Source organism: Ptychodera flava, chromosome 14 (assembly GCF_041260155.1).
Source record: "Ptychodera flava strain L36383 chromosome 14, AS_Pfla_20210202, whole genome shotgun sequence".
In the NCBI taxonomy this organism is placed as follows: Eukaryota; Metazoa; Hemichordata; class Enteropneusta; family Ptychoderidae; genus Ptychodera; species Ptychodera flava.
This window is the reverse complement of record NC_091941.1, coordinates 36,742,477-36,886,655: the sequence shown is the minus strand read 5'-3', so window position 1 is coordinate 36,886,655 and position 144,179 is coordinate 36,742,477. Positions and strand designations below refer to the sequence as shown.

Below are 144,179 nucleotides of genomic sequence, written 5' to 3'. Positions count from 1 at the left end.
GAACGAACGGCGGAAATCCCGTGTCTTCTGCACACATGATAAGTTTAACTTCCAGTTATCGTACTTCGATAATTACCTTAGAAATGTTTCGGGATTTACAACTGGCAAAACATTCTCAGAAAGGGTGATATCCTGTGGGGTATCACAGAGAATCGAGAGTTGTCAGTGGTATACTACTGACATATCAGGCAGCGATACAGGGGAAGACTCCTGAAATTACAACGCTGGAAACAATTCCTGTCGTCAGTGACTTGGAATTTCGCTTACAGTGTTTATATTCTGTCGCTGTAACAAAGACACGCCCTCATCTTCTCATCATTTACCCTATCCTTGAAGTCATTACATCATGGCCTTTCATCAAATTTATATGAGGATGAAAGATGCCGAGTCTACTGGAAATACTCAGATCGGGGATCTTTTTCATTATTTACGAAAATGTCGGTTGTAAGTAACATACCGCTCTTTTCAATGATGATGGCTCATAAATTCTACGTTCCAATATCACTAAACTAGTTCTAGTCTCTAGTGTTTCACGAGACCACCTCTTTATGGAGATTCTATAAGATTGTGACATCATTGGCCGGCAGATCAATTTTCTGTCCCGATAAGACAGACGTACAGTAACCTTTACAAAATGAACACGTCACTACATAGTCTTCCTTCCCGAATCGTCCGTTTTTTTCCAATTTTTTTGGTATATCACAGTTTTGAAATATAAAAAAATGCACTGTCGATAAAATTCAACCCTATACGGTAACAGTCATTTTTAATAGTGACCATATAGGTGTATGCAATGCATGAATAGAATAAATACCCCAACCAAATGGAACCCATCAGTCAAATTGCGTACAGTTATGTCAGTATATAAGTGCTTCAATAGTTATCTGTCGAAGTAGACATATGGCCACACACTGTTAGTCTGTGAAAATAAGTGCAAATGTATTGAGTAAAAAGCATTCAAGTCACTTTGAAAGAACCGCTATGGTTAGCTACACATCATACAGGCCCGGTCCATTCGGCGACATCTGGGAAAAATTATTTACACGAACGACCTCAAGTCGTACAACTGTTGCTAACAAAACAATTACCAAAAGAAGAACTGGAAATGCAAATTGAAGGAAGAACCGCTCCGCTTGCTCTTGATAGATTATTCCGCAGTCATGCTTATGTAAACATTTCTATCGTCAATAAATACCGTTCTTTTTGTAAAAATCAATAAAGCTAGCAAACGCTTCATCATGTGCAATCTTCAACTTAGAAGATAAAAACGACACAGAGATTGATAAGAATGCTTAAATGTCTTCGGCAGTAACCACGGCGTCGTCAGTAAAACTTAATAAGAAACGATAATGGCATAAACGTATTCGGCACATGTGGATAGGAAAAACATGTCCCGCTGAATTCGAAGATGATGATTTCACTTGAAGTTTCTAAAATATTGATTGGTTAAACATGTCCTTAGATATCGTAGCGCCAGACAGCTATTTACAAAAAAGTACCGTGATTAGCATCGAGACCATTCAAAAGTTTTTTTCATCGATTAGTATCGTATATTAAGTTTGTGAGATATACACTCCGGGAATCTCTCTGTCTCTGTTTCTCTGTTTCTGCCTCTGTGTCTGTCTCTGTATGTATGTCTGTTATCTGTCTCTGTCTGTCTGTCTGTCTATCGTCTGTCTGTCTGTCTGTCTGTCTGTCTGTCTGTACTCTCTCTACTCTCTCTCTCTCTCTCTCTCTCTCTCTCTCTCTCTCTCTCTCTCTCTCTCTCTCTCTCTCTCTCTCTCTCTCTCTCTCTCTCTCTCTCTCTCTCTTCAACAGCGACTTTCTCCTCCTTCGTTCTTTGTAGGGTCCTCAGCTAGTGGAGCTACGCTGGATGTCTGTGGATGAGATAAGAATATAGCGGGCGGTTAGAACTCAACAAACCAAAATAGTAAAGGAAATCGAAGTAAAATTTTCGCAATTTTCATACATGTACAGACGCGTCTTCGGTCTTGGGTGGAGATGACGTGATTTGAACTTGTTTATCATTGCATGGGTATAATTGTATTTTTGCTTTTGTTTACATTAGTTGACACTGCACTTACAAAGTTATCATTTTAAAGTTATCATATAACATATCATACAACATATCATTAACATGTAACATGATTTTTGTCCAAATGTCCAAACGACTTGACATTTAAAAAATCAAGGCAGAAGTAAATGTATAGATTTCTTCCGCCTGTCATAGACATACAAGTATTCCGAAAAAATTGCAATCATATTGTAACCGGGAAAGCGTTACTATCAGCCTTCATATCGGTCTTTCAATATTCATCAAGTCATATCCCTCTCAGACCCGAGCCGCTGGCTCCGTTGCAATTAAGTAAAAGATATGTGAGTATATGTTAAGATTTATTTGTTAGTAAGTTGGACCTTTCGTCATCCTGCTTTTTGTGACCTGCGATCATCAAGAATAGCATAACAGTCCTTTGTCTAGTCGCTGAAGAATCTCTCTCATATATTTAATATCGCACATGATTCGTAAGCACATCCAATTTTAGGGTCAAACGTTTGCCAATTTGACAGCTATTTGCCGAGATCGGAATCTAGCCAATGGTCCACACTTTTGAACACAGACAGGTAAGATTAGTATACATGACTTTGCAGCGTGCTTTTTCATGGCGAACTCGCACACTAGTCGGTTTCGAAATTACTTCAAGTCGTCCAGAATGACAATCGACATCTACACAACTTGAAAACTAATCAACAACAGCCAGAAAAATATAATGAGAAACGACCATAACCGTGTTTTCATTTAATCCGCAGTATATTGAACCACTAATATTGAGAATGTTCAAAATTCCTTCGGCATCGTTCCGATATGAACGATGATCACTAGTTTCTTCGCTAAATGCTTTTAGTCTCCTTATTTATATATTTAAGGTTTTGTTTTCTCTGCGCGACTAAATTTGACTCTCGTTTTCATTCCTTCATCATTTTACGCATAATGTTCTGTTCTAAAACTCATGAAAACTGCTATTCTGGTACCGAAAGTCATTTTCAGATGACATATATTGTACATGCTTGATCTTGAGAAAATGTAGAAATACACATGATACTCCACTGATAAATGAAAACAACAGCAATGTTTGCGAGATAGCCATCAAATAATATTCACCAAGTCCCTACACTATACTACTTAAACAGAGATGTATTTGTTTGAGAGTAGAAAGTCATGCCCACCGATTTGGATACGAGTTTCACTTTCATGTCAGAGACGGAAGTGATTCTTCTACGAGAGTGTTTACTCTGGTTAGTAACAGCTGTCGAATGTCCAGACTTACTGTCGGTGGTTGTTGATAGGTCGATTCTGTGACGTTTCTTGAAAGCTGTCTTGACCTGAAAACGATGCATGTCTAATAGTGACGTCACTCAGACAGGGAACGTTCTCAGTTTCATGACAAGTAAAATCTTCAAGGGCAATTGATAGCGTGCATTCTAATACTGACGGATTACAGATATAGCATGATTGCGAGAAAGTGGATTACTTGTAATCTTGGTCAGCAGCGGATAGATTATTTATAATGCTATTTTGTTCACTTTGAATTCAGCGTCATTTACAAATTATTAGTGCGTCTGTCACTACGTTATTCCAAAAAGTTTAACACAGCCAAAAACGTGACACAAGCCAGATCTCCTTACTATTGAATATGACACTCTATTGAAGCAATGGTGTATTTTAAACGAGTTATTGTGTGTTGCTGTAAGCAAGAGTAAGAGAAATGGAAGCTTAAGTTTTTTGAAAATTATCTCACCTCGTCGTTCAAGAGACAATGGAAAATGAAAATAAAAACTCCCTGGAAAAAAAAAGACACCATGAGTAACTGTAAAAAGCGTGATTAAGACTTGGATAACTTTAACTCAAATATGAATCTAATTTATTCGATAGGTGGACATTGTTGTGGAGGAATCAGACCAAGTTGAAGGCAACATCAGCATTGTTTGAAGATCGACGTAATGAAATTAATGCGACATATATCTGAACAGTGTTTACGTTAGAATGCGCCTCAGGGACGTATGTTTGGACTCTCAAATTCCTTTTACAAAATCTTTCTGATCTACCGCTTGTCGAGACTTATTTTAAAGCTCTTAGAATAAGTTAAGTTACGGTCTTGGTTTTTTTTCTTAAATCGAAAATTTTATTTTTCCCCACAGAGTTAAGATGAGAATGACGGTCACATTAAATTTCAAATATCGGTAACTGATAGGTAATTTGTCTCTATAGTATCAAACTTTGCATGCTGACTTTTGATTTTAATTGTTGATTTGGTAAGACAGTGGTTAAAGTTTCACTGAGAGGAAAGCTTGAGCAAAAGTCTAAGTCTTTCACTTTCGAAGTGCATACTACCTTTAGCACGAAAATCAGATGATGTGATAAAGATTTTTTACAAACGGTAGATATTCATGTAGCAATTGAAGAAGTCGAGAATAATTGTACTATTCTGTAATTCGGTTGTGTTGTACAGAAATAGCTTTCTTTAACACCTCTGAATATATCCTAATCCTCTATGTTGTTTGATGAAAAATATTAGACCGTGAAACATCATAAACTTACCTGTAATGAGTTTACAAGCGCAAATACATACTGAAATACTACAGTAGCCTCGTTCACGGCAAATATTCCGAATACCCATGTCAGGCCAAGTAACGGGACGAGAACGAGGCTGGCACGTATTCCTGCCCTGTGAAACAAATGAATGATCATAACAATGATTACATTCCGAAAACGTTGTTCTATGACATATAAATACACATGATATGTGAGGCGGGTGGATTACAACATTACCTTATTTTCTGTGAGTCTGTCTTCTTAGCGTTGATTTTCACATTCATGAATGCTTTCATAACAAATATTAACACACCTATGTTTACCTGAAATGAACAGATAGATCTCTGAATGAATGTTAATGTTCGGTATTTATGTTGATATGCATCCGTAGTTGGGTTGATAGACTATGAAGTGAAACTCTAAATGATTTTACGTCATGGTTGTCAATTGCATTGGTAATATAAATCTACGAGTCCTGGGCCAGAAAGAAATAGATTCGATACATGGTCGCGCACATGCATTATCTCACTGTAAAGTTTATTATTCTACCATGTCTCATCGTAAACAAAATCGATTTTCTACAAATGCAAACAGCCCGAGTACGAAAAACCGCTACTGTATACAGGTCTAATAACACGTCACAAAACTTGCACGTCAAGTTTCAAACTACGGCACTTGCCATAAAACTGATTATTTAACATTCTCTGACCAACGGGTCTAGAAAAGTGTTGCAAATGAATGGTACAAGTGTTTTTTTCGGTATTTTTGATCAATCTGATACTGTCGCACACAGCGAGGGTGCATAGCCAATCGACCAAGTTGACCTTTGTTACGAATTTTTTAAATGTTAGGTTATTGCTTCTCTATATCAGACGCCGTTTTGTTCCCTGCCGCCAGGGCACGAGGGCTTGCTTTCACGTGGTATTTCGCAGTACTGTGTGTTTGCTTGCTGGCAACAAATTACACCATACCTACTGGAGAGCGGCAACTATTGTCCGTAATTCGTCATCATCAATCAACGCTGGCTTGAATTTAAAATACTCTACCCTCATTTACTAATCGACGCGAACACAAAGGGAAAAAATTCAGAGCATAAGACGCACAAAGTGACAACCGTATAATTACTCTCTTAGCCGCTGACTTTCATGACCTTGTTCCATTGCCAGGATTAGCCTTTCAAGGGGCACAGTGATATCCACCATTTTCAATATAGCGGTGAATTCAACATATTCCGTTCATTCCTATTTATAAATGATTTATTGTTATGAATCCGAGTTGAGAATAATGACTGCTGTATTTTTTGAGTAAATTCCGAAAACGTCGCAATCCAATCTAAACCGATTTGTTCATGTCACATTCGGAGTGTAATAAATTCACAGTTATTGCTTTGCAATCATAGCTTCGCTTTTCGCTTTAAATTTTTTGAAATGCATTTAACTCAGCACAAAAACATTCTCGTTAACAAAGACAGGACACCATGTATGCGTAAAGCGTGTACCCCGTACTTACCAAAATTACGGCCATTGCAGGACCAACGAAGGCGAAGATCATTCCTTCTTGGGTTGACAGCCAACACCTGGGTGAAAATATCACAACCACAACATCTATTTTAGACGTGGTCAGATCATTATTTTAAGTTCATGAACGACAAACAGGCAAATACCTAGACATGATTGTACATTAAGCAAGGCCTGCGGACAATACGATACAGTACTGTCGCCCGGATTCAAATTAGCCGATAGGTTTCACAGTATTTAGAAATTTTCTCCGATTCACTGTTGAGAGGTAACACAAGTTTTGATTGGTCATACGTTAAAACAGAGTTCTGAGAGGTGTATCCTTAGTTTCTTAATTTTAATATCGTTTTATGTTTCATATGTTATCACGGTCTAAATGGAACAGAGTCCCAACAACGAATCCCAGCAAAGACCGCAACAGCCACAAACAAAACTTGGGTAGCTACATAAAACCGACAGTTATATTTAAACATGTGTTCTGTATCCAAATATGACTCCGTAGCTGACATCATTGACACTCGTCAATGTCACTTTAAACATTCAAAGGACCAAATACGTTTTCATTTGCCATAATTCTGACGTTTGTGAAGGCAATGTTGTTCAAAAACAACCTCAAAATGACCTTTCCACGTCGTGTGAAATACTTGAATCTATTTACTCCGTACCTCTGCATTCTCGAAGTACACAAGCTGGAAGTAAATTTGTCAATTAATGGAGACATGAGGGGCAAAGGGTCACATATCCGAGTAAATTTATTTGATTTGCCGACCCACTCAAGGAATGTTGTGAGATTAACACAAAAACAAAAAGCCTTTACCGTACTGAGTTTCTTAATCACGAAAACCCGAGGAGAGTATTTAATCATAAAACAAATGCCAGAAAGGTAAACTCAATTTACTTGACTGTTTTGATACTCACATGAAAAGGGAAGAAGTAGTACGTAATGCTAGCGTACTTTAATTGTCTTTAGAATAGATTGAAAGGAGATATTACTTTAAGTGATGTCGATACCCTATTCCTTTTTCTCGTTAAGTTTTCTTAATCCGTCCCTGGTGAATTTCCCCTGTTATGACTGGGCCTAGAATTGAACTCTGACATTAAAGACTGAAGAAATAACATCTACTTCTTCATCGTGGAATAAGATACGGTCAGTGACCGTTAATAAGGGTATATGCACAGCAAAAACACATCCCGCTACACTTACACTGTATCGCTGCCATAGAGTCTGAATTTGACGGAAGCGGAAATGACGACAATAAGTGCCGGTCCTAGCCATCCCAAAAGGCAGTAATATATTATCATATTACGTGATCCTAGGAAGACTGTTCTGACTTTTGTGTAGAGCTGAATGCCTTCAATTAACATCCAGAAGAACGTGGCCAGGCACAGGTAATGCAGTGCAACTGCCACTCCTTTGCAAACCGCCTAGAGACGAGAGAAACAAACAGATAGCAATTGACAAATCCATAAATACGTCATTTATTTCTCCTCACTGTACGTGCTACAGTAAGGCAGCGGAGTGCTTTAAATAATATAATCCAAACCTTCTATATCATAGATTTAATGCATTTTAACATACCTTTAATTCGTTTTTTTTCTCAAATTCAGAGCAAATGAAAGCATACTTCGTCTAATGACTTACAACTGATAAAGAAGAATATGTAATGAAATCTCAGTTTGTTACGCGCACACATGCAACAGTTTACGACCTCTGAGAATAGCAAAAGTGAATAGGTTTGTCACCTTGCCGGCTATTCAGCTGCAGAGGAAACCATTAGTGTGTCTTGTAACCAACTAAGTAACCCTGAGAGTGTGTAGAAAAAAACTCAAGTATGTACAGTCACGACTGTTTCTCTCACTATGTGATGTAAGTACCCAGAGGGAGTCCAACGCCCTGAGTCTAACAAGCATGGAAACAGCCCAAGAGAGTTGACGTGTTTGTCCCGTATACTCACGTAATTGCCCGTCGCTTGGATTCCGAATAGGAACAGAAGCTGTGTTAAGGCGATGACAGCTACGAGGTTCAAGAGAATAATCACTCTGTCTGAAGTTAATCTGAAAGGCAGGTGTACCAAATAGCTTCATTGTAATTTCTTAAGTGCGGTTCGAGTGTGAAAAACAGACGGAGGGGTTTTCGCTTTCGTTCCTGTCAACAATGCCATGGTTTACAGAGTTGCACGAAATTATTCCGGAACTCACACGAGAAATAACGGCTCGAAGAGACCAATTATCAAAGAAAGACGTCAGCAAGATTCAATCAGTATCTTTACCGCGTTATATTGGGAAAAACCACAGTATACCGACTATTTCTCAAGTGTATTGTGGCATATTGGTAAATAAAAGACCACTTATACGAAACGATCCCAGCAAAGAAAATGTCGTATGTGAACAGCTACGTTCCCTTGGAATACACTGTAGTCGATTCAGGCCCTCTCAATCCAATGTTAGAAAAATATGTCATTTGATGCTATGTATAAAAAGGCCATCAACTTACTTTAGATAAATCAGTGTTATGAAAGTAAGGACTAGACACGTCAAGGAGATACTACAGCCAACCTTTGAGATGATACTCAGTGCAAATTGGTGATCTTCATCGATCTGAGAGGAAAGAAAGATCCAATAGCTTTGATAAAATATATTTTGATAAAACGAAAGAGAATAAGATGTAATTGCAGTCTTAATATATTTACTTCTATTCAAAATGTTTGTACACACAGTCTATGTCTACCCTGAAATTCACACTTCGATTTTTACATGCGTCGCTGTTTCCTGTTGTAGAGGTTGGGAGAGGTAGGTACCAGCTACCCCAGGAATTTTTGAAATCATAACCTCTCTGTTTCGTTATCAATTACATTGTGAATTCCTGTGTTGCATTTCTGCTCACTCCCTACCCTACCAATCCCCGGTAACCATGGCTGTCTGTGTTAACGTGCTTAGCTATTTAATAACACTAGGATATAGAGACAATATTGTATGCGGAAAGTTACACAAGACTAATTGTGCCTTTCCTGCAGTGTCTATTCTATCCTACGAAATTGCATACATACAAATGGCAAATTTGAACATCGCAACAGATGCAGTTTACTTTATATAATTAACTCATGAAACGAAAAGTTTGACTATGATAGTGAACTCTGAGTATGTCCACTGAAATTCCATTTATACAAGAGTGAACGTGGTGATATATTACTATTCCGATCACGCTTGGTACCCTAATACAGTAGCAATGACACTATTACCTTCATTGTACTGACTTGCATCAAGACGGCAAAATTTGTCGTGTGAGAACACTCACAGATGACATAGTCTGTAGTTTCTTCTGCTGTTTTGCATCCATCTGATTGCCATCGGATATCTCTACAGGATAAAAAATGAACAGCATCACGATCCGAGCTTCTCAAAGAAACCAATTTCTGTTGATGAAACGCTCATACTATTCTGAGAAAACATTTCGTATAATCACTTGCTGAACCTCGTTATTGGTCTTTTGTCACATCACACGTGGATATTGTCAGTTGCAATAAGATTTGGAGGTTTCATAGTCAGGGATTACAACATTTGTCATTTGTTAGCACAATTCTCAACCTAAGATATTTGAAATGTGCAGATCAGATGACATATTCGTGTGAAGCGTCATAATCCTTGAGATGAATCCAGCACATCACCACCTTCATCAAAATAAATTGAGAATGACGAAAGCAACGTTAATGATAATTACCTTGCATAGGAATCGTGAACGAGGTAACCACAAGTCAACAGACCGCTTGCCTGCAATGTCGAATCGATAACCATAGCTTAATCAATTGTGCCACTGACCCTTGTATGGATTTGAGATTCCTTCGGTATACATTAAATAAAGAATTATTCTAATCTGTAGGCAGACTGTAATTACCTAGTATAATAATCTCGGTTTATAATGCATGAATGTCTGCGCTGTATTTTACTTTTTATGGCAAGGGATATGTTTTATGTAGAATACTTTGATCCGTTAGCAATGTTCTAAAGGGCAATCAAATAATAACATGTATCTCTGGAACAGGTACAAGTCATTCTTACTCACGGTGCCGTACTGAAATTCAATGTCGGGGCATTTAGTTACAATACTCTGACAGTGTTTGTTGTTTCTACGCATTCATGCGATACGTCCAAAAGCCTTTCAAAGTCCCACAAAGCACAAGACACTGCAATGAGCTATTTAGTTTATACATTGTTACTGACTTCTGAATACTTACTGCATGCTTATGAAGCTTCATTCTGATTGGTTGCAAGAAAGGGATAGTTGGCTTTGGATGGACCGTGAGGCAAAGCATACGGCTCGACAGCTGGACCTCCGTCTGTGCGTCTTCATCATTGCTGATGTCATCAGTTTTCATTATCATGACCTCTGGAAGAACTTTCTTCAAATCACGATACAACGCGGTCACAACTCCTAAACTGCCAACTATGTAAACGATGAAATAAAGTTCATCATTACCGAACATTTTGAATTTTTATAAAGCAAAATTAAGAGTGCAATATGACATTATTAGATTTTGAGTATCACTATGACAACAATGCGCGTTATCTCTCACCTGATTGGTTGACAAGCTGTACAGGAATCATGACATCAGTACCTGCCAACACAGTTTCAACCACTGCCAAGTTTTCATCCGAATTACCTGAGATTAACACGGCGTTTAGATCTACAAAGGAAATTATTAACGTTGGTGACTTTTTGCAAAAGGTTACATTTCCAAACAACTGTGGCATGGTGTAAATAAACAAGGTCATTCTTGGTTCACCCATCTTATAAAATACTTTGTATACTATTAAAGATAAAGTACATCCTCCAGTGAAATTAGTTTTAGTTTATACTACCCACCGACAAACTTCAAGCTTTCTTTTTGCACATTCATACCTTGTGATGGTTTCCAGGCAACCTTAAGTCGCTTCATTCATGCGTACATCTCACGCTATCTTACGTGCTACGTATTGTTTTTAATATATTTTTAGGTCGTTTTCTTTGAAATGGAAAGTGGGGTAACGTATGAGAACTAGAAACAGCTCTTACGAAGATGTATATTCAATAAAAAGTGCTTGGTGACCAATATTCTTTAGGCGACATTCCTTCGAATGATGACAAGCATTAAATTCCATATGCGCCGCGTATTATGAGATGTCTGCCCTCGTTGACCATATATATTTGTGAGCTCCATGGCAATCAAAAGAATTGTGATATTCATAACGTAAGCTTAATTTTTTCAAGCTGCGTATCAAATAAAGTGTTTGCGTTTCAAAAGCTCTATTAACAGTTTCTATATGTACTCGTTTGACATGATAAAGCCGAATCTCCCCGGGGGAGGATATACCATGATGTTTTGACCAGTTCAGTGGATAATTGCGGCAGGTGGTATTGAGATCCGTGGGGATATGGCCCAATGCTTTAGTATTGGATATTCAATGTAACGGAGAAATGTTTCAAAAAGCACCAACAGGAGGGGAGATAGCAGCTCCACGGTGTGCAATCTGCTGTGTGTATAGTAACACTTTATTACACCTCACTCATTCAGCGTGCACTGACATTGGTTAAACACGACTCACGTGACATGTAAAAGAACGTGATGATGCCCTCTGCATTTGATATTACATGGATGACGTCATTTTACTTACTGCGCATCCTTTCTGCGCGTAACAAATTGTCGTTCGCTTGTACTTGCAGTCGGCAACTATGGCTGTGAACGTCATGCAGAGCTGTCAGCGGCACAGTTAGACGATATTTTGATGCAAGTAAACAGCAAACGAACGAAAATGGCAACAAGGAATGCAATTTCTGTGTTCAGCGACTATGCAAGCAACAAATTTTGATACGCCACCGAGGAGATCGGCAAACTTTCAGCGGCAACCCTAGACTCGGCACTGACAACATTTTACGCTTAGGTCCGGACTCAGAAAGGCGAACTGTACTCAAAGAAGTCTTTATGTTTTTGTGTCTTTGCATGTTTGCTTGTTCGGTGTAATAAAAATAATAACTCATGAGAGCTAGGGCAATATCACGATTTATTGCCCGCCCTCGGGCTGGTGGTCATGATCGAAATACTGATGATGCCCGAGCAATATTTAATTTCGTCATATATTTACCTTTGAGAAAAAACTGTAGCAAATAAAATTGTGATGTCCATTTGATCCAAAATTATCAAAAAATTATTGAGGGCATCATCAGTATTTCGATCATGACCACAGGCCCTTGGGCAGGCAATAAATCGTGATATTACCCTCGCTCTCGTGTGTTATTATTTACTTATAACTTCATAGACGGAATTTGTCAGTGGAACTTTAGGTTAACCGTGATGCGTAAAAAGACCTTAATAACGGTAGACTGTGATAGCATATAACATATAATACCCTTCCCCTCAATATTGAAATGTTTAAACTTACCAATATTGTTTGAGTCTACTTGAAAAGTATCGCTTTCAGTTACCAATACGTGCTTTGATACGTCCTCGCTGAAACCGTCCAGCGTCATAATTATGTCAAATACATCCTGAAGTTATGAATACGATGCTGTGAATTATTTCTTACTATAGCCTGTTCTTCTTAATTCTTTATCCCTACCGTGTATGTGCCATCACGACATAAATTACAATAACTCGGTTTTAAGGCAGGCGATGACAAAACATTAAAATCTGACTTTTTTCTATCTCGTGATGGATTTGTCTGGTGGAAATGAGATGATGCGAAAACTGACAGTTATATTGACTATGTGATGGACATAGCAATTTTACTATTGAAAACGTGAGCGCAATTATACATCTTGACGATTGTCGTTTCGCTGGTGCATATTGAACATTAAAGCTATATTTGATTTGTGTTCATTGTCCTGCATGTGCACGTCCAATATTGTCCAGTTAAGAAATGAAAGCATGTTTGTCCCAAATTTTGTCGCAGATTTCCTCGATGTTAGAAATATGAAATTCATTGAAAAGTATTTATATTGAATACCAGTTGTCAGATTCGGTTGAAAATGACTACATGTAATTTTAGCACAATCATTTGATGTTGTCAATTGACAGACAGCCTGACGCTCACTTATCTGTTTTCATTACTCACCTTATGATATAATGTCTGATCCTGTTTTCGCGTCGTCGGGTTTAAGAGGGTACTTCCGGTTGTGACGACACTCTTGAAATAAAACAGACATGGTATGGATAAGTTGAGCAAAACAATCTGATAAAGAATCTTATGATTGCAATTTTATCCAATTTTCCAACAATCCGACAAACCATAGCCAGAAAGATGATATCGACACTCAAGATTTCTTAATATCAGAGCCTATCTTTTTCAAAATGTTCTCCTTTAATTTCGTCATATATTTATCTTTGTTGTGTTTTAAGAAGGACCATGAGTGTAAAGGACCACGTAGGAATACTGTAGCCTAGATTACGTTATTTGATTGAATAAATGTATATTTATGATTGTGCACTCATTTGTGTACCATGATATCTGAGGAAACGAATGACTAAATTAACAAAGTATACATATTACATATTATTCTGTAGTCCTGATTGGCTGAGACTCACACATGTGATACAGGAAACGATTAGGTCCCGTGCCAGACAGCGCTTTGTTTCTGAGCTTATCAAATTGTCGTGTACTGGCTAAGCTTGTGTATTTTGTGTATAATTGTGGCTCTAAAAAGATTTAGGAGTTTTAGAAGAAAGACTTGTTGTCATTGGTTTAACAGTTATTTGACCAACAAAATATGTTTTGACGAACGAGAAATGGAGCGGTCCACGACTGCGACCACATTTCTAACAAAGATTCTGACACAGAATCTATGTTCGGTATAATAAAATTAATTCTGGTTAATAGAGCGTACACTCAGTCTGTTACAATCCATTACCTGCAATTGGGCTGGTGCTCGTGACAGTAAAATAAACACGATTGGAACAAATTTGGTATAATTGGATGTTAATATTTTCCAAATTTCTCAAAAAAGTTAGATGCCCTATTGCTGAAGGTTGCAATATTACAAATTACTCATAAAAACAAGTGTATAACTTAAAAAGAAAAGCAGATGAGCTCACATTTTCAGATTAAACAGACGTCGACACTACCTCACCACCAAATTACCCCACATTAGTTCCACTCGTGTTAATTATCAGTAATACCGTTGAGGTCTCGCCTTAGGCCCGAGACTTATAAATATTGCTGTAGGTAATTGGGTAGGTAATATATAATTTACATATTGCGTTTTCCTGTCGGGCTTGCCTTATGAACAGGACGCAAGCTAGTCACCGTGAAAGAACTTCAATTTCGTTGTGTCTTGTTGACCCATAATACATGCGTGCATGCATACATACATACATGCATGCAGGCAGGCAGGCAGGCAGGCAGGCAGGCAGACAGACAGACAGACAGACAGACAGACAGACAGACAGACAGACAGACAGACAGACAGACAGACAGGCAGGCAGACAGGCAGGCAGGCAGGCAGGCAGGCAGGCAGGCATGCATGCATGCATGCATGCATGCATGCATGCATACATACATACATACATACATACATACATACATACATACATACATACATACATACATACATACATACATACATACATACATACATACATACATACATACATACATACATACATACATACATACATACATACATACATACATACATAGAATTTTTATTTACCGAAATAAATCCTTGAGCTACAGTATTATCACTGATGTCACGAAGTGGTTCCGCTAAGATTACATGGCGAAATATATCTGTTGCCATGGTGAAATCTTGGGCGAGAAAGTCATTGAAACTGATATTTACAATATTGTTCAGTCGATCCATGATGTTCTCCGCTCTACTGACATTCAGGTTTCTTGCAAGAGCCTGTATGAATCACAAAAGAAACCAGTCAGAATGTCGATTTTAATTTTGATATAAAATAGCGTTATTTAAAAGAAACCGTCGAAAATTATCCCTTAGGCGGTATAGAATATGTTTCATCACATTTTGTTGAAGTCAGTGTACATAACATTGAAGTATTGATATCATATATTGTTTAAGAACGTGAAAAACAAGTATCGAGAGTGAGATTGTAGTCGCGCATTGGGCTCCTATAGGAACCACTACGCTCATGTAAAATGGAACAGGTTCTCAAAATTCTTCACGTCCGAGTGGAGAGGGAGAATTAAAGAAAGTCTTATGTTTCATTCAGCGCAGCTTCCAAAGGTTAAAACAATGATGAATGCATTTCATAAATTCTGAAAAATAATAACTTCTGCTGCTGCTATTCCTGCGACGAAATAATATACTCAGAGCTAAGTGACAGTATGATGAAATCCTAGCCCAAGCTGCATTACTAATGGTTTACTACTTGACAAGACTAAAGCTGGTGTATCTTGTTATTCACGTTTGTACTTGAAATAAAACTCAACGTATATAGCTATCGGACCTGTATCATTGTCATATGTATTAAAATAACGCCCATTCCTCACATGGTGGACACTTATTATTTGGTCTTGCGGACAATAGCGCCCTTTTACTACCCTAAAGGCCTGTAGGCTACCAGAAATACAGTGCTATTTCCCAAGACAGTGCGCAGGGGAAATATAAATGTGTTTCTGGTAACGCGCGACCAGGAGAGGTAATAAAAAGGGCGCTATTGCCCGAACGAAAACCCTGGAGGCAATAGGTGTTTTATAACGCACCACTTGCTCATGCTCTTCAATGATATAGAGTTTCATTTTAAGCTGTCTTAGTGTTTTTATTCGCGAGACCATTACGATACGAGTTTATAGGTCAAAGAGGTTCAAGTTTTTGCACAGAAAAAGGTGGCGAAAATATATCCAGCATACTAAAGGACGTCTTTGTATCACTTGATTATTGTTGCCCATGAGCTTCTGATGTTCCTTGTGTTGGAATGCAACGTATTGCTATTGTCGTCAGAGGCTCGTCGCTTATTGCGCTCTGGCCACACGCAAACATATCAAAATTTCAAAGCTGCGAATGACACTTCGCTCATTCTTACGTGACGAAGTATTTCCCCAAGGAAAAAGCTTTCGAATATACATATCCCTGACATCACTTTTTTGAGCCAATGGACACTAGTCTTACTTTCTCGTCAAGTGACTTGTTCGGGAAAACCAAGGCATTCAATGAGCATGTGGCGTGTTATAACAACGAACAAAAACTCTTAAGTACAACCAGCATTGTGTTCGGATTCATTTGAATGGAGCTTTAAAATCTTACAGACCTCGTTCAACAGCCTCAGTAGATCACGTCTTACACAGACTACCTCCGGCAAAGAACACGATGCGGGGTCAACTGTCAACATATATGTAAAATATAATTAACTTGCTATCAAAAAGACTACACGGGTTATCATGTATTCAAATGAAACCACATGTTCCAATTTTGTATTCAAGTAAAAACATTTTACGGAAAGATGAAGGAAATAGTTAATGTTTAAACAATTTGAAATGCTCGAAGCATACCTTTTACAAATTTACAATATAGGTCACTAAACTGAGTCATAAGTACATACTCGCTTGAGTCATATTTAACCAAGAGTATATAATTAAGCTGAACGGTCTATGAATTCGCTGTAAATCGCAGGAATAAAAAAGTGCAATTAGCTTCCTGATAACTAAGATAAGATATATATATATCGTGTCTCACCAGTACGTTCGGGCTGACAGCTTTCCTCGTCGTGATTACAGTCAGTAGGTGTTTTTCCGGAAGGAATTTTATCGGCTGATGTTGTGTAGACAACAGTAGATGGCTGTGTGTCGACTTGATCCTGTGAAGTTGCCGTCAAAGTCGACTCAGTCTTCGGGAGCTCATCGGTAATTGGAGAGGGTAGGGCGGTCTTTGTTGTGGCTTTTTGAGTAGTGGTAGGTTCCAATGTCGTTGTCACGTCTTGAGTCGAACGTTTCGATTCTGCTGTTGTTAATGGTGGTACAACGACTTGTAAGTAGAAAAGTTAGGTATGATAAGTAAGAAGCATTGCACATAAAATGTGCCATTGGCATTAATGTATGTATGTATGTATGTATGTATGTATGTATGTATGTATGTATGTATGTATGTATGTATGTATGTATGTATGTATGTATGTATGTATGTATGTATGTATGTATGTATGTATGTATGTATGTATGTATGTATGTATGTATGTATGTATGTATGTATGCATGCATGCATGCATGCATGCATGCATGCATGCATGCATATATATATATATATATATATATATATATATATATATATATATATATATATATATATATATAATATGTATGTATACATATTATATATATGTATCTATGTATGTATGTATGTATCTATGCATCTATGCATGTATGCATGCATGCATGCATGCATGCATGTATGTATGTATGTATGTATGTATGTATGTATGTATGTATGTATGTATGTATGTATGTATGTATGTATGTATGTATGTATGTATGTATGTATGTATGTATGTATGTATGTATGTATGCATGCATGCATGCATGCATGCATGCATATATATATATATATATATATATATATATATATATATATATATATATATATACATATAATATGTATGTATACATATTATATATATGTATGTATGTATGTATGTATGTATGTATCTATGTATCTATGCATGCATGCATGCATGCATGTATGTATGTATGTATGTATGTATGTATGTATGTATGTATGTATGTATGTATGTATGTATGTATGTATGTATGTATGTATGTATGTATGTATGTATGTATGTATGTATGTATGTATGTATGTATGTATGTATGTATGTATGTATGCATGCATGCATGCATGCATGCATGCATGCATGCATGCATGCATGCATGCATATATATATATATATATATATATATATATATATATATATATATAATATATATATATATATATATAATATGTATGTATACATATTATATGTATGTATGTATGTATGTATGTATGTATGTATGTATGTATGTATGTATGTATGTATGTATCTATGCATGCATGCATGCATGTATGTATGTATGTATGTATGTATGTATGTATGTATGTATATTTTAGTTTAGGGTTATTGTTTTTCATTAACCAGACAAGAAAAAGCAATGAATACTTTCTCAGCCAATACCCAAGGGAAACAGCTTCGCATCATCACTTTTGCTGAATGTCAAGGACTAGAAAGATTTTGGGGGGCTTTAGACCGCGGTTTCTATTTTTATTGTATTTTATTCTTAACTATTGATGCAACAGGTTTGTCTTTTATCACTGGCTGCATTATACTTCCGTTTTCTTTTTAGCATTTTTGGGACATGCAAACAGGGATATCAAGGATACCTGTACTGATGAGTATGTTACCAAAAAAGCCATAACGCACAGGTTCTGAAATGACGCACTGGGTGACCTGACCTGAGAAACGATCCTCTTTCTTTGGTCTACGGGAGAACAGTGATACTTAAACGTTTGGTGACTATTGACAACTCGTTTCGCTCAGGGTTGTACGCGAATTTTGACAGTCGTCATGACAGCGGCCACGATCTTCTCAGTACGACCAGACATACTGTAGCAGGGCTTAAAATAAACAATGGGCTTTCCGTTGGGAGGAGGCATATTGTTTGTGATTGATACATTATGATCAAAATTCAATGAAAATGCGTTTTCATTGGCCATCATTTCCTGTGCTTGTCATCCAAGTTCATCAGTTGAGATATTTAAACTTTGTATCAGGCAGGCAGGTAGGTAGGTAGGTAGGCAGGTAGGTAGGATAAGTAGGTAGGTAGGTAGGAAGGCAGGCAGGCAGGTAGGTAGGTAGGTAGGTATGTAGATAGATAGATAGGTAGGTAGGCATTGATAGATGGATGGCTTGATGTACAGATGTATGGATTATAATCATGATGAAATTTACCGTCATCTTCATCGCCCTTACAAAGACCTTTCTTCCTCTCATCACAGTCAAGTTTTATCCATTTATTGCTGTCTTTCAAATCTATGTAGGCACATTCTTTGTTTTCACCACTTTCGGATTCTGAGTTTGAATTATCCCAAAAGTTGAACGAAAATGCCGTTCCATCGTCCCAAAGCCATTGTCCTCCATCGTATTTTAAACCAAGCCATGGGTCCGAACTATTCAGGAAAACAGCAAAAAAGTTACAAAGTATCTGTTATATTTCGTATGTATAATTAACTCTTGACGTTGGATACTCTGGGTAAAAGTATTATTACATGTCCGTCAGGGATGTATCCGTGCATTCGTCATCGATTACTCGAATGGCTGATTTACAAATAGGTTTATCTTTTGATGGGTAGTGTGTTGACATTATTAGGCGAATAGATGTTTCCTTTTCCCGGCCTCCATTAAATGATCACTGAAATTCCTATAGCTTTGCATTTTGTGTTGTTTCCATTTCCTCCGTTAAGTTTGCATCGTTATTGGAACCTCATTCGCTGCGACTCCACACACTATCCAAAACATCGTATAATGGCAGTTTTTTCTGACATTGGCTAGCAATACTTACAGACAAGCACGGCGGACAATTATACAAACATGTCTTTATGGCAAGCATGCAAAAATGATCGCAAAATCAACATTATCTTTGAAACTGTCTTGCAATTCTACACTACGAGCACTGGCACATCTCGAATTTTAGGCTACTACGACTTGCCATTCCAAATCACAAGATATCTTTTTTATTGTTAAAAAGACGAACTGACATAGCCCAAACATGTACAAATTAATTGGTCAAGCAAAGTCATGTTAAGAAATGATCCATGAATGGTCACTGTTGAAGACTGTTGCAGGCCAACATGATCATTCAAAGGGGTTGTCGTCAGAACTGCGCGTGTGCGACTTTCTTGTTCATAAACAACGTATTTCATGCATGATATCTATTTGCATCACTTCGACATAGCTGCAACATATAAATTTTACGATATTTATTGTCAACAAGCATGTTTCAACTTTCATCAATCGCCAACGTACACTAGATACAGTATTTACATCGGTCGTAGGGTTCTCTGGCAACCTTTGAGCAGAGTTCTGACGACTACCTCCCTTTAATTAACAAAATATCACTTCGTTAATTGGCGACTTCGCTTAACAGTTAACTTGACTGTGGTGGGTGAAAAGTGTGCTGTGAACTCAATGTGAGTCACTGGACATGACCCTAAGATGTCTGAGCTCGATCGACGAGATATTACCTTGTCTACGGCATTTTAGCGTATAGTAACGTGTAAAATAATTGCAGAAAGTGCAGTATTAGAATAGCCTGCTATAGTTGGCAGAAAACGTTCATGCTATATCACATACCCGCGGAAATTGTTTTGCAAGTAGTTCTGTTCCTCTTGGTCACCTATGCTAACGAGAAAGGCACTAAACTCTGCGCAAGCGTCCTTAGCTTCCGACCAGGGGACTTCATCAGTTAATAACTTATAACACGAATCTTCATTATCATTCCATCCGTCAGGGCAAGCTGATGTACCTGCAACAGTAATAAATAACGACTGTCTACCTGTACCATACGCATAATCAATGTAATAGCTGCACCAGGGTCTGGCTCTAGAGGTTTTAATGGCTAGTCCATTCAATTTTCTTTTAATTTCACGCGTACACAGTGTTTCTTTCCTATTAACTGATAGATAACTTCATAAATTTCAGTACTTGTGATACTTGTGAAAAACCCACATTTATTTCATTTGTATGTTACATAAACACAGACACAATTTTAATTGCCAACTGCTTATGTTGTCGTTTCCCCTCTAAAACCATGCGCTTACAAAATTCTTAATTTCTTCAAAAAATTGTCTTCTGTGGGATTATATAAATTTCTAGAAATGTTCTTGTGAAATTGTCGTGAGTGACAAATAAAGGCAGCGAATCAGCTGATTAGCATCAGTATCATGCTTTGAAGACTCGTCGGCGGAAATATTTCATTTGTAACGTTCACAACAACATCCGCAAAAACAACATTAAAACAAAACAAAGCAAAATGTCAAATACAAGGCACTTTTGATAATGAATGAAAAACTGATTTAACACCAGTTGACGCTGACATGTGCATCGATTTGTATATTATCGCTGCTTGAGACTTCATATATTCTAATCGCTCGAGCGCTAAATAAGGTTTCTAAAGTTCTTTTCCCATCTGATTGACTAGGCAGTTCAAAATGAATACTTTAAGTCAACAGAAGACCGTTGCTCTATAACCGACACAAATTCAGGTCAGTGACTCACTCCTCGTCTCATATTGAGAACGCAAATTTAATGTCTCACCGTCGACATCACTTGAAACCCGCGTGCCACTTTTCCATTACAGTTGCACTGTTGGCATAATTGCAGCTGAACAAATTGTGTATTTGCGCCACTTTGTAGTTGATCGACATGGCGTTGTGATTAAATGTTAATTTCCGATTGAAACGCCTCGAGCCTACACTTTATCATGCCGTCACTAATATTACAGAATATAAATTGCGAATGACATGGATAGATCGAAATTACTTCAGTTGCGACAATGACATAAACCTATATTGATTTACTTGCATTATACACGCACATACACATTATACATACATACATGCATACATACATACATACATACATACATACATACATACATACATACATACATACATACATACATACATACATATATACATACATACATACATACATACATACATACATACATACATACATACATACATACATACATACATACATACATACATACATACATACATATACATGCATGCGTGCATAGGTACATACATACATAGGTACATACATATATATATATATATATATATATATTATATATATATATATATATATATATATATAAAATATGTATACATACACAATATTATGTATATATATATATATATATATATATATATATATATATATATATATATATATATATATATATATAAACATATATATATTAGTTGAGTTGTCAATATATATACATGTACATATATCGAAGTATACAGATGTCCTCGTGGGAAATTACAGTGCTCAATGCAAAAGCAGGGCGTTATAAATAAATAAACAGAATACTTCAAGTACAAAGTAATGAACTTGAAGTATTCTGTTTACATATACATACATATATATATATATATATATATATATATATATTAGTTGAGTTGTCATCGAGAAATGTTTAAGAAGTAGTCATTGCTCCTTGACATTCACTCTCCAGACACCCTAAAGACATGCCTTACCCCATTCCTCACCCCAAGCCTAACCCTACGACTAACCCAACATGTATGCCTTACTCGATAAAGTACCCAAGCTCAAACCGGTGAATGGGGAATACATTTATCCGGATGGATAACAATTACGGGGTATTACAGAGTCGCGCAGTTAGTCACAGTTATTTTTTAGCGATATTTATCAAGATAAAGGGAGATTTTCGGCTTGTATATGATAGGGGATCCACGTTTAGCCACACTATACGATAGGCTTTATTTCGGAGAACCCTAAGAATATTTATTCTGTCACAGGCACCGTTATTCTATACTCTTTTTTTTAAACTTATATTCTATAGCTTGTTCGGTGTACGACATTTCTGCACAGACGTGCAACTGACATTTTGACAATTATAAGTTTGTCACACGTACGTATTTAACCGGTCTTGATATCGCTGTTGGAGGTCTACGGTTAGATTATTTATCAACTTAAAGCAGAATGACAACTTAACATTTGAATGGAAAACAGAGGACAACAGCACGTAAATACTTAATGTCATAATGTCAACATGGGCTGATGCAAGGGGCTTAAGGCGGAGCCTCCCTTTAAAAGGCCGCCAACCTATGGCGGCGTTCATTGTGTAAGTGGACACCAAGCAGGTAACATGAGGGCACACGCTCCAGAAAATGCCACTTTTTAGTTTTTTCCGACCGCAAAAACGCTGACAGACTGCCAAGCAGTCAGCACGAAGCTGCTGCCAATCGAACTCAGTGGTTATATTCAAATTCTAACGTGACTGGAAGACGTTTTTTAAGGAAATTCGAGTGTGGTGCTGGGGAATAAATGACTGTTGGCAATTTGAACCGGACCGTCAATCAAACGATTATATAAGCTCTGTTTGCCATATTAGCAAAAGGTGACAAAAGATTGAAATCAGTTTGTGTAATTAATGTTATAGAAATCAAACATCGTACTGGCCATGTGTTTGACTGGGAGGAGAACTCCACTAATGCGAGAACCAGGGATTGAAAAGTGCGGCTTTAACGATTACCCCATGACAACTGCTTGGAATACTACTCGCTATACGTCAGCTGCAACTCAGACTTCATTAACCTTTTTCACAGTTCTCTCAGTGTTTGCTTCGCAAACGATGAGATCGGCTGTCTTGCCACTCGAAACATTCGCAAATGTATCTAGGGATTCAAGTCATGTAAAGATTGACATTGTTAACGAAGAACTGAAATGGCCGTATTGAATTGTTTGGCATGGTTGGGGCGTACATCAAAAAAACATTCAACTTACAATCCCAATTTGCAAAATAAATTGGTCTGTACTGTTTTGCGAGGAAAACCTGTACAAATTTGTGCATTCTTTCGTTGTGGTCTGTTTTCCTCGAGCAGAGATGTAAAAGGTAAAATCACAAATTATGACTTTTCCATTTTTCAGGCATATCAAATTCCTAAAAAAACGTTGGTTTTATTCAAGTTTTGATGATTGAAACGATGGGTGTTCGTGCGTGGTTTCATTTTGACGAATAATTGACACAAAGTGTTTAATTATTAACAATGCATCATTGCAGTGAGGTATAATGATCAAGCCTTAATCAAAAAGTGATGAAACAGCTTTCCCCAAACAGTCTACGTTGAAATGGCAAACCTGTCACGTGATTGATCATCTGTCGATGATAGCGACCATCCGGAAATTACTTGTTCCAATAGAGCGCATGACATGTTTTACGGGCGGACCATTATTTTTTACTGTTACCACCGTGTCTAATTAAAAATACTAATACTAATTAGAAATACTACTACTGATTACCGTATATTGTGTTCATGCATTACGACTGATGGTGCAATAACAATTTAGGTATGACGTAACTGATAAACCCGGAACATTGATATAGCTGTACGTCGACTTGTACAGCATGGTTCGTTAGACTCGATAGTAAAATGACTTTCCATGGTTTACCGCAATAAGAACGTTTCTGTTCCTTTTATAATATAAAGGGACGTTATGTTATTACTATGCCCTGTTCGTCGCATTTTAATTGGTCGAGCTGAACCACGTGACTGACCACAAATAAACAGGAATGGTTTGTTTACATGCCGTGAATATGAATAATAATAATATTAACATTGTAACTTTACAGCTGAAACGTAAAATTGTGATTTGTACAAAGATCATAATCAAACATAAAACAAAATGAAGCACTGTTGGCCAAGTTTATACACTTATTTCCCGAAGAATCTCCGGATAAGCACATTTTTTATAAATGTTTTTCTTGGGCTCGTTGATAATACAATGGAAATAACAGATTCCGCCCTGACCATCAACGTTTATTTGTGGGGTTAGGTGAGAGGAAAGACAAAATTTACGGGCTCGGCTTAATTTTTTGCTTTCCTCTCGCCCTTGCCCATAATTAAACGTTTATCGTCAGGGCGTCGTCCATTATTTCTGTAAGAGCCACTGTTCAGCGAACACCTAAAATGTATTTTCATCAGACCTGTACTTGTGTCAGGGTTGGACAATGCCATAAAATATTCTAGCAAACTCTGCAATTTAACCACGACACTGTTTCTAACATAAACATTCTGCCACATGATCTAGCCTGAGTTCATGCAAGAAGCGTTCCCGCCTAATCCATCAGCCATGTACGTTTCTTTCGCTTTCTGCTGTTTCCTGGGATACATCACTTGGATACATCACTACCATCACTGATGAAAGTTGATATGCATTAAAAGAATTGGTGTACTCGTACTAGCTGGCCGTCCTACTCTTACTTAACGAATTTTTCGGTGGTATCTATCGTCTTCTACTTTTAGTAATTACTGTCACATTTTGTAACGTGGTAGTGAGCGGAAATAAAGAACAGAATGATAACAAATACTGCAGCTGCATAGTTGGCGTTCTATTCGACCAAAAACGTCCATCCACTCTTGTATCCCTCTCTCTCTCCACCAATCCATAGTAATTATAACAATAATGGGTTCCTGTATAGCGCACATATCCACAAGTTGTGCTCAAGGCGCTTTACAATTATTATGCATCCATCCATCTATCCATCCATCCATCCATCCATCCATCAATCCCTCCCTCCAACCATCCACTCATACACACACACATGCATCCATCCATCCATCCATCCATCCATCCATCCATCCATCCATCCATCCATCCATCCATCCATCCATCCATCCATACATCCATACATACATACATACATACATACATACATACATACATACATACATACATACATACATACATACATACATACATACATACATACATACATACATACATACATACATACATACATACATACATACATACATACATACACAGTGACAGATAGACAGATATATTAGTAGAAAGAAACGAACAGAAAAGAGCTTAACTATCTGTTACCGAACTTCAAGCGGTAACATTGCATTGTTTGATTGATATGAATTTCGGAACTCGTGCCTTACCATGATAGAGACAGCATGCCAAGACCTTTATGACACTGATCTGAAATAAAAGAAATGGCAGTACGTTAATGGAAAATAAAGCCTTTATTGTAAAAAATATATGCGTGACCTTGTCCCGTTTAACAGATACAATTTGCAAGCTCACGTTTCAAGAGAATGGACTGTAAATTAACAATGTACAATCACTTTACTTATGATCAAAGAAGTGTTCATCAACTAATTCACGTACTGTTCTGCAGGCGTACCTGTAGATCATGAGAAGTTAAAAAGACAAGGTTTTCAACCGAAACACCCTAAATAACGCTGCAAGCGGTCGTTGACAGTCAGAGAAAGCAACCCATGGGAGAAATCACTCTCTGTGCTAATGGAAAAAATAATACAAGAAAACCTAGATCGGTACTTTGCCTAAAGCGTGTGATTAAAACGATTACAAGGCGTCAACTTCAATATCTACGATCAAACCGTGTACAGCAGTTTCTATTTTATCGACATTTGACAACAAGGGCAATCTGACTTTAAAAATCACAGTCCTTAGTGATGAAAAGGAATCATAATTATGTTATATCTTCGATGACAACTCTCAACTCTCAGATAACATGTTTATATCATTTCCAAATTACATGTTTCTATTCAAAGGGAAATATTGCCACATTCCGGGCACGCTTTGATCAACTAATCTTATCCTACCTTATCTACTATTGACTATCCTATGCAAAATTTTAATTAAGAAAGCATATATTTTTTCTCAGCCAACAATGAAAAGATGTTCTCTCAGCTAATCTGACAGACAAGCTCTCCTGCAATGGACCTTGCTCTAAGTAGTATGTTCCACGCGTGCGCATGCCAGGAAAGAGTAAACATTTTGCTATGATTTTCATAGGCTATACTGCTTTCAATACGAAATTCGATTTGTCATGTTGTTTTAGGCAAATTACTTGAACACGTCAACAGTTCCCAAGTGTGTATACTTGGTCAGAATAATTGAACCAGTGTTTGTCCAGATGCCAAGACGTGTTTTCTACGATAGATGATTCAATGGTTATGCAACTGACAGACTTCTCCCTCCGAAATTAAAATTGATCTGAACTCAAGGAAATTCAACAGACTCTGTCAAAAATGAAAGAAATGCTACTGTGCATATATAACATGGTCAGGCTGTTCATACGCAAATATTAACAAATTATCTGATTACGATCAATTTCGTATTTTTCCCCCAACTTGGTCGTAAGCAACTTAGATCCTATCTATTAGGTGAATTATGTTTCAGCAGATGGTATTAGTTCTATGAAATTGCCAGTTACGTGTGGAGTGCCTCAGGGATCAATACTTGGACCGACCTGTTTTTGATTTACATAAATGACCTACCTAATTCATCTGACTACTTTGATTTCCGACTGTTTGCAGATGATTCGAATCTTTTCCACACATACTCGAGTGATACGAAATGTATAGACCTTTCACTAGTAGAAAACCAGTTGAGAGATGTAATCTGTTGGTGTGATGCAAACAAGCTCACTATAAATATTAAGAAAACCACCTATGTATTTTTTCACCAGAAACGTAAATCGGTGTATTTACATGGTAATATCTGTGTTAAAAGTGTGCCTTTAATTCAGTCTGATCAAGCGTCATTTGTTGGTGTAAATATAGATGAGAACCTAACTTGGAAACAACATATTACTAGAGTCAACGCACTAATTAGAATGAAGGCAGGAATTCTTTTTAGAATAAGAAATTTTGTACCACAAAATGTATTAGTATTACTTTATAAATCATTTATACAACCATACATTACATATGGTTTAGAAGTATGGGGAAATACGTATTCATCCTATTTAAATTCCATTCTTATCACGCAGAAAATGTGTATGCGAACAATAACTTTTTCTGGATTAAGAACTCCGTCATTACCTTTATTTTTTAAATTACGCATCTTAGATGTTTATAAGCTTTACAAGTTGCTTGTTGGTAATTTTGTGTTTGATTTATATCATCAAAATGTACCACATCCCATGATAGACTATTTCCAAGTTGTGGATCATTGTTATGACACCCGTCAAAAAGTAGGGATGAATTTAACATTGCCGAAAATGTACACATGTAAAGGTCAATCGGCAATTTCGTACACGGGTGCTCACTATGGAACTCGTTGCCTAATGTAATTAAAGCTCATACTTCCAGGCATAGCTTTACAAAAGCACTGAGAGAGTATCTGTTACAGGAATACCTACAGTGAACTAGTTAAATCACAATAGTCGTCACATCATTGTGTATGAATTTTCAGGAATACCTCGCTCTGATATCAAATTTGTATCATATAAATATAAAATAATGTTTGTAGAACTCTTTGTATAACAGCGTACGTGTTGACCTGACTAATTTAAATTTTGTAAATGGGCCAGGCTCGACTAGCGAACAGCTATATTTTCTGGCTCCACATTACCACTGAAATGTAAATTTTGTATTTGCCTGTTATGACTTGTGAAGTGTACTACTACTACTTTTCACGGTAATAAACCAAGTTATATAAACTGAACGACCAATTTGATTAGAAACGACGATATAGAGTATTCTCTATCACTGCATGATTTGATTGTGATCACGCAGAAAATAAAGATATCAGGCCAACTTAGATGTTCTATCAACTCCTGGCTTGATCAGAGCAACACTGACTTGATGTGTGAAAGATTTGTATAGCATCAGCGTACTAAATTAATTTATGCATGAAAACTATAACAGCTTTTTTCATACAAAATATTTACAATTTGAGGCTGATTTCATGATGTTCACATCATTGATAAAATAACTTGAAATCAAATATGCATCAGTTTTTACATATGTCATCGATGCTACTTTGGGATGATGCACACACATACATATTATGTGTTCACACTGATATACATGCGTAAATACTTAGCATACATAAATATAAGCTAAGCCTATCTTCAACGCGAGTACCGTAAAATAGTTTTGCAGATCTAATACTGACTTTTGATCCTATAAACACTTGAAGTCGAGCACTGGTCATGACAGTCATTTGAGGTCAAAACGATGTTCATTCGTGGTGGATTTTTGTCATAAGAACTGATAATGTATGACAAAACAATCTCTTAAAGGCAATGTTAGCACTCGTGAATTTGAAACATAAATTATACATTATGGAAAACTCAATACAAAATTATGACAGTAGAAGACCACTCTACATCATGTGTGTATTGTAATAGTGCTTGTATCAGTCGTCACTTTGTAAGAGGTCATACTTTTAGTTTTGTCTCGGTTTTGATCTTTTATGTGACGGCGGGTCCGAGTTCTAGTGCTTTCTGATGAGATTTGGTTTCCGGTGGTCGTACATTCCTTTTACTAGAAAGCTAGGTGTGGAGGTCATGTGTAGATCATTAAGTACATTTACATGTACGGTGAATACCGTTGGTCATTCATGTTATATTGACCCGGGGGAAATGATGGATACCACGTGGGTCATTCATGCCTATAGAGATTATTTCTTACCATATGATTGCCATGAATGCTTAAGGTTAAAATCAATTGACACGGTTAGATACCTTGGAGACTATAATTTATCGAAATAACGTTTAAGTAATGTTTTATAGATCATGTGATTTGTTGTGTCCCTGACCTTAACTTGTTGGTTTCCTACCCAGATACTGATATCTATATCGTTTGCTGCAACCGTCTGCACTGCTATTATGCTTTTTTATGAATGTAAATAAGTTGGTGTTATCTACTAAAAGTTTTAAAGTCTAAATTTGTAAATGGCCAGCTAATGTCATTCGGTTAAAATGGGGAAGAGAGAGGATCGAGGACCAAGGAGTAAGAGGTTTGATGTCAGAAAATCGTGCTCGATGAGGCTTGGAGCTGTTTCATGATGATGAGCTACAGAGTAACGGAGTTATTCTCCTAACGAAGCAATGTTCTAATTTTGACCCTTCTTGGAAATTTCCTACATTGTGAAATGAACACTCCTTTGAATTTCAGATACAAGGATGAAGGAAGTGATTTTCAATTTGAGTACAGGTTCTTTGAAACATGTACATCTGCCGCCGTACACTGCGTACAAGATAGGGCTCACCGTCATTTCCGATGCTCTCTCAGATATGAGACTTCCTTTTAACTACTTCGCTTGATTTTTATGAAGGCCATAGTAACAGCTGCCATGGCAACGTGTTCTGTGAGTGAACTGCTTTTCTCTGTCACGGTAACAGTTATTCACTATGTCCTTAGCAACAGATGTGATGATGGTACAAATTAACTAGCTGGATGTTTTCCATAACTGCCTTTCGATTCATCACAAAACCCTATACGTCATTCACTGTTCTTCTTTTAATGTGATTAAATGTACTGAGTCTAGTTTAACTTGGCTACTCTAAACACGACTCATTATGGCTATCTTTGATTATTAGTTTTTGTTAGTCTCTCTCCGTTGGAATGCGTTCCTTCCTCTGAATCTTCATTTCCTTTCCAGTTTTATAGTGTCGCATCTCTAGACGTTCATCGCGGTTGCCAGGCACTGTTAAAAAAAAACTAATTTTGTTCGATTCAATGAAGCTACTTTTTTCGGTAATTTGGAGATCAATTTTCTTGTCAAATCGCCGTGTCCACTTTGATGCTTTGCATTTGTATAGCTATTCATGTCTTCGTCATTGGATTTATTATTGCGGCGGGCATTATATTCTTCCAATCGTGACTTATCATTAGTCCGCGAGAGAAATTTCAGCTCCGTCGCATCCCTCAAAAGTCTGCGGATTTTTTGAAAGAAATACATACATTAATGAGGTTATCTGTAGAATGAGAAACTTTTGCCAGAATTCTATCTTAATGAGTAACAGCTCACTGAAAAAGTCTTGATTTTTAAACTTCAGCCCATGCACAAAACACGACAAATGTCAAAGCTTCGGTAACCAGTGTCCTGCCTAACTCGAAATATTTTATTGATCTCCGTATTAAAACCAATATTCGGCTCAGCGAAAAATCATCTCTAAATTGTCACCGAAGGTTATGATCATTGACCTAAAACTTCTAAGTAAATGTAGAAGTTCAAGAATGTCACCATTCCGAATTCCAAACGAGTTCACAGAGGTACGTCATTCCAACAGGAAAAAAAAGAACATGTCCATGAATATGGAATCAGCACCATTACGAGAAAGATCTTTAGTATGTATTTTTTTCATTTCTTTTCCTTGCAGCTCTTTCTACTTATTTGCATGTAGATAAATACAATGTACGTTAAATGGCACTGTAACCTTGTGACCTAAGTGAGATGATTTCTGGGAATGTAGTGCGTAACGCATCGAATCTAACAATTACCCTAGTTTTCAATTCAATAGGTATTACTATTTGCTCGTAACGAGACTTCTTTGTATGAAAATTCGAATGATAACGTTAACTGCCCAACTGTCGCTTTTTAATACGAACAGAATATGAAATTGTGATCATTGATGTGAACAATATCCACAAACCCAGGCAAAATGATTTCGAAGAAATTGTTATAACGTCATTCTTAGTCTGGCAGAGACCCTGCGATTCGCGTTCTTCCCTGTCAAACAGTTGGAACACGCGCGCGTCCTTCAAAGACGCGACGCGAATCCCAGGGTCTGGACGTTCTTGCAAGCGACCGGTCGGATTTCTGCCTGATCCGGGTACTTTACAGAACTCTACGCATCCGTCAATCAAAAACAAATGACAAGTACCATAGCCAAATAAAATGTAGAATGACAAACAAAAACATACCGTGTATATAGGTCTATTAGCTACTAGTTTAATATTCACTAAGCCCAGTTAGATAGGTTTTTCTTTTGACGTCACTACCCTTATGAATATTCATTTCCTTGCAAGAACCGACAGTCGCTGTGTCTGGCAGCGCGTCCTCTCACAGCACAGCGTAGCTTTCGAATGCAGGCCCATCACGGCGCGCACAAAACCAGGCACAGCGACTGTGGAGAGTCTACGTCATTCTCTACGCGATACTTTTATTTTCTTGTGGGGATGATTTGCCTTCCTCAAGACTTTGTTAACGAGAAGTTCTAGTCTATTGTGTCATACAGGTATGTTTGAGTATATTTAGTGTACATTGTGATCAACGGAAGAGGTATATTTCACTTGGAAGTTTGCAAAAGCCTCTGCACTGGTCAAACCTAGATTACCGTTGAATGTGCTTTCGGACAGATATTCGGACTCTCAATTTTTTACGATACTTTTCTATAGTGCTGTTCCTGTGAACTTGATTTGGAGTATGTAGAGTAAATTAACTTATTTTCTGTTATGAAAGAGAACGGTTCAAGGTTTCGTAAAAAAATGTTTAAGTAAAAGTTTTCAAAGCTTTTCGTGTTCAAGCAAGTACTACCCTACATTAAGCCGAAAGTAAAAATGATGCCCGATACTGTGTGAATCATAACAAATTTGAGTTGAGATGAATTGTAATGCAAAGAAAAGAACAATAAACACACTCTACGATGAACTATGTGATCTGATATCAATTTTACCAATTATTGTGAGGAAAGTTCATCGTAGCTCTGTACTCAAATTAAATGGGCGTTTTTGAATCTATCACAAAAGACTCCGATATGTCATCAACATATTGGCTCTTGTACCAACTTTGACGGTAGCTAATTTGAGTACGGTCGGTTTAGACAACTTGAATGGCGGGAAGCTATAATTGCTCATTTTACGTAACACAGTGATGTCGTTTAGAAGTCTGCTTTTACTTTCAAATTGAGTAACTGATCCCGCTGACAAAGCAGTAAAATAGCCATCTGGCGGGTATATTGGATGCTATCACTAGAATTAATTGACATGGATATGAGTGTAATCACATATTGGCCTTGTGCAATGTGTTGAACGAAATACGTTAGTAACCTCTGACATTTTCACACCTAATGTTATTACATTACAATGATAATGAAACTGAATTGAAAGAGCCACAGGAAGATCTCATTTAATCACATTTTAAGAAAATTGACGTACATTGTGCAAGTTGTTGGTAAATTGGCCTGAAGCATTTTGGTGTGCCGTTGTAAATAGGTTACGGACTGGCCTGATAGTGACAATAAAACAGGGTATCGCTTCTAGGCATGTACTACCTTAATGACGGTCCAAAATTGACAAGGGCACTCTCGTGAGTAAACGTACGTTGTAGCCCAATATATGTTAAATATTGAACCCCGTAGGGAAAGTTAGCCCGATAATACAATGGCAAATATGAAACAACATTTATCAGTAGAGGATCTAGGAAAGGGCACTATACCTTTAACATCAGGTTGGGGGGTAAGAAATATCGAGATGTGCATGCAATTAGTACATGCGGGTACGACGTAAAATTTTGACAAATGTCTCACTAGACAGACGACACAAGTTGTTCATTTCACATCTGTGACTCGTGTAACGGAACTCACAGGTGTTGGGAGTATTGTATTCTTATGCTTTGCTATTCCAGCATTGTATAAAATTAAGAATAATTCATTACAGGACCTGCCAGCAAGGTTCTAGTAAAATAAACCACGAAGCCAATGTTTGAGAACTTAATAGCTTCACGAGTTTCAAGAGGTCACACAGGAAGGAAGGAACGTGTACCGAGAGAGGAATTACGACTGGCTGTCAGCTTGTTTTATATCAAATGCAAATTTTAAAAATTTCGAAAACGTGTGTACATATATCGACTGTCGCATTTACCGCCATTGAGACAAATTTGAGTTGACATGTCTCGTACATTGCCAGACGAAATGCCCATTCAGGAGTATCCATGAATTATATATGCCGCCGCTGGATCATCTGTCACATTCAAGTTGTCTATAAGTCTAGTGACTGGTGTAAATCAGATCGTCACGAGTCTTGCTTTTTCTGTACTTCTATACTGACAAGTGAAGTTTGAAACGTTGGAGTCCTTGGTCAGGTCACCATGACTACATCCTTCTAAATCTAAGCATTTTTATTGATCGTATATTTTATCAACAAGAACTTGAATCCTTTTAATTTTGTCACTTCCGTAGATTTTTGATCAGTAGAAGTGACTTTTTTGAAAGTCCCTCGTCAATGAAGACCGATTGTATAGGCATTAACCATATATAGATAAGATAAGTGTTTATTGAAAGTAAAAACTAACATATCAGTTTTGCTTTATTTGTAGAGTCAACCAAACTGCACGGTTATTCATATAACGTTGTTGAGTTTATATATATATATATATATATATATATATATATATATATATATATATATATATATATATATATATATATATATATATATATATATATATATATATATATATATATATATATATATATATATCTGAAATAACATGTCACTCACAATACACGACTATATGTGGTGTTTGCAAGGCTTCACCACTGAGAACCCTCGCCGATGGTAAAGTGAACCCATTGAAGTCCAGATATACAATGAAGACCAGGGCGAGTTGCCCACTTTAAATTAATTAGCCTGTGTCTAATCTGACGAATACACCTAAGATAGAGCGAATGGATGCATAGAAGTAAGAAGCAATCTATGTGGAAGGAATTTATATTTATTTGTCAGTGTACAGGCGGTATGCTATTACATGAATGTGTTCGAGAGTCACACGCTTTAGCAGACGTCAATCTCGATATGAAACAAAGACTTGGAAGATCCAAAATTTCGTGTATCAGCTATACTGGTTTAAATATTGTGATTATCCGATGTGTAATTTTCTAGGGATACATAATCACTGCACGCCCATAATGGAGTGAAAATACTAAGAAATTACCTCGAAATAATACAAAGCATTGAGAAGATGCTACATTTTGATTGACGTTTGTATCTTGACTGCTATGCCTATTGTGTCGTTCATCAGAAAATCAGCAGGCTACCTAGTGCTGCATCGCAAACAAAAACGACATGGTATTTTGTAGTCGCACTTTAGTTGCGTGCGTTCGTGATATGATAGATCTCTTTTGGTCAAATTGCCCGGTGTACATTTGATTTGACAATAATTCATACTGTTTTTTTCCATTTTAGAGAGCATATTAGCGGAAACTGCGGCAAGCAGGCATTTATACTGAAATCATAGGGTTGTATAGCAGCCTGGCTTCTGTTGAACATGTATGTGTGGGCGTTAAGTGACAATATAGAGGCAAACAGTATGGCGTGGTTTATTGTACAGACGAGACACAAAGGATGAGAAACCTATTACTGTAGGGAACGAAATATTACTTTCTATATTGCATGAACTTTTGAGAAAAACTGTTGTTAGTTCTGTAAAATCTTAGAAGTGTATTTTGCACCGCGCGGATTTTTACATGATTGATTCTAGCCCACAGCGTATTTGATCGGTGCCCGATCACCTTTGAGATCTAAGTCAAAAGTTAAAAGAGACCTGAAACGTCATCTCTTGTTTATCTGACAGGTTTTCTTCTCTTTCATGTATATTTCTACGACAAAGTTTTATAATTTATGTACTTACATTGACATAGAATTTATTTCAAATATCGAGGATAGGTCACAATGTTCAATATGACGCCCTATGGCAAAATGATAGATTCAGCAATTGTGAATGGTAGGGGGCTGGACTCGATTAGTATGTTATACTATTTCTAGTCCCTACCCAATTTACTAATCCTTAATGTGTCTGTATTTTTCTTTTTCTTTTCTGTTCTATTGGGAAATAAAATATCCTTATCCTTATCCTCACCTTTGTCCATGTTTTCGTCCTTGCGTTGAAAGTTTACTCACTTAAATCGATCGACATACTTCATATAATTATTGTATAGGTAGGACAATGGATGTGTATCATGTAACATTCATGATAGCAGATTGAAGTTTCAGCAGTAGTTGCACAGTAACTGGAGAACATATTGGAAATAAAACATGCAGCTTTTATCCGTATTAACCTTATCGAATGTAAGGCAAATTATGTGTGTTTTTGCACAGTAAAATACAAATGTAGCTCGACAATTGATTTATGGCGAAGTTCTAACACGCTGTATTACCTACTTATTATATACTGCCATTTGCCTCGTTGTTTAAACAGTTAAAGAACAGAATAGTCGTGGCTCTTTCTCGTCACACATATCTCAACCATCTCCCAAATTGTGCGCATGTACGTGTGTTATCAAGCAATATTATGTACCTCGTGTCAGCAAGCCTTTTTGCTGACAATAGGTCGGTAAGTCACACTTCTCTGCAGATTGGTATAGCAGCTGTAAATGCACGGGCTGTCGATTTAATTTATAGCCGATGAAAAGTCCTCATATTTGTTTTGAATTCCGTATTTTATCTTTTGTGTCGATGACTCTCTTCATTGAAAATAAGCATTCTTTGCGGTGGTTACCGAACATGATTTTACACTCTTACACTCTGCAGTATAACGATCACTTGTCCTGTGTTAGCATTTCACGTGTACCCGATTTCGATAGCAAACACATTCATTACACCAACATTGTTGTCAGCACAAATTTAACTATGTCTGACAAAGAGTCTGTAGTTGTGCATGGTTTTGACGTATCTCCAGCGACAATTCAACCTTGTAATCCAGCCGATAAAATGTTTATCTTCTACGACCGTACGTAGATAAATCTCTTAGCGATTTGAACCAACTCTTCACTACACAAGTACATGTAGGATAGAAGACAATGCAAGAACACTGACGCAGGAGGGAAAATGTGTTTGTATCTCAATTGCAAATACAGATAGATACATAAATAGATACATAGATAGATTCATAGATATATAGATACATAGATGGATACATAGATAGATAGATAGATAGATAGATAGATACATACATACATACATACATACATACATACATACATACATACATACATACATACATACATACATACATACATACATACATACATACATACATACATACATACATACATACATACATACATACGTACATACATACATACATAGTGACAGACAGACAGACATATATACATACATACATACAATGTCATACATGTTTACCTAGAGTGTAATACAACATATAAATATACAGAAAGACAGAAAGACAGACAGACACTCTCAGACAGACACGTTGGGTAAAGTCATTTCCACCGATTCTGTCATTTCAGCAATTTTGAAATAAATTATGAAAATCGTTACTATATATTTAAGTTGTGAAAGTCGTGTACATCATGATGAAATGAAATGATATTTATAAAGTTCAATACTTCAGAGCGAGAACTTCGAGTGATGAGAAATGATTCGATGGAATGTGCTGCCAGGGTATATTGACTGGACAATACAACGCCATTGCTGAAATTAACCCTTTCCTTGTATAGGGTTGGACTTACAAGGTTTTCCGGATCATGCATTTCTTTACCTATGCATACATTATACGTATATCAACGCTTAATCAAACGCCTGTTTTCCATTAATATGATCGGACCTTTCAGAATAACAAGAGACTTGAGACATTCTAAAGCTACGAAAATTTTAAAAGCCGCCAAGGACTTTACTGTTAACAATACAAATGTACGTGACAGGAGCTCGTAAATTACAATAAACCATGATGGCCCCGAGAGAGAAACTGCAGCAAATTTGCATACATGGGTTTTGATAAGTCAATTGCAACTTAAAAGCGAGATTCACAGTAAAGATGGGACAATCAATAAACTTTTATAACTCATCACGTCATTTTGCCCAAAATCAGCCGTTAATTTTAGTAGATGAGCAATTTCCCCCTTGCGTCACTTATCAAATTTCCATTACAGTGCGTGCCAAACAAACAAACTAAAATATATTACCCCGCCAGTCGTTTCACAATTTTTCATCATCAATGCGCAATTAATGGCCGACGACCCAAATTGTTGAAATTGGATTGATTTGAGTTTGTATAAATTTTCTCCGTTTTAAATTAACGCGGTTCTTTTGTGAATGTCAGTATGAAAAGTGGGGTTTTCCTTCTCCTTTTTCCTTTCATTAGATCACTAATCAATTTACGACCAACTGTTGTCAAAGAAGCTTTCATTTTCTTTCCTGTTGGATAAATGTCTGATTATTCAATACCGCCGTTCATTACCTAGAACCGTTTACCGTATATGCTGTGTACCGTGGAAGGTCTTACTACGTAAGGTCTTAGTATTTTCTATGTGATAAGTAAGAGCTATTCTTTCAAAGCGCCGCTCAGAGTGGAATCTCTCTATTGAACAAATTCAGTTTTCATATCCGTCCCTTTGTTCACTTGTATGTGAATTTGCTATGCCCCCGTGAACCTGAACGACCAAAACTCCATGTACTTACAAGTGGTTCAGTAATTAAATTGTACATTTGTGAATATATCCTACGCATAGAATTTAGGTTGTAATTAGACCGTGTAATTATGGACATTTTATATTACAGTGACTAAACCTGTATGTTTTACGATGACTTTTATTGCTATGCTAATACAATTCTGTGGAGTAAAGGCAGTTTATGGCGCTACTCATTAGCGTATGTAAGTAGATGAAACGATTTATGTCGGTATGGTATATTTGAAATTCTCTCTATAGGTAATTTTTTATGACTTTATGGACATTTTCCCAAAACCATCTCAGAGCTGCGTGAAGCATCAGTCGATGGATGTTATTACGCTTGGCAAATCATGTCATGCATGGACGTGTCGTAATATTTCTGACTTTCCAGGACAAAAGTGGATAGATTTTCAGAACTCCTACGACACAAAACTACTAGATATTATACGCTCTTCTTGTTTAAGCGTGTTTAGCTTTCACTGGTCACTAGTTTGTATATGGTTAATGTGTGTTTGATGTCAAAATTAATTTCAATTCAATTTCCTTAACCAGATGATTATCATCTGCCCCTCCATCTGTCTGTATGTCAAATATAACTAGTGAATTTACATAATGTCGTCTTTATGATTAAAATCACTGGCGTGTAGCTTCAGCCTTGAGTCGATAAGGGGCACGGGAAAGTCTCTGACATTGATACGTGTTTTCATTTCAAATTACCCCATCTACTTTTCCTCATCAGTAGAAAAAACTATTTGATGCGCTGATGTCAAGAATCCTGCAGAACTCATTTCCTTAAAGCCGTTTTGTCAAAATATTTTCTTAAACAAGCGATGCTAAATGTCCTGTAGATTAATGTGTCCTTGAAAACGCGCACTGCTGACATCGATAAATTATAAGGTCTACCGCCTTGAAACGTGAAGTATAAATTCAATCTTGATATGATAAATTCAGGGAGCGATGATTGTTTGACCAAATTTAAGTTCTTTATTCTTTCATATCAAGTCAGTTTTCACACGGTCAGTAGTGACAATTATTTCTTTCATAGGGTCGATTGGATATTTTTGATATCCCCTTCTATTGATACCGTTTGATGACTTTGTGGCCTTATGACTATAAGACAGTGCCTTAGGGGGTCTCAAATGATATGATATAACGTTACTCTTGGTGAGGTTATAAGGGACAGCTTTATTGCCTCGTTAACGGAACTCAATATATCCATGTAGCAACTGCCGTTAGTTCGCCGACGTGACTAAAGACATGCTACTGTAAGGCTAACGTACTTTCAACTTCTCCAGACGTTATGAAGTGTTTTTAGAATAGACTTCGTGATATGCTATGCATAATACGTGCTTGAGTGCGTGCATAAACCTCTGAAGAAGATGCGTGGATCACTTTATCTTAACTAATCAGTTATTCATTTCTATGAATGATCTATGTAATGTCATTGTGCACGGGGCTATCTAGATGACCGTTACTATATCACGAAAGCATTCCATGAATTCTACGAAGTTGCTTTACATGTCATCAACCAGCACTACTGTACGATATCACATGATACAAAATTGCATTAAATCGTTGATAACTATTGAAAAAGTGATTCAAGGATGAGCCATAAATGTGCTCTTAACCACTGTAATACTTGATTCCATGTTTACTATAATGGGTAACGTATAGCTGCTATTTGACAATGCTCAAAAGGTATTCGGCCGATCGACCATTGTAGTGCTATCCTTCTGTGCGCCAACTTCGGACGATTCACGGTTGTCCGTATCTGGCAATGATGCAAATTACCCAAATTTCAATAAAGTGGCAATATGCTTGCATTTGCCACAGGGCTATGTCTAGAGATTCATTGCACAATTGATCACATCTCATCACTTGAAATTTCAAAGATTATAGATTGCGATCACAGTGCGAGCAATAATGAAAAAAGTCCCCGGAGCATTGAAAGTGGTAATACAAGCTAATCTCAGAGATCACACTGTATTTACACAAGTCAATTGAGACGCCAAAGGGTTAGCATGGAAATTGATTAGAGAAATAAGAAGGAGGAAAGGGTTTCAACTCGTTAATTTTTTGAAGTTGTGTAAAGGATAATATCTATCTCCGAATATGTGCTCGACGGAAAAGGACAATATAATACAACATTCAGTGCCTTTGTAGAGTACTCCAGTTTTGTTCACTTTATTTGCATGCCGACGCCTCGATCTCAAAACGTCATGTGACTACATCTGTTCGATCTGTAAAGTTCAGCAAATACGCCAGACTTTTATATTGATTGTAAGAAAGTGGCAATATGTACTCTTTAGAGATTAACTCAAAAGATGACGTTATTCGCCGTGGAGATTTAATATTCTGTTTGTTATGCAGAATTTGTATGTCTGCCTGAACCATATACCAAGGTAATTATATAAAATCTCGTCAAATAAATCATAAAGAGTTGAATAGATGAATCCCCTGATTGTCTTCCGCGAACGGGATAGCACGGTCAAAAGTTTTATTAGGTGGATTTGTAAAATGACCGCTTTGACCTTCGATAAGATAATAGGAAAATAATTCATATCGAATGGATGATTAAGCTACGCAGAGTTAGTGTCATCAATCGTATGTACTAACTTGAGCCAATTAGTCGTGGGTTTTTTTAAATTTCTTACAGGTTTTTATCATAAACTTTGCACCATGGACCTGCAATACTGTATAAAATGGATTAGAGTTTCCAAGCAGATATAGAAGCTTAGAAGAAATTAATTTTATCTTTCCTAAGACAACTTGTTGAATTAAAGTTTAGGTTTTTTGGCGAGTCCTTACTTTTTTCAAGCGAGTGGCATTTATGTTGAGTGTTTAAGTACCATGTCAACAGGTGATGTGTGACGTCACTATCACGTGATGCCGCACCTAACTTCTGATGGATCTCTTTTCACTGCAATGAAAACATATGTTGCTAATTGCTGACATCGAAGAAAATAAAAAGGAATCGCCGAAACTATAAGAATGGGATTTAAGGCAAGAAATTAAGATACACAAAGCGACTATAGATGCCTTTTTGCTTTGAATTGAATGTCTTTAAGAATTATCATTTATTCATCGTGCTCAACTTAAAATGCAACCAATTCACCGTGGTTGAAAGTGCAGATTATGAACAGCCGAAAAATTCGATGTAATTCGACGTCAACAGTACAATATCACCACAAGCCCGACAACTTCTAAAATATCTCGACGTCACAACAGTAAAATATTGCCTTAACACCTAACGGAAGATGATGATGTCACTGAGATGAAGAAATATGGGTATGGGTGCCTACTGCTGTAGGAATACATGTATCCCCAAGGCAACTGACTATATCTGAATTTGATAATTATAATTTTTCCCTGTATGTAATAAATTAGGGACACCCTCTTTGACGCAACCGTTTCAACTGTACCATTTCCACATTGCTCAACGACACCTACCAAGTAATTTATTACGTCGCCAATACAGGTTGGATCTCCTAGGAGCAGAAATAGGTAGTGAATGTGGTATGCAATTTGTACTTCTTTATTGGATATGAATTTATAAGCAATTGATAACAACTTTCCTGAAATCGTATGCACAAAACGACGTCATTCCGCATAGGTAAATTTTGTGAACGGATTTCCGGACTGTATGCACGATTTAATGAAGTACAGGCAATAATAGTCTGGCGGAAAATTACAACCTGCCAGCAGTGTGCAGAAACCAACGCTGGTAATACGGCACGGTAGTTTGCGGTGACACAGTGTTTAAAGCCAGCCCAATAGGCGAGGAAATCCTGCATGGCTTGATTATACTCTATTTAATGCTATCTATTCAATTTCTTTTTCTGATATTTAGTGCTGCATATGGAGAGCGACGAAAGTGTCAATCAAAAACATAAACGCAACAACAACAGCATTCAATAAAAACGCCTATGGCGTTGCTAATGCATTAGACACATAGAAACATACTTGGATACCAGTAACTGTGTCAGCTTCACCGTATGAATATCGCCGTGTTTAATATTTTCCATCCGTATGCACTTTAAATCCACTTCTGGTCCACATAACATTTACGACCTTTTTAAACACATATGTCGGTTAAAGAGTCCCGCCAACCTAAATGTGCGAAACTTAAGGAGTCCTTAGACAAGGAAAACACACTGTCAGAATAAAGCACACAAATGGAACAGATGAATTGCGCAAAACATTCGTCCAACCATGAAAGTCAGGAATTATATACATCATTGTCAATGAGATGATTAGTTTGAATGGAGACTGATAATTCTTGAGAGATTCGGTTTAGAATAGAAATAGAGCTATGCCAGTGAGTTCTTGCAAATTCATCCTAACATCTAAATCTCCTATAATGGACAATCGCGATAAAAATTCATATTAATTTAGAAGCTGTCATAATTTAATGTAACTATAATCTTTCCTAGTATTCCAAATTAGACAAAAGGAAGGATTGTGTTCCAAATGAGTAATTGCCAGTATATCTGTAAGAAATGGGTGATTGTTTTTTCATAGGGTAATACCACGTGACTGTTCTCTGAGGGAGATACCATGATCGAATGAAACTATCATTGTTTCATCAATCTGGACACGCACAAATACAAATGAATTAATTACATGAAGTGATGATACCATTAGTGGTATCATCGTCTAATTTCCTCCATGTATAGCGTGTAACTCTTGTGAAGGAAAGTGAGTGACAATAACGTGTTGAAACGCCTGCAGTATGGTTACTAACTGTTCAGTGACTGTCGCATTTTGTTCAATGTATCTTACGGCATACTTGTTCTGGATGTGTTTCCCTTATTTTAATGGTTTTGCTATGAGGTGCAAGGCTAGAAATTCAAAAGGAAAATTCAGGTGTCTTCACAACAGCGGTTGTGCAGTTCTCATCCACCTGCGCTCTGTATTTTGATATTTTCCGGTTTGGTCTGTGTTGTGCACACACAGTCTACCCATCATTCCTCTCGGAAAGGCGAAGGAGATGTTCTGGAGAGTGATATTTAATTAGGTTGATTAGGTAATGGTTAAAAGTGGCGCCACATATGCAAATTTTACTAGGGAGTAATATATGGCCGAATCGTAACATGTAAACTTCTGTTCAACAGAGAACATGGAGGACGAGTCATAAAGCAAACATTATAGTAAGTTTTAAAACAGAAAACAGAACTGCTCAGTCTCCTGTCAGTGGTGTCATCCCTTTACGCCGTCGATCTACCGTGAAAATATTTGACGGGGAAAAATATATTGTACGATATGTTTCATAAAAAATTTACGAACTCAATGACATCAATAAAAATGGGAAATTAATTTATTATAACAACTTTTCAAAGAAGACCAATTTTGATAATTGAGATACATCAGGATAACAGGACACGGATCATTAGATTTCCCCTAGGATATATTCACAAATCGATTGATTGATATCTACACGCAACAAATTCTTTGGTAAAAATCCGTTCTGCATGTACAGGTACAAATTTGATGTAATTGACGTTTTTACCATCTATTTTAATGGATGTTGTTTCTTGCACAAAAAATTAAGTTTACCATTAGCAGACATGGCTGAGTTCAAGGTTAACCTGATCTTTGTAGTGTCAGTTCAAAATCGCATCCCCCTCACGCACGACGTAGCTTCACTTGATTTTGCTACATTGCAACTTATAGCCTATTATTGTCATTTGCATTTCAGTGCATTGTGACGTCACAGTTTACCCATGCACAGTCAAGAGCAGATCATTATCTCCAGGCGTGAACAGCTTGTAGCTATGCACCGAGAACCTCCATGGAGTATACGGAAGTAGAGAAAGCTTTCTGCGTAGAGATACGACTTGTACGAACGTTTATAGAAAAAAAGTCGATAGTTTTAACTCTGCGTGGGAAAACGCCAACGCGCTGGATTTCTCTGGTGATATTGTGCCATTCCTGATAGTGGATGTGAAAATGTATGGGCATTATTTTAAACTTACAAGATGGATTTTGCATAATCAATTTCAAAAGATTACTACAGAACATGCCTCTACTATGAAACCAAAGTCAGTTTTTGGTATCCCGTAAAGCGAAAAATAAAGCATGTCGTTAGCGTTGCACTAGCAAAGATCGCCGCTTTTCCGCCCTTCAAATTTTCACGTGTAAACACTTTTTTCACTGAAAAAAACATTTAAGTGATAATATTCCATAATCCATTGTAATACTAAAACATATGCTCGGCATGGGAAGGGGTATCTACATTTAATGCAATATAGCGTACTTTAGGGGCGAGTAAAAGATATGTTCGAGGCAATTAAATAACGTGGATCAGTACTCAAGCACTTTACTCTTTCTTTCCCGTTCATTTCAGAATGGCGTCAAAATTCACGATATTGTATGCATACCGATTTATCACCGCACTTAAACTTTCTTTCAGACATCTGACTTAATAATGATCATCCCGACTAGTGGCTCTTGGGCAGTCTACAAAGCTGTTCATGAAAATGATGTTAGCAGACAATTTCGTTGGCCAGCGATATTTTTCTTGTGTCCGCTGACGTGCAGCGGGTGTATGGGCAATGTTTGTTCACTTAATTTCAAAATTGGCGTACTGTGGTCAACTTTGGAAAAGCCACATAGGCGAGAAGGGGGATATTTAGTTTGTTTTGATGGCTTGCCGATCAGAGGGGCAAAGCATGACGAGGTCAGGAGTGCTGTGTGGTGAGGGTAGGGAAGCGGCAGGTTTCTCTCTCCATAATCGGAGGTAACAATTAGTTGATGTTAGAGGAAATGTTCAAAATTGAAGCGGGAGAGCAGTTGCATACAGGTTTAAACTGTCGGTAAAATTTTTACTTTTTGTTCAAAATGCGTTAAAAACCAGCTGATTGGCAACCCTCGGCTCATTGGCAACCTTTAGTGACAACTCTGTAACGTTCTGCTAAATGAAGACTGGTCGCACAAACTTTTAAACGCTGGACCTGCATTCGAACTCTGGGCCCGGGGGACGGAATGCAAAAGTCTCGAACAGTTTTTAGCCTGTCGGGATAATCTTCTAAGATTGCTTAACAAAAACACTATATGATGTTGAACCACAGCGTTTTACAAACTATTGTTCATCGATAGTTCACTAGATAATCTAAACAATCCATTGATGACATGACAGATTGGTGAGTCGTAATTCAATCTTCAAGTTTGATCAATGGAAAAATGTCTGCTCAGTCAACTTTCTACACTTTATTGTTGCCTCACAGTTTGTAAGTTTGAGTGAGATAGTTTGAAAGAGAGAGTTTGAGAGCTTTAGAGGTTGAGGGAGGTTAAGAGAGGTTGAGAGTGAGGTTGAGAGAGAAAGGTTGAGAGAGGGAGAGAGAGAGAGAGAGAGAGAGAGGTGAGAGAGAGAGAGAGAGAGAGAGAGAGAGTCCTGTCATGTTTGCAGTATAAGATCCGTTTTGGCCGAGGAGTCCGCATGGCGTCAAGCTATTAAAAAATGTACCATTCAAGCTTCATCCGCACATTGGGCTTCGCTTTGCAGAATTGTAAAATATAAATCTCCCTTTGGTCCTCGCTAAAAGAGTACAATCCAAAGGGAAGCCACACCTTAAAGTTATTTCGCCATCTTGATTGCATCGAAAGCGTGTATATTACTAATTGAAATATTTGAATATACTATCAATATGTACACGCTGGATGAGACTATATAGGAATATAAATTATTTAATGATTTTTCATGGCTTCGACGACGCAATAAGAGACAGATGACATCTACTTTGAAAAATACTTGTTAAGTAAATTAACCGATCACTTCTTCTAATTGTATTTAGATAAAAAGTACATGTATTTTTAATATCTCCATGACAACCAAATAGCTGGTCACAAACATGTTTTGTGACCCTTCGTAAATCCCTCAGTTTCTTTCAGATAATAACCCGTCAGCTCTTCGACAATTTTACAGAACAAAACGTTTTACGAGCTGTGAACCTGGCCTTCGTACGCAACCCGTTACCGACCGCATTCAGAGGGGAGCAATTTAGTTTACAAATTTCCCTTGCCAGCTGCACGACTGGTGTTAAAGAATGGCGTTAATTAACGTGTTTTACTGAACAGATGACTCGGTCTAGCTAATGTTTTAAATAGTGACACCCAATAGTGATACATAGCGGAACATTTAGTGAACAAAAACGTTATCGCACGAAACTACACTATTATCACGCCAGGTTAGTATTAATATCGGCGCGTTGGATGCCATTTGGTATTGCGTTTACTGTGTTTTGACACCTGCCGGTTTTTGTCATTATATTAAAACGTTAACCGTGCTCCGTAAAATCTACCAAAAGTCTCCCCCGAAGATAATAGAACGCCTTTACTGCCGATGTTGCACACGAAAAAAAGCTTAAATTCGAAAATGTCGATGATATTTCACCGTGTTTCCCAGATCCGATCAGAATGGGCCAAAGAGATTTGTCCCTGTTCTAATACTACCTACACACATTTCCAATCAAGCATTTCACATTAAGTTCGTATGCACCCCGGGGATAGATTTTCGGACTCCAAAACTTTTACAATACTTTTCTGTCTACCACTTGTCGGGACTCATTGTGAAGCGCTAAAAGTAAATGAAATTTTCGCCGGCTTTTTCTTTTGAAAGTCTAAAAACAAATTCCCCAAATAGTGTCAACACGGGGATGGCGGCCCTTTTTGAATTCCAAGTTTCGGTACATATTGGTTAATTTGTTTCCCTAGTACCAAATTTTGCGGGTGACCCCTGATTTCTATTCTTTATTTCGACAGGGACTAATTTAGAGTTGCATGTGGAAAGTTTTAGCAAAAGTTTGTCCCATTTAATTTCGGGGCGCGAACGTCTTTAAGGACAACTAGATCTTTTACTTAAGTTTGTCGTTTTGAATATACTGATGAAAACGAATGGAGTTGTGTGAGTACCTGATGAAGTTTTCGGATAGAAAGATGACATGTATTATCCAAGTATGAGCGAACATCTATAGTCGCCGTATTTTCAGTGTCACGGAACACCCTCACAAAACCAATAATGAACTTACAATTGACCATATACCACGTGTCTAACAAAAACCTCGCTGTACTGAACACTGCATTGTGCAGTTTGTGATATCAGTACTTTGTGCAGCCTTGCTGTATAAAGCACTGATGGTTACAGTTTTTGATATCAGGTTTTTCTGACCACACAGTCCCTCCGCACACAATATGCAATCAGGTGAGAAATGACGTCATTACTAATTCACTTCGTCCGCTTAAGATGTGTAGTCAACTGCTCAGCAAGTGTCTGTTTTGCGTCAGATACATCATAGACCAAGGATCTATGGATACATGTAACCATAGACTGTCTCGCTTCTACTGTCTATGAATTAACTGACCACTGAAATGAAACAAAAGTCGCCATAAAGAATGTCTACAGGCGCTAGCTTTGTTTCCTTTATTACGCGAGCTTTTCCTTGATTGTTCAATGGTAACATGATGGCCGTGTTCACACAAGATTGCGTAGTAACTGTTCATATGCGTAATCAAAGCGGTTACAATAACCTAACAGAGCCGTGCATGCATATGAATAGCTATGCGTGTAGATGATGCTATTATCCCGATGGTATTACCTACGATCTATTGCTAAAGCTTTATAGACGTCCTCTTTCGAGTGTAAGTTCATCTTTGTTTATTTGCTATTACATGTATTGCTCTCATTTAACGACGTCAGCTTCACGTTTCAGAGGGCGTTGCTTCCCAACGGATAGGTGGTTCGGAACTATTCGGAAACGGCTAGTAACTAGCTACACTTTCAATGCCCCGCAAAAAATTGGTCAACCATAGTCCAGGTACACTCAGTTTAAAATCACACTCGCAGCCATATGGCAGATTATGGGAAGATAGTAGAGCGATAGCAAATTCGTGTCGACATCCCTCAAGTCTCTGTTACGGAAAATGAGGGACCAAACTGGTCACTAAGGTTCGCGTGATACTGGTATTTTAGCTTACGCAAGTCGTAGGTCTCACCGATCCGATGAAATGTCAAAAATCACTGATAAGAATACGTACCCAGAACGTAATACGCCTTCTTTGGTTCTGTGCGTTCAACATTATGAAGGTGGTCGGGGCTATCCGGATACTCGTCGTTGTCAGTGGGATGAACTCTTGTTATTAGGTTTTGTAGTTAGGTTCTCGTTGTTAGGTTTTCTGTGAACCCGAACCTCGCCAGGTATCTGTTAATGTAACCGACATCTGATGTTATATATCATTAGATATTCTTGCTGATACAAAATTCGATCTCTGTGATACTTTGCTTTCGGTAGTTGGCAATATTGCGTATAGAGAGCGTCATACATGGCCAGTGAAATTTATCACACAAAAACCAGCATATGGTGTAATATGTCAATAATTTTTTAATAGGCATTAAAATCCGTGATTTCGGCGATTGTGGATTAGCGTCTAAAGCTGGGTTCGAACTGGGCTCTCTCAGAACGAGACAGCATCGCACAATAAGACGTGAAAAAAGATGCGTTACCTTTTTAACTGTCTTAAGGAATCGCAAATAAACGAGGAAGTAGCTTAAATAGTCTGAAATTTCATCCTCACGTACTTACCTGGAATTTTCTGATCAGCGTGTGCAGTGAATAGAATCCCAGAACTAAATGATTATGCAAAACATTGCAAACATGCTGGCTGTTATACGAAAACCTCATGCATTATTAACACATTTACAGAGCGCCCGCAATCGGTAAGGCATATCATACAACTGAGCGAGGAGTATTGCAAGGGACCGGTATGGGCAATGATGGTGAAAGAGTCATAAGGCAGTAAATATAGGCGACTGAAATCAACGGTGATTTTGTTCCGATCAATAAAAGCGTTCGAACACTTTTGATAAAAACCCTGTGCGGTGTATGTAATTTTCAACAGCTGGTCAGAAAGGGACCACTTGATTTTCTTCTTCGTATGCACGATAATACTATTCCAGTAGGCCGTACGGTGTATTGCTTTGATCATAATGCTTGAATAATTTTGCCGGTTTATTTATCTATCAACAGCTTTCATCACATGACAAACTGTTTCTAAGTTGACATTTGACCTTCAGTTAACGCAAGTATCACAATTGGCGCCGTACCAACATCAGGAAAAGATTGTAGTGATAACAAATCTATACCTTTTGCACGAACTGAAGACAATTTTTCACCAGCATCTGCGACATATGCATCGCCCTCCTTCAGGTAGAGCGATTGCTATTTGATCAGGACATAAATATTATCCGTTTTATTTAGCAGTCTTTTCCTTAAGATAGACTTGAAATAGTGTTTGACCATGGCCTTCCGACATTCATTGGATCCCTATTGGTTACAATAAAATGCATACATTTTATCCTGTTCATGATTAAAACTATAAATCACTTTGTGTACCTTTTAAAACGTTTTTATGATAGTAAAATTGCTTAGGGGTAAACCAACAACCGCGTTGTACACTCATTTGCATGACAAAATGTCTAAAACTTGATGATTTCTATCTCTGCCGACGCAAAAGCTGTACATTTTATCAGCGTGTGTGTATGTTTGTATGCAATTGAAATAATAATAATAATAACAAGGCAGGATTGCTGAAGGCAATGAGTACTTGGGCCGAGATAGAGTAATTTTGAGGACAATATATACTACTATTCAAATATGGTCTTGAATTTCCTCCTGTCAATTAGGCATTTGATTAACTGGTTATTAAACGAAGCAATGGCATGACAACGGCAAAATATGTCTACAACTTTTGTGGAGTTTGAGGCAGGGGTTCTTTATTTATAGTGAAATTGCTTAAACTCCTTAAATATTCAAATTACAGCAAATTTCTTTTGTTCTCGATGGTAGATGTCTAATATTTAGATGGGCATATTTAGATTTCTACCCTATAGTTATCCCTATATACAAAAATCGGACATCTAGCTCTATTGGCTTGCTCAGAATTAGATATGCGAATAAGTAATGAGGTACAATATGTGGTGTCATAAGGTGTCCCATCATACCAAATATGAAGGGTAGCACTTGTGGTTACTGAGTTGTGGACAAATATATATATTTGAGGTCAAAGGTCATTGAGTCACATGACATTTTGTCAAAATAATTGTATTGCTAAGTTTTCCTATATACCAAAAATCAGACCTCTAGCTCTATTGGCTCGCTCAAATTAGATATGCGCATAATTAATAAGGTACAATATGTGGTGTCGTTAGGTGTCTTATCATACCAAATATGAAGGATGTAGCACTTGTGGTTACTGAGTTGTGGACAAATATATATATTTGAGGTCAAAGGTCATTGAGGTCACGTCACATTTTGTCATAATAATTGTATTGCTAAGTTATTCCTATATACCAAAAATCAGACCTCTAGCTCTATTGGCTCGCTCAAAATAAGATATGCGCATAATTAATGAGGTGCAATATATGGTGTCATAAGGTGTCCTATCATACCAAATATGAAGGGTGTAGCACTTGTGGTTACTGAGTTGTGGACAAATATGTATATTTGAGGTCAAAGGTCATTGAGGTCACGTGACATTTTGTCAAAGAAATTATATTGTTAACTTATCCCTATATACCAAAAATCAGACCTCTAGCTCTATTGGCTCGCTCAAAATTAGATATGCGCATAATTAATGAGGTACAATATGTGGCGTCATAAGGTGTCCCATCATACCAAATATGAAAGGTTTAGCACTTGTGGTTACTGAGTTATGGACAATAATGTATATTTGAGGTCAAAGGTCACCAAGGTCACATGATATTTTGTCAAAATGTCTGAGATATCTGCGTCAACCGATGGACTCACTGATGGACTCACGGACGGATATGACCCAATCTATAAGCCCCCTGGACTTTATCCGTGGGGACAAAAAACTGTGTCACTGCATCCTTTAGGCAATATGAATACGATGAGAAACTAAATTTTTTTTTTTTGGCCTTATACATGAAAGTCTATGGAGAACTGCCTTATACATGGGAGTCTATGGAGGTGTAAACTAAAAAGTCCTCTAACACGGCCAAATTCGATCGCATTGTGAAACAAATCGACGTGCATCTGTATGGGGTTGGGTACTATTCTTGTGCAAAGTTTGAAAAGAAATTGACCAGGGCATGTCTGAGATATCTGCGTGAACGGACGGACGGACGGACTGACATGACCAAACCTATAACTCCCCCAGGACTTCGTCCGTGGGCACTAAAAACAACGCAACAGTTATTACAGCTACACCGGCGGTAGGTTCATATCCAGAGCCCCGTACGGTCTGCCGCCGTGCTTGAAAACAATCTCATAAACCTGGCCATATGGGCAACTGTGTATGGCAGCTGGATACTTGACTTCGCGGAGAAGGCGAGCTGTCACGTTCAAGCTCAGGATTATTTGTCGATCAAATTTCAGTAAATTTACCTTACCTAGATGAAATTTTGTCTATAGGCTGAAATTTCGCCGAAGTTTGACAAAATTGCATCGATTTTTCAGGTTCATATCCGACATTTTTGAGTTTTGAGTGCAGACAGAAATAAGTTTTGAGGCAACATGGCTGCGACCCCATGTTGACCCCTAGCCCTGCGTACGATGCTATGTGCTACAGCTAACACACAGCATCGTACGCAGGGCTAGCGAGAGAGTTGCCGACATCGACGGTTATTTACGAGAAGTGAATAAAAGACTGTCATTTTTGGAAGCGATCGAGTAGCTGAGGTAGGCTGGGATACGACTTGGGCCCAAGAACGCTGAATTTCGGCAGTAATTTGGCTTTTTACGTCAAGTCCCAAAATGGATTTGACGTCACCGACCCTACGTACGCGTACGGGTCTTTGCAGGGCTGTGGTGAGCGGGGCGATTAGCTGTAGCGGAACACACAGCATCGTACCGTATACGCAGAGCTAGTTGACCCAAGTGAAAATGTGTTCGCGATCAAATCTTCCTATATTTTTTCAGAATTTCGACAAAATCATTGCTTCTTACATCTTTTGTAAAATATAAAATATTAAAATAAAATGCGATGTGCCATGTCTCCAGATTTCTAAAATATCGTTCGTTGACCGTTCGACGGAATACTCATTTCGCAAACTTGTGACGCAGTTGAAATTCAATACTGACCGCCAAATAATCTTAATGAGACGAGATCATACTAGACATCCTCCAAATTATCCAACCATTCGCATTAGAGTTCAGCTCGCTAGAGGATCATAACATTCTTCGGCCTTCGTTTAGATCGACCCTAATCTCTCCCATTTAGGAAATAAATACACAAGCTACCTTGACAAAACTTCGTGCACCATCCAGGACCAAACACACTACAAATCTGTCTTGACGTCATCATCTCCTTACATGGTAATCGGCATACCGTATTTTTTTAGCAAAGGAGACACAGAATACGTCGGAGTATTCAGTTTCAAACGTATTACATTGTGTGATGTTGTCAAAAAAAGGTAATGTTACTGCAGTGGTATAAATTACAAAACACAAAGTTCAAATCAGTTTATTTTGGACTGGCTTTACCCAACATTTCATATTGTTTCTTATGCCAGATTTGACCACGTGCTTACTGGCGACCCCTTTACATGCAAATTTTGTGTCAAATGGTGTGTTCTCCTGGAAAAACAAACGTACGATTTCTATATGAAGGAGGCGAAATTTGCCCTCAAAACTCGAAACCACCCCTATGGGGTGTACCTAGCTATTTTGAACGAGCTTCTCGAATCTGCAGCTCTATTTTGAAATGATGGTCTGGTTTTCTCAGCTCAAGGATAAGTGTTCTCCATCGCTGTGGGCATTACTATTCTCAACTGGGGGTACAGTTTCCAGTCGTAATGTTTTTCATTGTGTCCGGGATATAAAACCTTTCCTTTTCACAATTTTACTTCGATTAACACTAGTCCACATCTTGTCAGCGATTAAACATGTTTCAAGTTTAAATGTTAAATTCTGGTCTCGAGCCCTCTTGTTCGACCAAACTGAAATTACCCCTCCCACTTTGGCTCGTCCAGTGGGTGTAGCAAGGGTCGTGCCATTGCCTAGGAAACGGAGGGTGCATTAATTGTTGCATTTCGATGCACATTTTGATTATATTCAGAAGATTTTGTGGCAAAAACTCAGATAGAGAAGCATTAATATTCACATCTCACTTATTCAAGACTGGCTGAGAGCAGCACTTCCATTCAGTTAACATCATTACGCCATTTATTATGCCAAGAAAGATGAAGCCAAGACATTTTGCCCTCCCTGGTCTCAGCCAGAAATGGTTATACCTTACAGAGTTTTTTCCCACGGAATGAAAACAAATGTACTTGGGCTGAGGCCCAAGTACAATAATAATAATAATAATAATAATAATAATAATAATAATAATAATAACAAGGCAGTATTGCTGAAGGCAATGAGTACTTGGGCCGTGATAGAGTAATTTTGAGGACAATATATACTACTATTCAAATATGGTCTTGAATTTCCTCCTGTCAATTAGCATTGATTAACTGGTTATTAAACGAAGCAATGGCATGACAACGGCAAAATATGTCTACCAACTTTTGTGGAGTTTGAGGCAGGGGTTCTTTATTTATAGTGGATATTGCTTAAACTCCTCAAATATTCAAATTACAGCAAATTTCTTTTGTTCTCGATGGTAATGTCTAATATTTAGATGGGCATATTTAGATTTCTACCCTATAGTTTATCCCTATATACCAAAAATCGGACATCCAGCTCTATTGGCTTGCTCAGAATTAGATATGCGCATAATTAATGAGGTACAATATGTGGTGTCATAAGGTGTCTTATCATACCAAATATGAAGGATGTAGCACTTGTGGTTACTGAGTTGTGGACAAATATATATATTTGAGGTCAAAGGTCATTGAGGTCACGTCACATTTTGTCATAATAATTGTATTGCTAAGTTATTCCTATATACCAAAAATCAGACCTCTAGCTGTATTGGCTCGCTCAAAATAAGATATGCGCATAATTAATGAGGTACAATATATGGTGTCATAAGGTGTCCTATCATACCAAATATGAAGGATGTAGCACTTGTGGTTACTGAGTTGTGGACAAATATATATATTTGAGGTCAAAGGTCATTGAGGTCACGTCACATTTTGTCATAATAATTGTATTCCTAAGTTTTCCTATATACCAAAAATCAGACCTTTAGCTCTATTGGCTCGCTCAAAATAAGATATATGGTGTCATAAGGTGTCCTATCATACCAAATATGAAGGGTGTAGCACTTGTGGTTACTGAGTTGTGGACAAATATGTATATTTGAGGTCAAAGGTCATTGAGGTCACGTCACGTTTTGTCAAACAATTATATTGTTAACTTATCCCTATATACCAAAAATCAGACCTCTAGCTCTATTGGCTCGCTCAAAATAAGATATGCGCATAATTAATGAGGTACAATATGTGGCGTCATAAGGTGTCCCATCATACCAAATATGAAAGGTTTAGCACTTGTGGTTACTGAGTTATGGACAATAATGTATATTTGAGGTCAAAGGTCACCAAGGTCACATGATATTGTGTCAAAATGTCTGAGATATCTGCGTGAACCGATGGACTCACTGATGGACTCACGGACGGATATGACCCAATCTATAAGCCCCCTGGACTTTATCCGTGGGGACAAAAAACTGTGTCACTGCATCCTTTAGGCAATATGAATACGATGAGAAACTAATTTTTTATTTTTCTTGGCCTTATACATGGAATCTATGGAGAACTGCCTTATACATGGAGTCTATGGAGGTGTAAACTAAAAAGTCCTCTAACACGGCCAAATTCGATCGCATTGTGAAACAAATCGACGTGCATCTGTATGGGGTTGGGTACTATTCTTGTGCAAAGTTTGAAAGAAATTGACCAGGGCATGTCTGAGATATCTGCGTGAACGGACGGACGGACGGACTGACATGACCAAACCTATAACTCCCCCAGGACTTCGTCCGTGGGCACTAAAAACAACGCAACAGTTATTACAGCTACACCGGCGGTAGGTTCATATCCAGAGCCCCGTACGGTCTGCCGCCGTCGCTTGAAAACAATCTCATAAACCTGGCCATATGGGCAACTGTGTATGGGCAGCTGGATGCTTGACTTCGCGGAGAAGGCGAGCTGTCACGTTCAAGCTCAGGATTATTTGTCGATCAAATTTCAGTAAATTTACCTTACCTAGATGAAATTTTGTCTATAGGCTGAAATTTCGCCGAAGTTTGACAAAATTGCATCGATTTTTCAGGTTCATATCCGACATTTTTGAGTTTTGAGTGCAGACAGAAATAAGTTTTGAGGCAACATGGCTGCGACCCCATGTTGACCCCTAGCCCTGCGTACGATGCTATGTGCTACAGCTAACACACAGCATCGTACGCAGGGCTAGCGAGAGAGTTGCCGACATCGACGGTTATTTACGAGAAGTGAATAAAAGACTGTCATTTTGGAAGCGATCGAGTAGCTGAGGTAGGCTGGGATACGACTTGGGCCCAAGAACGCTGAATTTCAGCAGTAATTTGGCTTTTTACGTCAAGTTCCAAAATGGATTTGACGTCACCGACCCAACGTACGGGTCTTTGCAGGGCTGTGGTGAGCGGGGCGATTAGCTGTAGCGGAACACACGGCATCGTACGCAGAGCTAGTTGACCCCAAGTGAAAATGTGTTCGCAATCAAATCTTCCTAAATTTTTTTAGAATTTTCTACAAAAACATTGCTTCTTAAATCTTTTGTAAAATATAAAATACTGAAATAAAAATGCGATGTGCCATGTCTCCAGATTTCTAAAATATCATTCGTTGACCGTTCGACGGAATACTCATTTCGCAAACTTGTGACGCAGTTGAAATTCGATACTGACCGCCAAATAATCTTAATGAGACGAGATCATACTAGACATCCTCCAAATTATCCAACCATTTGCGTTAGAGTTCAGCTCGCTTAGAGTATCATAACATTCTTCGGCCTTCGTTTAGATCGACCCTAATCTCTCCCATTTAGGAAATAAATACACAAGCTACCTTGACAAAACTTCGTGCACCATCCAGGACCAAACACACTACAAATCTGTCTTGACGTCATCATCTCCTTACATGGTAATCGGCATACCGTATTTTTTAGCAAAGGAGACACAGAATACGTCGGAGTATTCAGTTTCAAAACGTATTACATTGTGTGATGTTGTCAAAAAAAGGTAATGTTACTGCAGTGGTATAAATTACAAAACACAACAGTTCAAATCAGTTTATTTTGGACTGGCTTTACCCAACATTTCATATTGTTTCTTATGCCAGATTTGACCACGTGCTTACTGGCGACCCCTTTACATGCAAATTTTGTGTCAAATGGTGTGTTCTCCTGGAAAAACAAACGTACGATTTCTATATGAAGGAGGCGAAATTTGCCCTCAAAACTCGAAACCACCCCTTTATGGGGTGTACCTAGCTATTTTGAACGAGCTTCTCGAATCTGCAGCTCTATTTCGAAATGATGGTCTGGTTTTCTCAGCTCAAGGATAAGTGTTCTCCATCGCTGTGGGCATTACTATTCTCAACTGGGGGTACAGTTTCCTGTCGTAATGTTTTTCATTGTGTCCGGGATATAAAACCTTTCCTTTTCACACTTTTTCTTTGATTAACACTAGTCCACATCTTGTCAGCGATTAAACATGTTTCAAGTTTAAATGTTAAATTCTGGTCTCGAGCCCTCTTGTTCGACCGAACTGAAATTACCCCTCCCACTTTGGCTCGTCCAGTGGGTGTAGCAAGGGTCGTGCCATCGCCTAGGAAACGGAGGGTGCATTAATTGTTGCATTTCGATGCACATTTTGATTATATTCAGAAGATTTTGTGGCAAAAACTCAGATAGAGAAGCATTAATATTCACATCTCACTTATTCAAGACTGGCTGAGAGCAGCACTTCCATTCAGTTAACATCATTACGCCATTTATTATGCCAAGAAAGATGAAGCCAATACATTTTGCCCTCCCTGGTCTCAGCCAGAAATGGTTATACCTTACAGTTTTTTCCCACGGAATGAAAACAAATGTACTTGGGCTGAGGCCCAAGTACAATAATAATAAATATTATTATTACCACATGTATTACCACTCGATAAAGTGTTGAGCCTTTGGCTCTTCTCACAGTGCCCAGTAAAACAAAATGTACATTAAAAAAATACAGTAAGAAATCTAAAAACAGTAAAATTACAAAAAATGTAAAAGCACTGAAAGTAGAAAAACAACCTAAAAACAAACAAAACATCTACATAAAGAGCGAGATGATCTGAACTATATGAAAAAATGGCACTTGTATTTTTTTTTAATGATTGAAGTGAAGAGCAAGATTAAATCTCTCCAGGCAAAGTATTCAATATTAATTTTTAATCCCACTGTACATAACTTCTTTAAAAAAAAAATGGGTTCTATGCCCTGGGATATACAAATCTTCTCTGTTTGCAGACCTGATGTTACGTTTATGGATCTGCTTTAACACTTCTAAAATCATTCAGATAATCAGGAGCAAGATTATTCATTGCTTGAAATTACAGTACTGTGTCCATCGCTCTCGTAAGACCACATCCAGATGCGTGTACATTCAATTGAGCTTAATTGTGTAGTATTCACTTAGTATGTATTCACACCACACAGTCAAAACTTTCTCGCTGAATGTGAGGATTTATATATATCGTTGTGTTCACAGACATCATTAAAACTTGTCTTTCTCACTTGCAAATAGCTTGCTAGCGTATGCTAACAGTGCTACTTTTAGAGGTGCTGAAAAGCCGGTGTTTTTACTTAACCCTTTTAGGCCTAAACACCTATTTATAGGTGTTACTGTGGTATAAAGTTACCAGAAAGTCGGGCCATCTCATCTTATATGAGAGACCGAGCGAACTAAAGAGCAAATTGGTTATTTTCAAGACTTCGTAACCCATTGATGTCATCGACGACTTTCAGTCTTTGCTATCGTAGGAGCAGTGGTGATGCTGTGGCAAAGAGAACGTAGAATGCGACAAACATATCGCGTAATGGCCCTTGCTTTGCTGCTAATGATGCGTAGCATTACTTCAACGGACAATTATAACTCTGTACTCTTATCAGAGTCTGCGTACATCGGAGGTCACTGCCTCACAAACGTTTCATCTGCTGACAGCTGACCTTTGTATAGTTGCGCAGTATTTTAATGCAATCCCTAAGGTGTACTTCTTCCTCGCAGTGACAAGTATGACAGAATTTTTAATTATTTGCTTACCAACAGCATGAGTTGTGACTCCGTGCGTGGGTAGACATCACGCAGCGGCGAGAATAAAGGTTGGTGAATAAAACATGTCGTTAATTCTAGGTATAAAATTTTTGCATTTAATGTGGGTGTCTGTCTAGCTTTGCAGTTACATGTCCAGGCAAATTCTCTTTTTACGATATACATCAGCTACTGACCAAAAACCTAAATCACCGGAAACGTAAATGGGGATTTGGCGAAGCATTTGTCGTGCTCGCTGGTATAAACAACGCAAAATGTTATAAAAGTGTGTTTGCTTTCTTTAATGACGTTGTCATGGGCAAAACTCGTGAGAACAGACTCGTGGCACTCGAGAATGGACGACAGTTGACGTGCTTATGGAAGGAGCTTGGCATTGCGCAAATTGGTGATCGTTTATTTTACCTGGGTGATTTCTTTGTAAAATTGGAATATTCTGGTGAGGGCGAAATCAACATACATTCATGCAATATCCTCCATCTATCGAAATTATATATAACGAGTCTCACTCGAGGGATAGCCAACAAAGTAAAACGCGATTTAGTCTAAGAAACAGCAAACAGTGCAATGACTGTGGACGGTGTCTTTACATCAATTTAGAAACACCGTCACGTACGGGAGACAAGGCTTATTTCAATAACCTTGTCTGTATCAAAATTTGTAAATGACATATAATGGCAATTAGGAATCTACATGGTAATTCATTTATCTTTCTGCTGCACAAATAATGTTGTGATTTAGCAACTTTTAAACTGTCGTCAAATGGGGTACGTATGTCTCAAGTTCCAGTTTCACACTGGTTCAACAGCAGATATTTCAAAGCATTGTAACAGGCTGAACCGAAAATTCGAATGCCGAAACTCATAAAAATTTATAATCACGTCAATGCGGAACGTATTTAATGGAGTTGTTCTTAATTCACGACAGATGGTGTCATGACTTATATTCCATCAATCTTGTACAGCAGCAGATGAAATTAGAATACCGAGATCAACCTAACATCTGCCAACGATTTAGGACCAATTTAATTCTTTTAGAGCCGGTGTAATGCGTTTCCTTTAAGGTGCGTTTAAACAAGCAAATATCAAACACTGAGTCGATAGGGTAGTTCCTTCATAGCAGGAGTAAAAGTTTAATTGATAGTAACATTTTATTTATTTACCAGTATTTTTGTCATGTTTAAAAAAACAGATTCTTGATCGACTGCCAAAGTTATGTCGAAATGCCTCCGTCAAAACAATGTCACATTCTGTATCTGTGCAATGTCCAATGCGTTTCTGCTTCACAAGTTGTGTTGTGATTAAACAACTTTTAAACTGTTTGAGACTGAATTGATTTTAGTCCTGACCTGAATTTCTTTATCAACAATGACATTACCCATTGTCACAATTAAGTTGTCAAGGCAAGAACTTTGTATTTTAATTTAAAAATGCGTTTGTATCGCAGAACATAATGTTGTGAAAGTATTATCATAAGTTACAGATATTGTCTTTTCAATATATTGGGTAATATTTTGTAATATTTTGATAACGTGGAAATCACAAAACGGCCAGATTTAAGATTTGTACGTTTTCCAGCTTGTTGTTTTTAAAGCTTCTTTACTCGGTTCAAATCAGCAGTTCAACGAGCATTTGCTGGGTTGTTTTGGGAAACTTTGTTGTCATGGTACGTCATCCTACAAATTAAGCATGTTAACATAATACTTATGTTATAATGAAATCTATCTGGTTGCAGACGCGGTAATCTATGGCAAATCAATTATTGAATATAGAGACTAGAAATGGCACATGTCCTTTTGAACCAGTTTTACTCTTAATAAATTTGGTCTACGGCTCCATAGCCAATATTTGAGAATCTAGTCAATTCTTATTTTTATGTTCCCGTTTGCAAATTCTTGCTCTAAGGAAACGGTGTTTCATTATGATCGAATATCACTATACAACGAGACAAATTTATGTGTTGATCTTATATTGATAGATCCCGCAATTAGAGTTTTGATGAAAGTTAGGCCCGTAGAAAGGAAAAGAGGACATACTAAGCTGTCATCTAACACAACAATTAGCACCTATACAAATAAAGCGATAAACACCGTTTAAAAGAAACATACAATGATACAGCCACTGATGCTAAAAGGCTGTCAATCATCAGGAATTATGAACGTTTTAATTACTGTAGATATAGACACATTTCACTTAAAATGACCATGAAACGGAATCATCAAACAAGCGTGCTCGACGGGGAGTATATAAGGTAGGTAAACATATAATTGAAGAACTAATTATCAAAAAGTACAGGAATCGGTCAATACCATCCACGTCAGCGTTCACCATAATAATGACACATCACGTCCGTGTGTCAGGGAAATTTTTGTTCGATTTTCTCACCATTGTCGATTAAGTAAATAAAGTATGAATGGCAGTTTACAAATTTAGTCCCGAAGTTTCAGAAAAGTAGGTTTTTCTTGTGAAGTTGATGTAGTGAAGACCAAAGATTAAAGAAATTATATTCTATCATCTGTCATCACACCTGCATTTATGGTATGAAAGACATCATGAAGTGTCAGGAAAATTTGACACCTCATTTAATCGTTGCGTTCGTAGAAAACAGGGACAAGGTCAAAGACAACATTGTTTTTTTCTCGGTCACTTGATTGTTGCCTCCTGTCTCTAGATCTCTGTCTCTCTTCCTTTGTCTCACTGTCTCTGCTTGCCTGTCTGCCTGTCTGTCTGTCTGTCTGTCATCGGATGTATATCTGAATCTGTCGCTCTCTCTCTATCCCTCTCTCTAACATACACACACAAACACACACATACAATATGACACACGCATTAATCACATCTTCACCCTTACTATGTTCATAAACTAGGAATGTATTTTTTGTCGCAGGTAATGTCGCTGCCAAAAGACAGTGCAGAGTAAGATCGAAGTATGAATATACTTATTGCACTCGGGCGTAATACAACTTGCACACAAACATATTCCCGTACATAAGACTAAAAATTTGCTTAGTCACCATTTTAATTGCTGATCATGCCATTAAAAGAATAAAACCCGAGGAATGTGCATTTGAAGGTAAGTGTTGATCGTGACTCGCTTTTAATCAAGCTTATGGCATACCTCTTTGGTTATGATAAGCCGATCACCATTGAAATGAGACAGTATGATAGTTATCCTGTGACACATGCTATCTGTCACTAAGAGTATGTTTTCTTTGACAACTAATTCCCTGATAGGCATAGATCAAAAGAAACGATATTTATGTTCCGTACGATTGAAACCGTCTATGCTGCCGACACGTGTATTCGCGCTTCTCGGCGTCATTTCTAAATTAATCTCTAAGGAAAACGTCACATTCCCCCTTTCACGAAAACAAATTCATTAGGGATAGCAATTACCACGTTAACTCTCGAAGGTTGTCAACAGAATAATGCAGAAAGTCGCTGTACAAATATTTGTCAGAGAAATACGAAAGGTGACTTTCAGTTCCGATGCATGTGTTTATGATCGACATTGCAAACATTTGTCATCTACTGTGTGAATTGCAATTTAATACGCGACAATATTTATCTTGTATTCATTTCCTAGGTATTATGATCAAAAGTATGGTTTGAAGTCCACTGCCAAGAAAGGTATGTTATACGTAAAAAGATTCAGCCAATGATATAATGAAATTACACTTGATTTTAATCTCTGTGTAACATGATAGATGTACAGTAAGTATAGCAAACGGAGAACGGGCCAAAGAGAGAAGGGGGCAGAAAAAGAGAAGAAGATGCCATGACTGAAAAGGTCATTAACTTTCACGGGTTGTTAAGATATCAATCTTCATATGTGTCACTTTAAAGGATAAATCTGATTTGACTAGATTTTCAGTTTAGGTTTCTCTCAATAGAAGTTATTTGTTGGACTTTGCCTTCGTTATTTCGTACAAGGTCAATGTAGGAAGGTCACCGGAGAGCTGCTGACTCACAGCTCATCCAATCGCCATTCCCGTTTACATGCAACCCTAACCGCCATTCCCGTTTACATGCACAGCGAGGAGTCACGTGACGTACCATGCCTGCATTCTGTGACATCTTACAAAATCAGACATTTCCCTAGATTGTAAGAGTTGACGGAATTGAATATAAATTTTCGATGATATTCCAGATTGTAAAGATCGAGTTTATAAAATCGTAAAACAACAATACCATGGCGGAACATTACACTGTGTTCTCCTACAAGACATTCATGTCCCTCTTCTGACATGTAATCTGTTTCCACATGCAGGCAAATGAAAACATTACTAACCAGTGAGAAATCGGTACGTGCTCACTCACGAATCAGTTCTATTACAAGTTACTTTTCATCCGTTATCTATTGATGATATCACTGAGTTTAAGATTAGTGTCACAACAAAATTAACCTGCCCTTCCATTTCCCTCGTCAACAAAAGGAAATAATTCCAATGGAAACTAGAAATTTCACATTTCTAAATTAGCCTGGAAATAAATAGGCAACGTTGTTTATTGATATGGTCCAAGCGGGAGTTAACAGATAAGCAAGAAAGCGATGTTTCGCTTGAGAATGTGAAATATCCGTAAGTGCCGAGATAGACTAGGTATCTGAGATGAGTTACATCACTGTTCACATGAAACTAGTGACAACAGCAACAGTTGTAACATAAGTAAGAATAATGACATGTTTCATAATATTATGAGAATTTTAGAAAATACTAATATTAATCGTCAAACTGTTCGACATATCAAAAATGAATTTCTAAACTGAAGTCATTGCATTATTTAACAATTCTCATCTTAACCACTGATTGCTATCAGGCTGCCCTAGTTCCCATGTATTCAGCACTCCATGCCTAAAAATGACTGTTTCAAGTTTTCAACGTAGTGCAAATTCAGGTGAAATATGGTTGGTGTTTTAACTCGCAGTTTAGCGTGTTTCGAAGCACAATGATAATGCCCCTTCCACCTCGAATGACTGATGACTGTTTATATAGAGTTACTCTCTGCGATGTTCTACCACACGGTACCTTGTCATTTCAAGGGTTAGTACGAGTTGCCAATTCCATTAATTTCAAAGAAAACGTATGATTATCTATACAGTAGCGCTTAACAAGAGTCACGCAATTCTGAATATTAAATTATTGTTTCAATACAAGAAGACTTTTTACTCACTTGAAAACAGTGGATGTCCTTTTCAAAGATACCAAATCACTGGCAGTTGATTTGTCCCGATTTCACTATTCGAGGAAGACTCCAAAATTGTCAGTGATGTATATTATGAATGTAAATAAAGCACTAATTAAGTAAATGGAGGAAAACATTTGAAACGAACAACAAACCGAAATGCTATTCAATATGGATAAAATCAACATGTTATTGTTGCGATTTTGAAAACATTATTAGTATTCAATGACAATCGACGAGGCTCACACTATTCGTGCTGACATTATCTTCCTTTTTTTGAACCATCTGCTCATGTGTGTCTGTTCCATTAATGGGTTTTAACACCCAAACTATCACGAGTTGTCGCTTTATTTGGCATGGCCATTTTCTCGAAAACTTACGACTTTGTTGATTCACAAATACAACCATTGCCTCATTACTGATATTCGAAGATTCAAACTGGACGTAAAATCCCTCCGACTATGCTGTAGAGAAAGATGGATACATAACGCATTGCTTTTTATGTGGAAGGCCCTCCCTAACGCCCGGGGAAAGTACATTTAATGTACACTCGATTTGCAAGCGGTGACTGATGTGTATAGTGATTTGAATTTGCATGATGAAAGATAGAGTCATTTTATCGATATTATCGCTGTTTACGTAATTTTCTTAAAATTGGCGTTTAATGTTAATTGGTCTCTGTGTGAATTTATTATGCAAAACCGTTGACTCTCATTTGTTCACTCTATCTGCTTCACGATTTATGGAAATTGTCTACTTGGTATTATAGATTATTGACACCTTTGCCTGTAGACTAACATAGCCATTTGGTATTGCTGATGTTAGGCCAGTGTTGATGAGGAGCATGGACATCTTAAAATTGAGTTGTCAATGAGGCAGCAAATTTTGGCAACGCTTCGACGGGTACTTCGTCACAGTATTATCTTACGCAGCGTTACATCATAAATGTCTAACAGACTCCCTAGCCTTTGATAAATGGACAGGGAGCAGTTACAATTTTTGACGAAAATCATGTTCAATATAATCTTGTGTTTATTTACCATGTTTTTGACCCATTGCATGGGATGTTAAAACCTTTGCGATTCCTTTGTTAGGGAGCCGTCATTATTTACAGCTGGGGGTCGGAAGAATTTCATCGGAAACTCTGAATTTTCGAGTAACTCCCCTGCCAACCCTGATGAATTTGAGTAACCCCCTCTAAAACACAGAAATTTTGACTCCCCCCCCCCCACCGTCACCTAGAAAGCTTGTATATCAAGACTTGTATTAAATTTGTAAAATTTACAAAAATACAGCAATAGTAAAGACATTTCCTGGTGTACCCTGCTACATTATCATCGGTTATCTTATGACGGTTGATCATGAAAAAGGTGAAACTAACTAAATGAAAGTAAAAGTTACAACAAAATGTAGATGTAAAACCTCACGTTACAACCAGTATCCAACCATATTGTATTCTTTACTTTGGTTGGCTATCATGACAGGGTTTTCACTAAGACATCTGACAGGGCAGAATTTGAAAGTACGGGGGGGAACACGCGAGAGGCTAAGGGGGAAGTGTCAGAGGAGGTTGTACCCTCTCTTGCGTGGAAAATTTGAGAAATTGATGCTTGCGATGGTGCAGGCTGGTGCAATATGTAAGGTGTTTTCAATTATGGTAAAGGGCGACGAATTCGGACGCGCACACGCTTTAGAACATTTCTGCGCAGATTTAACTCCAGCCTGCCGCAAATGGGTTATTTTGTAGCGCATGTATTTAACATCACCTGTCATTGTTGAAATTGCACTTTTACCTAATTTTTTGACCCAGTCTCTTAGAAATACATGTGACCTTTAACCTTGTCATATTTTGATCCCCTAGGAAGCTGGTTTTTATTCAATATGAGCGCAAAATTAACATTTCTCTCCCATTTACATGGCGCAAATTACCCATTCACCTGGAGATATTGTAAAAAGTAGCGTGGTGACACCCTTTTATTACAAGTGTAAACTAAATGGTATTATTTCAGGATTTTATTCGCCAAGTTTTGATCAAAATGACACCATTCAACATTCAAAGCGACAGGAAGAAAGTTCGAAAATTATGTAGTGATATAATTTCGATATCGTCATTTTGTAATCGATACTTATGTTAAAATTACTTTACAAACATCATGAAAACTATACATTCGATAGATATGGATCTTAATTCTTGGTATCTATTAAAATTAACTCATTTGCTAAGCGTTTTATAATTGCTTTCTTTAGTTTAAGTGAATTATATCATTTTTATTTATTTCTAACGACGCCATTTTAACGTCCGTTTCCATGGAAACGAGCGTGATGACCCCCATTTTTTATTTCATTTTTGCACTTGCACAACTTCCAAGAATATTTGTGCAAAGTTTCAAGAAAATGACACCACAACCTAATTTTGACGTAATTCGTAGTACTTCACCTTAATATTTTTTGACCAAATGAATTTTGAGAAATCGATGTGTGAAATGGTGCAACCTGAGAGGTGTTTCAATTCATTTTGCACCCAAAATTGGGTAACCCTCTTTTTTGAGTGACCCCCTGACATTCCTCTGACCAAAGGACGTAAATAATTACGGCTCCCTTAAATGCGTTGCCGTTGTTCTTAACGTAAATTTATGTCCGCGATTAATCTAGTAATATATTTTGGTAACTTATCTGGTGCAACATTTACCAACGACTTTGCAAATTTGTCATGATTTATAGTACAACACTGCTGTGCTCTAGCAAGTAACGCACATACTGACTCGAGAAATCAAGGTTTGTGAAAACCTAACTGGCAATGCAAAGTTCAGCAAGCCGAGAGGTTGTAGCCAATTGGCTTATTTGAAATAAAATAAAAAGTACAGCGGCTCAGAAGGTCGTAGCAGCTTGGAAGGCTGTTTTGAAATGATCCATTCTTGTCAGCAAACCAATAAGCTACAACCTTCCTACACGCTGCAAATCTGCCTGTGTATTTGTACAACATCTTAATGGTCGGGTATTTTGTTACTAGCATAAAAGGAAATATTTTCACCACATATACAGTTATATTGTCATCAACTTCATCACTGCATTCACCAGCAACATTACCACTGGCTCATTTAGGGATTTTCGCAAGCTTGATGGCTTAAGCAGATAATCCAATAGAGAATGTTACGGGAAAGCCTGCTGTAGTCTTGGGGCAATTACATGCTAGGGAATTTAAGATAAGGTTGGAATTTATCACTTGTCATAGATTCAATGCTTTACTGAGATTTAGACATTGACCTGTGACTCACTTCAAATTTATTACATCTTCTTTCATTCATCAGCTTTAGCTGGACACCAAAGCTTGTAAACAGTAACCCGACTGCATGTAAGTCAATAAAGTCTGTCTAATAGATCATTGTAAGTATAGCCGTCGATGACATTAGATTTCCTTTATAAATAAATTTCGAATATAAATTAATCAATAACAGACAATGTATCGATACATTGTGGTCTGTTGTTGATTAATTTATAGTCATAATATATTGATACAGATTCGAGTGATCTATATTGTCCTCACTGATAATGACTATGCGATTTCCAGTGTTATTCCACGGCTCACAGAGGACATCCTCTTCTTAAGGCATCGTCTATAGCTGTGAGGCAACGTCTATAGCTATGAGGCAACGTCTATACAGATTGTTACTTGTTTTTCGAGGTTTGTGTGAAAGTGTGCACGCCCTAAAACGTAGGTGAAGGAAAACTATACCTTCATCATTTGCGGCAATATCAATAAACAATGTACTTTTACCCAGACTAGAGCTTTTAGCATCGACAGTCCGAGTCCCTGCTGTACTGTCTATGGTTTATGACAAGAATTATCAGAGGCACTGCCCTTTTCAATGTCGACTGGTAAAGAAAGTTTTAAGTTTGGCATCCTATTGATCTGTAACTGCTTGTATGCCTCTTCTATTTGGGAAAACTTTTCCTTCTAGTCATCATCTCCCTAATTAGTCTTACCAAATTGCTTCCTGTATTCTATAGTGCCGTGAGTCTTGGGGCGAAAAGATTAACTTGCCGTAAAGAGATGTACCCATTAAGCGATTGAACGAGTCCTTGAAAGCGTGTTCTCTTATTAAGATGACATTAAATTAGAGATGTTCCTTGCTGTTCAATCAAGCTTGTTAATCTGCAGATCTAGTGCATTGTGATGTTATCTAAAATGTGATTTTTCACTACGACTGTTAAACCTAGGCCTACCACCTCTAGTGAATGTCAGGCCACGTAAGAACTCCCGCTGCAGGCGGGTATATGAGGGCTTTGTGTACAATGCGAGACATGTAACATTCGCCAAGCGGCTTGTGCTATACTAAGCACATTGTACACAAATCGAGAGTATAACTGCCTGAAGGGGGTTATTACAATCATATTATATCGTCATGCATGTTTATGGCGTTAAAAGTTGTTTTCTCCGGAGTTTTGGCACGAAAATTCAAATATACCGGATAGAGCAGAATCAAATATTATCGAGCGATCGTCGTCGAACAGAAATTCAGCGCCCAGGGCCAATAATTGTTGACGAGAAGGATAAACAACACTCGCATTCAGCTATGGCAGACGACAAAAAGTGACCACGCCAATTTAGCAGAGCGCAAGCCAGAAGCTCTAATGCGGCACTTCATGCCATGGAGCAACATTTGATACATTTACTTACTCATTTGATTAGTTCTAACGCCGATTTTCTCTGTCTCTGCATAAAACTTCTATGCTAGTCGAGGGGCCCTCCCAGCACTGGTAAAATGTTTTTTACAAAGGCTGGCGTGAGCTCTCTTTCAAATCGAACGACGCATTGCCGTGATTGACAAGCTGAATGTAATATACATGTAATTTCATTTTTGTTCAAGAAATAAAACCAGTACGTTTTGCAATTCTCTCTCCCAAATATCTGAACTTAAAAAAGTATTATCCTACTGACATCGAAGATTGTACCAATGCAGGCTGTGTTGATTTTCAGAGTAGAACAAGAAATGCAATTTTAGAAACAGAGCAAAAGTACCGGAAAATAGATCAAGAGTAAGATCTAACGACGCATCAATAATGTGTCTGAATGCATATGACAACAACACTGCAGGTTTGACTTTAATGCATTTCAGTATACTCCGCTGGAGCTAACATTACATTGCTCACTTTTTTCTTAAAACTCATTCTACCACACTAAGCTTATCTGTGAGAGAAAATTTATTGGCTTTAAGTAGACGAAGAAAGTCAAAACTCTTGACTGAAAATAAATAATCGATTGACAGCAGTGTCCGCTTCGCTGATGGTTAAAACAACTCTGCAAAGTATGCAGATCACTGTTCTCACTAAATCAATTTTGCTCATAATTTCTCACGGAAGATCGTGTAATCAGTGATGTACCCGCTCTGACACCACCGCTGTAGAAGCATGATATTGATTGTTGCTCTCTAGGTTTAGCTGCTGTGAAGTGAAAATCTATTGTACTGTATTCAAATCTAATGTACATATCTACTCCTCACTGTGGGAATGTTTCAGTTTAATCGAGTAGACAGTCCTTTTGATCGCGCACTCTTTCATGAGGAGACTCCACGTCTTCGTCTTTAGTGCAGTCTTTAGTACGCACCATATATAAGCTGTTTCTTCGGAGGCATATCTGTCTCTATGAGGCCTTGTTAAACTTGGTGACCTCAGTTTCAAGTAAGAGAGTTAAAGAAAAAAAAATCCCAGTACGACAAAACGGAAGCAAAAATAGTTAATTCAAATGTCAATAGGGCAGCGATATTGCACCTTAGATGCAACTGACAATTCTTCTGATTAAATCAACAAAGTATGGATGTCAGAATCAGAATAAAATTCATGTGACGATTCAAACGTTATGGTCTAACAAAGCAGTCATCCATGACACGGTGTTATACTTGGTTATAAAGTATCGGCGATGTGATGTGACCAAACGATTTCAACTGGCAGAGGAGCCTCAGAGCCCTGAATATGATGGAGATCATACATCATGTAGGGACTTATCACAGAACAATATTCATCGCAAAGTTACATTAAGCGATTAGGAGCCAGAAGAAATAATTTTCCTTTTGTGCTTTTATTCTTTTTGATCAAATCGTTACGCAAAAAAGAAAGATGAAGTGCTAGCGAGAGTTGCTCGTCCGCTCGGATATGTATTAATGTCATGAAGACAATTTCTTGGTCAACAGTATCATCAATTTTTAAAACCTTTCTTATTTGTTATGTGATAGATACAATGTCTGGGTAATGCTTCTTGTTTGTTTTTTTTTCAAATCACACCCGATTCGATACCGACACCGAAAACCATCACTTCGGAATTTCATGCAACAATACATTCCTATTCCATTAGATAAAAGGTGACGATATGAATTTTTTAGCTCCGCTGTCAGCGACGCGGAGCTTATCAAATAGGTTGATTTTCCGTTGTCGTCCGTCGTCGTCGTCCGTCGTCGTCCGTCGTCGTCGTCCGTCGTCGTCGTCCGTCAACAATTGCCTTCTCCTCTGAAACCGCAAGTCCAATTGCTTTGAAATTTTATATGCAGTTCACTTGGGGTGATCTCACTTAAGTTTGTTCAAATCGAGGTGAAATTTGCATATTTGTATTTTTGGGGCATTTTTTGCTGTTTTTGGTAAAAAAATCTTCTTCTCTGAAACCGCTTGTCCGATTTCTTTGAAATTTAATATGCAGTTTACTGAGGGTGACCTCATTTAGATTTGTTCAAATCTTGGTGAAATTTGCATATTGTATCTTTAAGGCAAATTTTGCCATTTGTTTGCAAAAAAACAAATCCTTAAAAGTCTTCCTTCTTCAAAAATACCAGTCAGATAGAATTGATATTTGGTACATAGGTCCCTAGGAATGATATATTTCAGATTTCTTCAAATTGTGCAGAAACAGGCAAATTTGCATTTTTAAGGCAATGTTTTGCCACTTTTGGTCAAAAATGTATTTCTCAAAGGTGTTGGTCTGATAGTTTTGAAATTTGGTATACAGGTTTCTACACATGAGCTAAGTAATATATATTGAAATTATTGTGAAATCTGTAATTTTGTATTTTTGGGGCAATTTTTGCCGTTTTGGTTAAAAAATGTGTATTTCCAAAACTACTCATTTGATAGCTTTGAAATTTGGTATACAGGTTCCTACAGATGAACTAAATGATATTTATTGAAATTATGATGAAATCTGCAATTTTGCACATTTTTGGGCAATTTTTTCCGTTTTTGGTCAAAAAATGTGTATTTCCAAAACTACTCATCTGATAGCTTTGCAATTTGGTATACAAGTTCCTACAGATCACTTTAATGATATTTATTGAAATTATGATGAAATCTGCAATTTTGTAATTTGGGGGCAATTTTGCCATTTTTGGTCAAAAAATATGTATTTCCAAAACTAATCATCTGATAGCTTTGAAATTTGGTATACAGGTTTCTATAGATTAACTAAATGATATTTATTGAAATGATGATGAAATCTGCAATTTTATTTTTGGGGCAATTGTTGCCATTTTTGGTCAGAAAATTTTATTCTCAAAAAACTACTCATCAGATAGCTTTGGTTGACATGTTCTTAGGGATGATCCGATGTGATATATTCAAAGTATGATGAAATCTTCAATTGTGTATTTTTGCAGCTATTTTAGCCACTTTTCTCTGGCCACTGCATTGAGCTATCAAAGATTTCCACCTTCTTCATCAACATGTGTCAAAAATAGTTATTCTCTACATAAACACAGCGGAGCTATATCGGCCGCTAGGTCGCTTGTTTCATTAATATTTCTCAGGCCAGCACAAAACCGTTGAGTTGATACATACAGAAAGAATCGTAAAATTCTTGTCACTTGTTGCCAGGATAATCAACTAACTGTTCAGATGTAGTTAAGGATAAGTTATCACCTGGAAATGACGAACTAATTTCTGTCCGTAACTTGGTAAACTGTCGCTGATATGTCTCCTGTCAACCGCCTATTGTTGCACGTGCTGCCCTTTTAAAAACGCATAGACACGTCTTGAGACTATATCGAACAGTTCTAATTTTAAGGAAACTAAACATGCGTAGAGATTAACCCGTGTACTCAGTCTACGTTTCTATGTACACAGTCTACTCCCACATTTCCCCAACGCAGAGCTAGCTCTGTTAGTCTAGTTTTAATACTGCAAAAGAAAAAACTTTAATAAGGCACTGAAAAGTATTAACTTATCTCTGTCTGTCTCCTTCTCATTCTTTCTCCCTACCGGATGTCTGTATGTATCTTCTGCCTGCTTTTACATGTCATTGTCATCGACCAAGGTTAATTCCCTTGCAGCTTCAAACATTGCCTTAGGTTGCTGTGATCTTCTGATTGACGTCTTGTTTTGCTGAAACACTGTACGATCAAACATTATGAAGGCATGTAAGCATAAAAACGTAATCCACATTATATGCCATTTTATGTACTCCAAATCTCGAAAATACAATATGATCTTGCAGTATCAATTGCATGATCGGCCTGATCCAAAACAGAATGAATATACTGTTACAAATTATGTTTACCATCAGGGCTTCCTTGGGGCTATCATGTATGTGCCACTGTAATTGTGACGATGACGTAATAAGAAATGAAAAAGTTTTAAGCTGTTGGCCTTTTTCGTCGTCAGGACAATCGTTGATCGAATACTACGTTTAATAGATAGAGTCCAAGTACTTGTTTCCAGGTGTTTGATTAGACTTGTGAAGAAAACTATCCCTTAAAGCATCGGAAGGAGCCTCCTAAAAAGGTACGGTTGAGGTCATCTGTAATCGCCAAAGTGCTTTGAATCGGCTTTGACCAAAATGACAATGTGCCCTTACAATATTGCCTCTATAGGCAATGCTACAGAACGGTAGGAAATTTTCTAATGTTTCTTCTTTCGCTCGGCGCTTTGACCAAGAGAAAGCGGTGAACTTTGGTTTACCCATGTGTTATTTATCAAATATAAAATTATATAGATTTTGTTGCCTTGACAGAAAACATCATTATTTTGCCATGCGGAGTAGTTTCCTATTTGTCATCAGTTGTATTTTAATGGGTCGATATATCATCTTTATTACGATGTTGACCCTCCTCTCCCTAAGCGAAGGATTCGTGTGTCACATCCGTCAGCTTTTATGATTTACGAGTCCCAAGGTATTAGAATCGCCGCCTTGTTTGATTTATTGGTTTGTTACAATGCAAAAATCTTGAGGCTCAGCCTCTCTGAGTTCAAGAATACGAACAAAGGGTCAGGTACATAACCTAGTTATGATAGTTTTACAAAGTAAATGTTTTAATTTCGTAAAGATGTATGTATGTATGTATGTATGTATGTATGTATGTATGTATGTATGTATGTATGTATGTATGTATGTATGTATGAACGTACGTACGTACGTAGTACGTACGTACGTACGTACGTACGTATGTATGTATGTATGTATGTATGTATGTATGTATGTATGTATGTATGTATGTATGTATGTATGTATGAGTGTATGTATGTATGAGTGTATGTGTGTATGCGTGTGTGCTTCAGATCATACGTAAATTGGTTTCTTTATACAAGACTTGCGATGTAATACCACATGTCCCAAACACATCAGCGATGATTTTATACTGTTTATAGGACTAGTGCTATATGTGACCTTGAATTTGCTATGGTGTTTCTCACCAATTACACTTAACGTATAGCCACCTGAGATAGATAGATATAAGTGTTCGGAGGATGTAGCCGTTGAAAAACTTACACAGGAAAAGGTCAGTCAACATGATTGGCATTTATTACTGCATACCGTCCTCAGAGGAAGTGATGAAATTACTCCTCGCGTTTACATCATCGATAATCTATAATTGGAATACTGAATAGATCGTCCCATCTCAATGCTAGCTCGCGATAAAATATCCAGCAAGATGACTCGAAGTCGATTATCAAGAAACATTAACAACGTATGACACAAAATACGACCATCATAATGGGCAGCCATTGTTCAGATGCAGTTAATTCGTTGGAGACAGTTCGCAACTGGGAATACGAAATTTGCGGTGCTTACGTGTGCAATTAAAAACAAACGCTTTTTCTCGCTCGTTTTGTCGATTGTAAAACCAGGAGGATATCAGAACCACAACTCTATATCTAGAAGAGGGCGTTTGAGTTGAGGAATCGACGAGGAAAATGATGTTGAAAGTGCCTTCGATGATTGAGACGTAGAAGAGCTAACATCAATTTGCATAATTTTCTCTTTTGAGCATTACATAGAGCTTCATCGATAACTTGAAGAAATCGTGGTGAGAATATGAAAGGTTTGAATAGAAGTCGAAATAATAATTTTGAGAAATTAAAATTTAAAATCTGCTAAATATGCTAAATAATCGTTTTCTGTTTTTTTTTATATATTGCACTTATGAAATGGCACATGAGATAAAATCACATTCTTTTTGTAATCTTTCAAAGTTGGAAGTGATTTGCCGTATTTTTTTGAGATTGAAACACACCTATATAGTCACCAGGAGTCAGTTTGCCAGTAAAGCGGCGGCAAATTCCGCAAAGTGGCACCAGTGCCCTTCATGCGGAAATATGCTGGCTTCTAAAATCATGCACATCGCTGGAGTCAGTAATATGTGGCTAAACTTCGGACATTAAAATGATGCCGAGTCAAGCATCATCTATGATGTTGTGCTTGCAAACAAATCTGAGTTAGCATGCATGTGACCGTCAGATTTTCGACAACAGAAAACTGTCAGCGAAGTCTTACATGTCTAAACTCACAATGACAAAGATTAATAACAAAAAATATGCGAAATAGTATTTTTATGCAAATAATGCTACGTCGTCACTACCATGCTATGCGAAAACCTTACGGACAAATATCCAGGCAGGCGAATATAATTTTCAGTATAGACTCAGTGTAAGAGGACGCTGTCTCAGTTCAATTTTATTTCAATTTCACGCAGTTATATTTATCTTTTTTATATCATAAGAAGTAGTATTTGCGACATTGATTCTATCTCTGGACTGGCATTTCCTGAAATATCGCGAATGGCATTGAATCGAAGGTTTTAAAATCTGGACGTTAGAGGTCGCTACAACCGATCGAACGGAGACTGCCATCTCGCAATCTTTATTGAGGCTGCGTTCACAGAAAACGGTGGGGGGGACTGGAGGAAATCATGGGGGGATTCGAAAATTTGGAGGTAGTAGAGGGGGACTTGAAAATTTGCTCTACCTGTAGGGGAGACTTCAGTGAACATTTTTGGTTCCCTTTTGTCTTTTACATTTTCCAAGTCCAAGTTTTTGTAGGTAATTTAATGAAAAATGAATACCATTTTTGATGTCATCCAAATGTTGTAATTTTAGTAATAATTTAACAGAATCTAGAACCATTTTGTCACATTTCATGACTTATATCTAGAAAAAATCTACACATGTCCGATTTGTCGTAAAAAAACAAACTTAAGCCCAATAACAGGGCAGAAGCTGCAACTTTTAATGATTTCTGCAATATTTCTATGCAATATAACAACTATAGTTTCTTGCCATCTCCCTACAGCATGCTCAAACACACAATATTTAGTTTGTCGACAAAGCCTGTATATAGAAATATAAATATGTATTCGGTGATAATTTAATTGGAGTCCAGACTGACAGTCAGTTGTCAGTGATACAAATGCATGGTACACATACATAGGCTATGATAGCAAGCTGAATACTAGACAATTCAACATGCTGTTAGGAGTAGAACAAGAACGCAGTCGTAAAACTGAACAAAAATATTGTCAAAATTATCAAAGTCAATACGGCTACTGCCTACGGGTAGTGTCACTATCATTAATGCTCTGCTACTGTAGTGTCACTGTACCTGAACAGTGACAGAGATAGCTCTGACTCTGATGTACATGGTAGTTGAAGAAAGAGTTTGGGTCAAATGACGCTCATGACAGTGAAACATACTTGTCACACAAGATCAGGCCAGAGAGCAACACATGGAAGAACACATGGAAATTTTTGAATTCTGGCATATGAGAATATCAAATATTAAAGAAAAGATGAGGTCACCATGCTTGATTTTCTAAATTCTCATTCTTGTGATAAAATGATGAATAAGTAAAACTTTGAAGAGTAAAGACTAAATGAAAAAATATGTGACCAAATGGAATTATTTTTTAACCAAATTCGCAATTATTACACCCAAAATTTCAGAGATTAAAACATTTATTTGATGAAATATTTTAACCTTCCAGTATTGTCAATTTTGAGTAGCATCTAATTCATATATGTCTTGTAGTTTTGCAACAAATTTTTGGTTGGTCACCGTGCTCAGTTTTTTACAATATGGCAATTAGCCAGAATTCACAATTTGCCTACTTTCTCATGATTGTCATTTTGTGTGCTCTTCAGCAGGAGCAATTGACCTGGCCAGAGTTGGATTAACTCAAGTTGGCTTTTAGACCAAAAAATCTAAAAAATTTACTGATGCATTTAAAGAACTTGCCTTGGGAATATGACTATACAAAGTGCTAATACAGGTAATGTTGAACACCTGTGAGCAGAACGGCGCAATACATGTTTATTTTTTCTGCGCTCACATCCTTTACAAATATGCGGGCCTGTGATAGTTTGGGGGGACTTGAAAAATTTTGACCATATAGAGGGGGGGCATTTGAAAAATTTTAGGGTACTTAGGGGGGATCTGAAAAAAAATAAGATTTCAATCGAGATTCCTCCAGCCCCCCTAATCGTTATATGTGAACGCAGCCTTATCACAGCGCATAACGTGCACGTCGGAAATGTTTACCCTATACTTACATCAATCATTCCGTTGCCATGGCAAATGGGAGTTGACAAGTCATCGAGAATTCTTATTGGATCATGGATCAGCATTATGTAAACAAGCTACACGTAAACTTGTGCCGTTATTTACCACTCTGTTCACAAGAACTCGGATACAAATGATGTTAAGGTTCACGAAACTGTCACGCGGGAGAGTTTTTGAGCAGGGGAGTATAATGGGGGAATTTCACTCACTTGGTAGGGCTAACTCGCTTGGCTAAGACTGGGCTGGGAGGTACCTTTACAGAATCGTGCTGACATCCGAATAGACCGACACGAACACTGGGAATTTATGATGCAAAATGAAATGTGTAAAATTTAATAAAATAAGCTAACTCGAGCACTTACGCAAACTACTGCCTAAAATTGCCTAGTTAACAAAATAGTGCGGGGGTAGCGGAAAGCAAGATGTCTAAATCATGGAGGAGAGGAGCGTCCAGTAGTTGTCTTGTTCTGCGTGGTCTTCAGGCCGTTAGGATTCTCCTCCCACGTCGATGCTCCTCCGTCGATCCTCCAAAACGTAGATTTTCAGTCCCTTTACACCCGCACGTTTGCGTTAGACATGTTATGAAAACTTAATTGGTGTGGGCTGTGGCGTCAGCATTGTTTATCACCGTCATGGGGAATTTTTATGTATGTGGAAGTTAGAATTTAGCTTGAATTTTGAAATACCCACAGCCCTTATCCAACGTCAGATTGATATCATAACAATACATTATAATCCAACCAAGTGATTACAAACATCTTAAGTATTTCTAACGCCTAGACCTTTGTCCGATTTCGTTGTGCACAGTTCTATCAGCCTACTTTCAAGCAAACGCCTCGGGCGGGGGCAATGACAAATAGTCGTAGATAGATCTAATGAGATTATTAAATGAATATGTGTCGAAATAGAACGACCCGAATTGCCCCGCCAATTTCCGCACGTTGCGTGTCACCAATACTTAATTTATTTAATTATGAAAAAATAAAAATATTCTTAGTCTTTATAAGCTACGAGACCAGAACCTGCGGAGCTGAAAAGAATACTTGTTATGTTAAGAATCACTCACAAGTTTCTAATCGACAACTTTGGTTATATTCTGGAGTTTTCATTAAATTGAAAGTAATTAGTGGAGATATCAATGGAATAGAATATTATGAGCTAAATTGTGAGAATCGTTCTAATGAGGAGAGAGACGCCATCATGCATGTTTTTGTTCAACTTCGCTGGAAAAAAGGGTTGCTTTTTGAGTTTGTGGCATTTGTTGACCTACTGTATCGGTTGACAAGGCCGAAAGTGACACATTCCTGCGCAGCTTTGGATCAATGTGTACTTAACTGACTGAATTGAATTGTCGAGTCGTCAAGGCGATCATGCGACCGTCAAAGTAGCGAAGAGGTTCATTAACACGTCTACGCTTGAAAGTTGCAGGAGGATCTCTTCATTGGTTTGTCTCCTTAAAATTCTGTCATATTTTGAAAAAACAAAAACGCGATTTCGGAAAATTCAACAAATGTCGAAAGGCTGGAGAACAAAGGCTCTGTTATTATGCTTTAAATTTGCATAGCAAGAGCAAATCTATAATTGGCTTACTCAGCAAAACAAATACATAAATATACTTGAAGTGTCATTTTCCATACGGTTGCTTAAAACAAACTTTTGTTTATCACTGTTGCCAGTGGTGAGTTTATTGTCAGGATTCTATTTCTGCTGAAGTCAACCTAATGCTGACCTATTCGATCTACATCGTCTGAAGAGTACAAAGCAAGGAGCTGGTCCATCAAAATAATCATGGATTTCAGAGTCATCTCAGCGAACCGTTACAATGTCATAATAATTCTGTTTGTTATCATCCAAATGGTTCGAGTAGCAGGTATTGTTTTTTTAGTTTTCACCTTCAGTTGTAATATTTTGAGCATATGACCCTTATTTGGCATTTCTATCTGTGACTCTGACTGTCTCTGTCTTTTCGTGGCTCCCTAGTTCCTTTCTTTTCCCACAGTCCCTCTGTGTTTAAATTTACACAAATTCCTGGTGATGTTTTATCCCTGTCGGCAGAATTATCGTAACCTATGGAACCACTGAGGCAGTTTTGAGTCGCGAATTATAAAAATGTTACCGAAATGTTTATTCAACATTTTCATCTAAAATTGACTTTGTTTGGAAAGGCCTATGAGGTACTGATTCAAGTGAAACAATTATAGCATTTCTCTATATAGGCTGTTTGTTTGTGTGTTTGTTTATTTTGCGGCAGCATGTGCATTGCGTGAACGAGTAAAAGGGAGGCGTCGTCCCACCTGTGGATGCACATCTACCTTGTTGATAAATCGTGCTTTTTGCCATAAATTAGCGATGATATGAAGCATATTAAGAATATATTTGATGCGCATGTTCATAATTTGTAGTTTTGTAGCTTTCCGATCACTTGCAAGACATTGCTATATTAACTTTGGTTGCGACCCTTCGTTTGTGTGAAGCTGCTTCTGCTACTACGCTCTCGTTTCAGTACAGTGACCAACGGTCCTTCCCATTGGGGAACTGTGAGCCACCATTTTACCATTTTGGATTTGCACAAGCAAGGACAAGTTGTGCATAGCAACAGACCGATTCTATGGGCCCATACGCGCAGCCGTAGACGGGACGACAGCTCCCTTAAAGCGACTCTCCGACATTCCGTCAAAACAGAAAATTGGCCGTCTCTTTCACCGCACACGCATCCATGAGCAGTAATAAGAAATTGTATGTTCCTGATTTCTTTTCCTCTTTCCTTTACGTTAGGTAAATACATCGGCGAGGGGTTGACTTTTTGCATAAATCTGTGAACTGATCATGACAGTTCAGCATATACAGTTCGTGACTTGAACTTGATTTGACTTCTATTGTAATGCCCCTCCCCCTCCGTTGCTTTTTAATTAAAGTACGTGAAGAACATGTTGGCTCACCTTAAAATTGGAAACGTTATTCGATTGTATCCTATCTTTAAATGACTATCTTTACTGTTTGATCGAGACTTTGTGCATGTATGGTGATTGAAACTTACCTTTTCTTTTTAAATCTCTTTGCATCAATAGAATCGACGGTGTGTACGGAAGATTCAGACTGTTCAGAATATTGGTATTTAGGCCTGACCCGTTGCTGCGTGGTCTACGGCATAGGTACTTGCTGTGACGAAGACACGTGGCGGGATAATGGAGGTGACGATTTAGGGGAGGACGTAAAGGACGCCTTTGAGTTCGGGTGAGACCTACGATGCCCTTTGAATGTATCATCGATAACTGTGATTCACGTATATCGGGGATCAAGTTAAAATGATACTGCCTCGAAACGTCAGAGTATAGTGTGTTGAAATGATAGTTAGCATAAATGATATTGCGTTAACGACACCATAAACACTTTTAAGACAAAGTAATTCTAAACATAGGGTATAGTTTATTGGTGAGGTACCGATTCTTTCCCCTAGAGATTTTTGCAGATCTATGTTTACGAAAACCTATATATCCAGCAACCGTACGCGTAATCAGCGTGTCTGCAATGATACTGAAGTAATAGTGATGGGTGTGGCCGTGTCACTGTAACCATGGTCACCATGGTGTTATTCAAAGGTACTTATGCAATTAAAAAATGGTAGATCATGGTTTCCAAAATGGTGATAAAATTCAAATACTAGTAGAGTCATAACTTATTAGGATACGTGTTTTCTTTTGGTACAATGACCGATGACGTCAAAGGTTGAGGTCATCTTCAAAAGGAGGGGTGAATGGTGTCTGTAAAGTGGTTCAAACATAGTGGTATATTACCTTTGAGGATTGAAAATGATTTACTCTTGATACATTGTTTAATATAAAACTTATGGTGCCACAACAACTGTTATGATATTTTGATATATAGATAAATAAATATAACTTTATTGTAACCAAGAAGGAAACTGTCACTGACCTAAATTTTACTTTCGGAGCACGGTTCTTGATGGCATATAACATTCAGTAGTAAAATATATCAATACACTCCTCATCAATCTATCTGGTGAGGTACACTCCTCATCAATCTAGTGTATCTACCTGAAGACGTCACAAGATAGTCTTTGATTGAAATTACATGAATCTGCCAAGTCTAAAACTAGCGTAAAACAAAATAATGGAAAAAAAATTGCAATCGCTGTATCAAACCCGCTACAACGCAACGGGCAATCAGTCACAAGCCATACATCATCATCATCATCATCATCATCATCATCATCATTATCATCATCATCATTATCACCATCATCATCATCATCATCATTCAATAAAACCACAAGTGCCACAGCATATACTAATCACAAAAAACAAAGAATTAAAAAAAACGAAATGCCACAGCATATACTACTCACAAAAACAAAGAATAAAAAAACGAAATGCCACAGCATATACTACTCACAAAAACAAAGAATAAAACCACAAGTGCCACAGCATATACTAATCACAAAAAACAAAGAATTAAAAAAAACGAAAAATAAAAGCTCTAAGAATGTTCAAAAGTCAACCTACTACAAAAAAATTCGTACAACAAGGAAAATACGATCTGAAAAGTTAGCCATCTCGATAAATTTTGAATTGACACAAATGTGCCTTCTCCTCGTGCAAATATACATACAAATTCTATATCCAGCTAGAAACCAAAGTACAAGGGCTTACAATCTGCCGTACTTAAAAACCGTGGAATCGAATGGCCGTCAGCGGGCACTGGCAGCAGGCAACACGTATGCACGTAAAAGATCAGACTCGGACATTATGCCCTATTTAAAGACAGTTAAATTGAATGGCCGTTAGCGGGTAGCATGCGGCAAGCATATATGCCCGATAAACAGCTGATAATCTTCCGTACCAAAAGGGCATGGATTGCAATGGCCGTACACGGGCAGCTGGCGACCCAAAAAGGGCCGACAATCTAATACCTATAGTCTGTGGAATTGAACTGCCGTCGGCGATCTACCATATAGCAAATGTGCCTGGATTAGAATGAACACAAACGAGAAATAGGCGACAAGTAGGACTTCGATTTTTCCATACGAAACTTACGAAGTGAGAGGGCAACGGGCGTGCTCATGAAAGGGTTACAACGTCAAACAGATGATCGACATCCTTGTACGCATAAAGATATAGTGTGTTGGTATGAATTCAGACGGCGGACAATTTTACCGGATTGCCGCTATGCAGGGAGACATTAGTTCCTCTGTAGAAGTATAGTTCCGTTCTTCTTTTGCAAGTCAAAAGTTCAATTAAAAAGAAAAAAATACAATCATTATTCTGCGTCTTCATCTGCGGCAGACCTGGCTAACATCAATTTAGATTATTTTTTTTTCTTTTTCAAAGGAACTTTACCTTTCGGCAAAAATTAAAAGGCTGTAAACCGTACAGATGAGTGACACAATCGTTCTATTACCTGTTCCATGTTGCAGTGCGCGCTAGAGTATACAACTCTTACGTTACTCCACACACAGGGGGAAGAAGTGTGGTTACTTGTAGACCATTTTGGCAGAACTTGAAGTTGCCGTGGAATATGCTACTCATAGGACACTATGGTGGGTTACACCCTGACCTATATTTTCGTCGCCGAAAGATACGAAACACACAAAGAATTTATTTGAATTGTAAATTTGTGTCATTCTTGTATTACAATCCGTTGTACAACACAAAATCATAATTTTTTATTGATTTGAGAGTGTACATGATGCTTGATACAGCCATAGCAATGCATTGTGGTATAACAGGGAAAAGATCTCTACTAACTATGTAGATAATGTCTGGCCATCGGCAAAAGTTGACTGTACTGATGAAAGGTTCAGAGTAGTATCATAGTGTTCTTTGGTCATGAGAAAAATTCTGCACAGAATGAGAGTGCAAAATCGATAATTTAAACCCAGGGTATCGGGCATTAGGCGACGAATGTTCTCGCTAAATGCTTAGCGATACCGCCTACTAAAAGTGGTGTGGATGTGCAAGTCGGGCAGCCGGGCTTGGTTGACAGGTGTATCCGATCAAGAGCTGACAATATGTAAAGTAAGCAGATTGAAATGTTGAATTCCCGGAACAACAGAAGTGTCCGATAAATATCCCGTATAAAAGGTACGTAAAATGGGATGATTGTCAGCGGGCAGAAGGCGACAGGTGTGCCCGAAAAAGGACTGACAATCATCCGTACTTAAGTCCGTGGAATTGAATGACCGTCAGCGGGCCCGAAAAAAAGTCTGACAATCTGTCGTACCTGAAGACGGTTGAATTTAAATGGCCCTCACCGGATTGGATTATTCTTCCTTTGTTTTTTCTGCTAGCCAGGTGCTCTGAGATCATGTCCACTTTTAGATTCCACTGCTGGCTGCACTGTTCATTACTCGATTTGGACATTCCATCAGTCCATTAAGTTTCAGGACGTGAATGACGTGCCTTTCAAAGAAGCTACTCACTTCACTCTTTTGATTTCTCTCTTGAAAAAACGTGAACTAGGAGACTGTGAACCAGCAACCACAGAAAAATTACAGTAGGGGACAGCCCCTCTGACGCTTTTCTCCTCGGCCGCTCACGTGTTCTCTCCCCCCTCCCCTCGAGGTTCAAATTCTGCCCAGTCAGATATCCTAGTGAAAACCCTGTCATGATACCCATCCAAATTAAACAATACTATACTATATATGGTTGGATGTTGGTTATAGCGTGAGCTTTTTATACCTGTATTTTGTTGTCACTTTGAATTTATTTTGTTAGTGTCACCTTTTCCAACCGTTATGAGATAACTGATGATAATCTAGCAAGGTATATCAGGATTTGAAAGGTCTTTACTATTGCTGTATTTTTGTAAATTTTACAAATACATGTATGGGTTCTTAACTTTTCTAAGTTAGGGGGTCAGTCAAAATTTCTTATTTAGAAAGAAGGGTTACTCAAATTCATCATGGTTGGCAAGGGGGTAATCAAAATTTCCGATTTGATTTGTTTTGTTCGAACTTGTTTTATATTTGTGTTGTTTTTTTTTAAGTTGGGACGTGGTTTAAATGAACGAAAGTCCTCCCGCAAGCATTGGCTTTAAGTCAGAAGTAAATCAAATAAACAAAAAAAAAAAGTTGTACTTTGACGTTTTGGGGATTTGCACAAAATTTCATATCAGCTATAATGGTAACAAAATGTTGATATTTAATAAGTAAATAGATTTAAAACTCTCAAAGGCAATATAACATACTATATTCGGACCAACTTCTGGACTCCTGGGTGATTCACTTTGTAAAAAACAGCAACTTAAGGTTATCAAAAAATCATACAATTTTCACATTCAGCCCTCGTTTTGAAGGTGACCTTGGCCACCTTATCGGTCATGGTACCAAAATAAAGCCCGCATCCGAATGGATAACTCTTGTATTTGAATTTTATCTTTACATTTCTTGTAAGCCGGGATATTCCATTCTTTCATTGCACGAGCACCCTTAAAAGAACACTATGGTAACCATGACAACAGCTCCTCACGGCCACACCCAGCACAATTATCATTGTAGACAACCTGATTCCGGTAGATGGATATATAGGTTTTCGGCAAAAATAGGTGTGCAAAAATCTCTAGTGACGGCGGGGTTCCCCATGGCCTAATAACTTTCGTTCAAGTCCTTGAAAGATTAGCCTGAAGTCATTTTGGTACTTCAATATTTTTGTTCTGTTTCTGCTGTTTGTAAAACATAGTGTCTGGTGTTAGGTATTCTGAAAAATATATTATTAAAATACAAACTTTTACTTGTATAAACGCAGCCTTCTCATGCATGTCACTAGATCACTCGTGCAAAAACAATTTTCTCTAAACTGGTATCAATTTGAAATTTTGCCCTTACAGATTGAATCTCATTCTCGGCATTGTGTTCGGAACCATCGCTTTGATCATTGTCATCATCATAATCTGTGTTGTTGCATGTGTTTGCTGCAGTAAGTCTAGTGGACGTACAACAACAACTGTCTCACGTGAGTACAGTTTTACTTGATATTACAATTAATCTTTCTTATGTAACAAAAAAATTACCACCTTGTGTCGCTACGGGCTTCTGTGACATGAGTCGAGCAATAGCTCATTTCGCCATTTTCAACTTGTCATTCATGTAACGATATGTATTAGCTTTAGAAAATCACATATCACCGGGCATCATCAGAAACCATGCGCGTATTGCATGGTAATCGATGGCCTTAACAATTTGTACTAGACAGCCAGTGAACGAATCCACCTTCATGGCGGAGGGAATCGTTTGCGATGAAAACTATTGCATTTTGTGTGGATATCAGCGTTATAAACTCTTGTATCGAACGATTATTTCAACTTTCTTTGGCTGGGAAAATCTCACACATGTTACAAATCTTGTTCTGAGTTAATAAGCCGTAATGTTGTTCTGACTCAATACTGTCATGTGAGAATTCCCTGTAATGATTATATTTTACTGTAACTATATATTTTGTAACATCGCGATGGAATATTGTTATTTTTAGACAACCAAGTTGGGATGGCACCGGTCCAAACGACGCAAACTGTTTCCACCGGTGCGACATATGGTGGCGCTGTACAACAGCCTCCAGCGTATCCGGCCCAGCAAACTACGACAGGTGCATATCAACCACCACCACCTCCGGTATACCTGAGTAAAAACTAACGTAAACAAACGGCTCATGTCTACAGCAATTTCAAGGTCAATTGATTCATGTTACAAGTAAAGGATAACCGACGATTGTCCGTCGTTTTTGTAAAGAACGGATAGGACATATTACTTTTAATTAACAATCCCTATACAGCCAGAGAAATATTGCATTGTGGTTATCGAGCACTCACACGTTGAAAAATTCGAATTACGAAGTTTTCGGATTTTAATCTCAGGTAAAAGTCAAATTATTACCGATAATGGACAAAATCATAACGGCGTTCTCTTGCGCATCTCATATCCATTTAAAATTGAAGCTCAATAGCCGCAATTTTCCATTTATTCTCAATTATTGCAGTTACTTTTGAAGGAAACACTGTTTCTTGATCGACTCGCTAAACCACGTATATATGTCCACTGGTCAACTTATCATTGTGGAGTTTTAATCTAGCCATATAGACAGTAGAGAAACGTTGCCCTACTGTGTGCTATGGTCTGGCCAAGGATTTATTTGTCAATGTATGACTACCATAGGGTTGAACAGCTTCTATGGTTTATGCGTGACGTTACCCTATCTTTTGACAGTCGTTAATCTCAGATAAAAGCAAAATTATTACCGACAATGGACAAAATCATAACGGCGTCATGAGATCCTCTGAAAAGTCTCACAGTTTAGACGATGTCAAATGATGTTTGATAACAAGATAATATCCTCGTCTTTACTTTCGACATCTTTTGTTGTCACTCAATACTCGAGTCTTTCTACCGACATACATATCAATGATAAACAGACGAATGTAAATCTCAGTTCAGAAAACGTAGCCTCTCAGAGAATGAAAACCAGAGACGTCCTTGCACAATTGTTTCGAATAATACAGGCGTTCTGTTTGTTATGAAATGCGACATTGGCTTTCATAATACATTCCTGGTCTGTGTGTTGGTATATGTTGTGAACTATATATAAAAAAGACATTCCATCGAGTATAAATATAATCTTCTTAAAGTACATATTTTGCATTTTGCTCATGTAAGAGAGTCTTTCGCTAACAAGGGTAGACAAGAGGCTTGGTATAAAAGTTGTACAGTTCACATCGTGATCCTTCGGCTGTAGACCAAAGCCCTGGTCTTAAATGGTCAACGACAATAAAGCAACACCGTCACGAAGTGGATCGTGTTCATGAATCGTTATGTTGGCAAGACTTATACTTTGTTTTTTTTAACATAAGGTACAGTGAAGGAATAAACGTAATTACTGGAAATAACATCAAAGGATATAGCTACAATCCCTTAAGGTAAATTTGATATGGGGTGGGTAGATGATGTCATATGTTAAAAGCTTTGACAATACTATTGCAGTATGTCCATTTGTAATATTTGGCGTAACGCAGTGGTAGGCTTTGTTATATATCATGCAGTGTTATAATGAAAAGGGTGATAACAGAAAACCTAACTGTAGCTTTCTTCTAAAGCCACTGCTATTCCTATACTCCTAGGAATATTAGAACATCATTATGATTTTTATGACATGGAAATTATCCGCTATTATTTCAAATCATTTGGTAGATCAGATAAGGGAGAATTTTGAATTTCGAAATCATAAGACACTTTTAAAAAATATAAGGGGTAAGGGTCGTATAATACTGAAAACGAACAGAGCTAAAAGAGCTCTGTGAAACGAGAAACACAACAAATTTTAATCACTATCTCACATACACGTACTTGAAAAAAAAACCTTAGGAGGCCTAAATATTCTGTCAAGCCAATCACAGTTTTCTTCATCAATGTTTCTGTTTAAACAAATTAATGGAAAACATTAGTGGAAACCGAAGTCACGAAGGTTCCTAATTATGTTTTACGCCTTTAAAATCATGTGTACTGTTTTTCGTTATTTAAATACTTAATAAACATTTTTCATGGTTCCTTATCACGACTTTTTATGGCTTACTGGGCTACACAATTACAGTAGAATGTCACAGATATGACTTTCATGTAACTGAAAAATATGTAAAAGACTGATGGTCTTACGTGTACAGAATGAATTGCGGTCGATCATTTAAAGATAAAACTACGTTTCAAGAGTTGAAGTATCCTTGGGGAAATCAGTATTACTTCAATATCCTGGAGAAAACATTCATTTCTACAGTGTCATGGAAATTCTGTTTACTGCATAGTATTAAAACGCAACGAACATGCACCGTTAAACATTTTACTGTTGATGCGATGCAGGAAAGCTTTTTTTTTTCTTATTATTATTATTATTATTTACGGCGTGTTGGCCGGGGGAATTTCAAGGAGATTCGTAAATACCCTTGGGGAGGGTCAGACTTTGCAAACTTGGCTAGGGGAGAGGGTCACATTTTACATTTGCAAATTTTAATTTATAATGAATACAGCGTTTCAATTTTTACATCAGTCCGGTAGAGTACATCGCGCAGGTTTTATACATAAGTATGACCACCATGAATGGTACATGGTACAGACTAAACTGGCATGGTGTGAGTAAATCTATCTATCTATCTATCTATCTATCTATCTATCTATCTATCTATCTATCTATCTATCTATCTATCTATCTATCTATCTATCTATCTATCTATCTATCTATCTATCTATCTATCTATCTATCTATCTGTCTGTCTATCTGTCTATGTCTATCTATCTATCTATCTATCTATCTATCGATCTATCGATCTATCTATCTATCTATCTATCTATCTATCTATCTATCTATCTATCTATCTATCTATCTATCTATCTACCCACCTATCTATCTATCTCCTTATATAATGTACGGGGGAGAGAGGGGGAGAAGAGAGAGAGAGAGGAGAGAGAGAGAGAGAGAGAGAGAGAGTCAGACAGAGAGAGAGAGAGAGAGAGAGAGAGAGAGAGAGAGAGAGAGAGAAATACCTAAGACAATGCGGTAAATACCTATGACAACATATTGAATGTCCAGGACGATTTACTGAGTGCCCAGGACAACATGTTCAATGCCTAGCACAACATTGTAAATGTTCAGGATGGAATGCCTATTACAACATGTTGAGTGCCTATCACAACAATGAAATTGCCTAGGACAACATAATGCTGGAAAGCCTGGGAGAGTATAAAGGTCAACATTATGAATATGTAGGACAACAATCTGGATACACAGGACAACATATTGAATGCCCAGCGCAATATTGTAAATGCCTAGGACAACATGTTAGGCTACTCAGAAATCCATTGGATAAACACAATAATTATGAAATACTCAAACTTTATAAAATTACCACACAGATATTAAGATAGTTACGTAACAAAGTTATTTGATTGCGTACAGTAAGTTGAACATTTGGACAAGGACTGATACTTTCCTCTCTCGCCAACGAAGTCCCCTTTCACTCATTCCCGCCATAATAACTAACAGCTTACCTGGTTCCCCTCATCAACCCTACCGAAAGCCTAGTCCCTACTTTTCCCTAACCTACTAATCTCCCCAACTCCACTGTGTGTCCTCCTACCACTGCAGACGCTCCCTTCTCCCTGGTCTTACTCTGTGCTTTTTCATATTTGTGTACATGCTGGCCGACCAAGAGAATAGTGTCTCCCCTTTCGTTGATGAGGATATCCTGCCCTGTACCGTTCCAACAGCGGCAAACACCTTTTATCCATATAACAAATTTTTTGACTACCTGTCTCTGATCTCCAGCTGGACTCCAACGTTTTATTCTGGAGTGAATAGAATTTAAGTTGGTCGAAGAATATCGAACGAAATGCCTTTTCAACTTCTCAAAGAGAGATTGTTGGGTAAACACCTATAATTTAGAGAAAGCCACAGTACTGCTGAAAACTTATTGTCCGGAGACGCTGTTTGTGTTTTCGGCCAATCGAGAATAGGCATTATGAAAGGACTACACTAACAGACGCTGATGACACAGGGTTGATGATTCAGTAATGTATTGTGCTCCTCTCCCGTACTGTTGGACGGGCATTACAACATAACAGGTAGTTCTCTAGAGAAAAGAGTGTGCTTGTGAGATCTATACCTTCCTTTCTTATCGTCACGTCTCGTCTCGTCTCGGTATATTCTCTTAGGTTTCTTATAGAGATAACGGGAAGCTACTTAGTAGAGATTTCAAAGGTCTCAGTCACAACCACATAATGCAGAGAAGTTTAAACTGTTTTAAGACCTGTTACGCTCAGCCAGTATTTTACCTATCTGCGTTAGCATGACAGTATTTTCAAAGCCATGCCACTGGGGTTAAACTATTGTTGTAACGCATAATTTTAATCATACGATAAATATGAAATTATCATTAAATAATAAATGTCAAAATCGCCCTGGTATAATCATATGGTCTACCATTTACATTTGTTTAGTGAATTCTTAGTGTAACGAATGATAGACGAGACTGTCTTGAAAATCGCGCTTACAGTAACACAGAAACATCTGATTCGTCAATATACCATATATTTGCTACTATCGATTAACGTGGTATTTTGTTTCTCAATGACGTTTGATGATGTTGACAGTCGAAAAGTGTATGAATCTGTTTCCAAACATATCACAACCAACCAACCTATTTTCAATTGAGACTTGCAGTACTTGTATACGCACTGTCTTATAATTAATGATTATGAATAACAATCAACAGCCAACCTCAGTAGGAGGAGTGAAGTATAAACTCGTCACGTGTGTGTAAAACAGTCAGAGTGACATACATTTTATACCCGTGGAAAACTTTGACTCGCTGGCGATGTCGAAAGTCACATTAGCACAACATTGTTGAAGAATAATATAAATTAAGGGTATTTGTACGCCTAAATTCCATTTGACGTATCATCTTTAATTTAAGTCCCTCAAACGAAACGCACCAATTCACTAAGATATCATGATTAATGCACAGGGTTTCGAGATTTGTGAGTTGAAAGAATTGTTCGAAGTATGAAAGGCAAATATTTATCCAGCGTCTTCTAAATTATTGTTTCTTGTATAGTTTTAGCGCCAACTCAGGCTTGGAGCCTCTGTGAAATGCCTCGGGTAGTCTTCGCGAACTTCAGCGCGCGACCTGCAATATTCATGACCGTTTTATATTGACTCATCGCGACTGGTGACGGTGTTCACACGCGTTCAAATATGAGGAGGATTCGTTACGCTGCATTTTATAAAAACTGAATCGCACCAAATACTCCTTAGAGAATAGGGAATGGCAACTAGTCAACATGTTCATAGGAGGAAGGCTCTTATCGATTTCTTTCACAGATAGTCTATGGCTGATATTTGTTCGAACCATGTGCTATGTTCTCTAATAGAATGTCGCGAGGCTGGAGTCTTCGGCGAATACATCGAAGCTTTGTTCATTTACGAGAGGGACAACACCCAACTAGTGCACTATGGACACAACGTAAAAAGAACTTTAAAACTGCAAGCTTTCTACTTGCGAAAAAGTCGGAACTAAATACCCGCCTAGTTTTATTTTACTGTCAGAAAAGTACAGGTACACATCAACACCCAGGTTAGCTTTTTTGTCTTAAAAAATCTCAATGCGAGTTGACTCGTCTGGCTCGCTTTTCAATAACACAAGAACAACAAGAGTGCGATTTGTTTATAAAAGCACCGGTCATATTAGGTTGAGGTCTTACTTAGATTGTTCAAGACATGCCACAAACATATGAACCAGGTTGAAAAGTAGGCGAGGCGCGATTTATTATAGAAGGTATGTGTATACTGTTATGGAAAAGTTATTAACGATGCAACTTCACGGGACGCTAATGGGTATACGCTGGGGCGAAATGAATGGCACATAAGTACTCCAACTAACAATGATCCGGTATTGTCAACAACAGAGGTCTAGAGCTTGCGCTTTGAGCGGAGTGAACTTGAAAATTAATCGGATTCAAAGGTAACTGTATTGGGCACGTCGTAAAACGCAGGAGTCCGCGGAACACTCTGTAATGACTCGATGTGGCGCGCGCGACATTGCAAACATGACAACAATTCTGAATGGAAAAGAAAGTGGTTTTGTAACTTTGTCTCGGAGGACTGGTGTGGATTTTAACGTATTATTAATAACTTAAAGTTGTAAGAGGCCTTCCATTTCAAAAGTAAATCGTTTCTTTTGTTTTTTTTCCTTATTGCTCAGTGGTTCAGAGTCAAGCGGGCGATTGCGACCCTGTCTGTACTTGGCCAAATGCATACTGTTGTGTCGACAACAATTGCTGTGACTCCGATACATTCCTCAGTGGCGGTAATGGTGATGGTGATGGTGATGGCGGTGGCGATGATGCGGACCTAGCAGTAGGTTTTTGGGCTTTAGGGTGAGTAGTTCCTGTAGTCTTAATAAATTTCTTCAGAAATAATCAGATGCTAGTAGTGTGTCAAAAATTCTTAAACACGTCAGATAGATAGATACACCCAAGATGAAAGTGATTTTTTCTCTGTGTGTTTCATGAACAATATACGAACAATATCATAACAAAATCTGATGAAGAGTCAGCAGGGGTTCCAAATCTATCAAAGTAATGTTGAGATGCGAACAATCGTGTAAATATAATTGTGCTTGCTCCCAGTTACTATTAAGTTAAAACGTCACTGTACTCATGTATGTTTCAGAGTGCACAATGAATGAATTTTTGAGCATTTATCATTGATCATGACGAAATCAGTATCATATTTCTCATATTAAAATACCAAACGACAAGGCAGGCTTTGGTTATATGATGGTTTGAGTATATTACTTTAGTGCTTTCTCTTATAAAAGTGTCTCATAGAAAGACTCATTAATTACTTTTGATGTGTGCCATGCTGAACAACAAGTTTACTCTCTGACCATTTCTTCTTACTCTGATCGACCGTCTTTTTTCTGTTTTCCTCCTAACAGAAAGACGATAACCTATATTATCATAGGTGTAGTTGTCGGTGTAGTGGTATTGATTATCCTCTGTATCGTCTGTTGTTGCTGTTGTTGCGCAGGTGCGGCCAGTGCTGCTGGTGGAGGTGGCGCTGCTACTACGACCACTGTAACTCGTAAGTAAATAATAACAAGAAAATAATTGCAATGGTGATACAGTAAGCCAAAAAAAATTCGTTTCTGTTAAGCTGACATATTGTTTTAAATTCTATGTTGTGTTAATCGATGACTCTTGCTTTATTGGAATAACTGCGGCAATCATACAACTTTGCATGATTCACCGCTTCCGTATGAAATCGAAAAGCCACAAGAAACTGTGTAGATTGTGAGCAGTTTGGCTGCTAATAAATAAACGAAGAATGTAAGTCGCTTTCGACAAAGGAAATAAAGGCATGACGACGAATGATTGCTGCAAATTGGTATGATTTAAATGATGTCCATGTCTTGACGTAGACTTGAAGATAGTGAAATTTAACACATATTAATATTTTTTTCTGCAGATGCTCAAGTTGCTCCGGCAGCTGCTCCGGTATAGGAATCGAATGCAGTTCAATATGTATCGCCGTTTGGCGGTAAGACCCAGACGTCATTTACGTTGGTAAAAGAGTTCTATGATAGCGGAGTTATACATAAACTGAATCCTGCATGACACCTCCTCCACCTACGAAGTCAATGATTGTCCGGATAGAATACTCATTTATGGAATAGATTAGACCAGTTGGATATAGACACTACTCCTTCCCAGATCCTTTCAACCCAGTTTTCAGTGCACAAACCTATAGTGGAAAACTGGATTATACCTGTTGCACCCGCTGGAGGAAGGTTTTAGCTGATTATATAGCTCGAAATAACACGACATAAAGAATGCATTTACTTTGTTAGTTACTGATACAGTATACACCTTATTAATTAATTAAATCAAAAGGTAATAAGACAAGAAAGTTAGGGCGAATGGGCTCCTGGTAAGTGCAATTTATAAGAGTGAACGATTTACAATGGATTTGATGTTAATGCAATCACTACACTTCAATGGTTCAACCGTCGATATCCAGGGATTTAAGTCTTTTGCTGTCAATTTTTTCAGATTCTCCTGTATATAAAATTACCTTGAGGCGCCTGAAACGCGTGTATTAGTGTAAAGGGCCGCCTTGGAAATAGCATGCAATATGTTACCGTAGCAAACAGTATAATACTGCTCATAAAATTTTGAATATGAAATAAAAAAATTCGTTTGAAGTAATTTTTCTGCTGATATTCAATTCTATCTGTTTATGTAGCTGTAATAAGTTATAAGTTATTGTTGAAAATAGTATGTCACTAAGGGGCATTTGTACTCTTTGTATTTGTAATAATTACACGGCTGACGTCTCTTTCGATGAACCTGAATAAATCTGAATCGGTCTTCCAAATGTTTTTTATGAAGCTCTATTAGAGGGAGGCCAGAGGTGTGAACTAAGAATCACACAACGTCGGGCTGGTCTTACTGCATTGAATACGCCTTTACAAAGAAGTGCAGTGCATGAAAAGAGTTGAGAGACGCAAACACATCCCGAACAACAGGTGGCTATTGTTTGCTCCAAAAGAATGGTATGTTTCAAATGCAGCTATGCGGGTGTTTGCGTTTTTCTCCCTTCAGTTGTCACCACACAGTAGTTTTTCTTAGTTGTATTATTTAAGCTCAGCTAGTTCAGATTAAATTCAAAACATCGCATTCATATTGAACAGCGTAAAGAATTCTTGAAGCCTTTGTTCGATATCCTGAGCTGTCCTTGAAATACATAATAATGAATCGAGGTTCGATTGTATGTAATTGCGGGTCTACAATTATAATGGTTCACAAGAGATCGTTGATACTGTGCCGGAATTTGCTGACAGCGTCGTAGGAGCGATATACTTGCTTCATAGCAATGATTACTTGACTAATGACGTCATATTTGTGTATCCACTTCATTTGTATCGTTTCTACCCGATGCGAGGGGAAAGACTTTTCTTTTAGTCAGAAAAAAACCTCTTCCATTTCAAAATGTTTTCGAAATCCTACAAATTTGACATCTAGAGACTCATTCATTGCAATAGGTATTGTCAATTCGCCATTTGTAATCGATATGACCAAAAAAGTCGTTCAATTCTTACTTATAAAATACGAACAAAGGCGATATTGTTTGATCACAGAAAGGCCAGTGACCTTGGTTCGTGCGTTGTACGCCCTTATACTATTGAGTGTCGGTTGCTATGTTACTGTCAATCGGATAGACTTCCACTGTTATGAACTCTCTATAAGTGTCTCTGTAATACCTTGTTTTACTGAACTCCAGGCCACGAACGTTACCATAAGTTGAGAAAACCTTTTCCGATACCTTAATATTGACAATGGGTTCACGTGCGACGTGTATGTTTTTGTTCCTAGGTTTCTTATCCCAGTTTATAGCAGGTGAGTCTTTCTAATTCTGATTTATCTACATTCGTCGAGTGGTCTGGTCGAGTGGTTTGGTCACCATTAGCTGAAAAAGCTAAGATCGGAATGTTTTATCTATGAAACTTACTATTTAAATACTCACCGTATATAAAGCCAATTTGGAGATTGTATTGTCAGCCATACGTTTGAAGAACTTTGGTTTGACAAGTTAGAATTTGTTAAACACAACTTCCCTGGTGACGAGTTGGACAGCTCGATGACTAATTTTTACTAATACGGCACGAAGCAAGAGAGACATAATGCCTGTAATCGATAAACATCAGTTTCATTCCTGTCAAAACATAATGGCACTGACATGGAGGTAGACTCTTTGCAAGAAAGTTGTTTCGTAAGAGTTGCATTTTCCAACTTACAGGCTGTTGATCCATGTACTGCTCACAAAGGGAAAATATCTACAGGAGAATTAGTTACAACTTGACTTTCGACCTTCCAAATATTTCTGACAGAAAAACTTCATTAGAAAACCACAACGCAACGAAGAAAACACCATTCACATTGCGGATTCATGACAATGAAGAGAACAGTTTAAAAGTTCCTATGTGACCTTATTCCTGTCGACTTTCAACCGCCATGATTGCGCGTTACAGAGAATAACAATACTGAACGGCTGACGCAGTCAAGCATATCTTGACGACGGATATGTAGTGTAACTTGGAGATTAGATTGCATGACAAAGACACAATGTATCATAAGACATAGTTAAATATAATTCTTTTTACGAAACGAAATAAAATAGTGAGTGAAGAACACTATAGGTATACGTTATAGTCAACTTTGGACCCTTCACAACGTAACAATTCCAGTAAAGCTGCGACATCCAACGTGTAAACGATTAGCGATATGGAATTTATTGTTCAGTGCATTTTTATACAATTATGTTTTATCAGTGTACGATGGAGAATACATCGATATTCTACACTATAGCGGTAAACAGTGATGTTGTATAGATTATTTTGCTTGCACATTTAACCAAAAGCAGGCTTTGTCATCAGAGCTCATTTTGAATAAGTATATTGTTGAAATATATGGTCAAATTTTTCACCTGGACGCTACGTAGCAGAATTGTAAATTTTAGCTGACGTTTTCCGGCACGAAAGTGCTGGTGCGAGTTAAAGAAGAAAGACAAAATTTCCGTTTTACTTTCTTATATAAACATCATGCCTACCACAGTCTACCACAATATTATATATTATAGCCCAAACATGGGACTATGTGCCCGAGGGCAGGTGACCATTTGCCCGACGTAAGGAGGGCAAATGGTCTCCTGCCCCGAGGGTACATAGTCCCTTGTTTGGGCTATAGTGTTTTTATTACATGCCTCTCTTACACAGTTTTCACTCAAAATATTTAGTTGGCAAATAATAATCAAATGCTTTATTTCCATCTTAGATGAAAATCCGTTAAAAATGGAACGATTTTATCATCGAATGGTGCATTGATATATTTAAACTACTGTTATGCGGTTTATCATTTTTTTCCTGCAAAATTTTCCTAAACTCGGATTTCCTATGCAAAACATGAAATTTCAACATTTTTACATCAAAACGTTGTCAAGTTGAAAATAGTTCCGGTTCACTTTCAGTCCAGTGATGACTATGCGGCCCGCGACGTCATCGACGAGTTACCATTGAATCCTATGGAGCGCGCGACGTTCGATATAAGAGACATGTAATAATATACACATATTGACTTGTTATGAGGGTAACAGTCTTGTTTCACGAGGTCGTACGCAGAGGGACACAAACTTTAAGGGGAACTCCATGGCCTGAGATAAAACAAAAGTTCAAAGTTGCCAATATATGGCCAGTAAACGTTTGTATTATGACACACCTCATCCAATTTCAAAAGTCAAAAGTCAAGAGGTCCACAAGTCTTGCTCGCAGACGCTGCAACTACATATTCTCTATACACGTTCTAAAATGACATATGCATGCGTAGAAGGCGCTTTAAAAAATTGTCCAGCCATCAGGTGTTCTGAACTGTTATGGTAGTATGCGCCGCGAAAGCGAAATACGTGCACTTTTTCTCAGACTGCCCTGAATGAAACTAAGAACCATACTCTTACCAAATCAAGGATAAAAAATCAGGTGTCGCCGAGCAAAGTTTGGTACTAGAGAAACAAATTACCTGACAATTACCGATATTTGAAATTCAAAATGACCGCCATCCCTGTGTTAATCTATGGGGAAATATACCATCCCTGTGTTAATTTATGGGGAAATATACCATCCCTGTGTTAATCTATGGGGAAATATACCATCCCTGTGTTAATCTATGGGGAAATATACCATCCCTGTGTTAATCTATGGGGAAATATACCATCCCTGTGTTAATCTATGGGGAAATATACCATCCCTGTGTTAATCTATGGTGGAAATATACCATCCCTGTATTAATCTAGGGGAAATATACCATCCCTGTGTTAATTTATGGGGAAATATACCATTTTTTAATTTCGAAAACTAAGATGACGAAAGTTTTTGTTACTCCTTGATGAACTTTAGACTGAGCACTCACAAATGGTAGAATTCCCAACATCTATGCACAAGGCGCATTCTACCTTAACTCTGGCAGTTAACTGTTTTGAAAACGGCTGACAAACAACTGTCCCTTCCCATGAATCAGCGTCAATATGATGGATACCACGTGTTTATAAATTAACGAATAAGTTTGGATGAGGTGTGTCACGACATATTAGTATTCAATGAAGGATAATTTCATGAAAGATTCAATTAGACGGCCGTGACATAGCAATGATGTAATTACCTCGATCTTTACACAGACAATGTCGTGCACAGTCTTTACCGTCTTACTCATTTTCAAGGAAATACAGCTTTCAAACAATTATCGGTTTTTATTTTTATTGATAATGTCTTAGACTGTAGCAATTTTGATGTAAATTATGTATCTCGAGCCACATTGCACATTGCGTATTTTAACTATTTTTCCAATTCAGGTTGCTTCGGCGAGTATTGTGAGGAATCTTACATCACTTGTCCAAACTGGTACGACGATTGGGACAAAACGTATTGTTGTGGGACGGGTAGTGACCAGTATTGCTGTGACTATGACGATTGGTATGATTGGGACACAAACTACTTGAGGTAATAGATTTTTCTGAAATATTATCAATCTTTTCCGTGATACAATGATTCCTTCTAACCCTGAAAAGGAATAGAAAACGACTCTAATTCGACAAAGAATATTGATCTTGTTGCCAGGTTCAAATAGTAACTGTATATAAGTGTCAAAGTGTGTGTAGTCAAAAGGGCCGTATATTATAATTCTGTAGCAAGACTATGGTTTTCGACTGGTGTTGACTTTGCGCATGCGAAGAACACCGGGTGACGCGACATCCTCTTTGTTTACAAAAGTCCGTGCTTGGCCATTGGTGCCTTTAATGATAAACAAATACACGATAAATTGAATCGATATTCAATTGTAATACAAGTCAGTAGTATACTTCAGTCCTGGCTTAAATTATTCCGAATACGTGTTATCATATGTGAAGCATTAAGGCAGAATGCAAATCGAGGACATATCCCGACTCAATTGTTTACCATGCTCCTCAGGTCTATCACTATAATGGGACCACATAGCACATTTAAAGATATTGGAGTAAGAATACCTTTCACCGTTTTGTTTTTGAAAACTAAAAGCTATGTATATATTTTCCTCATATCGCTGCCACATGGATGGCGGCATCCAAACATCTCGGTTGGTGTTGGGCAATATGTTTATCTTATACCAAACTTTGTACGGTGGATGACCCTTGGTTTTTATTCTTGATTTTAAAGGAAGACGGTTGAGAGTTTCACTGAGTAAAATTTGAGCAAAAGTTGAAGACTTCAACTTTCGAGAAGCGCACCTTAGTAGATTCTTATGATAAATTTATAGACTAAACGCTATTGATCTTTTCTTTTACAGCCTGGGCACGATCATTGCAATATCAGTTGGCAGCGTGATCGGCGGAATCGTTCTCCTGGTCATATGTATCGTGGCCTGTGTCTGCTGTTGTTCTAATTCTAGCGGTGGTACACGAACCACGACAACTGTTGCTCGTAAGTGTGTTAGGCTACCGTCACATTCAGTTCAAATCAATTACTACAAGCCCGCCTACCGAACTACATATCCAATTTATATATTGAACTTAAGTTCCTGTGATTACCTTGCTTCTGATCTATTTGAAAATTTTCTGATTTTGGTGAATATAAGAAATGTGATGCTACAATAGAACAGTTTTTCGTACCATCTTATGAAACGATGTTTCTCACACCAAAGTAATGATACGGGCCAGATTGAATGGTCAGACAATGTATATGCTCAGTCTGTAAAGTAATTGTTTTCTTTAAATATATCTGCATTTTTTCTTCTGATTGACCTAAAATAATACCAATATACTTCCTTACAAAGTAACGAAATTGTTTGGTGTTTAGAGAGCATATTTGTTTCATTTTTTATCTTGTGCAAACTTTCTCCACAGTTCCGAGTCCAGTTTCATGACGCCATGCACATACATGTGTGTCCACTCTATATGTGACTTGTCTGCACGTTTTATTGTTCTTAGAAGCGAATCGAATGTACTTGACTCGCCTACAATTTACTCTCTACGCAGACAATCAAGTAACCCCTGGCGCTCAAATGGCAATGGTGTCGACAACGGGACAATCTGGTTACTATGGAGTCCAGGCGCCGCCAGCATATGGAGCCCAGCCACCTCCGGCATACGGAGCTCAGCCGGCATATGGGGCACAACCGGCGTATGGTGCACAACCAGCATACGGGGCACAACCGGCATATGGAGCCCAGCCAGGACCCAACACTGATCCTAATCAACCAACATCGTCAGTGGCAACAAACAATGACCCAGCTTATCCCCCGAAAGCTTAGTGTCAGATCTCAACTTACAATCTTGGCTGTTAACTTTTTAGCTATTGTATATTTTTCTGTAGGCGTCCAATTTCGATTTCTAACTTCCAGTAAGTGCAAGTTTTGAGTACTGTTTTTTTGGAACAGGTGGAAGTTACCAACACTTTCAACAAAGAACATGAGAAATACATGAGAATTTCTTCAAACGCCTGCAGGTTAGGTCTCAGTACTGGTATGTGGAGCCTGGGTTCATCCGTATCATCTTAGGCTACCTGCTTATTTAACGTCATCTCATTTTACTGTTTTGCTTTCCATAGCAAGTATAGCACATCCCTTTTCAGAATTAGAGCGCGAAGCCACTGCAGTGAACTGCAATAAAACTGCTCACACTAATTAGTTTCAGCTGTAGCCAGCTGGCAAAGTCGACAACATTGTATGTCCCATGCAGACAGTTTGTCTGGGGAAGTTGAAATAAAAAAGATTTGTACATGGACCAGTGCATGCTAATGTTACATTGTATCTTAATCTTGAACACAGGGTGCCAATCGTAAACTCTCATTTACAACTCGAGCCTCAGACAGAGCTAGTTTTGCCTTTGTACAAGCAGACTTTTTGGTCTCTATCAAGTAGCCTTGTTCAACACCAAAGTGGCCACGGCTACAGCTGAAACTAATTAGTGTAAGCAGTTTTATTGCAGTTCACGGCAGTGGCTTCGCGCTCTAATTCTGAAAGGGTTGTAATATCCATGGCTCCTTGATGATCTAGATTCACCGGCAAAAGAATTGAACCTTCTTTTTCTGTATGTAAATATTTACTATGACATTCCTAATCAAGACCTGTGGGTATTCATAGGCTAATGGATATTTATGCATTTGTACATACTTTTTCAAAATAAAATAAAATGGTAATACTCAATAACTATGTTGTAACTCGCGTTGTTTTGCCCCTTCCCTACCGTAGTTTGAATTAATAAACGTACATCCCGAGTCACAGCACAGACTCCCAGCCAAAAACATAGAATTTACAGAGCGTATTTTGAGGTTTTTGCATTAGAAGCATCACACTTAACAAACATTGGTGATATGTCCTCCATACAAACAAAGGTTTTAATTCCTCTCAAGAAAATTCTAACCATGGCAGATTTAGGGTCAAAAGTTATAAATTAGACCTATATATAGGTACAGTGAGTCCACTTTTGAACTTGTTTTCAGTTTCAAAGTTTTGCACATTTCTTTTACGACAGTATCCCACTTTTAATTATATCATACCAGTATAGTGATGGTTCAAATACAGCGATCTGATTGGTCGAGACGCGAAAAGAACCATCCGTGACGGTGGTATATTGGCGATATACCACAGCTGGCATACGCGCGAGCTCTAAGCTTGAGTAGAAATCCGTTTATGACGTTCCACGCCAAAATTTCAATATACTGTTATGATATAATAGCAATAAATCACACCCAGCGACGGTATACCACAGGGTGTTGTCTAAATGTCCGTCCCCAGGGGTGGGTAGGTGTTTCGTTGTATCGCTAATAAAGATATATTCTACCAACCTTTGGTGTTTCGGTCGTAACTTAGCACTGCCCTTGACAATCTTGCGTATACGTTTTATCAACATGCTGCGTCTATTATCTGATGAGTTTGAGTGCCTAATTAGCCAAAGTAATCAAGGGTAAGTTACTAATCTGTGGACGCTCTCACCAGATTATCACCGGATTAAATTTGACAAAGTCAATAACGAACGCATCATCTGTCGCTTAATATCATCAACATCATTTCCTAAATCATTTAACATAACCCCAAGGTACAAATGTTTCTTTACAAAAGTAAGTACTGAGCCATTTAAATACACATGAGGAATGCGAGTGATTCTACATTGCTTAGGCATTACAAATATGCACTTTGACTTATCTGCTCAGCACATCATAGATAGAGCATTCAAAGAAATAAAGAAAATTGTAACAACAGAGCAAGGTCCAGTTATGAGATACTATGACGTCACCAAGCTAACAACAATAAGATGTGATGCATCCAAGTCTGGACTAGGTGCTATGTTATCCCAAGAAAACAAACCAGTTGCCTATGCATCAATATCGATGATAGATGCAGAAACACGATACGCTCAGATCGGAAAGAGCTATTAGAGCTACCAGCTGTTCAGCTGTAAACAAGCGTTGATGCATTGCTAGTGTGGAGGCGACTTGCTTTCATCATCGTTCAGCATATGTTGAGTATGGGGCGCCGAATGTAAAATAATTAGTTTACACATTCAAAAACGTGCATTACACATCACATCATAGTCTCTGCCTGGATACACACGCACACACACACACAAATAACACGTACATAACACGTGCACACATACAATTGATACACACATATATATACATACATATATACATACATACATACATACATACATACATACATACATACATACATACGTACGTACATATGTACACATCACACATACATACATGTTTGTATATGTAGACACATACGGACATACATATATATACGAGTTAACGTACACATGGTATCTGTGAGAATACACGAGCACATATACATTCAGTACAGGACATCCAGACGACATTGGTGGAAGGTCGGCTCATGAGACATACCAACACAGGACGCACAAACTTATACACAAACACATTCCCACAATTACTGCACACTGTCAACGTTGGCGACGATACGTATCACGGAGATACATAGTACATGCAGATTTCTCAAACACACGAGTGAGTTCAGCTTCGCGACACACATGTGAGCTTCGTTACACGAGTGAGCCGACACACATACAATTCAAACATACAGATATCACTGAGACTGAATGCGCATGCGTTGAAACAGCGACGCATACAAGTGAAGTTTCTCAAACACACAAGTGACTTCAGACACACAGGTGACGGGGGGTCCCACTCATATTCTAGGAAAACTGCAAAACACACAAGTGACTTCAGACACACAGGTGACGGGGGGTTCCACTCATATTCTAGGAAAACTGCAAAATACACAAGTGACTTCAGATACACAGGTGACGGGGGTCCCACTCATATTCTAGGAAAACTGCATAACACTATGGTGTTCGGAAAACTTGAGCTGTTGTTATAGCTTAGGTAACGATAATGGCAATGCGTTTTCCATTATTTTTGCTTAGTCTGTAAAATATATGACAAAATGCCTTGTACTCCACTGGTGCGAGGTCCAATGTTATTGTAGACGGTCAGACTAGAATTATCTCGTGAAAAACTCACCATCAAGTACAATTGCATACAATTACATATTTTACACAATTTGCAGGACTACTACTTCCTACAAAAGAATCAGAAATATAATGTATATGTTTTCTTGAATAGAAAATTAATAATATTATAAATCACATCCAGTAAAAAAATACTCAGGCCACATCCCCGGGATCATCACAAAAGCGTATTACATGCAATAAATTTCTCTGATATATAATATGAGTTATATTTTACTAATTCTCATCCAACTAGATTGGTTACGATTCTTAGAATCGTGTTCGGGATTATTGCTCTGGTTGTCATCATCATTATGGTGATTGTTGTTGCCGTCTGTGTCTGTGCGTGCAGATCTGAATCCCGAAGAAGCGACACAATGACACTAATACGTAAGTCATCCTTTACATAGCCTATGCCATGGTTCTCATATTCTTGAACGGGAAGTTATAGGACCGTTGTCGAACAATACGGGGATTACTGATGACGTAGCCATTGGCATACACTGGGCGGAAGTTTTTGAATTTTCCTAGCATCGTTTTGACCGTATGAGAAATTTGAATAGTCATGAAGGATACTTTCGTGACATATGCAAAGAGGGGTCAAATTATCGTACGGGGAACACATTTTGAAACATGCGTTCTCCGACAAAAAACGGAACATTTTTAACGTACTGACCGGAGGTCATTCTGTTATTGTGATTGAGTTTTGTGTCGGACAGTGAGGAATTTTTTCCTTAAACGACAAAAAGTCAAAAACTGCTGAAAAAATTGCATTGATAATTGATACAGATGTTTAGATCGTGTTGAAGGTTCCAATTTATGAAAATGGAGCCAAACGGATCAGCGGTTAGATAGATATAGGAAATTGCTGACCCCTTTTTTATCTAATTTATTTTTAGGGGCCTTCCATATATGTACTTTTGGAATATACACCAATCCTGCATTTTGGATTGTTTTATGAGTTTTGGAACAGAAATGTCTCTTAAATGAATGCTAGAAACATGCAGGATGCACTGAATTGAAGTATCAGAGATTTTCACGCTCTTTTGGCAACAGAATCAATAAAAAACAACACATTTCATATTTTAGATTACTCTCATTCGTGTATGACCCTGAGCATTTATCATATGACTTAGTGTCATGTTCTTTGACTGGGAACCATGACTGTGATGTGTGATTTTGAACCGAACATTTCATCACAAAAGTATAATAATTATGATAAAGCCACTATGAGTGTTATTCCACGGTTCACCCAGAAAATGGAAGGTGCTTTCAATGTGAACAAGCGTTCGACAATACCGAAAAATGTAACTAAACGTATGAATGCTCTCTGAATTACTAGAATTTCATCCTTGATTGTACTTTTACCTTTTATGGTTAATTCATTATGATTGACATAACCTCTTATTTTTGGTCATTTAATACCTTGGAAATAAACTTGTATTTGTATATTAGTTGCATCGCACGTTAAGTTTTTGTCGAACTGTTACAAGTATGTTATAAAATATGCATATCAAATGTAGTTATTATGTAAGAGCGTCGTAAATTTCGTATTAAGATGTCCAAATCTTGAACTTAGTTTTGTGGCGACAGGTATGTCATACGGGGATAAACCTGCGTTTAAAATAAGTAATTTAATGTTGGTCAAATTATAACTGTCTTGTTCACTGTCGTTTCAATATTTAGAACAACTAGCCGTACCATCCAATGTGGACCCTCCAAACTCTGTCCTCATCGACAGCAGTTCCACCAATCTGCTACCACCACAGGGAGTCGTCTGTCAACACCCCGCTCCGGTATACTACCCAACACAACAGACCGAGATGGTTCCGGTTCCTCAATATACTATGCAGACCAATCATGTCTAAAGCCATGGTTGGGTGAACTTATGTGCACAGCGTTTAAAGGTCTACAGTCACCTGTAATCTCAGTATGCCCATATATGGTCAAAGGGGAGTTCCTTGGTATTCAAAATGCCCATGTGAGGACGCTGTTTTAAAAAGCGGCCACCCGCTTAAACTCTGTGATTGGTTAGATTTTCTCATTCCATGGTAACTGTGGCAAAATTGGAACAGGTGACAGTATACCTTTAATGAGACTTGCATTTCAGTACCTTCTGATATCTTACGCTTGCAGTGAAACATTATATCCATGCAAATGCTGGTTGTGATGCTTTCGGGATCAAAGTTTTAAAAGTACAAAACAGATTTTACATCTTGAGAGCCTCTGTTTCAATGACGGTACATATCTACGTCGACACAAAGGATACACATACTAAACCAAAGGGAAATGTTATATTCATGATCGATAGCAGTGAACATTAAGTGTTTTTAACGAAAACGCCGATTGTCGTTCCTCTTTCAACACTAAGTTAAGATTTTTGTCTCACAAATACTTGTTCATAATTAATTTACAAATTTTGTACCTTTTTACAAATTTTTGTCCCTCACACTTGGTAGGAATATGTCAAATTTAGTTAAGAATTCAGTACCCAATATGCGCCTTTACTTTCAACACGATTGGAACTAATTTGGGATAATTGGATGGTGAAGTAATGCCGATTTAATCTACGATATGTAATCTTATTTGCTTTTCTTCATACATTACACACTTGTTTTTATGAGTAATTTGTATAATTGCAACATTCAACTATCTGGCATTTAACATTTGTGAGAAATTTGAAAAAAATATAAAAATCCAATTATCCCAAATTTGTTCCAATCTCGTTTTTCTGTTGTAGTGATTTACAGTTTTATCACTTCACTTGTTCACCAATAATTTCATTGGTCACGTGTTGTTTTTGCGTTTACTCAGTGTCTGTGTTTTATGAAAATGATTAAAACTATGTAATTTATCAAGAATACTATAGAATGGCACGATATTCGAGCGCACCTATCCTAATGGACTGACTTGAAAAGACATTGAAATATATGTCTTGGAGAAGAGCATTTCAAGGGGAATAATTACAATTTTAGTATATTTATAATACAATATTCGTGATTGCAGTTAAACTTGAATGATAAATTGCTGTATTCATTTACCTTACTGTATTTCATGATTGACTTCGACATAGTTGAATGTGTTATGTTCAAAGTAGTTCAAAACATTGTTCTGTGCGATGGAGGGACTCGCCAATAGAAATTACTTATTTCTCAGCTGTTTGGAAGATCACATCAGTATTTCCTCAACCCGTGTCCAGCACTCTGGATAGTTGTTTAATGTAAACATGTAATATGTTATAGTCAATTGATGATGTACATTAATTATAACAACTGGACTTGGAGGAATGTTCAGCTGGCTTCAAGATGAAACAAATTAAACGAACATACAGGGAAAGAGAAAAAAATATGTACATAGACAAGACTCTATGATTGAAACTAATAATTATGCTTTTTTATGTCAAGTTTATATTCGGGCTGTGTATTTTGATAATAATATCTTATATAATTGGAGAAGGAGTTTATAAAAATGAAAGGCTATCTCCATTTACAGTTGTTCTTTGTCCTTTTCACTTCGGATGTAATATGTAATTTAATGCAATAAGAACGATGCAAAACAATGAGACAGATATTAAAATAAATGATACTTAAACATGTATTGACAATATAGTGAAAATGAATGCAGAGTACATTTCCAGTCCATGAATACTGAAGCTTCTGGTTTTTTGTCTGGGTCGAAATATTTCAGTCTTCGAAGGTTGATATGTCCATCCCACAACACCTCGTCACGACTATGCTGTGTGAAAAATCAAGACACTCCGTTGAGGTTTTCTGACTTTAGATGACGCAGAACACCAGTTATTAAAACTGGAGGATTCCTTAATTTATTCCGTGATGAAAGGCAAAAAAATGAACGACCATTACCATCATTCAACATATTACAACATATTTTAACGTATTAGTAATTTCTTAAAGTTGTCAAACGTAAATAGCTTCTTTCTTTTTTTTCCTTGTTGCTCAGGGGCTAAGATTCAATCAAGCATTTGCTAGTTACTGCTACGGTGCCTTATTATTTTAATCAAGAGTTAGTAAGACTAGAAAACTAGAGCGAATGGGTTTCTGGTAAATGCAATGGACAATAGTTAACAATTTACAATATCCTGGGTTATATGTTAATTCAATCTCTACCTCCATGGTTCAACCGTCGATGTCAATTTTTCCAGATTGTTTTGTACATAAAATGACCTTGAGGGCGCCTGAAACGCGTGTATTAGTGTAAAAATCATCTTGATATAGCATGCAATTTGTTATCATAGAATACTGTATAATAGATCTTATCAAGTTTTGAATATAAAATAAAAACATTTTCGTTTGAAGTAAATTTTTCTGCTGTTATTCAATTCTATCTGTTTATGTAGCTGTAATAAGTTATAAGTTATTGTTTAAAATATATGTCACTAAGGGGCATTTGTCCTCTGTGTATTTGTAATAATTACACGGCTGACGTCTCTTTCAATGAACTTGAATGAATCTGAATCGGTCTTCCAAATGTTTTGTATGAAGCTCTATTAGAGGGATGCCAAAGGTGTGAACTAAGAATCTCAAAACGTCGGGCTGGTCTTACTTCATTGAATACGTCTTTACAAAGAAGTGCAGTGCGTGAAAAGAGTTGAGAGACGCAAACACATCCCGAACAACAGGTGGCTATTGTTTGCTCCAAAATAACGGTGTGTTTGAAATGCAGCTATGCGAGTGTTTGCGTTTTTTTCCCTTCAGAGATTTACTTGTTGTCACCACAAAGTAGTTTTTCTTGGTTGTATTATTTAAGCTCAACTAGTTCAGATTAAATTCAAAACATTGCAGGCAATTTATTAACATTAAACAGCGGGAAAACTTTTGAAGCCTTTGTTCGAACTGTCATTGAAATATATAATAATGAATCGAAGTTCGATTGTCTGTAATTGTGGGTCTACAATTATAATGGTTCACAAGAGATCGTTGATACTGTACCGGATTTTGCTGACAGCGTCGTAGGAGCGATATACTTGCTTCATGGTAATGATTACTTGACTAATGACGTCATATTTGTGTACCACTTCATTTGTATCGTTTCTACCCGACGCGGGGATAAAAGACTTTTTTGTAGTCGGAAAAAAACCTCTTCTATTTCAAAATATTTTCGAAATCCTAGAAATTTGAAATCTAGAGACGCATTCATTATAATGGTTACTGTCAGTCCGCTATTTGTAATCGATATGACCCCAAAAAAGTCGTTCAAGTCTTACTTATATATACGGACAAAGGCGATTGTTCGATCACAGAAAGGCGAGTGACCTCCGTTCGTGCGATGTATGCACTTATACTCTAGAGTGTCGGTTGCTATGTTACGGTCAATCAGATAGACGCCCACTGTTTGGAACCCTAAGAAAGTCTCTGTAATACCTTGTCCTCACTGAACTCCAGGCCACGAACGGTACCATTAGCTGAGGGAACCTTTTCCGATACCTTAATATTGACAATGGGTTCACGTGCGACGTGTATGTTTTTGTTCCTAGGTTTCTTATCCCAGTTTATAGCAGGTAAGTCTTTCTAATTCTGATTTATCTACATTCATCGAGTGGTCTGGTTCAGTGGTTGGTCACCATTAGCTGAAAAAGCTAAGATTGGAATGCTTTTATCTTTGAAAGTTACTATTTAGGGCCTAAATACTCATCGGATATAAAACCAATTTGGAGATTACATTATCAGCCATACGTTTAGGAGAACTGGTTTGACAAATTAGACTTTGTTAAACACAACTTGCCTGGTGACATAGATTTGTACAGCTCGATGACTCATTTCTACTATACGACACGAAACAAGGGACATAATGCCTGAATATATCAATAAACATCAGTTTTTTTCCTGAATACATTGAGCAGTCAAAACATTGTGGCACTGACATGGAAGCAGAGACATTGCAAGTAAATGGTTTCGTGAGAGTTGCATTTTCCAAATTATAGGCTGTTGATCCAAGTACTGCTCACAAAGAGAAAATATTGACAGGAGAATCAGTAAAACTTGACTGTCGACCTTCCAAACACTTTTGACAGAAAAATGTCAATAGAAAACTACAACGCAACGAAGACAACACCATTCACATTGCGGATCTATGACAATGAAGAGAACACTTTAAAAGTTCCTATGTGACCTCATTTCTATTGGCTTCCAACCGCCATGATGGCGCGTTACAGAGAATAAGAATACTGAACGGCTGACGTAGTCAAGCATATCTTGACGACGGATATTGAGTGTGACTGGGAGATTAGATTGTATGACAAAGAGACTGTATCATAAGACATAGTTAAATATAATTTTTTTACGAAACGAAATAAATTAACGAGTGAAGAACACTATAGGTATACGTTATAGTCAACTTTGGACCCTTCACAAAATAGCCATTCCAGTAAAGCTGCGACATTCAACGTGTAAACGATTAGCGATATGGAATTTATTGGTCAGTGCATTTTTTTATAATCATGCTTTATCAGTGTACAATGGAGAATACATCGATATTTTACACTAAGGAGGTAAACAGTGATGTTGTATAGATTATTTTGCTTGCACATTTAACCAAAAGCAGGCTTTTTCATCAGATCTCTAAGTGCACTGTTGAAATACATGGTCAGATTTTTCACCTGGACGCTACGTAAGAGAATTGTAAATTTTAAATAACGTTTTCCGGCAAAATAGTGATGATGCGGGTTAGAGAAGAAAGACATAATTTTTGTTTTACTTTCTTAAAGAAAGTAAAACGAAAATTGTGTCTTTAAGTTAAACACCATGCCTACCACAGTCTACCACAATATTTTACACATATTGACTTATCATGAGAGTAACAGTCCTGTTTCACGAGGCCGTACGCCGAGGGACACAACTGTTTAAGGAAACTCGATTGCCTGAGGTGAAAACAAACGTTCACTGTTACAAGTATATGGCCATTTAACGTATGTTTACACATCTCATCCAGTTACCCAACTTAAAACTCGAGAAGTTCACCCGTCTCGTTCGCAGACGCCATCACCACCTTTTTTACACTTTCTTAAATAACTTGTGCATGCGTAGACGGCGCTTCAAAACTTGTCCAGTCAACAGGTGTTCTGAACTGTTATGGTAATACGTGCCTCGAAATACGAAAATACGAAAAATTTTTCTCACACTGTCCTCAATCAAACTTTAAACCTTACTCAAACCAAATCAAGAATAAAAGATAAGGGGTGTCACAGTACAAAATTTGGTACCTGAGAAACAAATTACCTGACAATTACCGATATTTGAAATTCCAAATGGCCGACGTCCCTGTGTTAACTCCATGGGAAAACGTACAATGTTCGATTTCAAAAGCCAAGACGATGAAAGTTTTTCTTACTCCATGAGCTATAAAATGAGTCCCTATTAATGGTAGATCAAAAAAGAATTGTAAAAATTTTAAAAGTCCGAATATCTATCCCCGAGGCGCATTCAATCTTATCTCTAGCAGTTAACTGTTTTGAAAACGGCTAACAAGTAATCACCGTCAATATGATGGATACCACGTGATTTTAAATTAATGAATCACGATATAAAGTTTGAATGAGATGAGTTACAACATAGTAGAATTCAATGTGGTATATCTTAAGTCGTCCTTTATATGAATGATTCAATTAAAGAGCGACATAGGAATGATGTAAATTTCTCGATACTTGCACAGACTATATTGTGTACACTCTTTACAATCTCATTGTTTTTCTAAAAATTCAGCTTTCATACAATCATCGGTTTGTATTTTATTAATACTATCTTAGACAATTTCGATGCAAATTTATGCAAATGATGTCTCTCGAGCTACATTACACATTGCCTATTTTAACTTTTTTCAGATTCAGATTGCTTCGGCGAATATTGTGAGGGGACTGAGACCTATTGCCCAAACTCGCCCTTCAGTTTGGACAAAACTTATTGTTGTGGGACGGGTAGTGGCCAGTATTGTTGTAACTATGACGAGTGGTTTGATTGGGAGAATAAGTCGGACGAATCATCTGAAGACGGCTCTGACCTTGGGTAATAGAATTTTCTAAAATATTATCAATCAACACGATTGAAACTTATTTGGGTTAATTGGATCTTCATATTTTTCAAATTTCTCAAAAGTGTTATGTGCCCTAGAGCTGAATGTTGCAATATTTCAAATTACTCATCAAACAACTGTATGAGCTTACAGATTGAACCGACATTACTTCACCATCCAATTATCCCAAATTAGTTCCGATCGTGTTGATCTTTTCCGTAATACAAAAACTCCCCTTTAAACCTCAAAAGGAAAAGAAAAACAACAGAAATTCAGCAAATCGTTGATCTCATTGCCGGCTCGAATAGAAAGGACTCTATATTATGATTCTGGAGCAAAATTGTAGTTTTTGATTTGTGTTCAAGTTGACTTTGCGCATGCGAAGAGCATCGGATAACGCCCTCTTTATTTAAAAAGTCAGTGCTTGACCATTGAGATATTAATGGAGAAAAATACAAGACGACATGAGTGAATGTTCAATCGTAATACAACTAAGAATGGGCCTAGTATATTCCAATCTCGGCTTAAATTATCCGGAATACGTTTTATCGATGTGAAGCATTAAGGTAGAATGTAGGGACATTTATCCCGACTCAATTTTTTCACATTGCCTTTCAGGTCTACCACTAGTGGGACCACATTTTTTTAAGCTATTGGTGTAATAATAACTTCCCCCGTCTTGGTTTTTGAAAACTGGAAAGAAAGAAAAGAAATATATATATATATATATATATATATATATATATATATATATATATATATATATATATATATTATATATATATACATACATACACACGTAGTACGTACATACGTATGTATGTATGTATGTATGTATGTATGTATGTATGTATGTATGTATGTATGTATGTATGTATGTATGTATATGTGTGTGTGTTTTACCCTCGTAGAGTTACCAGGGAGATGGCGGTCATTTTAAATTTCAAATATCGTCAAATGTTACACAATTCGTTTCTCTTTTACCAAACCTGGTAAAGTGACCCCTTGTTTTTATTCTTGATTCTGAAAGAGAACGGTTCAAAGTTTCATTGAGGGAAGTTTGAGCAAAAGTTGACGACTCGCTCTTTCGAGACGCGTACAACCTTAGTAGAACCTTACGTTAAAATTACAGACTTAATGTTATTAATCTTTTCTTTTATAGGACGATCATTGCAATATCAGTTGGTAGCACGATCGGAGCAATCGTTCTTCTCATCATATGTATCGTGGCCTGTGTCTGCTGTTGTTCTAATTCTAGCGGTGGTACACGAACCACGACTACTGTTGCTCGTAAGTGTATTAGTCTGTGTACCGTCATATTAAGTTCAAATCATTGACTACAGGCCTGTCCACCGAACTACAAATCCACTTAACTATATTAACCTTTATTCATGCGAGTACCTTATGATCTATTTTTTAGAATTTTCTGATCTTGGTGAATATTAAAAGTTGTATGTGCTACAATAGAACAGGTTTTCGTATCATATTATAAAACGATGTTTCCCACACCAAATATAATTCAGGTTAGATTAAATGAATGATACGACAATTTATTACTTAGACTAGTGATTTCCTTCATATATATTTGCATTCATTTATATTCATTACCTAAAATAATAATAAATATATATTTCCTCACAAATTAGCGATTTTGATTTTTTTGTATTTAGAAGGTATCATGTTTTCATATAGTGCAAACTTTCCCCATAGGTTCCAGTTTCAAACCATGACGCCATGCACACACATTGTTTTCATAAGCGAATGGAATGTACTTGACTCGCCTACAATTTACTCTCTACGCAGACAATCAAGTGGCCCCTGCCGCTCAAATGACAATGGTTACGACAATGGGACAAGCAGGTTACTATGGAGACAAGCCGCCTCCGGCATATGGAGCCCAGCAGCCGCCAGCATACGGGGCACAACCGGCATACGGGGCCCAGCCAGGAACCAACACTGACCCTTATCAACCTACATCGTCAGTGGCAACTTCTTATGACCCAGCGTATCCCGCGAAATCTTAATGTCTGCGCTCTCAACATGCAATTTTGGCACTTATATCTTTGAAGAACTTTTTTCGCTATAGTGTTTTTTCTGTGATGAGGCCGTCCAATTTCGATTTCTAATTTCGATCAAGTGCAAGTTTTGAGTACTGTTAATTATGAACAAGTGGAAGATTACCAACACTTTAAACAAAGGACATGAGGAATACATGAGACTTTCTTCAAACGCCCGCAGTTTTAGGTCTCAGTACTGGTATGCGGAGCCTAGTTTCATCAGTATCATCGTAGGCTACCTGCTGATTTAACATCGATTTATTTTACTGTTTGCTTTCCATAACCCATGGCTCCCGGACGATCTTGATTCACCAGCGAAACAATGGAACCTTCTTTGTCTATATGTAAATATTTACTATTGTCATCCAGACCTGTCAGTATTCATAGGCTAGAGAATATATATGTATTTGTACATACTTTTTTTAAAAAGATAAAATGGTAACACTCATTAACTATTCTTGGCTCTACGATGTTTTGCCCCTCCAGTCTGAATTTAAACATACATTCTGAGTCAGAGTAGGAGACTCGCAACAAGAAACATCATAGAATTTACAAAGTAAATTTTGAGGTTTTTGCAGTAACAGCATCACATTTAACACACATTGGCGGCCTGTCCTCTTAACAAACAAAGGTTTTAACCCCTCTCGAGGAAATACTAGCCATGACAGTTTAAGGGTCAAAAGTTATAAACTGTAGGTATGTATACTTGGGGTTTGGTAGCACAGTGAGATCAACTAAGTTTTTTGATAGCATGAGCTTTCGAAGACTACAGTCTCCTTCATCAGATGCTGAGATGGAATGAGCAGGCGAAGCAAAAGTCACAATATATTAGGGGTCAAAACAGATGTGTGAAAGAAGCAACAAAAGGAGTGCCATGGGCACACGAATGGCACCACAGTTTGCTAATATATTCATGGCAGATTTGGAACAACGTTTCCTGAACAGCTACCCACTCAAACCTAGAGTATACTTCCGCTTCATAGATGACATCTTCATGATTTGGACCTATGGTTTGGATGCTCTAAAGAAGTTCTACCAAGATTTCAACTCATTCCACAACACCATTAACTTCACCATGGAATATTCCGACAATGCGATAAACTTTCTGGACACCACTGTAAAAATTCGAGATGATCACCTCGAAACAAGTTTGTACAGGAAACCAACAGACAGTCGCAGTATCTTCAACCATCCAGTTTTCACCCACAGCACACTTTCCGGTCAATTGTATACAGCCAGGCCCTGCGATACAACAAAATTGTTCAGAAAAGGAAGACGGTGACAAACAACTTGGCGAACTACATCAAACATTCACACAACTAAAATACAAGCCCTGCATTGTGGAGAAAAGATAACCGTGCCAGCCATATCAACCGTGGTGATCTATTGCAATATGGGCCGAAGACAAATGTCAGCAGAGTCCCATTGGTCGTCACCTACAACCACAACTGTCAAGTCTGTCTGCAGAGAATAATTAACGACCTTCAACCCATCATAGATGAAGACAACACTCTACAAAGATGCATAACAGGAAGACCAATCATCGCTTACAAACAACCCCCCAACTTGAAACAACGCATCGTTAGCAGCAAACTGTACACCACCAGCAACCAACCAGTTGGCACTTTTCCCTGTCAGAAATCAAGATGTAAGCTATGTCCCAATATCAACACAGCTACAACCATAACCGGACCCAACGGAAAAACCTACAAAATACAAGGATCCTTCAACTGTGACTCATCCAATATCATCTATGCCATAACATGTAAGAAATGCCCCACAGCTGTATATGTAGGCCAAACCGGACAACCATTGAGGAAACGAATGAACTACCATAAATTTGACATACATAGTGGCAACATTTACAAACCAGTCAGCGAACATTTCAACCAACCAGGACATAACATGCAAGACTTCAGCGTGGCAGTTTTGAAGCAGAGCAATTTCAAAAATAGCCGCGAGAGAGAAATTGAAGAACTTAAAATTATCACCAATTTTGACTGTGTTAATACTGGACTTAACCGGGACTATGGCTTCATGTCACATTACAAATAACTGCCATCTTACTGGCTTTTAGCAGTTCAGATTTGCTTAGAGTTTTCATTTTGACACTCTTTTGTCAGTTTTTCACACCTCCCACTCCTTTTGTTGCTTCTTTCACACATCTGTTTTGACCCCTAATATATTGTGACTTTTGCTTCGCCTGCTCATTCCATCTCAGCATCTGATGAAGGAGACTGTAGTCTTCGAAAGCTCATGCTATCAAAAAACTTAGTTGATCTCACTGTGCTACCAAACCCCAAGTATACATAGGTTTGAAGATCAACACGGCTACACCTACTAAACTGTAGGTAGTACAGTAAGTCCTCTTTTGAAGCTGTTTTCCGTTCCAAAGTTTTGCATATTCCTTTCACGACAGTAACCCACTTTTAGATATAACATGGGAAAACTGTTTCCATTGTCGATTTGTAATAACAAGCATTTATACAGCGATTTCTTCGTAAGTCAACCAATCATGGACTCATGAAGTCTGTTATCCTAAGTTGAAATGGCCCGTGTAGTCGTCTGGCTTGACCGAATTAGAGAAGGGGTGCTATAAAAACTTACGAGTACATCAACAGCATATCAAACACTATTTCATAGGAGATTGTGTGTTGAAATGTGAACTTTATTCATTTTACTCTGCAGTTTGTACTCCCTCCACATTTTGATTCTAATCACCCGAATAAAATTAATCAAGTACTTAACTGAGCATGATAAGCTAGATTTCACTTTAGAAACGCTGCTGGCAGGTACTTTTTCACATTGCTTCATTACAATTAAATTATGTACTGTCTTTATGAAGCTTTTAAGTTTGGACAATTGTTGGACTTGTGAAAAATAACACCACCTTTTGAGCTGCCTTGGAGCTTTGAGCTATAATAAGGTCACTTTGAACAACTAGTGCAATTGTGTTACTCAAGCAGTTCAGGTCAGATCTTCATACGTCATGCACGCAATGTTTGTTAAATAGAGTTTGCAAGCTTACAATGAAAGGAAAGGTAAATTCGCTCTATGTCCTGTCACAAAGCGTGACCGATTTCTTTGATAACATACGTCATCTAGGTCATTCTTCACAATGCTGTTGCTATGGAAATTGTCAGGTGACCTACGGAAGGGCAACGCGAACAAAACGAAGGAAAGTACCCTGACGACAGGCAGCTAAGCCTGCTCAATTCAAGATGGCGGCCATGACGCACATAGGACAAGCCTTTATATTAACAGCTCTAATTGCAGCAGGTAACCTTTTATTTCTTTTTAATCAACAGATTTCTTAATCAATATAAGACTTACAAATGTATTATGTATTAGTTCACTCTTATATGTTATGATCTGAAAACGAAAGGCGTTCTATTGATAAACTGGGTAGATATAAAAGTAGGAAAATACACGGTTGACTGAGTGTGCATGTAATGTTGGCGTGACACGAACTGGAGAGAGAATTTTTTTTATTTTTTTTATTTTTTTTTTTTTTTTTAACTACGCAATTGCCTCAAGTCGGTCGAGAGACGTCTGTGAGGTCAGTAGATAAAGGGATTTAAGCCATTAATGTTATCAGACTGTAGCCATCATCGCTGATAGTAAGTGAAAATCATCTCTTCAGATTGTGATGAAATATGGCCTACGTTCTGGATAGGGGGAAAGTTGAGCAACGCAGAGCCGGTATATGCTAGTGATTCCCGTATGGTAATATGTATACCTAAGTGACGCCTAATCATTATACATATCTTTCATTTATGATCTAAATAATTTACAGTGTTTGTTTCAGTGACAAATGACGGGTTTATTTGCATCGATTCCTTTCACAGTAAACGCTGACTACTGTCCTGGATACACTGATTACAGGGGTGTCTGGCAAAACGGTTTTTACTGTCCTAAATATGATTACACGAAAATCTACTGCTGCGCGATCAAGTCCTTTACGATTGGAAGCACCTATTGCTGTGATTATGACGAGTATCAAAACTTCGGGTTGAACGAAACTGTCGATGAAGACAACTATCATGACAACGATTACGAGATGGGCGAAGCCGCCACCACCCGTTGGCCGTACGGTCGTACCGATGACTATGACAACAACTGGGTGGATTGGAATATTTGGAATAATACTGCCATCATAGATGAGGCTGTCACAGCCGTTGGTTTGGGGTGAGTTTTTCCCACTGTCCCACATCTCAGTACGCATATTTGACCTGATATGACTTCCTCTTGACAAATTACAGAGGGGAGGGCTGGTGTTTTTGGAGGGACAGTCGCAATTTATCATGCAAGAATTTTTGAAAAGATATGGTATTCATACATTTGAGGGAGGGTCATCATATTTGTTCAAATAGAGAAGGCAAGATGTGGCTGATTTAGTGCTTAATCCAAAAATATCAAATCATAATACATGGAGTCTATCAGGCAAATTATTGACAATTTTCCCTCACAAAAACATGCTATATCTGTATATTATATATGTTTGATAATGTATTGAAATGTACTTTGATTGAATTAGAAAGTAAAATGTGCATTTATGTATAAAATTGATTTCTGAATTTCATCTAAAAAGTTGTTCAGTATCCATTGTGTCTATGATGAAACTATGAATAGGTTTTTCAAATACAAAAATAGGTAAATCTGTGCATTTGTGTACTCTTGATTATTGATATTAATGTTCTTGATTAGACTAGGGTGGTTAAAGGTCTTTGGTTGTGTAAGAAATTTGATTTTGGACTTTCACCAAAATGTTGATTCACTATGCATGGCGGCGGTCTATGATGAAACTATGAATAATTTTTTCTAATACAAAACTAGGTAAATCTGTGCATGTATGTGCGCTTGATTATTTATATCAATGTTTTTGATTAAACTAGAGTGGTTATAAGTCCATGGTTGTGCAAGACATTTGATTTGGGAATTTCACTGAAAAGTTGATTTACTGTACATGGTAGTCTATGAGAGAACTATATAAAACTGACGATATCTTTCCATTTATGTTCATTTGATAATTGATATACACTTTTCCACCTGTTGCATATGTTTTTGTCGCTTGTCTTTTATCAGTTTTAACTGTTCAAGGTGTTTAATGTAGGATACCACTGCATCTTATTTGCTTGTGAAACTTGTGGATAATGTGTAAGTATTTTAATTGTTGGTGATTTCCTATTCAGGAAATATCACACGGACAATAAAAGTTTTGGCCATAAAATCAGCTTCTGTCAAAAGTGACCCTCCCCCCCCCCAAGATAGGTTATAATAAGTGACCCTCCCCCTTGAACTGTTTTCTAAAAAGTGGCCCTCCCCGATTCCCCCGGCCCACCCCCTGTAATTTCTAAGGCTCCCCAAGGCATCTCCGTCTCACTCCACTACTTTAGAATAAAATGCCATTGCAGCTGTAAACAAGCGAAATGCGCATACCATACTTTGACAGTGTATATTAAAGGAAAGATACAGTGATTAGGGAAAGCGCGAAATAGTTGTGTATTCTGTCGCATTCATGTATACGTCCGATTACCGTTGCTGAAAACGACAATTCTCCGTACTGTTCAAAATTCGCTGTACTGTTTAAAATATCTCTATTGTTTGAAATTTCGCTCTATTGTTTAAAACTCCCCTCTATTGTTTATAATTTTTCTACTGTTTGAAATATCTCTTTACCGTTTAAATTTGTCTACAGTTTGAAATTTCGCTGAACTATTAGAAATTTATACATAGGAAATGAAGGCTACTTCACACATCGGTATACGATATACTAAGCTAGTCGATCAACAAAGATTTCGGTGAATCTATAGTGCTTTGACCCTGGTCATGTGATCTTGGTCCCAGTAAACCCGGTTTTATGATTGAGTGATCGGGTGTTTCGGAACAAAAAGTGGGGTCCCTTCATATGTCGCTTGAATGGTTTTGTTTTCACACACGTTTAGTTTGATGACCGCCACTGTTCATCAAAAAGAGACGCTATACAATCGTTACGTTGTGGTTTGACTGTTGTATGTGTTTGTTGCTTAGACCGTTCGTATTCGTTTGTTTCCTCGTGTTTTATTTTTGCTTGAACGAGGTTTTATGTTGTTATTCCTTTTTCAAGCTATGATCGGTTTTTCTGGAAAAACTGTGGCGAGTATTTGATCCCCTCAATTATTTTCCAGTTACCTCATAAGCATTGTTTGATTAGACGGGTTTCAATATACGGAGTGAAGGTCGTTGTATAGAAAAGTTAGATGTGACAGTTGATTTTGTATGGGTTTTAAAATTGAGCCTTCTCTCTCGATTATATCTCTGACCACAAAGTCAAGGTATGAGATTTTCTCGATAGAGTGTTCAAATGTGAATTTAAACGGAGGCATAGGTTGTCGCACTCCTCGACAAATGTTTGAAGTTCACGTTTTGTTCCTGTGTAAATAATAAAAATGTCATCTCTGAAACGTTTCCATAGGAATATTTGATCGGAGTGGAGATTTAATATAATTTTCTCCATTTCATGTAATGTGATGTCAGCTATTTCTGGTGAGGCTGGTGAGCCCATGCTGCATCCACAGATTTGTTTGTAGTATTCTCCGTTGAATTCAAATATGTTGTGTTTCAGAATAAGCCACAGTGGGGTTTCATGTACCTTGTTGGTGGTTTGTAGCTCACGTGTGTAAACACGTTGGCTAATGCCATAGCGATGTCTGTCTGTCTGTCCGTCCGTGTGTGTGTGTTTGTGTATGTTAGTGTGTGTGTGTGTCTGTCTGTCTGTCTGTTCACACGATAACTCAAAAACCGCCTGAACGGATTCAAGTCAGATTAGTACACGGGTACCATATGCTACTTGCAAGAACTGATTAGATTTTGGTTAGTGTGGCTTGCATATTAATGAAGTTATGCAATATCATTTTTTCGTACAATGGTTTCCCTATGGAGACGGTAATGACAGTGTAGACATATATCAAGAAATACTGCACAAAATTTCATGAAACTTTTCACAGATGACAGTCTTAGAACATTATGATGATACTGTGAGTGTCATGTCAATTATCTGCTCATTTGCATATTTAACGAACTTTTGTTATTAGTGATATAACTCTGAAATTCCTGCACCAAGCTTGATGATACCTGCTACAATATTAATCTGATATATATCTTATTGTACTTGGAAGCATTTGGCAGTGTCAAGTTAACAAATAGCTCATTTGCATATTTTATGAAGTTTGTAATAAGTGATATAACTCCGATATAATTTCACCAAATGTGATGAAATCTGCTGTAGATACTGATCCGACAGATATCTAACTGTAGTATAAGCATTTAGTAGTGTGAAATTAATTGAGGGTTCATTTCATATTCAATGAACTTTGTAATTAGTGATATTACTCCAAAATTACAGCGTTAAATTTGATGAAACTTGCTACAGATGTTGATCTGATAAATATCCAATTGTACTGAGAAGCATTGAGCAGTGTCAAGTTAAGAATTAGCTCATTTGCATATTTCATGAAGTTTTATAATTAGTCATATAACTCCGAAATAACTGCATCAAACGTCATGAAAACTGCTGCATATACTGATCCGACAGATATCTAACTGTAGTGTAAAGCATTTAGTAGTGTGAAGTTAATTAAGGGTTCATTTGCATATTTAATAAAGTTTGTAATTAGGTATATAACTCTGAAATTACGTCACTAAATTTTGTGAAACGTGCGACAGAAATTGATTTGATAAATATTTAATTGTGCTATGAATCATTGAACAGTGTCAAGTTAATTTAGGGTTTATTTGCATATTTAATGAACTTTGTAATTAGTGACATTACTCTAAAATTACAGCACTAAATTAAATAAAACGTGCTACAAATGTTGATCTGATGGATATCTAATTGTCCCATGAAGCATTGAGCAGTGTCAAGTTAATTAACAGCTCATTTGCATATTAAATAAAGTTTTGTAATTAGTGATTAAACTCTGAGAGTACTGTGCGAAGTTGAAAAAACCTGCTACATATAGTGATAACATATATCTTATTGTTCTGTGAAGGGATTAATGAACCTGTTGTAAAACACGTGAGCATATTCAGTTCATATCTGGTTTGACATCGTATGTGTTGGCTGGTACGATTTCAGCGTCCAGCGCTTTGATTACTGCGTTTATGGCTTCATTTTGTTGCGTGTTTGTGTACATAGATACTGCGTTAAGTGTTACCAGAATAGAGTTTTCTGGTATTTTTATTTTATTCTGGTATATTTATAGTTTGGCAAATAAATATATATATATATATACCAAATAGAGATTTGGTTTTGTAGGGCTGGAGCGGTCACTAATAATCAGGCGTCAGACAAACACTCAGTCTGTTCCTTCCGGTAGTTTTGTGTATTTTTTGTAGAAAATACCATCATGGTGTACGTCTATGTTTGGCTTTAGGATTGAGGAAGCTGAAAGTTGCCTTGTCAATGGTTTTATCGTCGCACATATTTTTAATGATTTCGTAAATCAAATCCGTGGGGTTAATGTCGCCCTGTGTTGTTTTACAGTTATAATTCGCATTTTGCACCTGCTTATTACTGTCTTTAATGAAATCTGTCGTATTCATAATTGCTATGCATCTTCCTTTACCAAAGGGCTTTATTGTGATTTATTTGTTTTTAGACAGATTATTCAGAGCGGTTATTCTGGTCGAGTCATGTTGGTTCTGATGTTGGTTTCAAACGGAATTTCTGCTATCTCAATTCAAGTTGCTTCGCGAGACAGTTTTCCAGCTTAGGGTTATCCTTGTTATAATTAGCAGTACAGCGGAAAACGTCTCCTAGCAGATAAATTTCAAACAGTAGTTTTAAACAGTAGAGCGAAACTTTAAACAATGGGGAGAATTGTTGTTTTCGTCCACGGTATCCGAGAGATCAGTGCAGAGATTAAAACTCCTACGGTGTTCAAAAACTGGGCTGCTGTTACAGCATAGGTAACGATGATGCCAATGCATTTTCCATTATTTTTGCTGTTTGTAAAATGCCTTGTACTCCACTCCTGTAAGGTCCAATGTTATTATAGACAGTCAGACTAGATCTGGAATTATCTCGTGAAAAAACTCACCATCAAGTACAATTGCATAGAATTACATATTTCACAAAATGGTCATTTGTATTTGCAGGGCTACTACTTCCTACAAAAGAATAAGAAATATCTGTATCTGTTTTCTTGAACAGAAAGTGTAAATAATGTTACAAATCACATCTAGTAAAAAAATACTCAGGCCACATTCCCGGGGTTCTCACAAAAGCGAATAAATAAATTTCTCTGATATAATTAATATGGGTGATATTTTACTAATTCTCATCCAACTAGATTGGCAGCGATTCTTGGAATAGTGTTCGGCATTATTGCTCTGGTTGTCATCATCATCGTGGTGATTGTTGTCGCCGTCTGTGTCTGTGCGTGCAGATCTGAATCCCGAAGAAGCGACACAACGACACTGATACGTAAGTCATCCTTTACCTAGCCAATGCCATGTTCTCATATTGCACCAATGCAATGGTTCCACTACCGAATAAAAAGGACAGTATGCCCAAGAGATCACGTGATGGCGGTACAAACAAACTCCCATGTATACAAACACGTACACGTACCTTTGTGCACGATTGTTCACGTCCATTCGAATTCGGGGTTTGACCTATGGTTTCACTACTCTACTAGACAATGGGTGATCACTGAACTGTCTTTGGTTCAATTTCTCAAACAAAATATCACCTGTGTAGCTACCGACAACAGATACAATTCTGAGTCACACAAACATCATCCATTGGAAGCGGTATTAACCGTCTGTTCGTTTTTGATGAAGGATAAACTGTGCATGATTCCCAAACACAGACTTCGGTTATTTCATTCAAAAATATTCCAATTGTTGATAAAATTGTCGATATCCTGGAAAGGAGCATGAGAAGGAAAGTGTCCTGTTCTTTGACTGAACCATGATTGTGATGTGTGAGTTTGAACAGACCATTTCATCACAAAAGTAATAATTATAATACAGTCACTCCCAGTACTAGTTCATTGTGCACCAAGAAATGGAAGGTGCTTTCAATGTGAACAAGCCTTCGAGAAGATGGAAAAATGTAACTAAACGTATGAACCGAAACAAAGTGCCCTCGGAATTACTAGTATTTCATCCTTGATTGTGCGTTTTCTTCTATGGTTCATTCATTATGATTGGCATCGCCTTAATTTTTTTGTCATTTAATACCTTAGAAATAAACTTGTCTTTGTATATAAGTTGACCATCGCACGATTTTGTCGAACTGTTACATATTAGAAAATATGCATCTCAAATGTAGTTAGGTAAGAGCATCGTATATTTTGCATTAAGATGTCCAAATCTTGAGCTTAGTTTCCGATGTCGTACAGGATATACCGGCAGTTACAATGAGTAATTCGCTTTTCACAAAATTCAAATTGTCTTTCTTTTTCACTGTCGTTTCGACATTTAGATCATCAAGCCATGCCATCCAGTGTGGTAGCTTATCCTCCAAACCCTGTCGTCATCAACAACAGCTCGACCAATCAGCTACCGCCGCCCCAAGGAGTCGTCTATCAACATCCTGCTCCGGCATACTACCCAACACAGCAGCCAATGGTTTCTCAATACACCATGCAGACAAAGCGTGTCTAAAGACATGGTAGGGTGAATTTGAATGCACGGCGTTTAAGGTAATATGCACCTCGAAAGTGAAAGACTTAAACTTTTGCTCTAACTTTCCTCAAAGAATATTTCAATCATTCTCTTTCAAAATCAAGAATAAAAATAGGGGGTCACCGTGCAAATTTTTGTACTAGAGAAACAAATTACCCAAGATTTACCGATATTAGAAATTCAAAATGGCCGCCATCCCTGTGTTAACTCTATGGAGAAAAATAAAAATTTTTGAATTTCGAAAAACTAAGCCGGTGAAAAGTTTTCTTACACCAAGAGCTTTAAAATGAACCCCCACATGTGGTATATCAGAAGAGAATTGTAAAAGTTTGAGAGTCCGAATATCTGTCCCCGAGGTGCGTTCTACCTTAATAGGTCGTTGTATTTCAGTACCTTCAGATATCTATACGTTTGCAGAAAAGTTTGCTGTGTTGCTTTGGGGACAATTACGTTTCAAAAGTACAGAAGGAATTTGACATCTTGATTATCTCCATTCAAGTGATGATACATATCTGCCTCGACACGAACGATACACATACTCAACCAGAGGGAAATTGTGTTTTCAGAATTGATACCACCGAGAGCTGTATATACTATGGTTTGCTAAAAAGCAATTAGAGACACTCATATAATTATTCATTTCGAGGAATATGACGGTCTTCACTTACTTGTTTGTTTGTTTGGTTTTTTAAAGAAACCGCCGATTGATGCCTCGTTTAACCATTCTTTTTTTTGTCTCACAAATACTTGTTTACATTGAATTTACAAATTTTATCCTTTACGCGTGGTTGAAATAATGTCAAAATTAGTCAAGAATTCAGTACTCAATATGTGCCTTTGCTTTCTGTTGAAGTGATTTCATCTGTCCACCAATAATTACATTTGTTACTTGTGTTGTTTTTGCGTTTACTGTCTGTGTTATATGGAAATGTTTGAAGCTAATGTGATTTATCAAGAATATCATAGAATGGCACGATATTCGAGCGCACCTATCTTGAAAAGACATTGAAGTATGTGCCTTGGAGAAGAGCATTTCAAGGGGAAAATTACAATTTTAGTATATTTATAGTACAATATTCGTGATTGCAGTGAAACTGAATGATTAATTGCTGTATTCATTTTCCTTACTGTATTTTATGATTGACTTCGACATAGTTGACTGTGTTATGTTCAAAGTAGTCCAAAGTATGATGGAGGGAAATTACTTATTTCTCAGCTGTTTGAAAGATCGTATCAGTATAACTGTGAACCTGTGTCAATCAGTGTTGTTTCGTGTAAACATGTAACTGTTACAGTCAGTTGATGTACACAGATTGTTACAACTGGACTCAGAGGAATGTTCAACTGGCTTCAAGATGAAACCAATGAAAGGGATATAAGCTTACAGGGAAGAGAAAACAATTTATTTACATAGACAAGACTCTATTATTGAAATTACTATATATGCTTTTGTATGTCAAGTTTATACTCGAGCTACTTATTTTGATACCGTATATTATAAAATTGGAGAAGGGATATATAATAAAAGGTTATCTCCAGTTGTAGTTTTCCTTTGGCGTTTTACTTCTAATGTAATATGTAAATATAATGCAATAAGAACGATGCAAGACAATGAGACAAATACCATTATAAGTGATATTTGGACATGTACTCACAATATAGTGAAAATGAATTCAATATAGTGAAAATGAATTCAACAAACAATGTGCGGACAACTTCATTTCCATTCCATGAACACTGAAGCATCTGGTTTTTAGTCTGAGTCGAAATCTTTGAAGGTTTGGTGTATCCATCCCACAACACCTCGTGACGACTGTGCTGTGAGTGTGAAAACCAAGACACTCCGATGAAGTTTTCTGAGTTCAGATGACGCAGAATACCGGTTATTGTAACTGGTGGCTTCCTTAATTTATTTCCTTGATGAAAGGCGACAAATGAACGACCATTCATTATATTACATAATACGAAACATCGGATTGTTGTTGCTTCCTACAGAAGAAGCTCGTTATGGAAATGAGCAGAGACAAAAATAACCAGCTCTAAACAAAATGACCGTGTTGTGTGCAAGATACGGACATACCATACACATAGCTTGTTGTGACTGAAAAGTGAAACCCTCCGTAACCTTCACAACCTTTGACCCAGGACTTTGACCCCTTTCTCAGCACACGGTGAGGTCATTCTTCGCGGGAGGCCAACCGACATTGCAGATACTACAGCAGATACCACGGCCACACTCAAGATGGCTGCGGTCATAACGCTTGTGAGACAAGGTTTTCTACTCATATTCATCGCGACAGCAGGTATACTTCTACTTTTTTCAAATTTGCTTACCACTTTAGAAGTCTAAAATGAAACGCTTTCAACCATGGAGTCGTGAACGACTTTCGAACAGTAAGCTTATACTTCAGAGTTTGACGGTGTCCTTGACACATGCTCATCATGGAAGTGACACACATTCTCCGGGTGGTACGTTTTCAATGCTGCAATAAGGGTACTTTGCCAGAGAGCGTAGACAAGTACGATGTCGAATCAGCCTGATATAGAACATGAATTGCTATAGACAGAGGTGCTCGTAGAATTGTGGGTCGGAACTGAAGGCCGAAGCCCGAGCCAATATGCACGCAGTTGTGGTACCAGATAGGAAGTTGATATCCACATCAGTGCAACAGAGGATCGGCTTTCGGCCTGACCTATCGGCAACCGGCCTAATACGGTAAAGGTCATTAGTTTCGCTGGCAGATGAGCTTGGTTCGGCTTGCTTTTGACATCATTTGATATGGGCTTGAGGTATCAACAGAAAGTTAATTGGTCAGTGTGTCTGGTGTGTCTTGAATATGTGGGGAGGGGGGAGTCGAATGAAAATTATATTTAAGTATCATGTTTATTAATATAAGCCGTTACTGCTCCGTTATCTCCATCAATTAACATAAATATTGATATAACAATACAAGAAAGCACTATATAAAATAATACGTCATATTGATAAAATAATCATATATGATATATGATATGATATATATATATTTATATAAAGAGAGATTTCATTTGTACTTGAAGTAATGTGTTTATATATATATATATATATATATATATATATATATATATATATATATGTGTGTGTGTGTGTGTGTGTGTGTGTGTGTGTGTGTGTGTGTGTGTTGTGTGTGTGTGTATCACATTTAGCTAGTGTTGCGCGTAAAACAGAGTATTTTGCTCAAATCACTTTTTTGCAAAGATATCATTCAATTTTCATTAATTTGTTTGTCAAGCAGTCACAAGTTGAGTGAGAAAGAGGTGGAAATTTATGCAAAGTTTACTCAAATCACCCGATTTATTAGCTTCTCATTTCTCCCAATTTCAAGATTTCAAAATAATTTAACTCAACTCTTGCAGGGTCGAATTTAATGACATTTTCACAATATGTTCTTAAAATTATATACTGTTTGGTTTGGCAATAAGCTTAAAGGTTTTCCATTTTGAATAAGAGGCGTTTTTATCATGATTTCAATTACATCTTTTTGAATGTCAGTCTTTCAACCACTACCGCATTTTAGTATGAGAATAGAAAATGCAAAGTAAAATGGTCGTTTTTTCATTCACATACTCTTCTTTCAAGTGAAATATTAAATGCGAAAAAATAGTATCAAGTTTTTTAACTTAAATTGATTTTTATCATTAATACCAAAATCTAGACTTTTACCCAAAATATACACGCTTCACCCTTCGAGTAAACTACTGCTACCATACTAAACTTTAGATTCTCTTCTTTTTGAAAATATATAGATGAGGGGGTTTCCTTGTCATCTTAGATGAGAAATATTGGTTAAGTGCAACTCCACCTTAATTACATGCAGGTTTCCGTTTTCTACTATTCCTTCTATTACTTCCATGGAAATCAACCAGCAGAACGGATTTTTCTCCATCTCTTACCTTTTCCTCTTCGCCTAAGAAGTTTGTGCCCTTCTCATAGATGTATGATAAGACAAATTTGCATCTTAATTTGTTCAGAAAAGACAAACTTTCATCGAGCAAAAAAGCAACCTAAGTACAAATAAGTTCCTCAAAATTAGTTCGTAGTTTTCAAGACCCCCCCCCCCCGACATTTCCGACAACGATGGGCGTTGTCCGTAAGTTTCGGTTAACCTTTTATCAAAAGCCACGGTGAATCACGATTTAAAGAAATTTAATGCTTGTGTGTTTTTCTAATAGACTCTCTTTACCCTTGAATGACCTCAGATTTTATAGTTAGTCTCCAAAACGCTATATTCTTATGAAATACAATTTTCTTGAGTAGAGTGAGTGACAGTGGAACTGTAGCGCGGAAATCGCTGTTAATGTTATAGAGTGATCAACCGAAATCACCCACAACACAAGAAATTTTAAGATGCAGGGTTTGCACACGGGTGGTCGAGGGGATCCATGTCTGGCGAAACATGACGACGTGCAGGACAGAACATGCGCAATGATGTGTTTGTATCGGGCACTTACTGTGTGTCTTTCTGCCTTATTTCAAATTATATTGAAGTGAGCAAATTAAATTTTAGGATTCGTACTTAACGGTTCATACCCCGGTTACAGAGTGACCGTATTCATACAAGGGTAGCTAACTCACCTGTTATATGTCACATTCTCCTAGCAACGTTCCGAGGTAACCACGTCACTTTCGAAGGGCAGGTCAAGTTGCAAACATTTCACAGCAAGCCTGTGAGTTCAGAGTTTCGACCCGCAAAGATTTGAGATATTTGTCCAGTGTAGCCAAATTCATAGCTATATGACATTGTTTCGGCATATATTTATTATTTTACATCACAGATGCTGAATGAAACTCTTACGGCGAAATCGTCAGCACAGTTAGTGGCCCGGCACAAACACGACATCAGTGACGTACCGTGTGCATAACACCGCCAAATGACAGGCTCGTTCTTGCACATTCGTCTGCTCATGATGGGTGCTAGTGTTTACAAGCAAAACGGATTGACCTTGTCAATTGACATGTACAGTGTCTCCACTGAACTGTTTTGGGTAATTTATCATATATCCCAGCTTCGTCGTCATCACTTTTGTCGTGTTGTTAAACTTACTGTCATCATTAGAAGATAGTTTAATTTGGTGAAGACTTATTCTGTCTTTACGGACATCAATTTCAACTTTTTCATAAAAATGACTGACAAGGTTTTTGAAGTGATACAAGTCACGTTTTAATGTGTAGTAACTGGATTTTATCATCGATTCCTTTGGCAGCGCACGCCGTCTACTGTCCTGGATATACAGATTACACTGGCGTCCAGCATAACGGGTTTGACTGTCCAAAATTTGACGACAAGAATGACCAAATCTACTGCTGCAAGTTTCCGTACATGACGACAGCGGACAGATATTGCTGTGATTACTACGAGCATCAACGCTACGGGTTCAATTCAACGATCTATGAAAGTGACTATGGTATCGATTACGTTGTCAATGATACTGTTTATGTCCACTCAGAGGGAGAAGCTGTCTCGACTGTTGGTTTCGGGTGAGATTTTACGCTGGAACAGCGACTTTTATTGCAATTTAAATGAACTTCTTTCGTCAATGTCAGAACATTCTTCTGCATTGTTTTAATATCCGGAACTTTCGGACCACGTTGTCATCAAATAATGTTACTCACTCATACATGCCGATAGAGGCGCAAATTTAGCAAAGTACGCTTTCCCGTTGTTGGTAATGGCCGGGTCGCCGGCCCTTATTTTGATGTTTTTGTTTTCATTTACCTAGTGGTCTGTATCATGGTTCTAGTTGTCACCGAAGTTGTCCCTGAGAAAAACAGTACACATACACACAAGCTTGATCCTGTTTGAACGGTTTCATGATCATTATACAGGTTTCCTGTTGAGACAGGGTTCGGTTTAGACAGGTTTCACTGTATCGTGCCAGTCTTTGCTTTGAAGAAAACACGAAAATGTCCCCGGCTCTCTGTTCTATCATCGCGGCTTCCTCAAAATTGCCGAGCACTCATTTGTATTCAGAAATGTGTCAGTTCAACGGGAGAGCATCATGATACAGTAGCGACCTGTTCGACTGAACGGTCACGGTACACCGTGTGATGATAGTGATTGCCATGGCGAAATCGGTGAGACTGAGAATGTTATCGTCAGCAAAGAAGATGTGGATAACCAGCTTCTGCAGCAAAAGAACGGGCAATTATCCTATCTTACATTCAATTGACTATTGATTGACATTAACTAATTACCATGATATTTTTTCTCCTCAGAGTGCCCGCAATACTTGGACTAGCATTGGGAGGTCTTTTCCTGATCGTTGTTATCGTAGTCGTCGTTGCGATGTTCATCTGTTTTTACATGTCCGACACACGACGAAACGACACCAGACCAATTATACGTAAGTTGACCCAACAAAGCCAGTCGCCTTTTGCTCATCAGTAACTTCAGAATCTCCAAAATTATAATGGTAATGATATTAAATCATAGCTCCCTTAAAAGGTATAAATATATCTCTCAAAAACGTTTGTAGCATCTTGCAAACGGTGATGGATTAGACAAATCGATCACTGTGTCCATTTTCCCAAATATAACAAAAACACTACTTCCCATTATGATAAGTAACGGTAACCGTATTGAATAATCAAAACATTCTCCAGGCTGACAGTTATCACATGATGTGAAAACTATGGAAAATGCCCTATTTACTAATTAGAGACGCGTAAAAGCAGCTTACTAACATATACAATGAGCATACATAATTGAATACATTATTCAATTGATTGCAAGGAGGTAAAGACGTTGATCATCTCCCTTGCCCAACAACATAAGGTCACGGCCGTGTCTAGACTTAACCAACCATCCCAACATCGGTGCTATAGCTAAAGCCCATAATTTCTAAATAGTATTTGTCAGTGTCAAATCATCTGCATGAGGTGTTCTCTGTTTTCTTGAATATTTAGACTACCAAGCCGTCCAGCAAATGACAGCGGTACCATACACTACAAACTCTGACGTCATCAATCCTTCGACCAATCAGCTACCCCCAGCTCAAGCACAAGGAGTGGCCTATCAACATCCAGATTCAGCACACTACACAACGCAACAGCCAGTGGTATCTCAGAATGATATACCGACGAATAGTGTCTGATGCCGGCCCCTTAAGTTTATGTACACAGTTGTTTTAAAGATAATATTTACGTCACTTCTAGATTAAACACTTTACGAACCTGTGTACAGAGGTCATGAACTTTCACCATAATATCTTTCTAGTGTTAATGTTGAGTATTAAATACATAAAGTTGTTGGACTACCATCTTACTTTGATACGTAATATTAATATATATTATACAAGTTTTATGTTCTTCTTAAATTATGTTTAAATACACAGTATCTGCTTGTAAAACAACTCTCTGTTATGGTCTGCTTGAATTTAGTTGTCAAGAAATAATGATGGACATCGTCCACACAGGGTGTATTGACGTGATGCACAGTAGGCATATGATGTTTTGTTACAACGAAGAAATGTATTTTACAAGAAGACAAAACCTCTGGAAAATATATGAAAATTACAGGTTATTGAGCTTTACTCTTTCGATACAAGAAATAAACGACATCAATTTAAGACATCACAAATCTTCTCTCTGTTTTGTCGTGGCGCTCCTCATCGCTGCAGTTATGTTCGACGACAGGCAACACATGTACTTTCAGCATGGTCTTCTAGTTAAGGTAGTGACTGTCCTGATAAATTATGTTAGCTCACATCAAATCATTGCCTTGCTCAGCCTAATTTCTTGTCCACATAAGTTGCTGTTAGTTTACTGTCACATAATTCTGGTGCAGTCGATGCCATCCTTCCAGAAAGTAGCGGTACATAATACTTGATGATTGGGGAAGGGGGCGAATGAAAGATATACTGACAGACATAGAAAGGCAGATGTAGAAACAGTGGCAGTGAGACACAGAGATATTTACAGACAAGATTAGAAGATAGAAGCATTCATATAGTGTAGCGACAAGGACAGAGAGGGGGACAGGGAGGTAGAAACGGGTCGCCGCGGGACCGTTGTAAGGTAGACACAATATTATTACACTTCTCTATGTTAAGTAGCCGCAGATTGTATCACTATTAGGTTCCTGTCGAAATCAAGAATCGTCGGACGTGATTTGTCTTTGTATCACTTGCATAAACTTGCTCTGGTAGCCGAAAAGATCCATCGACGTGACCTCGACATTACAGACATACCACGATGAAACTACCTCGTCAGTTACATTTGTCGGTCAAATGTTTTATTTGTTGCTTCCCTGAGCGAAACAAGTTTCAGTTGTTTCTCTAAATTTGTAACCATGAGTTGTATATTCACTTACTCTGTAGTCGATATATTTGCTCAAAACGATTTACACTTGTCGACGATCAAAAGTTATGTATATCTTTTATGTTTGTATTACAACAGACCAATCGTCGAAACATGGCAATATCCAAGTCGAACAATTGGGGGCGCTCGTCCACTGGGCGCTCTTCTCTGTCACGTGCTTCTCTGTAGAGTTCTATCATGTCTGTGACGCTTGATGAGTGTTCATTATTTCTTTCCTTTTTGTAAAATTACAGCTATTCATTCTACCACATAAATCATGTTGAAATCCTCAGTTTTGATTTTTTGAAGACAGCCTCAATTATTACAATATCTATGTTATTATTGATAACCGAACTAGACTGAAGTCTGCAGTAGAATTTGTAGTCGACAATAAAAATAATATAGACAATGTGTTGTTTTCAAGGCTAATAGCAAAAGGTTTGTATTCCAACACAGCTTAAGGGAAAGGAGATATACAACAAGGATAATGTGAACATAATCAAAGGTTAGAGATATGCTCCCTTTAATGTACAAATACTCTGCTAACTTAGTACACAGTAGCATTTTTTTCACATGACGTCTGAGTACACGAAAGTTCATTAACTTGCAATTGATATGACGGTCATTTCTTGAGTGTGTACATGGGCTTGGGCGCATATCAAACGAATTCAAGAGATCTGTGTCTGGATTTGCGTTTTGAACAAAATTTTGCGTTACCTGAGGCAGGTTTCGAAACGTTTCCATGCCGCTCTTTTGGAAATCTTAAGATTTAATTCCTCGCCTTTCACGCTCTTTCACGGTTAAATCTGCCTGCACAAGTTTTTATTCCAAAGCTGCCATGTTCCTGTATTAGCTACAAAGAGGGAGAGAGAGAGCACCACCGGTAGTGGCTTTTGTGATGTTGTCACCGTAACACCCTGTTCTCGATTAAATTTGATTCCGATATGTCGAATTACAGTTGTGATATTTTATTGCGAACGTTATGTGCAAATTATTTAAATAAAATTCTCTTCGAAAAATAGCCAAGGACAAGTGTAAGTGTATACTATTTTTGAAGGTTTAGGACCCAATAAAGTAGAGTGATCGACCTTGAGCCGTAGCACGACTTGAGAGCTGAGACTTTCAAAGACTATAAGCTCACACTTGTTAGAGAATTACGTCCCTTCATACCGTTATTTAAAGCCTTCGTGTGCCCTAAAGGCGTTTTTCAATGTTTAATAACAAAAAAGTAAACAACACAAAACCCAACTGTACTGTCCTCTTGGCTACGATGTGTTGCCCTGGTAACAAGCCTTTCAGAGAAAGGCATCACAATTTTCGCCACCGGATCTGAATATAGCAATTCTTCTAGCCTCGCAGTTCACGCTGGTCAAGTTAGTTTAGAGTTGAGATTCGGACGCTTATTACCCCTTCTTCCCAGGTTTCTCTAAAAATGGACACGAAAATTTTGTTGTTCGGCTGCCTGCTCTGTCTTCTAGTGACAGGTAAGGTATTCAACAAGAAAGATGGCGTCATAGAGACTGGTCAGTGGTAAATTAAATGGTAATTTCGCCTGTTACCTATAAATTTTACCCATAAACCGAATTATTTGTCCGCGTGCATGTGAGTGTTTCTTGTCCTGTTTATCTCTATTTGTTAATAATTGGTAAACTATTTTTTCTATAAATGCAGGGACTGCTGCGAGAACGGTTTCAAAACTATGTAACTATGGGTAGTATTTTTCCGTCACGGTTCAAATTTATTTACATCGCTATATTCAGAAAAGCTGTCTTCATTCGACAGGATATCATGCATGGAAGCACATGCAGATGTTCCTAAATCTGGCAACCTCCTAAAACTACATATTGCCATATTGTATTTGCGGCTACTTATGCCTCCAACTCGTTTCACTGGACCAATTCAATGTTAAAGTTCAGCGCAACATTGGAAAGGATAGCTTTCAATCGTTTTTTAAAATGTTTCTTGATGTATGAATCATGTCTTTGCATTATCACATGTAAGCAAAGATTCCAGGCAGTTTCCAGGCGGAAAGTAAATAACTGTAACTTGTGCTCTGTGTTCAGTTATCTTTTTTATCTGTGTGGAAAGTACAGTATCTTGGTCTTCCCCCAAAGTCATGTCGACATACGTAGTATTGAACGATACAGCGTAGTCACAGTGTCCAATGTTATTGTAGACAACTGAATTTTAGTCCGCAACAACAATGAATTGTGTAGGCAAGTTTCTTTTGTATTTTAACAGATACTTTATTAGAAAGAAGAGTAATAACAAGTGTGTGCTTGACAAAACAAAGATTAGTAATCATTAGTAATCAAAGATCAGTGTCCCCCGAATATATGATAACAATTTTTAATGAATTTCAGTCCAAGTCCAAGGCGAGTTCTGCGGCTACAAGGGTGATGACGATGAAATGGTCGGATTCTCCTGCCCGACTAGTGTCGACGATTCTGACGAAACTCTGTGTTGCGGAAACTCAATATTCCAATACTGCTGTAACTACGACACTTGGCTACACCACGGTTACAATAGCAGCGAGAATGACTGGGCAAGTAAGGCTAGTGATGCTTTAGGAATCGGGTAGGTAGAAGTGAAAGTTATGAACCTCGAGCATGAGCGATTTTTTTTGAAACGTGAAGCACAAGTCATCACCCGTGTAAATATAAAGATCACAAGTGTTGCATATTTACAAAAATGGGGTTTTGGCGGAGGGCGAGGTATAGCACTCTCGGTAACAGACACCGAATCAAGTATTCGGTGATGGCATACTAACTATACGCAACGATATTGATGTGCCATGTCAATCAAATACTGTTCTTGCGAATGGACATGGTATTAATGAAGTAAGATATGCAAATACGAAGGTATACGATTTACAAGAAAAATCTCAGTTGACTAACTGTTCTTATTTTCCCGGCCTCAGCAAATGCTAAGTCATCATTACCCTTTAACTAACTCTCTGCAGCCCCTTTCATATAACTGTGCTATATGTGTATGTCCACCAAGACAGCAAAAAGCTACATAACAGTGACTCAGGTCTGTAAACACTGCTACAAAGACATTGATGTATGCTGTACGTTGCAAACAGGCGCTGTGTGCCAGGTTCTTAATTTCATGTATCAGCATTTGTTTGACATGACAGGAAACTGTCCTGTGTAGGTGATAGTGTCTGAGCTTTTACCAAGCCTTTCAAATATGCAAATACGTATTGTTAGAAAACAACAGTTATTTCTGAAAATGTTAAACCAAGGAATTGTATGAATTCAACCTCTGTAACAGGTATTTTCCGAAATAACAGCTGTTTTCTAACTATGCACTTTGTATGAAGAATGTATGATGGTTAAATAATAAAAGCTTTCACTATTAAATCCCGTTATTCCGTAGACACTATTTTAATGGTAATGCTGACTTGATTCATGCTGTTATTGAGTTATAATTCCATTACAGGGTTAGCGTGTTTCTGGGCATAGTCTTTGGCGTCGTTGGGCTAATCGTCCTCATTGTCATTTGTACCTGTGTTTGTTGCTGCTGTGGCTGTGGCTGTGGCAACAAAAGTAACACGAACACCACCACCGTCATCCGTGAGTAAAACTTTATTTGAACTGTTCAAGAACTATAAACTATAAAGGGGGAATTTTAGAGGCACAAAACAGGTACAAAAGAAACCTTATACGACGTCAGATTTTATTGGACAACTTCAGATGAGAGGGGCCGGGTGTCGTCTTATTTGTGAAACTCATGTGAAAACTGGATTTCCTTTACTAAGTCCGACCATGTCTTAGAATAAACGTCGACCGGTCAGCATAGTTTGACATTTGCACTGCCTGCCAATGCTTCGAAAAGTCGGTGTTGTGAAACAGGTTTTACACTACACGCCTTTGTGAATGAAAATAATGTTAGGATAAGGTAAAAACTTTGACTTATGACGACCCTCTTTGATTTCAAAGTGCTGTCGATATCCCGCTATGCAAACCAAACACAAACAAAGTATATTGGAATTTTGCTATCAAGACGTTTTCTAAAACACCGGCTCAATTTTCTTTTCGTAGGGGAGACACTAGCCCAGCCACCATCGCGACCAATGGCGACTCTGTGACAGCCTTTTCAGCTTCACACCTCGACATCTTGGTAGGACCACAGCAAGAAATCAATCTGTCACATCTAATCTGTCATATCTCAGACAATTATCTGTCTCAGGTCACATGGTACGAGATCAGCTTTTACTTTCGGGCTTCCCGATATTATGATCGGTTCGCAAGCGAGATGAAGACGGTAAATTGCTCGGAAAGTGTGCGGAAGAAAACATGTCGCGGGACAAATCATTTCAATTGTAACTTTCTAAATGTCTGTTTGAGATTGGTAATATTTTTCAGTTCTTCACCCGTTTCCCAGGTCGTATCAATATACTAGTAGGCCTAATATAAGCTGGCGCTTAAGGTAGCATGTGCCTCGAAAGTGAAAGCCTTAAACTTTTGCTCAATCTTTCCTCAATGAATCTTTTAACCATTCTCTTTCAAAATCAAGAATAAAAATCGGGGGTCACAATGAAAATTTTGATACTAGAGACACAGATTACCCAAGATTTACCGATATTTGAAATTCAAACTGGCCGCCATCCCTGTGTTAACTCTATGGAGAAAAATAAAATGTTCGATTTTCGAAAAACTAAGACTGTGAAACTTTTTTCTAATACACCAAGCGCTTTAAAACGAAGCCCCACATCAGAAAAGCATTGTAAAAGTTTGAGAGTCTAAATATCTGTCCCCGAGGCACATTCTACCTTAAATATTAGATCCAGAGAAGTGATCACGATTGTGTATGGTGAATTTTGAATTGAGTAGATCATGCTTGTTTTCCATCATTACGTTTGTAGGTGCAGCAATTATTCTGAATCCTGCTATCTGAGTTCGCTCTATTTGAGTCAAAAAGCTAACACGATTGGAACTAATTTTGAATAATAGGATGGTGAAACAATGCCGATTTAATCTACAGATATAATCTCATCTGCTTTTCTTTTTACATTACACTTTTTTATGAGTACTCTGCTATATTACAACATTCAGCTATATGACACCTAACACTTTTGAGAAATTTGAAAAATATGAAGATCCAATTATCCCGTATTATTTCCAATCGTGTTAGTTAAATTATTTCTGTAGTGTATTGTACAAATTAAAGCATACAAAGTTATGTGTTGCATACCTCGAGCATATACATTATTTTGCACATCTGTGAAAGAATTGTACATTATAATAATCAAGATTACATACTTTGAGCTGTATTTTTGTGTTTTCCTATGTAACAAAGTATGTTAACGAGATCGATACGTATTGAAATTGTGCATTAATCACTGCTATTAAAATGAGAAAGAAGAAAGCCAGAAACATTTAATTTATGTGCTAGCGTGAGAAATTGTAACCATACTAGATACCACAAGCATTATTATCTCTGAACTTAGTACACTGTGCCGTGCATTGAAACAAAGTGATTATAACAAAGTTTAACAGTGACGTTCAGTTTGTTATGAATTTGACCATGGTATGGTTATTTCTTCAAGACTGAAGTGCGAACGTTTTGTTGCAATGTTGATATGAAAGTGGTCATTCTTCCTTATATTGTAATTCATCATTATGCCAGAACTATTGATTTCAATATCGTTGTCTGTATCACGTGGTATGAAATGTATTTTCACGATTTGATGGACAATTTATGACGTCGTTTCATAGCAAAGAAATACAAAAAGGATGTCCAGATTCACGATAAGTTCACTGTCAGTGACAAAATGTTGCGTTTTATCACTCATATTCCAGGACATGGGTTATTTTTACGACATGACATTGCCTGTCATTAAAAAACAGGCATCAATTCCCACTGCACGAAACACGACAAGATGTTTCCAAATGTGTTGTACTATTCGATTGTCATTACAATCATAATGATGACTGCAATATTCGATCTGTAGGTAATACACCATCAATAACGTATGCAAAACAGACTATTTCGGCAAGACATGCAACTTTAGGAAGACCACTGGCGCAGAACGTATTGGTTTTATAGACTTGACCTATCGATCTGTTGACGACATCTCGTTCCTTACACATTGTTCGCGTCTCTTCAGCAACCAATAGTACATGCAAGTTTACGAGGAATATGTTCACGTGCAAGTTGGGTCTGGCAACAATGCATTGCATCATTCACGGACGCGCTTTGAATTTAACATCATATGACATAAACTCACTTTGGCGTATTGTAGCGGTGACTTATAGTAAAAGTATCCCCATGTTTATATGTAATTTGCGAATCTCTGTCAAGTTTTTGCATGCAAATAGTTACGAGACCGTGTCTGCAAACGTTAAACTTTGCTCTTATGGAATTGAGAAAACGTTCCATTACGACGAGGACGCGGGCCCACCTGTACTACCCTTGCCTCCGATGCCTACAAAAATGTATCGGGCAGTTTAATTCGATACTTTATCACTTGTTGTTCTCATTGAGCTCAGACGTCTATTAAGGTGCCAGACTTAGCTTCGATTCCCTCTTCTATTCAGTGTGACTTACAAAGAAACTTCATGGTTGACAGCGATCGCCATAGCAACCTTTGTCTAACCGGGCACTGCGTCATTGCACTCTCGGACCTGGCTACTGCGCCATTTTAAACGCGGTACGCATCATGGCTGACGCAGCTACCAAGTTAGGATTGGCCGCACTAACACTGCTTCTGTCACTAAACGGTAAGGAAACCTGCGGATTTACATTATAATCTCACCACGAGAAGTAAGTGAACGCTTAGTTTGCCCCGTTGAAATCAGCTACTCCCTTCAGGTAAGCGCTGGACCGCCATGTTGACGTTATGTATTCGGTATGTTCGACCCTAGTTTAAAGTGATGGGGACCAAGTTTTGTGACGGGAACTTGCTCAACGTTATTCAGAAGCATGAAACGATAAATACAGTTACATTCACAAAATCCTCCGAGGGACAGAGTAACTTACAAAGTTTGTACCAGCCTGGTTTTTCCTAAGCAAGGCCCGGATTAGTGGTTACATAAGATTTCGAAAGTTCGAATACCTAGCAGATTGATTTCTTTCTATAGAATACATTGTGACGTCACGTATGGCGCAACAACTCGAACCTCCTTATTGAGCATTGGAAGAAACCGTATCAAAGTAAATGTGTGTACTTCTTATAAACCCGTAACCGCCACTTTACGAGACGTAGTAGCATATTTTCCAGGTAAACTCATACAGGTACACCCCGTCAGACAGCTACATTTTTAAACACTTTCGTTTTACCATAGAGGTAGTGTGCGTCTTCCATGCTTACGCAGGACAAACATGTAAACGTTAAAACTCCGAGTATTTCTTTCACTACTTCAATTCATTACAATTATTCTGACCTTAGAGTGTTTTCAGTTTTAAAATCTCGGCCAAGGTCTCCAAGGCATGACGCACTCTTTATTGAAATTCCAGCCTGAGTGGCCGAAGTGGGCAAGGAGAACTCGTGTTCACGGTTCAAAGCATATAGGGGCCTACACCCGTGGCGAAAACGAAAACACTTTACACGGGTATCAAGAGTGCGAACGGTTCTGTGTACATTTTAATCCGACCATGTATGCTTCGTAACCAGGGTATGAAAGGTCGAAAAGGTTACACATATCCACTTTGTTGCAAAACAGTTCTTATTAATATTCTTTGAACAATAAATCATCGGTCTACTGACAAATGACACATAGTTATAACAATTACAGTAGAGTATGACGGTCAGTCTGTAAATACAGACCACTTCGATTTCGTCACTCTTACGTTTTTCAATTACCATTAGAGACTACCGTATTGATTCGGTAGGAACAGTTCTGAAATATAGTGATAGCTTGCGGGCGTAAATGTATCGAAAACATGCCCCTCTCCCGGTGTGACTTTCGTGCAACAGACTAGAGGCATAAAGACATTGAACTCCATTTTCTTTTCAGAAATGTTTCCTCATTCTGCTTGCTCTACTCGCCTGAAACATGACAAGGATCACGTTAATCATAAAGGTCTCGTTCACTAGCTCCATGATTTGAGGAAACACCTGGTATTTTAGCAATGCTATACCTTTTTGTTGACAATGAATAAACATCCCGTTGGTTGACTATCACTCATGGGCGTAGTTTAATTGTTGTCGCTATATTGTTTTCCAGTAGTTAAATTGTCTCTCTCGTTTGAGATTTACTCATCAGGTATTCGGATGGTGTCCTTGCTAACTATTTCAGTGCATCTATTTATTTACTTCCCGCCTTTCAGCAGTCAACAAGGCAAACAATAGGCTTTCACTGTGCGTCTTTTACTGTGCACTTGGTCAATCGATCGGCGAATAGATGTGGCCTGCACAGTCATTGTTGCACAATCTACTTACGCAATTGCGTCTGTACTGTTACATGTAATCGCAACTTTAATGAGCAAAATCGAGGCAATTTTTTTTTAGGAAAATGATAGGACTCAGCAAAATTTGTGTCATGAACGAGCTACTTCATAATACTCACCTTGCGCTTTAGTGTTTTTGATCATTGTTCGTTCAGTATTTGAATATTTAACTTGAAGCGTTTACTCAATTCAGGTCTGATAAAACCGATATCAAAGCTAATGGATAAACACTGTGAGCAGAAAAGTCACGCCGATTCGGTGGAAATTATAAATTTTAATTTTTTTATGAAGCTATTTGAAACGATGGGATGCCATTACTTGCATTCGTCGTGTTGCATTCTGTGCATTTGTTATGTTCTATTCTTTTCACTACACGGATATTTTACGGAATCATTGAATGGTTTTCCAAAAACTGACAACTGCTGAACTTAACGGCTGTGATTTCATTTAGACGAAAATCTGATCGTATGTCCGAGCATTGTGTCAGTTGAATGATACAAGTGTCCCTGTAATTTCAGGAATAAAGTGTGACTATTGCTATGGCAACGGTATAACTTGTCCAGGATGGTTTCAAGATTACACGAAGTCTTACTGTTGCGGAAGTGGGGCTTCCCAATACTGTTGTGACCACTCCGAGTACTACGGTTCACTATCGTAAGTCATCGAGATGCTCATGCCTCATTGTCTTTCAAAAAAGGTGTATGACGCTACAGCTAAGGCCAGCAATATATTGTGGGTTATTATAGAAGGATATGATTATATGTTAAAAAGTGTTTACGGCCCTGCAGGGTAGATTTTCCTTCTCTTATATTGCGCCATATCTTTGGAGAGTGTTTAAAATTTAAAACCCTGTACACTGCAATATAGATATTTCTTTGACTAATATTAAATAGCACGTGTGTATGAAAAGTCTGCACAGAAAACGTTTTCGGAATCAACCTATTAATTTTTTTACTAAGAATCGGTGTTTTTTCGCATTTTTCTAACAAACTACAGAGGCGGAGTGATTGCTGGAATCGTGATCGGAGTTCTCATTTTCATCACTGTTGTCGTCGCGTCGATCATTGGATGTGTCTGCTTCTGCTCCCAAGCAAATAGGAGACCCACCACTAGAGTTATCCGTAAGTTATATCGCTCTGTGCACGGAGAAAACATCACGTCGGTTGACAGAGGCATGGAAAATAAATTAATCACAAATAAATAAAAACTGGCAAAACGGGTGCAAAATAGTGAAGAAACTAATTTGTTGTCGTGTTTAAGCAATTCAAAATCGAAGTTTAAATTGCATCCTCCCATAAATTGTAATGCACGTTTTCTGCAGTACCTGTGATTTGTCATCAAGCAAAGATGTCTTTATTTTGCAATTCCGAGGCCAAATGATTCTTAAACAAGTAATGCATCTGCTACATTGTGTACTAGCAATCATTAACGTTGATAATCTTGATTTTGTTTTCTTTCTAGAGGGAAATGCATTAATATGGCCTATCAAACGTGTCACAGGTTTATCATTTACAGCTGCTGTAACTGCACAGAGCTAAATACGTGGTTTTCTTCCAATTCACAGACAACCAGGTGGTTCCAACAGCTGGAGTGACAGTGGTGTCCCATAACCAGAGTATGATGCCTGGGTATGGTGGCTATGGTTACGGAAACCAACAACAGAGTGTAATGCTCGTTTAGCAGGTGTTGTGACGTCAGCTATAATTACAGTACGCAAACACATTATCCAAGGAAGAGTAATCTACTTCAGCGAAGCGTCTTCTCATCTTATCCAACCGTAATGATCAGACTCTTTCAACGCTAAGAAGAAAAATGTACATATATTTTATATAGAGAATGTGAAATACTTGTCTGTCAAAGTTTGTTCACCTTGATACGCCCTATTGCAAGTATTATGTATAGCAAAAAACTTTCATGTGTAGACTTCATTTAAGACAGTGGCTCGTTTATAGTGTGAAATACAATAACGTCTTTTTAGTATGTAATTTTGAGGGTTCTTTGGTAATTTCATATTACGCAATATTGATGTTTATTTGACTTCCAGTTCATTTATTCATCTCATCGTATACCAGTTTCGCAGTCTGCCGTTCCACAATCTATTGAGCTGTTTCTCGCTTTCCTACTCTGTCATGTTCACGATTTTTTTTTCAGTTTATGTATAGGGTGTACATACGTCTGCAGGAAAGTCACTAAGTGTACATGTATGCAGACTACACTTTTACAAAGAATCAAAATCCGTCCTAAGTGTATAGTTTTTATCTTCCGGTTTCGTTGACATTCATTAACTTTAAAATCCCTTCACAAATCACATGCCATTACTTGCATTACTTCAAAAAGATCACTTCACAAATGCCCAATTGTTAACAGTAGTTTTCACGGTATAAATTGGTTTTTGCTGTGAAGTGGGTGCGTGAATGGGTTGGTAATGCTTGTGGTTAGTTTGAGGGCGCCAAACCAACTTTTTCAAAGGAGTGTTACGGTATCCATGTGTATCATTCACGGGAATTTTCCTTGTCCTCTTTTCCATACTTCAAGGCTGCTTCGAGTCATTCGACTGGTATATTTAATTAACATCATTTGCTAAATGCAAGCAAAGTTCTTGTAATTGTTGTCATGACGTACCCACCGATTTTGGTGTCACAAATGTAAAAGCTACGCCTCCCATGCATATGCTGTGGAAACACTACGGGCATTAAAAAGTGGCAGTGAACTTTGACCTTCAGAGACGGACTTAATATCACAAGTCATTCTTTATTTACTATACTTACCCAGTGCTTTAATCATGAAGAGTGTGAAGTATTACATGAGAGCTTTAACTGTGTGCTAACAAATTTTGTCGTTATTACACTGACCAAGAATATAAAATAACTTCCACCTTATCGTTACATTGAGATGTCACAATCTGCAAAGCGGCAGCTCCAGCATTTACTGTCCATTGCAATTGACATCTCACACAGATTCAAAGTTACAATGATATTGAGATGAGCACCTTGATTCACGTTGTACAGTTTTGACCATTGATTTATTTCTCAATAATATGCATCAAGGATGTTTTAACACATTTCAGAGATTTTGTACATCCTTGTTTCTATTTCTATTTTACAATTTGAAGGCAAGTTATGTTGCAATGTATAAAACTACTTTTTAACAAAATATCAAGTATTGTCGTTTTTACCTCACCTTTGGGCTGTATATCCATATCAAGTCTCTGGGATGCCCTTCCAAGCAGGTAATGGTAGAATAGAAAAATCATGAAGTTGTAAGACGTCGATTCCTTTTTGTTTGAATATTGAAGTAACTTTTCCAATACGTAGCTATAGATATATAGCTTATGTCAAATAATTTCACACTCAGTATGTCTAAGATGAGCATCATAGATAACTGAATATTTTGGGACGTAAGTTACGATAACCTATAGTTATTTATTTTCACGGTTATAAAAATGTAATCCTTAATGATAAATACCCGGGTAAAGTACACTAAACGTTATGGAGTTCTCCATAGATGTATCGATCATTCAAATACACGTATTATTGAAACATATGTGGCGTGTAAATTTGCACTTTGCAAATTTTAACGAACGTTTTGAAGACGTTGGTTAGGTTCCATGTATACCTAAAGAGAAAATCGATCCAAACGTCAACTATCATTGCGCACAGAGCGTTTGGGATTTGCACTGTGACGATACACGGCTGAACGACACGGTTGACTACATACGTCACAATGTGGCATTTACTACTTTTTAACCTGGTCCAGATTTTCAGAAATACGACAAAAGTCGAAGACGTATACAATATTATATTGTGACTGACTTTCACTTTCGCAGAATAACATGGCAATTGATGATCGCCCTTATATGATGACCTATTATATTTACTTCCTGCAAAGCTTTGGATAATGATCACACTATCTTAAACATTTCAAACTGGGAATTATAGGAAGGCAATATCCAACTTAAAACCGGTCTCAGAAATCAACCGGGATAACATTTGAAGTCATCGACTTTGAAGTCATGGTTGATTTTAAGCAATTCTTGTTGTAATCACCTGGTCAATAGCGAAAGTGCCACGGTTCATGAGAGATTGAAGCATGCTGTGAAAGGTTTGGTGTCCTAACGTGTCGAAAAGGGTAAAAAATCTACGATGACCTCTGATATGGCCGAGTTTTATTTTCTGGGGTTCAGGGAATGGCGGTCAGGGGTAGATATTTCGGGGACCTACTGTGCTCCTAAGCGCATAATTTTACAACAACCGACTTGGTTTTGAATACTCCAACTATTCCTCAATCCAAAACTGGGGAAATGTTTAGAATCGACAAGCTTCGTGCATA

General features: G+C 37.7%; 7 protein-coding genes across 12 annotated transcripts; 6 read left to right on the top strand and 1 right to left on the bottom strand.

The window, feature by feature from the left end:
* Positions 1-918: 918 nt before the first annotated feature.
* LOC139150349 (adhesion G protein-coupled receptor E3-like) lies at positions 919-48,704 on the bottom strand. 2 transcript variants are annotated; one of them, XM_070722649.1, is made up of 23 exons: positions 48,579-48,704; positions 48,034-48,197; positions 25,772-25,811; positions 20,418-20,589; positions 19,017-19,234; positions 16,772-17,059; positions 16,347-16,417; positions 14,789-14,980; positions 13,195-13,266; positions 12,523-12,628; positions 10,680-10,790; positions 10,341-10,549; positions 9,827-9,876; positions 9,348-9,465; positions 8,603-8,706; positions 8,064-8,163; positions 7,313-7,533; positions 6,101-6,167; positions 4,829-4,914; positions 4,598-4,724; positions 3,798-3,839; positions 3,226-3,381; positions 919-1,877 (listed from the first exon to the last, which is right to left on the bottom strand). In XM_070722649.1, exons 2-23 carry the CDS (start codon positions 48,073-48,075, stop codon positions 1,812-1,814), a joined length of 2,658 nt encoding a protein of 885 aa, XP_070578750.1. In that variant the 5' UTR covers positions 48,076-48,197; positions 48,579-48,704; the 3' UTR covers positions 919-1,811. The 2 variants fall into 2 exon arrangements, with proteins under 2 accessions (XP_070578750.1, XP_070578751.1); XM_070722650.1 differs by having other exon boundaries at positions 1,745-1,877; positions 3,327-3,381.
* A 29,241-nt stretch (positions 48,705-77,945) lies between these two features.
* Positions 77,946-86,801, top strand: LOC139150348 (uncharacterized). Its single transcript, XM_070722648.1, has 4 exons — positions 77,946-78,115; positions 79,314-79,479; positions 84,091-84,215; positions 84,732-86,801. Exons 1-4 carry the CDS (start codon positions 78,034-78,036, stop codon positions 84,890-84,892), a joined length of 534 nt encoding a protein of 177 aa, XP_070578749.1. The 5' UTR covers positions 77,946-78,033; the 3' UTR covers positions 84,893-86,801.
* Positions 86,802-90,761: 3,960 nt separating this feature from the next.
* LOC139150346 (protein shisa-5-like) lies at positions 90,762-112,903 on the top strand. 4 transcript variants are annotated; one of them, XR_011556224.1, is made up of 7 exons: positions 90,762-91,174; positions 91,738-91,883; positions 92,268-94,198; positions 97,200-97,347; positions 98,171-98,304; positions 98,859-99,432; positions 99,845-100,030. XR_011556224.1 is itself a non-coding variant. In XM_070722647.1 (6 exons), exons 3-6 carry the CDS (start codon positions 94,138-94,140, stop codon positions 112,406-112,408), a joined length of 564 nt encoding a protein of 187 aa, XP_070578748.1. In that variant the 5' UTR covers positions 90,762-91,174; positions 91,738-91,883; positions 92,268-94,137; the 3' UTR covers positions 112,409-112,903. The 4 variants fall into 4 exon arrangements, 3 of the variants coding, with proteins under 3 accessions (XP_070578748.1, XP_070578746.1, XP_070578747.1); XM_070722647.1 differs by lacking the exons at positions 98,859-99,432; positions 99,845-100,030 and adding an exon at positions 112,188-112,903; XM_070722645.1 differs by having other exon boundaries at positions 98,859-100,030.
* Positions 112,904-113,327: 424 nt separating this feature from the next.
* LOC139148846 (uncharacterized) lies at positions 113,328-113,723 on the top strand. Its single transcript, XM_070720276.1, has one exon. The coding sequence runs from the start codon at positions 113,328-113,330 to the stop codon at positions 113,721-113,723; it is 396 nt and encodes a 131-aa protein (XP_070576377.1).
* Positions 113,724-114,658: 935 nt separating this feature from the next.
* On the top strand, positions 114,659-123,506 carry LOC139150344 (uncharacterized). 2 transcript variants are annotated; one of them, XM_070722643.1, is made up of 6 exons: positions 114,659-114,800; positions 115,585-115,720; positions 116,290-116,629; positions 121,774-121,907; positions 122,913-123,131; positions 123,488-123,506. In XM_070722643.1, the coding sequence occupies exons 2-5, from the start codon at positions 115,663-115,665 to the stop codon at positions 123,092-123,094; spliced, it is 714 nt and encodes a 237-aa protein (XP_070578744.1). In that variant the 5' UTR covers positions 114,659-114,800; positions 115,585-115,662; the 3' UTR covers positions 123,095-123,131; positions 123,488-123,506. The 2 variants fall into 2 exon arrangements, with proteins under 2 accessions (XP_070578744.1, XP_070578743.1); XM_070722642.1 differs by lacking the exon at positions 123,488-123,506 and having other exon boundaries at positions 122,913-123,453.
* A 1,608-nt stretch (positions 123,507-125,114) lies between these two features.
* LOC139150345 (uncharacterized) lies at positions 125,115-130,734 on the top strand. Its single transcript, XM_070722644.1, has 4 exons — positions 125,115-125,418; positions 128,360-128,633; positions 129,372-129,499; positions 130,062-130,734. The coding sequence occupies exons 1-4, from the start codon at positions 125,358-125,360 to the stop codon at positions 130,247-130,249; spliced, it is 651 nt and encodes a 216-aa protein (XP_070578745.1). The 5' UTR covers positions 125,115-125,357; the 3' UTR covers positions 130,250-130,734.
* A 7,293-nt stretch (positions 130,735-138,027) lies between these two features.
* On the top strand, positions 138,028-143,003 carry LOC139150338 (protein shisa-4-like). The gene is made up of 4 exons (XM_070722639.1): positions 138,028-138,181; positions 140,369-140,504; positions 140,847-140,971; positions 141,415-143,003. Exons 1-4 carry the CDS (start codon positions 138,121-138,123, stop codon positions 141,528-141,530), a joined length of 438 nt encoding a protein of 145 aa, XP_070578740.1. The 5' UTR covers positions 138,028-138,120; the 3' UTR covers positions 141,531-143,003.
* The last annotated feature ends 1,176 nt before the right edge of the window (positions 143,004-144,179 follow it).

Bases quoted from the DNA above. Each gene is read 5' to 3' on its own strand.
- LOC139150349 (XM_070722649.1), bottom strand. From the start codon at position 48,075: ATGTTGAACGCACAGAACCAAAGAAGGCGTATTACGTTCTGG. The intron at 7,534-8,063 runs GTGAGTATACGG...TCTCGTCTCTAG, and splicing joins TCCAAGCGACGGGCAATTAC to GCGGTTTGCAAAGGAGTGGC. The intron at 4,725-4,828 runs GTAATGTTGTAA...TTTGTTTCACAG, and splicing joins ACAGACTCACAGAAAATAAG to GGCAGGAATACGTGCCAGCC.
- LOC139150348 (XM_070722648.1), top strand. From the start codon at position 78,034: ATGGATTTCAGAGTCATCTCAGCGAACCGTTACAATGTCATAATAATT. The intron at 78,116-79,313 runs GTATTGTTTTTT...TTGCATCAATAG, and splicing joins CCAAATGGTTCGAGTAGCAG to AATCGACGGTGTGTACGGAA. The intron at 79,480-84,090 runs GTGAGACCTACG...TTGCCCTTACAG, and splicing joins AAGGACGCCTTTGAGTTCGG to ATTGAATCTCATTCTCGGCA.
- LOC139150346 (XM_070722645.1), top strand. From the start codon at position 94,138: ATGGGTTCACGTGCGACGTGTATGTTTTTGTTCCTAGGTTTCTTATCC. The intron at 94,199-97,199 runs GTGAGTCTTTCT...TTTCCAATTCAG, and splicing joins CTTATCCCAGTTTATAGCAG to GTTGCTTCGGCGAGTATTGT. The intron at 98,305-98,858 runs GTAAGTGTGTTA...CTCTCTACGCAG, and splicing joins AACCACGACAACTGTTGCTC to ACAATCAAGTAACCCCTGGC.
- LOC139148846 (XM_070720276.1), top strand. From the start codon at position 113,328: ATGGCACCACAGTTTGCTAATATATTCATGGCAGATTTGGAACAACGT.
- LOC139150344 (XM_070722643.1), top strand. From the start codon at position 115,663: ATGGCGGCCATGACGCACATAGGACAAGCCTTTATATTAACAGCTCTA. The intron at 116,630-121,773 runs GTGAGTTTTTCC...TCATCCAACTAG, and splicing joins GTCACAGCCGTTGGTTTGGG to ATTGGCAGCGATTCTTGGAA. The intron at 121,908-122,912 runs GTAAGTCATCCT...TTCGACATTTAG, and splicing joins CGACACAACGACACTGATAC to ATCATCAAGCCATGCCATCC.
- LOC139150345 (XM_070722644.1), top strand. From the start codon at position 125,358: ATGGCTGCGGTCATAACGCTTGTGAGACAAGGTTTTCTACTCATATTC. The intron at 125,419-128,359 runs GTATACTTCTAC...TTCCTTTGGCAG, and splicing joins CATATTCATCGCGACAGCAG to CGCACGCCGTCTACTGTCCT. The intron at 129,500-130,061 runs GTAAGTTGACCC...TTGAATATTTAG, and splicing joins CGACACCAGACCAATTATAC to ACTACCAAGCCGTCCAGCAA.
- LOC139150338 (XM_070722639.1), top strand. From the start codon at position 138,121: ATGGCTGACGCAGCTACCAAGTTAGGATTGGCCGCACTAACACTGCTT. The intron at 138,182-140,368 runs GTAAGGAAACCT...CTGTAATTTCAG, and splicing joins ACTGCTTCTGTCACTAAACG to GAATAAAGTGTGACTATTGC. The intron at 140,505-140,846 runs GTAAGTCATCGA...AACAAACTACAG, and splicing joins GAGTACTACGGTTCACTATC to AGGCGGAGTGATTGCTGGAA.